At 36.6% G+C, this 136275-nt stretch overlaps 6 protein-coding genes across 8 annotated transcripts in view; 4 read left to right on the top strand and 2 right to left on the bottom strand.

The window, feature by feature from the left end:
• The window catches only part of LOC587213 (gamma-aminobutyric acid type B receptor subunit 1-like), a 34369-nt gene extending 8226 nt beyond the window's left edge, over positions 1 to 26143 (bottom strand). Inside the window, exons 1-14 of the mRNA XM_030998256.1 lie at positions 25732 to 26143; positions 22889 to 23026; positions 21861 to 22031; positions 18608 to 18709; positions 11460 to 11525; positions 10607 to 10819; positions 9243 to 9332; positions 8113 to 8265; positions 7325 to 7388; positions 6780 to 6857; positions 4628 to 4778; positions 2574 to 2715; positions 1917 to 2030; positions 1152 to 1277 (exon numbers count right to left, since the gene is read on the bottom strand). Of these exons, the coding sequence (XP_030854116.1) occupies positions 1152 to 1277; positions 1917 to 2030; positions 2574 to 2715; positions 4628 to 4778; positions 6780 to 6857; positions 7325 to 7388; positions 8113 to 8265; positions 9243 to 9332; positions 10607 to 10819; positions 11460 to 11525; positions 18608 to 18709; positions 21861 to 22031; positions 22889 to 23026; positions 25732 to 26067 (1944 nt within the window). The 5' untranslated portion in view covers positions 26068 to 26143. The remainder of the gene's footprint in view (positions 1 to 1151; positions 1278 to 1916; positions 2031 to 2573; positions 2716 to 4627; positions 4779 to 6779; positions 6858 to 7324; positions 7389 to 8112; positions 8266 to 9242; positions 9333 to 10606; positions 10820 to 11459; positions 11526 to 18607; positions 18710 to 21860; positions 22032 to 22888; positions 23027 to 25731) is intronic.
• Positions 26144 to 34559: 8416 nt separating this feature from the next.
• Positions 34560 to 53022, top strand: LOC100888488 (guanylate-binding protein 2). Its single transcript, XM_030998132.1, has 21 exons — positions 34560 to 34681; positions 35848 to 36047; positions 37278 to 37445; positions 37912 to 37972; positions 38280 to 38428; positions 38822 to 38908; positions 39561 to 39761; positions 40883 to 40976; positions 41463 to 41542; positions 42405 to 42542; positions 44497 to 44555; positions 45341 to 45470; positions 46193 to 46357; positions 46983 to 47073; positions 47537 to 47703; positions 48325 to 48399; positions 49484 to 49569; positions 50172 to 50220; positions 50729 to 50842; positions 51179 to 51262; positions 51689 to 53022. The coding sequence occupies exons 1-21, from the start codon at positions 34630 to 34632 to the stop codon at positions 51875 to 51877; spliced, it is 2439 nt and encodes an 812-aa protein (XP_030853992.1). The 5' UTR covers positions 34560 to 34629; the 3' UTR covers positions 51878 to 53022.
• A 1221-nt stretch (positions 53023 to 54243) lies between these two features.
• LOC100888300 (golgin subfamily A member 1) lies at positions 54244 to 77128 on the top strand. Of its 3 annotated transcripts, none has more exons than XM_003723244.3 (21): positions 54244 to 54291; positions 56460 to 56952; positions 57440 to 57602; positions 58289 to 58419; positions 59110 to 59229; positions 60158 to 60306; positions 61021 to 61132; positions 64453 to 64548; positions 66590 to 66718; positions 67142 to 67237; positions 67928 to 68119; positions 69128 to 69301; positions 70234 to 70329; positions 71103 to 71192; positions 72022 to 72124; positions 72684 to 72865; positions 73258 to 73350; positions 74035 to 74157; positions 74724 to 74966; positions 75599 to 75685; positions 76245 to 77128. In XM_003723244.3, the coding sequence occupies exons 2-21, from the start codon at positions 56749 to 56751 to the stop codon at positions 76317 to 76319; spliced, it is 2658 nt and encodes an 885-aa protein (XP_003723292.2). In that variant the 5' UTR covers positions 54244 to 54291; positions 56460 to 56748; the 3' UTR covers positions 76320 to 77128. The 3 variants fall into 3 exon arrangements, with proteins under 3 accessions (XP_003723292.2, XP_003723291.2, XP_011666978.2); XM_011668676.2 differs by having other exon boundaries at positions 54275 to 54291; positions 56468 to 56952; XM_003723243.3 differs by lacking the exon at positions 64453 to 64548 and having other exon boundaries at positions 76245 to 77127.
• A 4821-nt stretch (positions 77129 to 81949) lies between these two features.
• Positions 81950 to 90534, top strand: LOC100892595 (cilia- and flagella-associated protein 157). Its single transcript, XM_030997625.1, has 9 exons — positions 81950 to 82074; positions 83685 to 84109; positions 84588 to 84859; positions 85347 to 85500; positions 85872 to 86139; positions 86684 to 86965; positions 88130 to 88347; positions 89076 to 89277; positions 89837 to 90534. The coding sequence occupies exons 2-9, from the start codon at positions 83943 to 83945 to the stop codon at positions 89969 to 89971; spliced, it is 1698 nt and encodes a 565-aa protein (XP_030853485.1). The 5' UTR covers positions 81950 to 82074; positions 83685 to 83942; the 3' UTR covers positions 89972 to 90534.
• A 5715-nt stretch (positions 90535 to 96249) lies between these two features.
• LOC582116 (nmrA-like family domain-containing protein 1) lies at positions 96250 to 101344 on the bottom strand. The gene is made up of 4 exons (XM_030997010.1): positions 101185 to 101344; positions 99576 to 100137; positions 97189 to 97382; positions 96250 to 96543 (listed from the first exon to the last, which is right to left on the bottom strand). Exons 2-4 carry the CDS (start codon positions 100099 to 100101, stop codon positions 96358 to 96360), a joined length of 906 nt encoding a protein of 301 aa, XP_030852870.1. The 5' UTR covers positions 100102 to 100137; positions 101185 to 101344; the 3' UTR covers positions 96250 to 96357.
• Positions 101345 to 104877: 3533 nt separating this feature from the next.
• Positions 104878 to 135670, top strand: LOC578518 (V-type proton ATPase 116 kDa subunit a). The gene is made up of 21 exons (XM_030998210.1): positions 104878 to 104984; positions 114007 to 114231; positions 114504 to 114582; positions 116970 to 117067; positions 117867 to 117995; positions 118960 to 119006; positions 119598 to 119724; positions 120286 to 120368; positions 121508 to 121601; positions 122400 to 122612; positions 123317 to 123467; positions 124183 to 124322; positions 125196 to 125341; positions 126149 to 126236; positions 126945 to 127063; positions 127698 to 127905; positions 128920 to 129027; positions 129989 to 130156; positions 131121 to 131238; positions 132798 to 132969; positions 134351 to 135670. The coding sequence occupies exons 2-21, from the start codon at positions 114115 to 114117 to the stop codon at positions 134439 to 134441; spliced, it is 2496 nt and encodes an 831-aa protein (XP_030854070.1). The 5' UTR covers positions 104878 to 104984; positions 114007 to 114114; the 3' UTR covers positions 134442 to 135670.
• The last annotated feature ends 605 nt before the right edge of the window (positions 135671 to 136275 follow it).

The following is a 136275-nucleotide window of genomic DNA, read 5'->3' as shown; positions in this document are numbered from 1 at the left end:
ATAATATTCAGTGATCGTTGTCGCGGTTGAAATCGAGTTTAAAGGTATGAAATTGTAAATAATACACTCTTTTTGTTGTATAGCTCCCTCTCAAGGACAAGATATTAATTAAGCTATAAAACAATTTTTCTTGACTAAAATCGACCAATTTGCTACTCTCGTTTGGAAGTTATATATCACATATACATATTCTGAGATTTTCATGGTCGCAGCTACCATTGTACGACCGTAGTCGCTATTTGAAATTTATCAAAATTTACCGGGAGCACCGGTAAATTTTTATATTCAATTTATCTCGAAAGTAGAATTGTTTTAGAGGCTAATTTTTCTAGTGCTTATAATACATCCACAGGGGCATCCAAATATATCCAAATTATAAAGAATCACTTTCCACCCAATTTTCAAAATTTCCCGAAACTTTGTATTACCTTTAACACATGTCACTACAGTGTATGTGCAAATGAAATTTGCGTTTTTTATTGAAGATGATTTCCAGCAAGTTTTGTAAGGTTGTTTTTATCTTACTGGTTCAAACAATCAATCTAGTGAATCTACTGCAGGATAAACATTCCGGAATGATTTATAGCCATGTTCTCTCGACTTACGACTTACCATACCAAAAGCTCAAGATTAGCTTTAAATCTTAATTTTAGCAAAAGGGAATGAAAAACGCACTTTATGCATTAAACAAAATACTTAACACTCGGTTAGGTCAGAGTGAACTTCAAGTTTCATGTATGATATTTTATAAAATTTGACCCTGTACAATTTATTCTCATGATGCATTTACCGATGTAAACTCTCCGTATACTAACATAAACAAACTTAGATTAGAGGAGTACATCATTATTTAGATGAATAGATTATGCGAAACGCGTAATTGGTAGGTCATAAAATAAAAACAGCACAGAATACATTTAGTACATTCTGCTCCAATTCATATCATCTTGTGTTGTCCACTTGTTTGTAAGTCAAAAGTAATTACACTTATTCATTTAACAGTAAATTATATGACTGGATACTTAGGTTTAAATTGTTTCCTCGACTTTGCTCATCATTAATTTCGATATCATCATTCTCAGTGTTTTGTATTCAAGGGGCTTTTTTAAAAATTACAATTACGTTGTTTAAAAAAATAAATACTGGCTTACGATCGGCTTGTAGGTTCTGTTCTCCGTCGTCATCGGATCGTAGCTCATCCAAAACACAAAGAAAGCGAGATCGATGATGACAAACCAAGAGATCGCAAAGAGGAGGCGAGTATCCGTCAAACCTTTCTAAATTGTGATAGAAAATATGATTATTGAAAGCCATACAACACGACTATGTTCTAAAAGATTTTTCAACACAGCATTATGATAATTTTCAGAATTTCAATTGGCCTTGTCAAGGGTCACTAAATTACAGATTCATGTTGACTTGTGTTGATCTGTAATACTGTATACATCACATATCTTCTGACTTTTTGATGTACATTTATATCATATTTTTTATATTATTTGTTCTATTACTTTTGTTCTACCTGCTAAGCTCCACCCCTAAAAAAAAAAAAAAAAAAAAAAAAAAAGCAAATGCCTTTTGCGACATCATCATGCCAGTCAGTCATCAGTCAGCTAGATGAACAAAAGACATTATGTACCTTCCTATCGCCTGACCACCTGTTCATAAAAGACAGTGGTATGTCCTCACCAACTGAGTACCTCATTGCATTAGCATTGCATGTTTTCATATAATAGCTAAGTAAACCACCATTTTATGGTGTTGCTTGGGGATTTCTGACATAGCAACTGCTTGAAATGTAATTGAATGCTGTGAGTGGGCATTGTATAAAAACATGCAATGTGGATCTCCTTTTCCTGCTGGTTTTAAAAAATATATCTAAAACGCCATTTTCTTTATAATCGCATTTTACTTACAAGAACCTTTCTGACTTTCATAGCGCTAGTGTAGATTTGATGAATGCGGTAGGTTTTCATGAACAGAGCACCGAACGACATGGAGAGACCGACCGAGGCAACCACGAGAGCAGACTAGATCGGAAAAGAATGTGGGGGTAAACAAGCAGAAATGAACATACAGTCAGTGAAAATGAAAATTATATATTATTTAACGATAAACTTTATACAATATATTTCCTCTATGTAACTTTGATAGTTTAAAATTACTGAAGAGGTAATCAGGGGCGGCGACAGGTGGTCCCTCTTTTATTTCTAAGATCACTTTTTTTTTTGCCCGTGTGACCAAACAAATGCAAAGTTTAAAGAGAAAATACCTTTTCTCCTGATTTAATACATTCATGTTAGAGCACCCGTCTCATAATCACAGCGTTATGATGTTTTTGTATTTATTTATTTATTTTTTTTTTTTTCTGCACTTTTTTCCAAATAAAATATAACTGAATAACAAAGAGCATATATGAAAGGTATAGTACAACATAAACAAACAATAATTTCTTCATGTCAAAATGTGTTTTTTATTTTTACACAATATATGTAAATATAATATAATATATTTATAATATTTCCATAACATATTATCATAAATTTAAAGTATTATCCGAACTATATAGTTACCTGACATTCTATATTAGTGAGTACGGAACTCTCTTGTGGCTGGACCTCTAGTGATTCACTCAAGAGGAAAGTCGAACTGTAGAGGAAGATACCTCCGATGGCGATCACGTTATTCAACATCGGACTCGAGATCTTAAGAGCCCTGAGAAAAAAAAGTTAACTTGAGGAGATGAATCAACAGTTTTTCATTTATTCTGATGGTCAATATGCATAAAGTAGCGCCTGAATTTTGCTGAAGTATTGACCTACTAGAAATGCATGACATAATAATTATACAGTGGCATAGGCGCCGGAAGTGGGGGGGGGGGCAGGGGGGCAGTTGCCCCCCCCCCCCCCCAGTCAAAAAAGTGGGGGGGGGGGCAAAACGCATTTTTGCCCCCCCCCCCCCCCCCCAAAAAAAAAAAAAAAAAAAAAAAAAAAACGCCCCCCCCCCCCTCAAAAAAAAAAATAGTAAAGGAGTAAAGATGTTTTGTATTTTAAACCCCAAATAACAGAACAATAATAAAAACCTGAATTAAATCACATATAAAATTCCATTAAAAGGAAAGTTAACAGAAATTAAATGTCCTAAACATTGCGCATGCCACCTACATTTATCAATGGAGGTTTTTTTCATAATAGCGATACGCGCATATCGTGGACGTATCGTGAGAGAATGGGAAAGCGTGTGTATTTTTTGTTATAGGGGTGAGAAGACATGAGCCCCTGAACGCTGGCGTACTGTGGGAGGGGAGGGGGTATTTCTTATTCGATGCCAGTGATTTACAAATGTTGCTGAAATGCCACAAATGAGGTATCAAAATATGCTCATCTGACCGTATTTAAATACCTATAACCCCCGAGCTTCTGGGGGCTCTGCCCCCTGGACCCAACCAAAGGCCCTAAGGCGGTCCCCTGGATGCTCATCTGACCGTAATTAAATACCTAAAACCCCAGAGCTTCCGGGGGCTCTGCCCCTGGACCCCACCAAAGGCCCTAAGACGGTCCTGGATGCTCATTTGACCATAATTAAATACCTAAAACCCCAGAGCTTCCGGGGGCTCTGCCCCCTGGACCCCACCTAGGGCCCTAAGGCGGTCCCGTGTATGCTCATCTGACCGTAATTAAATACCTAAAACCCCCGAGCTTCTGGGGCTCTGCCCCCTTGACCCTACCAAGGGCCCTAAGGCGGCCACTGGATGCTCATCTGACCGTAATTAAATACCTAAAACCCCTGAGCTGCCGGGGGCTCTGCTCCCTGGATACTCCACCAATGACCTGCCAGTGTCACAAATAAGGTATCTAAATATGCTTATCTGACCGTAATTTAATGCCTAAAAACCCTGTGCTTTCGGGGTTTACGCTCTACCTGATCGTTGATACTCCACTTTGAAAAATGTTCCGCGGGGCCTGCATGTAACGTGTAAGAGTAGTGGTGATGCACATTCTGCCCCCCCCCCACACTTCCAAACATTTTTGCTCATTACGTCACTGCCCCTGGAAGGTGAGCCCCCTGGAATGTTTGCCCCCCCCCCCCCCCCCCAATCCCAAACTGCTTCCGGCGCGCCTGTACAGTGGGATGGAACAAAGTTTGACGTTTAAATATATTTCTTCAATTTCTTTATATTGACTTGCATTGTAGCTAATCATCAAGTTGGCAGTGGCATATGCATGAAACCAGAGGCACGGCCCCCTCTTCCATTGAATTGCTAAAAGGGGAAATTACAAAAGAGGGGAGAGGGGGAAACGTGGGAAAGGATATAGAGGTTGAAATGTCCTCCTGTACTCCCTGCCCTAGTTGGTGGACCTGCTCTTTTGCATTTAATTCATCCAGGAAGAACGGCTCCCGCAATACCATGCCCCTTAATATCTGGACCCAGTCTACCCTCCCCCCCCCCGGGGGGGGGGGGGGGTCAATAAATGTTAAAGCAAATTGCGATGATGCCTCCCCTACTTCGGGAAAGGATCCAATAACGGTGTTGATACGAACATCTCGCAAACCATTTAGAAAATATTAAAATTCAATACATGTAGATGAATAGACTTTAGGGGGAGTAGTGGCAACAGGACCTTACCGTTTGTGACGATGTATAATATTGACGGACAGGAAGATAATAGCCAGAACAATACCCAGACCTGCTAGAGCACTGATCACAATACGATTTGCGTTGTTGATTCCGACATCCAACAACTGGTCCGTTGGCCCGTCTACTGGAATGATAGAACCTAAACACATGGGGGGATACATGAATAAGCAACTAAGGTGGTGACATTGATTATACACAGTTCGGTACAGTAACAGAGCTATTAGGGGCACCCCCCAACAAAAATCGAGCGGCAATAACAAGAAAGACAATCGACATGACATCCACCAAAAATGGAAGAAACTGTTTAAAATAGGGACCGTGAAAAAGAATGTGATTCGACCCGTTCACACACACTGCATAGTGGCCATTGTTAATCTACAACCCATGCATCCAAGGGCCGGTACCCCCTCAAAGTCTGGATGATGCTACGTCACTGTTGCCCGGGTCTGAAAGAGGGCAAGGCGGCGTATGCCCCTCCGCTTTGCAGACCCAGAAAAAGAAAACTTACATTACTTTGATACAGTGGTATTACACAATAGAATATGCCAAAGATTGCATTATCTATAAAACTTAAATATTTTCATCAAATTCCACGGAAGAAGGATAAATGAGATAAAGCCGACTGGGGGGGGGGGGGAGATTATAAAAATGTATTTAATTAAAAATATGCGTTGAGAAAATTATTGAAACATAATCGCAAATATATTGGCAAGATCAAAGAATGAGTTGATGACAAGGTATATAACAATTGCAGTCTTTCTTACCTGAACTGCAAGATTTAAAATTATATATGGGAAACAATTATTTTCGGGAACTGGCAGGTACAACAAAGAATCTTTTTTGGAAAGAAATGTTCATGGCTTATAGTACGTTCTTGTCCATGCATTATGATAACATTTCTTGCCAACCCTTATGTAATAATGAGTACATTAAAATAGGCAATAGCTCAATATATAATAACAAATTGTGTCAAAAGGGAGTTCGTTTTGTCAATGATATTTTAGACACAAATGGTGATTTTTTTTCTCTCTGGAACACTTCCAAGAAAAGTATAATATTCAAATAAATTTTCTTTTTTATCGTGGATTATGCAATTAGACAAGGGTTTAACAATTGTACTATTTTCAACAAGGTGCCACAACCTCTTTTCCCAGATACAATAGCATTTGTTATGAAACGTATTAAAGGATGTTCACATATCTATGCAATTTTATTAAAGAGAAGAAAAGGACTATGTAAAAGTTTTCTTAAATGGAAATGTATTTTCGACCTGAATGATAAGAGTTGGGAAACATATTGTTCTATTGGATTTAATTGTACCATTGATGTGGGCTTACGATGGTTTCAGTTTAAAGTTTTGCAACGCATATTATATACGAACGATCTACTGTTTAAAATGAATTTAGTCCCAAGAAAGGAATGTACATTTTGTAATGAACAGATTGAAACAGTTATACGTCTGCTATGTGATTGTACGCATGTTAAACATATTTGGGGTAGGTTAGAGCACTGGATTAATACTGGAACCGGAAATAAATTAAAATTTTCATTACAAGATAAATTATTTGGTTTAAGAGGTTCAAATAATTATGAATTGAATTGTATACTGATTGTGGTGCGACAGATGGTGTATACTTGCAAAATAAAAAACCAATTGCCCGACTTTGATAATATTAGAGTTTCGATTATAAATTACTTCAAAAACGAAAAGTAAATTGCAAATTCGAATTGTAGAAATAATAAATTCACAAGAAAATGGTTCCAATTCAGAAATTTGTTTACCTAAAATGATATTTTGTCTGTATTTGTTTTTCTTTCCATGAGTGTCAGTAATGAATTATTGATTTGTTATTTTGTGTTAACTCAACAGTTCATCAATACTTGTATCTTGAAAAGCCAATTTTATTTATGTTCAAATGAAAATCAATAAAATCCCTGTGGAGGGAAAAAATATGGGAAAAAAATTGCGTGTGATTATGATGTTCAGATTCAAAGTGAATAGGCATATAACAAATTAATGGGGTAGAACATGTAACTGACTGCAATACTTAGAATTTTCCCATAATTCTTTTACATGATATTACAAAAATTAAAATTGCATTAAAATTTGTTACAAATTGAAATGGAAGGAAGGACATACCTCCCCATTGAAATTCACGTTTAAGTCGAAAGGTGTCGGTATTTCGATCAAATACAAAGATCTGCTGTACTTGTTGATCTAGAAGAGACAGTTATCACCAAAACAAGGTTAACATAACCAGAGAAAACAACATTTTAAATCCTGGTAGACGGTAATGAGAGAGAGAGAGAGAGAGAGAGAGAGAGAGAGAGAGAGAGAGAGAGAGAGAGAGAGAAAGAGGGGAAGGGGGAAAGAGGGAGAGATATATAAATGATGATGGAGGGGAAGAGAGAGGGGAGAGAGGAATATATATATATAGAGAGAGAGAGAGAGGGGGGAGGGGGAGGGAGGGAGAGAGACGAATACTTTTCTGCAATATTTAGTATATATTTCGCAAAACGAATTTTGACTAACCAAAAACAAATCTTTTTTTCTGAATTGAGGGTGCAATACTTTGTAGAAAGTGCACTGAGTGGTTGCACCAACTTCTTCTAGTTCATATATGATCAATATATCGTTTAAAATATAACATAATTGTTAAGAATACGAGGGTGATAATACTTTACTTTGTAGTTGCTGAATAACAGCGTTGCTCTCTCTGCTCCCCACTGCATCAAATGCCACTGGACCCTTGAGTTTTTAAAGAAAAGAAGATAATATTTGAAAGTATTCATAATAAGAATGGTTGACTATAAATATTATGGTAAATATTCTGATGTTGTATTATTAGTACTCTTTCGAATAACAGAGCTATAGATGTTATATCAGAGCAACGACGTTTCATGTAGAATTTGCTTTAATTCTCAAATCAATCAAAGATCAACATAATGTCACCTTGTTTATAATTAGGTGCTTCATCTACATAATTATCTTAGATCACCGGCTGGTGAATAGAACTATTTTATGGCATGAAATCAACAGATTGGTAAAGCTACTCAAATAATTCAAATTATACATATTTTCTCCTCCAAAAAAGTAACCTCGTCACCGATTACGGATAGATGGGCAAGGGAGAGATTGAGAGGGTGAGAGAGAGAGAGAGAGATAGAAAGAGAGAGAGAGAGAGAGAGAGAGAGAGAGAGAGAGAGAAGTAGAGAGAAAAAGATAGCGGCATAAATGAAAGAGACTGACTGAGACAAAGAGAGAGAGAAAGAAAAATGGAAAGAAACAGCGCAATAGAATCGCAGAGATAGACAATGAGACAAAAGTGAGAGAGAATCGGAAAGAGAAAGAGAGAGAGAGAGAGAGTGAGGGAGAGAGAGAGAGATGGGGAGGAAGAGGGAGAGAGAGAGAGAGAGAGAGAGAGAGAGAGAGAGAGTGAACGAGACATAGCCTACTCAAAGTCAAGACTTACCGTCAGACCAACAAACTTGAGATTCTTTGTCTCGTGTAGAAAGATGTCTGCCATTTCTGTATTGGTGTAAGTGAAGTCAGCCAATGTCGTACCCGGGTAACGAGAGGCTACCACACCGTCTGAAGAATTCAGGGCTAAGGCTATCGTCATTATCTATGGTTGAATGGAGGGAGTTGCATTATTTCGTTTGAGTTCTTTGAATGAAACTGCTTGAGGTTCACTTCACTCGTTCAACATTTATCATGTATACATATAATGGTTTTCCACAGTTCATATATAAAGTAGAAAATGAACAATTTTTTTTTTTTTTAATTTTTAATGTCCAGTCTTAGGAAAAATGAAAACTTGCAGTACTGGGTGGTATTCTCGAAAGCGGACTAACTTTAGTCCATGGTTTGTTTAATCCTCCGACTAAGTATGGAATGCCAAGTGTCCACATGAATATGTTTTTGAATAATTTAATCTGTCACTAAATTAAAATAAAATGTAATAACATGATTAATGAACTTAATATAACTGTGAAAGAATTATGTTATCATGGTGATTTAGGGACATATCAAATTATTCAAAAATATATTAATATGGACACTTGGCATTCCATACTTAGTCTGAGGATTAAACCATGGACTAAAGTTAGTCCGCTTTCGGGAATACCACTCATAATCACTCGCATTGCGCACATTGCGCCATGCCCGACTGGTCTTTGGCGCACCATATGAAAGCATCCGACAAAAAGGAATGCAAAGTTAACTTATAGACATTATAATTATGTTTCATTATTGGTGCGTGCCCTAATCTCAGCCTTGATTGACATAGGTTAATAACACAATAGCAAGGACACCTCGTAGAAAAAGCAGTAGCCACTTACATAAAGCCGTCATAACTATGCCCCCCTCCCTCCTCTGTGGAAAAAGAAATACTATCAATGATAATGAATTCGAAAATTGGCGCCAGCCTGGGAGGATTTCTTCTATTCATGAATTTGGGATAGGCCTACGCTATTAAAAAAGAGGTTATTATTTCATGGTCTGTATAGTTTGAATCTCGTCTGTATACTTTGAATCTCGTCTCTATAGTTTGAATCTCGTCTGTATAGTTTGAATCTCGTTGATTCTTCCGTGTTCTCTTACCTGATCATAGCCGTAGGAGTCGCATGCTCCAGAGAAGAGAAGTTCACCCTGAAGATGACGGAAGAACTCCAGACGGTCTGCATCAGGATACTGAACATGATCGAGAAGATAATGATCGAAATTATTAAGAACGGGAGATGGACAAGAATAACAACCGGTTTTACTCTCGACGCGCGGCACAAACCTTATAAGAGAACCAATCGTTCTTATGGACATGTTAATGCTTTTTTTGTATGGGAGGTCTGTCTATTTTATCATTACCTTATTGCATAAGATGTTTAATTCATCTAAAGTTTGCTTACATAGAATAACCAAATTAAATAAAAATGATTCTGTAATGATTTCTTTTCAATCTCAAATCAGTAACCTTTACATTTTCGTTCTATGTATCTTATTTTGTTACACAAGATTGTGTGAGATCCAAGTGAAAGATCAATTCAACATCCAGATGTTGTTTTTGTTGTTGAATTTTTGGCGCGTCCACTTTCACCTTGCATGAATGGTTCACCATTATGACGTCATTGTCCCTGCGCTCTTTAAATAATTGTCAATAGTCAATCTTGACTGAATTGCCATAACCCAATCAAACAACGAAAACAACAACGATAAAATAGGCCTGGGTGATAATTAGACCCTATTCTATCTGTTTCATAGGAGGGAAAAGGGCGTCATTCTCTATTTCAACTGCAATGAATTGACCTGGTTATATCTAATTCTAAGTAATGGACGACACAATTAAGTTAGACTTATTTCGAACGGTGTTTTGCTCATATTGGGGATAACCTGCTTTAGCTCCCTTCGTGGGATTCACTAAAACGTATTGATTTATACTCATTTCGAACGGTTTTTGACCTGTTGCATTTTAGAAGCTGTTCTAAACAACATTCTATGAATACTTATGTCTTTCTTCGTCCATATTTATGAACTATGATCGATTTATCTAAATCTTGGTGATGATATCAAATATAATTTGCAAAATTGTAAACATAAACACGTGTCGACATAAAGGTAATATTCCGTTCGACGTTTGACATCTAGTTAAAGCCCGTCTGCACTAGTTTAGCCAGGGGGATTATATTTCCCTGCAAGGTCACTGACAGGTGGTTATTTTATCGAATCAGCTCTCAATTAACATAAGAAAAAGGGGATCATGGGGGACCAACAGGCACCGATTAGGCATTGTTTGCCATATTGGGCGCAAATAGCTATATAAGTAGTACAGTGGGGCTTTAAAAGGATTGATAAATGTTTTAACAAATGAATATCAATAAAACATAATGTTGAACGAAATATTGAAATAGCTAGACACATCTCTTTCGTCAGAGACTAACAGAGGTGATGAAAGGAGCTACATGATAACTCACGATTCCGTTAAAGTTGATCTTGGAGAGGTCCTCCTGTATCTCAAACCCCCTCATACTGAGGTACCCCTCCACTGCTTCATCCATCTGATCGAAGGTGCAGAATTCTTCATCTCGAGCTCGGATGTTGGTCGTTTCAATCCGCCACCATCCGGTGTGATACCAGCCGATAATTAGCCATACATACTTGGGTCCGTACAGTCCCTGTCGGTAGGCCTGTCCGTATGGTGTCGAATAAGGAGAAATAAAGAATAAACCCTTTAAGTAAAGGAAAATCGAACCTTCATATAAATACAACCACTTTAAAAGAAAGCAGAAAAAATCCATGAAGCAGGATGCTGGCAGATTTAATGAGATTGATTCAAAAATGGGAAAGTTATGCATTTTTGAAACTTGTAATCACTATACGTATGGGCACTTCATATTGACTGACTCGGCAATGTCACTGTGACGTAGTGCCGGACATATTTCACATCAGTTTTAACACACAAAATGAATACAATTTTAGCAGTGCCCCAAGGGAGAAGGCACTTAGGAGAAAAACAGAAATTCATGATATTTTTGTTTATACATGACAAACGGAAATTTGTCTACATTGCTACCAAGGTCAATTAGTGTTGTGTAAGTGGTTCATTCAATCATGCACGTCACAGTCTAGCACTAACGTCCTTTTCCAAGTCATTAATCCATATTAAATTTGCCATCCTCGCCAAGATGTAAATTTAGTACCTGGCAACTACTTGGATAACAATAACTGCAAGGCCCTCAGGAAGAACAGCATTGAAGCTGACGAGGCTTTCCTGGATAAAAAACATGACCTTATTATTATCATTAGTATTGTTATTGTTAGTCTTACCTCACAGAAAACCTTAGTCGCAGTATCTTGGTAGACACTGAGAAAGATTATCCTTGCGTCGTGCCGCTGGCGAGAAAAGCAACAGAAATATATAAATTATTAAACAAATTATTAGCCCTTCTTTTTCTTTCTACACCCAAACGCGTTAATTATCATACAAGGTGGTCTGAAGTCAGTGCTCTGTATTCTCAGGGAAAAGGCGTTTCATTGACAGCAGTAGTAGTGGTGGTGGTGGAGGTGGTGGTGGTATAGGTAGTGATGGTGTGGTGGTGGTGGTGGCGGTGGTGGTAGGAGTAGTAGTAGTAGAAGTAGTGGTGGTTGTGGTGGAGGTGGTGGTGATGGTAGTGGTAGTGGTAGTAGTAGTAGTAGTAGTAGTAGTAGTAGTAGTAGTAGTAGTAGTAGTAGTAGTGGTGGTGGTGGTGGTTGTGGTATAGGTCGTGGTGGTATATGTGGTGGTGGTGGTGGTGATAGTAGCGGTTGTGGTGGTGGTGGTGGTGGTGGTGGTGGTGGTGGTTTTAGTAGTAGTAGAGCACTTTTTTTGGTCTCAAAAATTGAAAATTTGGCCGATCGATATTTCGATTCGTTGGGGGGGGGGGGGGGGGGGGTAAGGTCAGCTTTTTTTGGTCCCCAAAGGGATATGTTTTCCTCCAAAACATACACATAACAAAAGTTGTAGGGGGGTTCAACCCCAAACCCCTGCCCCTGCGTACGCGCCTGGTAGTAGAGGTAGTAGGGGTAGGGGTATGAGGAAGAGGAACAGTATTATTTTGTTATCCTTCGTTCATCCATGCATTCCCCACAAACATTTTTTATGAAATAATATTCGAAAAGGCAGAGATAAGGGGGGGGGGGAATAATTTAGTTGAATCAATACAGGATTTAAACGAAGAACACATCGTTTCTTCGAGTGACTTTTTACTAATAACATTATCTGATTATATCAGACTAATTATTAATTCCATGATTCTATCAGAATATTTTACTATAATTCATCACAAGGACTGAAATTATTGGCATAGAGTTTTTTTTCAAGAAATTGTCATAGCTAAAGCAGTAAATGGTCGTGGGACTCATTGCAGACCTTCTTTTATAATCATGTAAGAATATTCATCGCATCTATTAAATAGAGACGAATGATCGTGATACATAGAATCGCTCATTCTACAATTTTGTCAGAATACTCGTCTAAAGGACTGAAATATATTTTATTTGAGATATTGCATAGTATAGCTCGAAATGAAAAAAAGTGCTCCATATTTTATAATTCTGTCAGAATATGGAATGTATTAATTGCAAGGACTGCATGATGGCAGTACATATAGAGATGTCTACTTATATTAATAAGAGATGAAGGATGATGTTATATTTTAGCTCTTATTTCATAATTCTGTCAGAATGTTGAATATACTTATGGTAAGGACTGGATTATGAAAGTAGAGTTGCCTATAGAGATGAATAGTCGTAGTGCATTGATTGCGACCCAATATTGTAATTTTGCCAGAATATTAAATATACTGAATCGCAAATACTGGATTATGAAATTAGAAATACAACATTTATAGTTAGAGATGAAATATAGTGGTCCATTGAGGCCTTGTTTTATAATTTTGTCAAAATCAATCCCAATATCATAATGAATTAAGCAGAAATGTTTACATGTATTGACGAAAGATGAATGATCGTACTACATCGAGGCCAAATTCTATGATTCTGTAAAACTATAAATATAAAAATATTTATATAAAAATATAAATATTGATATATATGCTTCATGATTAAGTTGAGATAAGCGATTAACTGTGCACTGTAGCAATTTTGGAGAGAATATTGAATATATAACTCATGGCAAGGATTATAATAAAAGTAGAGTTGCACGAATGACCGTGATATATTGATTGCTACCCAATGTTGTAATTTTGCCAGAATATTCAATATAATGAATCGCAAAAACTGGATTATGAAATTAGAAATACAACATTTATAGTTAGAGATGAAATATAGTGGTCCATTGAGGCCTTGTTTTATAATTCTGCCAAAATCAATCCCATAAATCATAATGAAAGCAGAAAGGTTTACATGTATTGACGAAAGATGAATGATCCTACTACATCCATGCAGGCCAAATTCTATGATTCTGTAAAACTATAAATATAAGAATATTTATATAAAAATATAAATATTGATATAGATGCTTCATGATTAAGTTGAGATAAGCTATTCTCTGTACACTGTAGCAATTTTTGAGAGAATATTGAATGTACTCATGGCAAGGATTGTTGTGAAAGAGTTGCAGTTAGAGTTGCAGGAATGATCGTGATATATTGTTGAACGACAGTAATTACCTTCGCGTCCTTTTCATTTTGGCGGTTTGTTAAATGGAACCGATTCTTATGAAACCCGATTAAGATGAGGCTAAGGCGAAATTAGATCACGTATAAATACGGAGGGGTCGCTTGAATAAACATTCTTGACAGGGGCTCCTTTCTCAATATCTCGGTTAAGTTCACAATACACAGGTAATTTTAATAAAAGATCTTCTGCTGTAACCCCACTTCCCGCCCCCACTTATTAGAGATTGGCTACACTCTCTGTATTTGAGTGAAGAGAACTTGCTCGTTTATTACCCTTACCCGCAATAAAAGGTCTCAGTAAAGCAGTGACATATATAAATGTTGACAAATGGGGGTGGTGAATTAATCCTGATTTTCGTGCTATTTTACTACATGTAATATCACAGGATTGGAGGAAGAATAAACAAATGCATATAATGATGACTGGTGACAACGGGAATGTAGGGGCCATGCAGGACCCCCACCCCTCTCTTTCTCTGCCTCTCTCAATGTTTCTCCTTTTTTGCGATATATGAAGTGCTGGAGAAATGACGCACTCTCTGCATCGAGAATAAGGATTTTTCCTGCCCTAAGTTTCCCCTTCCCCTCTCATTTTCAAATCATGATAAAGAAAAGGATTACCCCCCCCCCCCCATCCCCGCCCACCCCCCCCCCCCCTGCCCCAACCTCCAGCTTCCATTTTCACCCACCCCCCTTTGATGCCGTCCGACTGTCCACTCTGTCCGCTCGACACAAAAGACGAATTTAATTAACGCATGACCACTCGGGTTATGGGATAATTCTATAAGCAACGAATAACCTAATAACTCTGTCTACATCTATCACGAGACACGATTTACCTCGGTCGCCAAAGGAGCTGGCAAAGTTAATATCAAACCCACGTGGCACGGTTATCTGTTTTGTTATTGGAATGGTCATGGTAAAGACGTAAAAGAGAAATCAAACCTAATTGAATCAGCCTGTTGTATAGAACCGGATACGAAGCCTCCATAATAAATCTTGATTAAAGACGCCAATTTCGTTAATAGTTAATATATTTAAAGATAACCGCCCCCTATATGAAATAAAATGTCTGATTAAAGTTGCACGAGACCTTTTAGGGTTAGGTTATTTCATTGAAAGATGTAACATGTACCATAAATGTTATTGAGATGCTTACGCTGAATACCATTTATATACAGTAGGTAAGTTATTTTGTTGATAACAAATGAATGAGTTTAATGTTGTTAAACATATACACTAAAAGGGGTACTGATAAATACTTTTGTAGTCACAGCCCTAGTCATTTGATAGGATTTTTTTTATAGCAATCATTTTTTTTTTTATAGTTTTGATTGCCTTTTGGAAATATGTATGACAAACTCAGAAAATGTTTGTTCTGAAATACGTTAATTTCCAATATTATGACATAATTTCCATGTTCTGAGCTACCATAACACCATACAATACATACAAAGTGATACATACATTTAATGGTAGAATCATCGCACACTCCGTTGTTGCTGTGAGCCTTTAACATTGGTTATTTAATGATTTTCTTTTATGTCAAAGAGAAACGTACTATATATATATATATATAGGAGTGAGTAATTCATTCTGTCAGAAACACTCTATTTGTATGATTATTAAATATTTACATGCGTGGGACAACATCATTCACAGTCATGTCGAACGAGGTATTACAAAGGTATTACAAAGTTTTGGTAAGGGGGTCATGAATTTGGTTCAAATGAACATATTGGAAGCATATGCGATCCTACAATATTCAGTGATCGTTGTCGCAGTTGAAATCGAGTCTGAGTTATGAAATTGTAAATAATAAACTCTTTATGTTGTATAGCTCCCTCTTAAGGTCAAGATATTAATCAAGCCTATAAAACAATGTTTCTTGACTAAAATAGACCGATTGGCTATTCCCTTCTGAAAATGATGTATCACAACTAAATAATATATTGAAATGTTTATGGTTGCAGCTACCATTGTATCGCCGTAGGCGCTATTTGTAATTTATCAAAATTTACCCGGAGCACCGTTAAATTTTTATATTCCATTTTGCTCGAAGCAGAAGTGTTTTAGGGGCTAAATTTTCTAGTGCTTATAATACATCCACAGGGGCATCCAAATATATCAAAATTGTGAAGAATCACTATCCAACCAATTTTCAATATTTCCCAAAAAATTGTATTACCTTTAATAAATATGATATGGACTTTGAAAAAGAAAATACAACGATTCACGTCCATGATTGCAGAGTTGACAATTGATCCATTCAAAAAATCTGTCTACCCAGTCCCGGCCTTCTGGCAACTATAGGTGGTATGATGTTTAGTTTCATGATATAACAATAATAATAATAATAATAATAATAGTCCACTCCAAATTTTATTAAACCGAAACGGAAATTCTTTTTGCCCAATTGATCGTGTGCCCGGCAGCCACTGAGCAGCGCCAGATCGACGTTACTCTATCCCTTATTGTTGAACGCCAAACAAGGTAGCAACAACTCCCATCTTTTAACGTCTGTTGGTATGACGCGGCCGGGGTTCGAACCCACGACCTGCCGGTTGTGAGGCGGTCGCTCTACTGACTGAGCCAACACTCCGGTATAATATGTATCACCCGTTACCTCAGATAAAATAAAATAATACGATTTACAAGAAAAAAGGTACTTTACGACTGCACTCTGAAACAACTGGGAGTAGAATATAGAATGAAAAGTGAACATGAATGTTGATTAATTTACACAAAATTGGGCATAGTTTACTACAAAGTAAGTACCACTTTAACCAAAACATTTAAACATGCATATTTTTTTAACCCAATATTCGATTACTTTTGCCCAATGAGTTTTTAAAGAGTATCCTCATTTTGGCATTTTTCAGTGTTACGAGTTTTACAGGGATATCAGTTAGGCCCCCAACCCCCTCCCATTCCTGATATTGAATAACACTTCTAAAGGCTGATAAGAGCTTCATAAACATAAATAACATATAAGCTATTCAAAGTGTACAAATGCATGCTAGGACATCAACAATTCAAAAATTAATAAATTCCTTCAATAGAGTATAGAGCAAACAAAGGCCTATACCATGCCTTATGGCCTGAAGGTCAAGCTAAACAAACCTATACATGCCTCTGATTTACAATTTTGCGCGATGCGCTGGTGATTTGACAAGAAAACACGTTGTATTATTAAATTAATTAACAATAATCCGGGTGGTAAAGCGAACTATATTCCAATGGCCTTCACCCTATCACCAGCAGTACCCTTGATTCGTGATTTCTTTGTAGTGCCTTCCATTAGTATTCAATTCATTTTAATTTATTTTCATTAAAAACATAATAATTACACAATGAATACAAACAAAAGGCGCATTGGTAGGGCCCCTAAGATTTGGAAGGGATCCTGTACAAATATAAAGCAATACATTATTGTTTCTAAATTAGCTACTCCTTAATAAAACAGGGGTGCCATCGCTTTTTTAGAGGTCATTATCTTTAGGGATGATATTGTAATCTGCAAAGGAATCCACTCTAATTCAACCACTACTTGTGGCAGATTACCTATCACTTGGGACTTTATTTATTTTCAAAAAACGAAGTGATCCTGATACAAAACCAAAAATAGTTGAAATTCGACTTCTCTGGAGTAATGGAGTATACCATTTTAAAAGTGTCTAACTATTTGTACGAATTCTACAAATATTGAGATATCAACATTTTGCAATGATATTTTATTGAAAAAATCATATTGGTTACGACGAGTCTATATTTATTTTCTTCTGTATTTCTGTTGTTGTTTTGAGTTTATAATCATTATTGTTATTGAATATTGTTATTGATTAGAACCTCATGGATGACTACCACTATCTTTTCAATATATGGAAATGTGCTAACCTGTCTAAATATCAGAAAAATGAATGAACAATAAAATTAATCGATCAATAAATCGATCATTCAGGCAATCAATCAATCAAGACAAATATTAATAAATGAATATAGTTATACATTAATAAATAGAAAAATAAATAAATAAATTGAAAGATAAATAAATAAATACTTCTTACTGTAGGATATTGCATTTTGAGTCTGAATTATCTTTAAAGGTCATCGGTATGGGATCTTGAATTTGGTTCAAATGAACATATTGGAAGCATATGCGATCCTACAATATTCAGTGATCGTTGTCGCGTTTGAATTCGGGTCCGAGGTTATGAAATTGTAAATAATAAACTCTTTATGTTGTATAGCTCCCTCTCAAGGTCAAGCTATTAATTAAGCTATAAAACTAGGCGTTGTGGCGTGCGCCTGTAATCCAGCTAAAAAGTGGAAGTTACAAACTGATTCAGCCGAGGACGCAGGTTCGAAACTGAGTCACGTCTTTCGGATGGTGACGTTTAAAGGTCGGTCCCAGACGTAAATAATCATATCTGATTGATACACGTCTGTAAAAACCCAATACACACACACACACACACACACATATAAAACAATGTTTCTTGACTTAAATCGACCGATTAGCTATTCCCGTTTGGAAATTATATATCACAACTACATGTTCTGAGATTTTCATGCTCACATGCTACTATTGTTCGGCCCTAGGCGCTATTTGACATGTATTAAAATTTACCTGGAGCACCGGTAAATTGTTATATTCAATTTTTCTCAAAAGCAGAGGTGCTTTAGGGGCTAAATTTTATAGTGCTTATAATACATCCACAGGGGTATCCAAATATATCAAAATTGTAAAGAATCACTATCCACCCATTTTCAAAATTCCCCAAAACTTTGTCATACCTTTAAGCTTTGAACATTGGTCCTGGGATCTTCATTGGCGGTTTCAATAGCGATGGTATTGAAGCCTTCTGCTTGCATCATAGTGGCTAGTTCCACCATTTCCTGTAGACAAAAAACAAAGAAACTTTTTTTTCAAATTGGTACAAAAGCTATTGTTGGTATCATTGTTATCGATGATCATAAACTTTCTTCCTTCTTCTTCGTTTTTATCATTATTATTATTATTTTGATTTTGTATCATCATAATTGTGATGGCGATTATTAATATCATTAATATTGTCATTACTACAACTACATGTACTACTCTAAATTGCATTGTGTAATCGGAAACTATAAAAGTCTGAACTTTGTCATTTTTTCACCGATAAGATTTTATCCAAGTGCATACATGAATATCATTTCAAAAGCGTAATACAATTTTGTAATCAAAAGAAGACAATGTATCGAAATTAAAGAAAGTAAAGTTGCTCGACCTCATAGGAAATATTCAATACATATCCACAGAGGCGGCCCTCCCGGGGGCAGGGGGCACTGTGCCCCCACTTTTTCAAGCACCCGAAAAGTGCCCCTTTTTTACATAGGAAAAGTGTCCCTTTAACTTTATAAGAAGTGCCCCTTTTTACATAGGCGGCGCTCCCGGGGGCAGGGGGCACTGTGCCCCCACTTTTTCAAGCACCCGAAAAGTGCCCCTTTAACTCTGATAAGTACCCCTTTTATTTGGACACGTGCCCCTTTTTCTCCGACAAGTTCCCTTTTTCCTTTGCAATAAGTGTCCATTTGCCATTCTCATAAGTGCCCTTTTTAATCTCCAGTAAGTGCCCCGTTTCAGGTACGAGAAGTGCCTCTTTTAACTTTTGATTAGTGCCCCCTTTACCTCTGATAATTGCCCTATTCAAATATGAGAGTGCCTCTTTTACTTTGACAAGTCCCCCGTTTCCTTTGTAATAAGTGCCCGTTCCCCTTGTAATAACTTTCCCCCATTTTAACTCGGATAAGCGCACCTTATATTTTCACATGTGCCCCCTTTCCTTTCTAAGAAGTGCCCCTTTTCGCAATGATAAGTGCCCCGTTAAAAAAGAGCCCTTCCCCTTCTCATAAGTGCCCCTTCTCTGGTAAATGACTTTTTAAGGTACGAGAAGTAACTCCTTTTCATTTCAGATAAGTGCCCCCTTAACCTCCGATAAATGCCCCTTCAAAATCTGATCGGTGCCTATTTTCTTTTAACTAATCACATTTTCCTTTATTACAAGTGCCCCTTTTTCATTCACATAAGAGCCCCTTTTCATATCTGGTCATTGCCCCTTTTCAGGTGCGATAAGTGCCTCTTTTCACACCTGATAATATCCCTTTTAGCAATGATACGTGCCCCTTTTCCTTTCTAATAAGGGACCTATCCGGGACCTATCCCCTTTTCATAATTGCCCCTTTTCACCTCCTATAAATGCCCCTATCGAAATCTGATGGGGCCCTTTTTCCGTCGAAAAATGCCCATTTCCTATTTCCATGACTGACTTTATTCATTCCTGGTGAGTGCCTCTTTTTGAGGGTGTAAGACGTGCCCCACTTTCACCTCTGATAATTACTCTTTGTACTTTGACACATGCTCCTTTTCTTTTCTGATAAGTGTCCCCTTTTCCTCTCATCAATAAACGCGCCCCAAATTTCAAGCGATAGAGAGCAATTTCTCCCAAAGCTCTATAGATGCGTGCCTTTTCAGTCTTCCGTTATGAGAATGTGTTTATAATCCCATCAGGATTGGGTTTTTTCCCAATTGAATTTTACTTCCGTTATGTTAAATGAATTGATTAATGATGATATATTGGCAGCATACCGTATCCAAGCTACTAGCACGCACCATCGCGTACCCAGTGTTTGCAGGCTCATACCCAACTGCAAAACCTGATGCTTAAGCAATATCTTGTATGGTGTATAAAGTGAGACAAATGTTAAAATCATTCCTGGTGATGTAATCAAAGTGTAGGGGTGTATACCAATGTCTAAAAGATTGTATATTTTCGCTTTGAGATTTCCCTTTGTAGGGGCCCTTTTTTCTCCAGAAAGTGCCCTTTTTTTCTTGGTGCCCCCACTTTGGAAGCCGCTCGACCGCCCCTGCATATCCACTATCTGTTTATAAAACTAATCGAATTTTACTTCCATTATGTTAAATGATTGATTAATGTTGAGATATTGGCAGCATACCGTATCCAAGCAACTCTGCACGCACCAGCGCGTACCCAGTGTTTGCAGGCTCGAGAAGTCGAAATTACACTTAATTACATGTAATATACAAAATATCAACTGAATAGGAGTACAATAGACATCCTTTGGACCGTACGGGAGTCACATTTTCCCTCGTGGTCATGTGTTCCCATAGGGGCGGATCTGGGGGTGGGGGGGGGGGGTAGGGGGTCTAACCCACCTTGGGCTGACCAGCAACAACCAACAATTTTTTTTGTAGTGCTTTCTACCTCCCCCCTCCCCCCACTGAGAGAAAATATTGAAAACAAATCATGCATCCGCCACTGGATCAACCCATCCCCCCCCCCCCCTTAGCAAAAAGCTAGATCCGCCCTTGTAGATCCCTCAGCGCTGCGCGCTTCGTGAAGATATTATAACCCATTAGGAAAATATAACCCCCTTCGGCGGTCCAAAGAAATGGTATATTACACACCATATATTCCATATAGTCCATATATTGTATGATATCAATACATGTTCTAACGGTTGTATTAATATTTATGGAACTCATTGCCTCTGTAGCCAAACACTACCCGCATCTCAGATACACCTTTGACGGGAATAACAATGAACTAGTAATACTTAAGGTCTAGTAAGGATTATTATTTCATTATTTTTAGTTCAATCATTGTCACCTTATCCAATTAATTATAACAAAATCGCAGGAGTTGCCATATGGTGTTGATAACAATGCAACTTGCACGGCTTACACAATGATAATAAATTTAATTAGTTTATCTCTACAATTAATTTTAAAACATCGTTTGTATTGCCGAACCCTGTTGAAAACAATGCAACTTGCACGGTTTACACAATGATAATGAAATGAGTTCTTTCATCTTTACAGAAAGCTTTCAAAGGCTATGACTATACAAAATATTAATCATGTAAAAAGACTTCATCAACTCAAGAGGATCATTGTGTTTTTTTTTATCAATTAATTTGGTCGACGAAAGAAGATTCTATAGCATACAGTAGCTTCTACGGTATTCATTAGAATAGTCACGTGACATACACTCCTGAAGAGATTGACGTTCTGGTAGATAATAGCGGCTCTCTTCCACTTCATCTTCCTCAGCAGGGCTATTCTAGCCGGGTTAAACACCGAGTTGGCCGGGTAAATCTGAACGGTGTACGGGTATGTTTCCACATGTTGCTCGTTCGACTGAAATTGGGCGATTCCCACCTGGAGGGCGACAGAGAGAGAGAGAGAGAGAGAGAGACAGACAGAGAGAGAGACAGAGAGAGAAAGAGAGAGAGAGAGAGAAAGAGAGAAAGAGGGAGAAAGAGAGAGAATAAGAGAGAAAGGGAGAGAGAGAGAGAGAGAGTGGATGGGGGAGGGGGCGAAGAGACAAACAGAAAAAGAAAGAAAGCAAATATAATGGTAAAAGTTTGAGAAAGAGACAATTGAAATGAGACATAATTATTAAGGACAGAGAGAGAGAGAGAGAGAGATAGAGAGAGAGAAAACAAAATAAAGAGAGAGAGAGAGAGAGAGAGAGAGAGACAGAGGAGTGGGGGACAAAATTTAGTAAAATTCTTATCAAACTGAATTCTACCAAGCCGGTCTCTTTAAAAGTAATCGATAAATAGAAAATTACCTGCATTTCTACAATTGACAATTTGACAATTTGTATGACATTTTTCCATATACAGCTTCATACCAGGGTAAAATTGAACTTTAGCTTATAATGCATAGTTTTGCACAAAAATATTAAAACGTTATGATTCACGTCCACTGCGTTTGCGCTAATGTGGTGACGTGTCCCTCTTGAGACCCATCTTTGATACATTAAGCACCCCCTTAAAGTGTGTCCTAGTTAAGTTCTCTTGTCCTCCCTTTCATAATATTATTTTAGACCCAAATAGTATTTTTTTTTAAAAATAATGTGATATACTTTGATTATTGCTTGATTGCTACCATTGCCTTTTTCGGTACAGAACCCTAGATCCGCTCTTGAAACCTAGCAACCCTTTACCCGAACCATTGGACCTCCCCACCCCCAAATATTCGCCCCAAACAATCAATCGCGGCTCACACACCTGTACCACATGGTACTGACCAGCCACGCGGTTCAAGACCTCACCGACTCGGGAGTAGGTCGGCCCCCACGCCATGACTACTTGAGGTGAGTTGTAGACCATGTCGTAGAAAAGCTGAAGTGCTGGACCCGGGAGTGCCTGTATAAGGAGAAGGCACAAAATTACAATTTCTGGTTATAATTACTAATATGCCATGTAATAATGAATAATTAATAATAATAATTTACCCATGGTAGCCACATCAGTCTAAATACTGCGGGCCCTGCAATTATTATTACCCCCCCCCCCCCAAAAAAAAAAAAAAAATCGCATGGGACGCATTTACACCTGAGTGGAGAGAGGCAAATGTGGATTAATGTCTTGCCAAAGGACGTTAGTATCGACCTGGCATTCGAACCCTCAACCACTGGCTTGAGAGTCAAGTCAATGAACCACTCTGCCACGACACCTCCACATTATTACATTTTCTTACATTATCATTACTTGAATATCAAAATACCGGTGTAAACTAGCTACCTCCTATCACGGGATTAATAAAAGAACAACTTTGAAAAGCGTTTTTATAATTAATATTATAATTATAATTATTTAAAAGATCTTCCCCGGAATGGTGCAGAACTCATTCATTTTTAGCCTCCCCCCCCCCCCCCCGATAACCAATCTCTGGATGCGTCATTATATTGATGTAGATTTTAAAAGAATTGCGCTATGAAAGGACAATGTCCAAAGCATGTTCAAATCCACGAGCAAGAAACGATGTATCCTGTATACACTCTGAAAGTAATGCTCTCATATAATAATAATAATAAAGATAGATTTATTGAGCGCATAATAAACCGAAGTTTCTCTATGCGCTTTACAAAGTAAAAAACAATCAAGTACAAGTATATTCAAATAGTTACAAATTAAGAACGAAATATAAAGACCTTAAGCTAAAGACATGTAGAGAATTCATAAACCAAAAGCCAGGAATCATATGATATCTGTTGAGTATGAGCAATATTCTTTTGCTTTAATTAGGAGAGCCACGTCATTTTCGCAATTAATTCATGGTTATAGAAGAAACTCCATGCGGTTTACAGACTCGAGAAATTGATGTCCAATTTGACCTCCAATATCAAAACAACCACCTTCGCAATTTGCAGGTGGTTCACGTCGATCGTCCCCCCCCCCCTCCTTCGTTTAATGCCGAAAATTAGGGAAGAAATGCAGTGAGAGGGAAAGGATGAGGGAGAGAGGAAACATGAAAAGAAGATGCCACGACACCCCTCATACCCTCCCCAGTAACCAATGGCCAGTTACTTCCTATTTCATGGCTCGATTTTAAAAAGGGCGCCCCCTCCCCAATGCAGGGGCCCCCTCAATGTTTTGACCCAAACTACGCCACTGACCATTATCACTAGCATGGACATCAAGGGGTTTATATCACTTCGTGCAACTGTTACGACCGTACCTGCTTACAACTCGAGGCGCGATCAATAGATACTCGTGTTTTCATAGCCTTGAACACGCATCGGCGGAATTATAATTGGATCGAGAACAAAATTTAGATTGTGAATCAACTTACGAAGATGTCCTCACGAATTTCCGTCTTTTTTTTCCCCGATGTATATTTTGGTCATATCTTGACGTAAGGGGAAATTTCTGTTCGCTTTGCTAAACATTACTCTGCTCTTGCATGCAAAGAGAGTGTCGAATCTAGTACAGTGTCTTGAATTTCGATGTCCCTTTTCATGAAGCTATACTTGTGCCGAACAACACTGTATGTAGGCTCTGTATTGAATTGCATTATCACCAAATCTCGCAAGTCGCCAGACAACTTCTAAGGGAAAAAATACCACATTGCAGTCGGTATCGTGTACCGGAAGTTTTAAAAGAGCGGATATTATTAATAATGATAACTTCTAGAATTTCTGATAGATGGTATTTTATCATGATATTATAACAAAGCAAAATTGATCTCATATATTCAATCTTTGAAAAGGATGTTAAACATTATGGGTAAACATAAAGACTTGCGAGCTGTTTTGCTATATGATGATTCATAAGGCAGACTGCCATGGCATGTCCTTGAGATGCTATAATATTTCTAATACAAAATTGATGATTTGGCTTTGTAATACTTGTATGTGTTTATAACCAAAACAAAATCTGATTATCTAGTATCTACAGTGCTTTTCATTCTGTAGTGATTTTGTCAGCAAGAATGTGGTAAAATAATAAGAATTTAGATGCTTTCTATTTCTCATAGCAAACATAATTATATGCATATAATTTAATTTTTCAATCATAGTCTTGCACTGACTGGAAGAATAGAGGGGAGGCGGAGTTGGGGTAGAAGGAGGATTCTGTGGATGAATAGCTTAAGGAGTGGGATTTCTGAAAGTGGAATTGATCTCGGGGAGAATGAATTACTTCATAGAGTATGGGAGAGAGAGTTGTGGCATTCCATGGTCGCCAACATCTCAGGACATGGCACGTAAAGAAGAAGAAGTATTAAGTATGTAACCTCAGTTTTGTTGAGAATGCTTTTAGAAGACACGCGTACTGTCTTTCGATTTTCAGTGAAATGATTCGGCAGTACCTAAAAGAGCAGTGGTGTAGATGCAGGGGGCACATGCTACCCCTCCCTATCGTTGAATGTGGAGAAAAGAACGAAAAAGAGACAATAGAGGAAGGGGGTAACGGGGACTGATGGTGCCCTTGTTCATTCGCACTTCATCTACCTATTGAAACCGAAACGACACCCCCCCCCCCCCATGTCATCTATGATGCCAATCCCTTCTCATTCATTGGCTCGACCCATCCTACCCCCAACAACCGTTGAACGGTAAGCTACCTACCTGAGTCCAGTTCCAGATGAGCCGAAGCTCGTAGTCCGGCAGCAGGTTCGGGTCATCATTGACGTGCTCGACGGCCATGAGCACGGTACACACCAACTGGTCAAAGAACTCGTCACTGAAGGGTAAGAACCCGGCGATGTACAGGGGTATCTTGCTCGAGGAGTTCGATGTCGACGATGACGATGACCAGCGTGCCGAGTTCGGCCAGAGGTCTTTGGTCGTTGTGCAGTTGGACCATCTCTCCAGCGTGGTCCCAGAGGTTGATGGTGGTAGAACCATTGCAACGAGCATGATGATGATGCCAACATGATAGAGATGGAGTTCTTGAATCCGCATTGTGAATTGGTCTCCGTTCTCTGTTTGAGTTCTTACTCAGTGTGGATCAATTTTGTGTCGTTGTTGTCTGCTAATCGAAGTCTAGACATACAGACAAACAGGGACACAATCGCAAAGACATTTTTGAAAAATCAAGCTAGGGCAAATCCAATAGCTTTGTGCGTTACATTTTGAAAAATAAACGTGCGAAAATTACATTGACGTATTATTTTGTCTGACCACGATTTCTAATGGCAATACAAAAGGTTAATGGAATCGCCCTTGAGTAGATTTCTGGAACGTATTTGCTTTTGTATTCAGGAGTCATTAAATAAGCGTAAGATTTTACTCAAAATTACTTTCTTTTCATTAATGTTGTATCTTTGAAACCCCACTGATTGCTCTCAATATTCATCGTCACCACACACCCAAGAATGAATGGAAGAACCACATGAGAGGATATTCATTGCAAATAATAAATCCACGATTTGTCGTTATCAAATAGGAACCTCTACAAAACTTTATTATTAAGTATCCGAAATAGGTTGAGTGCATCTCAAACTCGATATCGACTAAGTGACTTAAATCATTGATGCTTCATTCATCAGGGTCGGTAACTCAATGCCAATGTAAATGCATGGCTGTATATTCGATTAGGATAACAGGGTTAAAGAGTTGGTTCGTTCTGGTAAGATGAAAAAGAATTTGCTAGATTTCTCAGTCTATGTAAAGCAGTTTGGTATAAATGTCGAGGTAGAATTGCACTCTGAAAAGGAATGCTCGTAATGTTTCATGTCACATACAGTCAGTGGCGGATCCAGGGGGGGGGGGGGTTGGGGGGGTTGCAACCCCCCCCCCTTGGGCGGCCCCCCCCCCAAAAAAAAAGGGAAAAAAAAAAAAAAAAAGAAAGAAAAAAAGAAAGAAAAAAGAACGCACGCTGGAGAGAAACCCTTTCAAGTGCAAATATTGTGAGAAGATATTCAACTCATCAGGTAACTTAACCAAACACATGATAACTCTGGATATAACTGTGTATTTAACTGTTACTTGATTTAAAAAGACGTTATCATGCACTGCTTTTTATGGTCTCCATTGTGTTAATAGATGCCAGGAAAACATCACTTACGGGGTTCAAATAAACACCCCCAAAAAAATCGGCTCGCCGCTTCGCGGCTCGTGGACGATGCTCCGCATCGTCATTATTTTGGTCAACCCCCCCCCTTAGCAAAAAGCTAGATCCGCCCCTGACAGTCCTATATACTTTTATTTCACCATAGAGTACATGCAACTTTAAAGTTATAGATTGAGTCGATTTCTTTTTACTTTGATCATTCCTTTACCTCACGGTGTACATCAATTCTCATGAACTACACAACCAATTTTTCTCAATCGCTTCCAAAAAAAATTATTTCACAATTTAATCGCATGAACAGTATTTATCTTTTAAAAAGAGGATATCATATAAGGAAAGCTGTCTTGCAAGCGAAGCCAGATATCACTTACAAAGTGCGAGCGCTTCTCTTCCTGAAAAGGAAGGAAAGGTGATCCCGAAATGGCTTTAGAGATGTCTTTAATTAAACCATTGCTGTTCAGAATAAAACTAGGTTACAGGTTGGGTATAGGTGTGTGTAATTGTCAAGAAGAAATGTCAACCTAGTTTTAGGGCTTTGTAGCTTTCGATAAGGGATTTTCTGCAAGCAAATACAGGCACGGATGGAACCCAGCCAGAACATGAAAAAGTAATAAAACTGCATGTCATTGATTTTTTGTTTATAAATACACTGTCGCTCATAAAGGTGGAATATTTTAGTTTTACCCCAATTTATGGAATTATTTTAAAAATAATTTAAAAATAATAGATCTAGATAATATAGTATACATTCTCAGATTTTATTGAATAATAATTAGCCAATGTGTGTTTTGCGGGACTGCTAAAGCATGTGTATGCTATTATGCTTATTAACGAGGGGACCTACGCCCTCAAGTCATAAATGACAGTAATGAGGATTATTGCCCCACAAAAGGGCACTAATATAGCACATCGACACGGTTTTGATCCTGGGGCCTCACAGTTACGAGGCCATTGTTTTGTCACTGATCCATGACTGTACGCAGCGGGGGCTAGGGTAGGGGACAGTTTCCATAAATAAAATTTTCAATAATTTATTGCATTTTACCCCGGTCCCCAACATAACAAAATCCTCTGGACGGCCATGCATTATGGCTCAAGGCATGGGCACACAGAAGATTTTTTATGTTGGGAACCGGGGTAAAATGCCAAAAATTATTGAAAATTTATTGCATTTTCTGGGTTTTTTTTAATTCATGGAAACTGCCCCCTACCCTAGCCCCCGCTGCGTACAGTCATGGTTTAGTGACAAAGCAATGGCCTCGTAACTGTGAGGCCCCAGGATCAAAACCGTGTCGATGTGTTATATATTAGTGCCCTTTTGTGGGGCATTAATCCTCATTACTATCATTTATGACTTAAGGGCATAGGTCCCCTAGTTGATAAGCATAGTAGCATACACATACTTCAGCAGTCACGCAAAACACACATTGGCAATTATTATTCAATAAAATTTGAGAAAGTATACTATTATCTAGATCTATTATTTTTAAATTATTTTTTAAATAATTCCATAAATTGGGATTAAAAAAAATATTCCACCTTTATGAGCGACAGTGTATTATTCGAATAATATCAATTGATATTGCAGCATTTTATATAAAAAGTCAACGACTGTTTACTGCATGTAAAAACAATAAGAGCGTTAGTTCTTTTAATTCAAATGGATTTCAAAAACACCTCGTCATCATATTTTGTTTGAGGAAAAAAAAAACTTTAAGAAAAGAATATAACCAAAGAGATCAATATTTCAATAATTAAATTCGCGCACAAGATTAAAAATTGTTGTGCGTTCTTACTGTATTTCAAGACATTGCAAATAGCAAGGTAGAACCACTCTCATGCATGAGCTATACGATCAGAACAAGTATAGACAAAAGACTATCAGCAAAATTGTTTGAGGAAAGAGTGACAGGTACGACAGTAAAAAAACACATTTTGTCATTTCCTCATTCATAATTCATATCCCTTTTGTGTTCTCGGTCGTATTTGTGTTAACTGTTGTCGTTTTTGTTTTATTCCAAGGAGGAAAATCAATAATTTCCACTAACGCTTTTAACACGGTACAAACATTATTTTATAAAGCGTTTGATAATGAAGATTGATAATTAATGGTGACCTTTCAGTCTGTAACGCAAATAATAACGAATGGGGCCTTCTATAATTATCCAGACTGTGAACGTGACAATACCAAGTACAATTTGATTATATGAATTGTGTCATTATATTGGGACAAGTATTGGAGCCGTCTTCGGTTGTTTCCATATTCAATTCAGTAATGATTCGATTATTAGACTGGGTGCATCCATACACGATCTTTATCCTCGATCTAATCTATACAGAACTGATTTCATAGTCTTTATAGTATTTCATTATTTCTTTCAAACCCGTCGCAGGGATTAAGGTCATGATAAACAAAAGAAAAATTAGATCTCAGTCTATTTTCCTTTAGCAAACTCGACTTTAAAATGGTTTAAAACCCAGTGTTGAGTTTAGATCGTGGAATACAGACCTTTGCGTTCCCTAATATTGACTAGTTAACAAGAGTTCGACTGGAAAGCAATAATCCCAACGATTTGACGATTCAGAAAGAATGTTTTTTATATTCATATGGAAAAATCAAATTTCGAAGATTCATACGTCTCTTCATTTTCGTACATGTTATGTACTAATTTCATGAATATTGCCCTATTAGACCTCCCCCTTATTGTTACTTGAATCCCAAATCTTCACATTAAATAAATTAAAACATTATATAAACATGTTTGAAAAATAAGCTAAAAGTACATGTCACAACAGACTTCAAGTTCACAGTACTATATGTTATCCTATTAAAATGTTATGATCATGTTTGCAACATTTTATTTCAGTTTTGACAAAGAATTTATCAGCGGCTACCTCTCTAGTGATATGCTCGTCAATGGTTGCACAATATGGCGTTTATTGATTGCTTTGTGGAATGGCGTCAAATCAAATATCCATTAGTGCGAGTTTGATCTTCAATTGTATTGACTAAAAAAGTCAGCTTTATTGAGTAGTTAAAGACTATAAAGTTTACCTTTTCACTTTTCATGAATTTTTAGTACTTTTGTCGATATTGCATTTTGTGTGTGTGTGTGTGAGAGAGGGAGAGAGAGAGAGAGAGATAGGGAGAGGTGGGGGGGGGGTGGTATTATCTAAATAATGTATTTTACCGTATCTATTGATCAGACAGCAAAGAATAGTATTGATAATGGTGATAAAACAGACACAAGTATATCCATGGAAAACATTAGTATAATGTTTTTAAAGATGCACACATACAGAAATATTTGTTCCCAGTCAGGCATCAAAGTACAAAAAAAGCATATGGAATAAGATTCGCTCTTTAGCTATAGGCGAAGTAAAAGACCTTGCTAAAGTTGAATGTTCTCATGCAGTAAACCTAAAAGTAGATCGACTTGTTGATGTAGGCAAGTTACAATCAATCAAACTTTCATGCCATACACGAACATACGAAATGCACGCGTTTAATAACAAATATACCTCTGGGGAAGGGGGGGGGGTGTGTCACAAAGATCCTACGTTGAACTTATCTCTAAGTTAGACTTAACAATTATGGAAAGCCGTTAGCATTTTTAAAGATAAAAGTTAAGGCATAAAATCTTGATTCAAATCATTCATATTCAAGGAGATTTCATGTTTTTGTTGTGGAATTTATGAAAAGTCTACAATAATTGAATTTTTGCTTTTTAATATATTTTATTTTAGGGCTACAAATGGCTCTCCATAATGTTTAAGTCCAACTTAGAGTTTTGTTCGACTTAAGATCTTTGTGAAACAACCCCATGCTCTGCAACATAACACTGTGAATATCGCCGTTCTACAATCACCCAACATGCCCAAAAGGCCGATTGATGTAAACTATTTACATACAATTTTCAGTACAATTTTTATGACATAAAGGGCATCGCATTATAACCATGACATCATTTTTTCCAATATCATTGATTACAACGCTCGCTATTTTTATTGATTTTTAATGTTTTTCACCTAATTAACAATAATTATAATGGATATGTGTATAATAAATATTGCGGTACCAGTAGAAAAACTACCAAAAAACGAAACAAAAAATCACTATCCCATTGTTCCAAAGGGATTTACATAACATATAATAATAATAATAATAATGGTGGCTTCTTATATAGCGCACATGTCCGTCACGTTGTGACGCTCCTGGCGCTGCGAGATATCACGAATACAATCTAATCAAAGAAAAAAGTGTATTCTAAATATGATATAATGATTAAAATAGTATAATACACAGCCCTGTTAATACATATGGGTCTTATTAGACAAAGGTAGCCACATCAGCAGTTATACTGTTTTTCATGAACGCCCTGTAATTATCATAACCCCAGCAATTGGAGAGTGGTAAAATATGGATTGATGTTATGCTGAGATTCGAACCCTCAATCCGGATCCTTAGATTGAAAGTCAAGTTAATGAACCACCATCCCTGCTGGAAAGAACACACTCATTCACACTCATTCACAGTGTGAATCACACTGTGTTTCACACTGTAAATCACAGTGTGCTCCACAATGTTCAATTGGGGCGATTTCACATTGTGGTTCACAGTGTGGATAACCGGAAAAGGAAAAAACACACTCATTCACACTCATTTACAGTGTGAATCACACTGTTTTTCACACTGTGAATCACAGTGTGCTCCACAATGTTAAATTGGGGCGTTTTCACATTGTGCTCGATTCGTTTCACACTGTGGTTCACAGTGTGGATAACCGGAAAAAGGAAAGAACACACTCATTCATACTCATTCACAGTGTGAATCACACTGTGTTTCACACTGTGTTCACTGTGTTCACAGGGTGAATGAGTGTGAATGAGTGTGTTCTTTCCAGCAGGGATATCACAACACCTCCACATAACTATAGAAAGAAGCAATAAAACATAAAACAAGCTATAAACAGACTACTTCCTCGAGTGTATGCCTGCACATATTATTTCAAATATTATATTATGAACCGCTCTTAGAGCGGTTCATAATATATATTGGCAATGATTGATTGATTGATTGATTTTTATTTGCCAAGCCTCCAACATACAACAATATACAATAATAACAGATCAAAAATAAGTCAGCTTGAACAGGATAACCCACGAAAGCTCGAGAGCTTATTTCCAGTGGGGTCCCTACTATAACAGATTGTCAATATAAAACGTATTTTGATCAAAAGATATGACATACATGTGTTGTCATAAATAAATACTAAATATAATTCTTTATATGAAAGATGCTTTGTTAAGATTTAAATTAGTTACAGTTAACCTATGTACATTCTGTAATAACAGTGAAGAAATCATTATTATACATATACTGTATTTTGTTTAAAACGAAAAATGGTAAAAACTTGAGCATTGGCTGTCCCGTAATAACATATTAAGTTTAAAAATCAATATAAATTGTTTGGGTTTCAGGGGAATAACAACAGTGCTCTCAACTGTATTATGATTATAGTAAGGAAAGAAATTTGTGCAGCCAATGCAAACAGTGTTTGCCAGTTTTTGAACACATAATATCAGCGATAAATTGTTATTATGATATGGAAAAGTATATGTAAAACAAATCTGAAAGAAAAGAAATTCATGAAAAAGTGGTTACCTTTTACAAAGTGCTTCTGATTGTTTATTTCTTCTAAAAAAATTTGCCAAGTGAATCTGTGATATTTTAAAAACGAACTGCAATTTGTAACTGATATCTATTAATTTATGTTCTTATCATATTTTGTATGGCCAAAAATATCATTTTGAAATTCTGCATGTTTATATCTCTTCTTGAACACATTTATGTGAATGATATTAATTAACAAAGGAACCATGTGGAAGGGGGGGGGGATATTAATTAAAAGTGACTCAACTCTTATTTCAAATCCTATACACTATGTACACGGATAAATAAATGAAGGAAAATATTGTAAAAGAATTGAAATACAATACTCAAACAAATTATTTGCAAATTATTATTATATTAATGCAAGATGATAAACTCACCGGCCTGAACACAACGTGCCTCTTACATCTCTTTGAAGGAGTAAAATCACTGAACTATATTTTGCTCAACTGTCCAATTTAAAGCAATAATCCCAATGCTTGCCCTCACGGTATGCAATGATACACTTTCAACTCCAAAGACGAAGTCCCATCAGCACACCGCAACTAGATGAGGGTAATATTGATTCTCATCGCCTAACTCCAACGCAAAATGAACCTCGATAAAAAAATATACCGTCGCGGCGCCTCGTTGCAAAACAGGCTTGCGCACGCGCATCTGACAAAGCTTGTGTTTGTGCATTGATAGGAATTATTTAATCAGTAATGTTGTAGGGGTATGTTTCTAAAAAATAACCACATCTCAAAACCTAACCCTTAACCTACCTGATCTTTCCATAACAATGTGCATACCCCCCCCCCTATGCAGCCAATTACCTAAGCCAGCTTTGTTCTTCCCCATTTGCTCAGACTCCCCCCCCCCCCGCCCCCCCCCCCCCCGCCCCCCCCCCGCCCCCACCCACATACATAGTCCGTAATTAGGTCACACCTATTAAAAAAGGAGTCTACCAAAGGATTCATTTGATATACCGCTTTATTTGTTCAATATTTCAAAATCTTATATCTTTGATTGAATGACGATTGAGGCTTCCCCTCCTCGATCCTCCTCCAATCCTTCACGGATTTGATGCCCCCGCCCTCCCGTTATGTTTGTGTGTATGTGTGGGGGGGGGGGCTGCATGCTGGGAGACTCAATTTCATTTTCTTGGATAGAAAAAACCAAACATTTATTTACTTGATTTCCACTCCCTTTTATTAATCGTTTTATTGTATGCCACAAATATATGAAAATTACCCCCCCCCCCCCCCCCACTCAGGGGTCGGAATGACCGCATGCGTGTTGCCAAAATGTCCGGTAAAGGGGTACTTTTCGTGCGACAAAGTCCGGCCCGAGAATTGTAAAAAAAAAGGGGGTGTATTTTACTTTTCATCCGGAGATTTCTTTAAAAAGGGGGTGTTTTTCCTTTTTTTCTCTCATCTTTTTGGACTCCTGAGAAGTTATTCCGAATTTAGGGGGTACATTGAGCATTTTTCCTGATTTAGGGGGGTCTCCAAGGCAGGAAAAGCCCGCGAAAAGCCCGCGAAAGGGGGGTTCGGAAATGTTGGCAGTCCTCAGATAGGGGGTACTTTCAAAAAGAGGAAACGAGCTTATGCGTACCCTAAATAACACTGAGTGGGGGGGGGGGGGGGGGGGGGGGAGACCACAAATCAAGCCAGTGTTACGGTCGCGCGAGTCGAGATCCCATTACCCGACCCGAGCGATCTCGGATCGTCTAAATTCGCAGATCGGTTATTTGGACTTGGAGATTTCAAAACGGCTTTTGAGTTTAACTAATACAATGTTCTTAAATCCTGCATATCTGATTATTTGTTACATCTGCATTCATAGAGGTATGTGCTTTGCATTCAAATGTTCTACAGTAAACCTATCTCAATTTGTACAATATAAATAATTTTTAAACTCCTTACAGGCTAGCTAATTTATAGTCGAACCGTTTGGCAGGGTCAATGCAATGACACTCGAAGCCCGAAAGCGAGGCGGGGCGCCGAGGGCGTGTCACCGCGGGGGAACCGGCGCCAATGTCATTGGCAATGTGATGCGGACAACCGCCGATGAGTAAATCAGTGAAATCTACCTTTCAATCTTGCTGAGATTTGAAGTGGTGTATAACTAGTACTTGTACGGGACTTAGCTATCTGACTTCTGACATTCAGTTATGCATTCTAAGTTATAGACTTTAGTCTTTACTTTATCTGTAAGAATATTCAGGAGTGAATGAAACTGAAGAAGGAGGCAGAGCCAACAACTGACATTGACAAGTACAGAAGAAGAAATGATAGACAAAGGAATTGGATTGAATTAGTGACAGTATCCAGTGTAAGACAAGTCAAATGTTAGACCCTGTTCCCTGCAGAGCAACAATAAAAACAAAATGTTAGATCTATTCTAGATCTACGCTCTTTTGGAAAAAACTGACTGAACATTTGACTCTCATGAGGTAAGACCTGACTATCATCAAGTGTAGGCTAGAAGATAACCTGCATCTAATTGGGACTATTTGCTTGGAACTTGTGCAGGGCAACCAAAGTGTACCAAGTAGGTCTAGCGAATGGGATCTTTAGTTTTAGGAGCATTTTACTTTATGAGCAATTAGACAAAAGTGTAAAGTCAGAGTATCAATTATATTCTTTGTGAATATATATAGAGAGAGAGAAAAAAAAAAGGCGGAGAGAAAAGCTGATAAGAGGAAGATAGAAAGAGGGGTGAAAGAGAGAGAGAGAGAGTGAAGAGAAAGAGAAAGAGACAGACGTAGAAAGTAAAAAGAGGGGGAGGGGAGAGATAACAAAGAAAGAGAGAGAGAGAGAGGGGAGTGGTGAATGTAGAGACGGAGAAAGAAACAAATAGGTAGAGATGACATAGAGTAATTAGATAAAGCATGAAAGAGGATGGATAAAGAAAACGCCTCCAGTATTTGAACTGATTTTTCCAATAATAATATAATAATAATAATAATAATAATAATAATAATAGTAATATTCATAACTCTTTTCCCCAGGAGCAAGTGAACAGGTGCAATCAGTTCATGATGTGAAACAGACTCTTCCGCTACCATCACAAGATCATGGATTTCCAAAGAGTTCTGAGAGAGAGAAACAGATTAATGAAACCACGCGAGACCCGCCAGAGCGGCCCTTGCAGCTGGTCAGACCAGACGCTACTCACAAAAAGCTGGAGTTAGTTCAAGAAAATATTCAGGTAAATGACCTCTTCTTTCTAGATGAAAGCCATCTTTTATAACTCTCACTGTTGATCTTAATTAACTACCAGTAATTTTTATCTGGACATTCATGAAATATTTTTTGGGAGAATTATGTTTTTGACTTGCTCTAAAGACTTATTGGAGGAGTGTCTGTCCAACTTAGTGTATGCTTTCAAAATCATCCGTCATAATTTATGAAAATTACACAGTTCTTTAGAACAGCTGAATAATAATAATAATAATATTTAATTTTTATATAGCGCTTAATACAAATGTCTCTAAGCGCTTTACAAATATACTATGAATGAAGTGTTTAGATATGGGCAGAGAAGAATCATGCATAAATGTTATGGCCAATTGTTGTGACCCCTTTCTATAATGATGTATAATAAAAGGATCACCTCATCATTCACTCAAACACAATTTACAGTCACTTATAAACATCTACATATCATGAACAGCTGAATATTTCAATCGTAGAAATCAGTTATGCTTCAAGGAGTACATTGACACAATTGTTACAAGATATTTAAATCATCCTCTTTTTAAAATATTTTAGGCATTTTTTCAAGGATTTTGTCATAAAAACTTTGGTAAAAGAAATCATGATAGTTACTTATTGTGTAAATACATGTCTGTATTTGGAAGGATGCCATCAAAGTGCTCTTATCACCCTGGCTTTAACCCTTTCTACCACAATATCATACTTTAAAATGCTGTAACTCAAGCAATCGATGTGCAACACAATGGTATCAATATTGTTAGTCTACATGTATCTATCTATCTATCAGGCTATAGTTCATCCAGATGTTGGACAAAGCCCTCCTCATAACATTTCCATTCTCTTCTGTCTCTAGCTGTCCTAGTCTAAGCGGCCGTTCCCATGTATGATGTTAGGTCATCTCTCCATCTTCTCTTCTGCCTTCCTCTTCTTCTCTTTCCCATCCTTGGTTGCCATTCTGTTAAACGATTTGTCCATATATTGTCCTGAAGTCTTGCTACATACCCAGCCCATCTCCACTTTGATTCTCTGAATTTCTCCATTATGTCTTTAACCTTTGTTTTCTGGCGTATGACTTTATGATTGATTTTGTCTCGCAGAGATTAAATGCAACATCTTTCTCTCCATAGCTCGTTGAGTCTAACGTTTAATAATTTTGCTGAGAATTATGCTGGAGCTAAGTAATACTCCTATATTCCTGTCCTTTTTCCCCAAAAACCTGCAGTACCTTCTGAAGATGGACCAAGCAGTGGCAGTGGTAGCCGTAGTGGGCAAGTATCACTCGGGCAAGTCCTTTCTGCTTAACCAGCTGATGGGCAAACAGACACAACTAGGCTTCAGAGTGGGACCTTATCTCAGACCTGAAACCATGGGCATATGGATGTGGGGAAAGGTACAGAGAAATTGTAACAGTCTCCTTTAGATTGACACAACATGAATGACCTCAATGTTGCGGTGAAGATTCAGTAAAGTGAATTCCTAAGAATATTCAAAAAGCAGTATTTGATTTTGTCTGTGCAACCAAGGTATCATATATGTACCATAAAATATAAATTTGAAAGAGGGTTTTTAATCACCTCAACACCCCTCCCCCTTCCGATATTAGGCTGATGTTTTTTGCATTGTTAATCTTGATCCTAGCAGGGTTCATGATCTTTACAATGCATATACATGTATATGTATATATATAAGTATAGAGCTATGCCTATTTTGAATTTCACAAAGAATAATAAACTTGTCTCCATTCAAAGGTATTAGATACCACATTAACTTTCTTAGTATTCGACTGACTATGGCAATGTAAAGATTGTCAATTTCTTTTCATTTTTTTTCATACCTACAACAATAAACTTCAACAGCCAACTCGGATGACACTATCTTCAGGGCAAGATGTGGCTGTGATATTTCTAGACACAGAAGGTACGTAGATATTCTAAAATGCCATGTCAAAAGAAGGATGATATGAGTAATTTATTATAAATTACGATGACATTCCTTACATATTTTACTTTAAAACAAGGAAATTAGCCAGAAACCAGAAGCTTTTTCTTGATTAGAAACTGCAATATTTATATATGCTGTTGTCTTATGGTTGTAAATTTGTCAGTGTTAAAAAATCTTGTGAGCACCATCAGTTACAAAATATGTAAAGCATCTGTTTGACATTATAATCATTGTAATGAACAGAATAGAAGAAAACATTCATTTTTTTAAAACTTTCTTGTAGGATTTGCTGCTAATAATGTTTCTGAGACCTATGATGCCAAGGTGTTTGCTGTCTCGGCTCTCTTGAGCTCTTACTTGATCTACAACTCCGTGAAGGTCATAGACCAGGCTGATCTTGACTACTTAGAGCTCCTTGCGAGGAGGACCCAGGTAGGAACTATGAGTACAGCATATCTGAGTACAGCATGTACAGCACTATCCACCCTTCTCTCTCTTTCTCTCTCTCTCTCTCTCTCTCTCTCTCTCTCTCACTGCCAGTCCCATCACATTTTTGAGTTTTTACTTGATTACAACTTTGTTTAAGTCATAAAACAGGCTTATCTGATATCTCTTATCAACAATAATTTTTGAGAACATATTCAATATCTACTTGTTTATTTTACTAATTTAAACATCCATTTCTTCTTGAATATCTTCTTTGTTGAGTTTGTCTATGAATATCTCTTTCCTTACCAAGTAGCCCTAAATGCATGTGGTTGTAAATCTTCTTATGCATTCAATAGTTTCCTTCTCTCCATCTTGTTTCCCTCTATTTCTCTTTAGTTGTTTGCGTTGAGGTCTCAGCTATCGAGGGCCAAGTGGGCTCAGGACTTCAACCATGATCTTCTCAGTTTTCCTCCATTACTGTGGGTAAGCTCTGACTTTGGGAAGTTGTTAGAATCAGACATTAAAGATGCAGGAGAGAAGAGAGCCACTTAGCTCTGGAAATATCTAAGCTAGAGAACTCTTCTGATATTATAAAAAATGAGTTCTGGTGTAAAAGATGGAAAAGGATAGGAAAAAGATGGGAGAAAATTGCTTGTACAAGAGTAAATGCAAATGAGTTTCCGTAAAGATCCCCCAAATAAAAAAAAAGCCATCAAATAGGGTTTAAAGACCAAATTTGTGGAAAAATTAGCAGAATTTTTTTCAAAAAGAAGAAATAGGGATAAAAGACATGACTTTCCAACCAGGGTAAAAGATTCCTCATAACTTCAACTTTGTGGACAAGAAGTTGAAAAGATAAAAATTTGGCAACTACTGTTATTTATTTTCTGCATATTTCATTTTTTGTTGGTATACTCCTTCCATATTGATGTACCGTAGGTGGCAGGAGAATAATCAATATTTATTTTTTGGGGGCTACTTTTCAAGCTTGCCTGCATAAAAATAACACTCTAAAATTTGTTTTGCATTGAATTCTATGCACATTTACGGGGGCTGTTTTCTGATTTTTGGGGCTCTTTTGGGCATTTCCGTGGCAAAATTGCCCTGAGCCCCCGTGTATTTTTTTCACTGGTAGGTGGTACAGGACTTTGTACAGTCTCTGGACTCTGATGATACTGCTTCAGACCCCAAGAAATGGTTACATCATATGATGCAGTCCATGGCATGGGAAGGAGAAGATCATCCCATCAGTCTGATGGATGTCTTCCAGAGTGTCGACTGCAGGACGCTGTTCTTTCCCGCTACCACGAAGGAGATTCTTCAAGACCTGTCCAAAGTGAGGAATACTTTCTTCCCCAAGCCTTCCTTCATCTTTCAAAGTGACTCGGTAACATTGCCTCAGATTCTGAAACAAAATCCTGGATTTAGCTCATGCTGCAATCATGATTATAAACCTTTAGGTCAGTCAGGAGTCCCATGACTTTTATAAGCCGATCACCTGTCTTATTATCAAGATATTTATGATTGGATATCAAATTTCATTTTTGTTGTTGTTTATCTAACAGTTTTTATAACAACACTAGAGTGTATTGGGGCAAATGAGTATGGTGAAACCGGTCACTCAAAGATTTTTTCTTTTTTGAGGCACTTCATAATCATTTTGAAGTGCAATTTTTTTATGGCTTCAATATTACACCATATCACAGACACTTATAACACGTAGGGCCGTGTATCTCAGATTTAACATTGTTAAACGATGCCTTTAAGAGAGAGAGATAAATGGGAGCCATCAAATGTTTATAAAAGACAAGGATCATCACAACTTCTTGTAGCACATGCTACAGGATAATAGAAGATGTTAGAGCTCTAGAGCAAATAACTACATACTCCCTGTAAAGGTGTAGATAGAGTTGATACAGACTGTTATATCTGCTACATGTGTAACCAAAATTTACTAGAAATTGGTAACAGAATAATACACTAGAATAATATGTAATGCTTACTAATATTTAAATTATTATAACTAATACAGTTATAATAGTTGAGGGCACAGTCATATTTACTCTTCATTTAGATATATTCATATTAATAATTGGATTTACAATCAGATTTTATTTTATGAGGGCAGGTAGATTATAAATCTACTCATCATATCCTAGATTTATTCTCATTTAAAGCCCCAGCCTGTACTACTTGTAGCTACATGTACTTGCTCCCTTTATATAGAAAACAATGCCTAATCTGTGCCTGTTGGTCCCCCGTGATCCTCTTTTTCTTATGTTAATTGAGAGCTGAGTTGATGAGATAACCACCTGTCATTGACCTTGCTGAGTGGTCTAATCCCTCCTGTCCACACTAGTACAGACAGCCTTTAATGTGCATTTCTGAAGGATTTTAAGATCAAGCCATATGGTAGCAATACAATGACTCATATTCTCTATCTGTATTATTCTATAGGCTAAAGAGAGTGACCTGACCATTGACTACAGACAGGAGAGGGATGAGTTGATCAAGGGTCTTAAAGCTGGTCTGGTGCCAAAAGAGAAAAATGGTGGGTCACCTTCATAGTACTTACATGTATGGGTACTTTGTATTTATAACTTGTCAAAATATGATACTTTTTTTAATGACAGCATAATTTGTTCTTTGATGATGCTTCATATTTAAACTGAAACATCTAAAATAAAAGGTTTCACTCTTGTAATTATTATAAAGGGTGGTTTGCCATCCTATGACTGGATACAAAATGTGGCCCAATGTCTCAAATACATTGAACAGTGGCCAATTTGACCATGAGCAATTGAGGAGAAACCTGTGATTTCATATAAAAATGTCATTGATTGCTTTTGGTATATTAAACAGGATATTTATGAAGGGTCTACAAAACAACAAGTGACATACCGGTATTTTAGGGAAATTTGAAATGTCTGGTTTTGGAAAATGCAAATGATTTTTTGTGACTTTTGCTGGTTTCGAGCCAATGCACCACAAAAAGCTTTCGATTTGGGAGTTCACTTTATTCTCTTTTATTGAACAGGTAAGCTACTTGGAGGTCCTGAAATGGCATCTTTACTGAACGTTCTGGTGACAGCTGCGAACGAGGGCTCCCTCTCTCAGGTAATTTCAGAGCCATCTATATACAGAGTTTGGCAGACTTGATTTCACTGGGTCACAATATGGCGTATATTTTTTTTTTTTGTGCTCGCCCAAGGCAAAGCAGTAGTCGCCATAGTGTGTCCAACTGAACCGGGTTGGCCAAACTCTGTGTATAGATGGCTCTGGGTAATTCCACCAAGACATATTTTGAATCTCGGCTTTTTGCCTCCGCTACAAAGCAGCCGGAGGCATTATGTTTTTGGGTTGTCCATCCCTCTGTCTGTACGTCTGGCTCCCTCTCTCGGGTAATTCCACCAAGACATATTTTGAATCTCTACTTATTACTATCATTCATCTTGATAAGGAATAATGTTTTATGGCATCAAACTTTACCAAGTCACAAGCACATTTTTTAATATCATGAAGAAAATACAAAACAAGTAGAAAAATTAAATTTTGTATTAGAATTTACATGATCTATAGAACCAGTTACAGCTCTGTAAGGAATAAAGTGTATGTCTTGAGATTTTTAAAGCAGGATAGTTTCCTTTGATGCTGATTGATCACTAGTAATGTCAGTCTTCTCTAGGTCCCAAGCTATTGGTCCTCATTCCTTCAGAGACTAGAGCAATCTCCAAACTCATAAATCTAAGACACTATTTAATTTTATTTATTCGGTTTTAGAAACATCAACACATAAAGTTCATGAACTCATAATGGTTGATTTACAATGAAATTGAATAGTGTAAACAAAATTGAACCAAAATATATACACCTAAGAAAAACATGTTGCTTTACACACATAAAAATATTGTCTGTTTATGATAGCAACTTGACTCTGATAGATCATTCAATAGAACTGTTATTCTTTTACTTGTTACAGATCCCAAGTAGATGGTCATCTTTCATTCAAAGCCTCGAGCAGTCTGCGGTGGAAGATTGCCTCAAGTTCTACGAGGCAGACATGAGCATCTTGTTAGGTATCCATGACAATGGACCCATCAACACAGAAGAATTAAAGGTAGGTTGTTTGTATTTGTTAGCAGAGTTCTTAAATTCTGATTTATGTTGCCTTCATGACAACCTATGATCAAAATTTGGTGGTCATTTACAAATAAAAATGTAGTTATACTTGAAATTATAGTTAACAAAGATTTTATTTGCTACCAAGGCCAAATATGTTGGACTTTGAAGATTTTTAAGTAGTTAATGGTACCTTTAAACAAAGTCATGGGGGTTCTTTCTAAACTTGTTATTGTTGATTAATTTGACTACCGGTACCGGCAATTATTTATGGTTCCTATAAGTAAAATGACAAATATATACTCTATCTTTTTTAATGAATGACCTATTTCATCTAATGATGATATGAACCTACTTACATTTTACAGTGTACATACTTATAATTAAGTTTTACATGTAAGTGAAACCATCTATTTATTTAGAAATGAATGACCCCCTTTTCACACAGGGGTAAAATTCTTTAAAGCTGATTAGTTCAAAGAGCTTTAAACTAATCAGTTTCAGATACAACATCATTCACACAGAGAAAATTTTGGTGTGGTCATTCGAGATTCACTGCTCTTTAAACGCTCAGTAGGGTTAAAAGCATTTAAAGAGCAGTGCCCGGTCTAGTTAAGGACGTATATCCGTTCACACACAAAATGTCTTGCTCTCTAGATACGGGCTTCATATCTGCAGCCTGCTATGACCGGCGTATGAGGACTTCGTATCTGTCCGAACATTGTATAAACGACGTTCACAAAGGGAAATTTTTCTTTGAAGCTGTTTAGTTAAACAGCTTAAAACTAATCTGCTCTAGATACGATGAATTTTACCCCTGTGTGAAAAGGCTGTGAGTCATACATAGATTATTTTATATGAATTAAATCACTTGGATTTATCTTCTTTCATTTTGTCGCTTGCTACCCAGGCCATATATGGTGCCCATACCAGCATTTCTAATGCAGTTGTGCAAATACGAGTCCCTAATTGATATCTATGCCTTGTGTTTTTAGTGGTACACAAATTGCTCATAATTCATGTGACCAAGTATGTGATTTTTGCCGTTGATATTAAAAGCAACACGGAATTTAGATTCAGCATTCTTGGATATACCATGTACAATCTACAGTAGATATGAAGTGAGAACGATATGATGTGAAATCGAGCATTAATCCTCAGTATTGAATAATTGAAATTGGCAACAAGAATACTGAGAAAGCAACATCAGAACTAAAAAATCTTGCGCATTTTGGTGCACCATGTCAAATGTAATGCAGAATTTAGATCCATCATATTAAGATATCATATGTACATCTAATGCAGATATGAACTTACAAGAATCTGATGTGAAATCTAGCATTAATCCACAGCATTGAAATTGGCAACAGGAATATGGAGAAAGCAAAAGCAGGATGATATATTTCTATGAAAAACCCCATTTGTACAGCACCTGTGGAATTTATTTTCTAATACAGGCCTGATAAAAACTCGATTGAAATCGGTTTCCCAATTTATTAGTTTTTTCCCCCGATTTTATCCTGATTTTCCTGATTTTTCCCTTATTTTCTCTAATTCCCTATTTTTGCCTATTATTTCCCAATGTTTCTTACTCAAGAGAGGTGGGGGGGGGGGGAATGTTGTTAGATGCCATTTTTCCCCTCGAATCCTCTTCTTCTTTTTTTTTACCCCAGCTAATGTAACACTTTTAGAAAACAAAGTAAAGAAAAAAGGGGTCTATATTTTCTGTTTCCATGCTGAAAATAATTATTGTGCTTTTAAATTTATTTTAATTTATCAAGCAATTCAAAGACAGATGTAAAACATAGCCACCATGTTTTGTACATGAAAGTTTTAAATAGTTAAAGAAATTTTTAGAAGTATTATGAATGTAGGCTAAGGACAATGTTTATACCAAAAAATTAAATTTAAACCCTGAAATGCTCTGACAACCTCTTGTATTCTTAACCTAGGCCTGGCAGGATCAAGCTTTGGGTAAATCCCTCAAGTTATTACATCAAGTCTTATTTGGGTAAGTATCTTTTTTTTTTAATGAGAAGTAAGTAACCTGCTTTGGTTATGAACTGTTTTCCGAGGCCACTTGCCAATCAATGCAAAATTTCCTGTTTTCCCTTAACAATGGTATTCATTTATTCATGTATAAAGAGAACTGAGAGAATTTGTCTATGAAGGCTATTTTTCTTGATATGAAATGAAATGCATCTAAATTATGTAGAGAGAGAGAGAAGCTAGTGTGTAAATAAAAATTCAAAAACCCTGTTTTTTGTTTCCTTTGACCATTGTTTTCCATCTAATGATAAAGAGCACATTCTTTGTTATTCTGGAACAAATGTTTCTGTTTGAAACCTGTTACAACAGAATATTGCAATCCACTCTGCTGATATTCATTTAAACACATATCTTCTGTGGGTGTTCATTCTGATTTCCTATTTCTTTCAGTACCTAAAATTAATTGAACACTTATTCGTTTACCTCTAAAAACTTTAGTCATCTGCGAATGCTCGAAGCAACACACATTCAGTTAACCGACCGCTTCTATGCAGACAGAAAGAGTTTGTTCGGACGCTTGTATTATTCTCGCAATTATCCCGGTATAACCGGCTGGCAATAAGCCTAATTTACTGTTATATTTGCACCTTGTTCCTTTTATTTTTCATTTATACTGATTGATTTCGGTTTTCTGTTTCATTCTTTTGTTTTACTCTGATGAGTGCAAGTCAAAAGCTTTAGTGTGGCTCTTTTCAACGCTATTCTCCGATTTTGTAGTACCAATCATTTTTTCCTTTACCTCTGTAGACTGCATGGTATATTGGATGGTGCATCTAATTCACTGGAAGAACAGCTGAGGACCAGGGCTGAACAAGTCCAGGATCTTAATGATAAGAAGATCAGACTAGCATGCAGTGAGATACAGCACAGATGTGAGGTAGGTCTTTGTTTCTTTAAAGCCCCACTCTCCTACTTGTAGCTACTTGCTCCCTCTATATAGAAAACAATGCCTTATCGGTGACCATTGGTCCCCATGATCCTCTTTTTCTTATGTTAATTGAGAGCTGAGTTGATGAGATAGCCACCTGTCATTGACCACGCGTTTAATATTACATAGGTATCTTTAGAATGGATTGTTAAAGATATGTGTTTCACCAATGGTTTGTCCATGTCATATTGATTAAAAAGAAAGCCCCCTGTGATGGTACTACATTTAACTTTATAAGCCTGATCTAAGAAGAAGAAAAAAAAACTTGTAGAGAAATAAATGATAATAGATTTTGTTCTTCATTCGTTGCTAAACGTAAACTTGAAAAAAATTGATCCTCTTTTTTTTCTTTCATTTCATATCTTCTTTCTACATTGGCATCTCCTTCCACTATAGAATTTATATATTTCATCAATGCATCATCTCTCTCTCTCTCTCTCTCACTCTCTCTCTCTCTTTCTCTGCACAGATTTCTCATCTATTCCTCTTTCTCTATATTACACCATATTACACCTTCCCTGCCACATAAACTTATTTTGTAGATCTTACATGATCTTTTCTATCTCTGTTCTTCTACTCTCCCCTGAACCCCATCTCTTGTCTACCACTTGACCTTTCCCCCTTCTCCTGCCCTTTTCTAACTACTTTTCTCTCGATATCACTGACTTTAGTTGGAAGTGGAGGCTGCCCTCTCTCAGCTAGAGCTGCCAATGAGAAGCCAAGACTTTACACAGACCTTTCATTCCATCAGAAACCAGGCATCTCATTCTTTTGAAAATCAGTTAGCAAGGTTCAATACAAGCAATCACTTCAGGGATCATCTCAGCAAATTGCATGTAAGTCAAACTCACTTCAACTTTACGTAGTGTTAACTTGGCTAGTGTTAGCGAAACAGCCACTTCAATGACAATCATGAGCAATTACATGTAAGTATTAACCCCCCCCCCCCCCCTTAAAACCAGCTTCAAAAGGTTTGGATTCATTCATCTAAATTCATAATTATACAAGCATCCACTTCAGGGATCACCTCGGCGTGTTAGTTGTAGGTCAAGCTCTACTAGTCTTTTATCAAAATCCACCCACTTCAGGGATCATCTTGGGAAATTACATGTATGCTAATTTCCACAAAGATAGCTAGATTCAAGCACAAGTAATTGCGGTAGGGATTTACTCAGCTAATCAAAGATAAATCAAAAGATTTAAAACATGATTTTTCTTTACAAAGATAATCTAGCAAGGTTATACAATAGACAGTTTTGTCAGATTTGTAATGCCTAAGGCTCATTCAGATGTGAAATGGTAAACTGCAACAGTCTTTTTATAACTTTTTTCATTAATGGAAACTGTGTGCAATAAATAATTCTGATATAATTTTATTTGTACATGTCTATTTAGGCTTTTCTAATAAAAGCATATCATTTCAGAATCATTTTTATCTTCTTTTTTTAAATTGAATTTCAGAATAGTCTGCAGAAGATGAAAGATTCCTCTACACTGAAGAACACCAGAGCATTAGAGAACGTTCTGCTTGTAGCAAGAGAAAAGGCGTTAGGTATTATCAACTTTACATCTACGTAGAAATATTCGTGCATATGAATAGAAATATTTGCGCATATAAATGTCTTGAAATTCATATCGATGTATATGCCATCATACGTTAGTTTTGGCAGTGGTACCTTCATCCACCATGCTATCCCTGTTATTACTTCTGCTGTGTTTGAGTTTAATTCTGTGCCAGAATTTCTGAAATATACAAGGATAAGCTTGTCAAATGTTGACAGCTTTTTAATTCTGTTCCTTTCAGTTATACTATCTATGTTACATTTTAAGCCATTGAATACTGAATTCCCTCATTCCCACAAGCATTAATACAGGGGGCATCCGGTTCCAGTAGGGAAATGGTTAATTTAATTTGTATTACTTCATTTTATTTGTTATGTTTATTTTTTTGTTCAATGTTTGCATGCCTCTACTCTAACGAATGGGTAAAGATTGAACTAAACTTTCTCATTAAGGTTTATACCGTGAGACTACCATAAACCCAGACCCCGAGCCTCTGACACCCAAGGAGCTTGATAGACAGAACAAGCTAGGAGAAGAGAAAGCTGTGGAACTGTTTATCAATGAAGCTTCATTAGCTGTGGACGAACCAGGGTATAAGCTGCATTCTGCTGCCCTGAAGGTTTGATATACATGTATTCAGCCTTAGAATCTTCAATACTTTTTTTTACCTGGGACCCATTTCACAAAGCTTTTTTTTGATGACAAATGACTAACATCAGTGACAAATCTGCTGATAACCAATCAGAAGCAAGGATTTCAGTAGCTTATAACAGTAGCTTGTAACCTGTCATTGGTATCAAGTTTTATGAAACTGGGCCCTGATTTGTGTTCTTTTGAATCCTATAGATTCTTAAAAGCAAGCATGCTCTTTGAGCAAAAAAAAATGCTGTGCTGTCATCTACTTAAAAAAATCTCTTCTGAAAAAGGAACTAATCACCCAAAGAAATATATATCTTGTTTATGGAGTTATCTCACAAATTCTTTAAAAAAAAAAAAAAATTCCAAATTTTCCTGATTTTACCAATTTTCCCCCAATTTTCGTACTCAAAAAGGGAAAATGTTGTTAAATGCCATTCCCCCCCCCTGAATCCTTTTTTTTTTTTTTTACTCAGGGGGGGGGGGGGGGGGGGGGTGATTGATTTTTTTTTTTTACTGCTCACCATCACCCCTGGTGTGCACACTGCTTTAGGGTTAAATCTTTGTCAGTATTGAGTCTCTTCCTTCATTCATTCTTCCACAGTCAGAGATGAAAGATGAAGAGGAAAAATGCAGAATGAAAAATGAAAATCTCTTGAAAGCTGCATGCCACAGGAAGGTAATATATTTCATCAGAATTTTGATGACCTGCATACATTTAAAAGTAAAACCTAATATTCATACTATTTATATATCCATAGTTACCATCTCAATAGTGATTCTTTACCACATGGTGACATTCAGTTAAATATTTTATCATTTATTCAAAAAAATTGTATGCTCATTTGCTTAAGAATTTCTGTCACCTGGCAACAACTGATGTATACAAAATTCTAAATTGTTTGGAGCAGCTAAGTGTCACATTGCTCTATTGGTCTAGAAGAAAAAAACCATCAATTTTTAAAAATTCATTACTTATGTCTGTTGTAGTTGATATTTCATCTGCAGGCCTGGGTGGTGTTTCAGAAAGATCCTAAATTGAACTTATCTCTAAGTGGGACTTAACAATTATGGAAAGCCGTTAGCTTGTATGAAAATATTTTTTGAAAGTTATTTTAAAAGGCATAAAATGTTGATTCAAATCATTCATATTTTCTATTATCTAGGAGATTTCATGTTCTTGATGTGGAATTTAAGAAAATTCTAAAATATTTGAATTTTTGCTTTTGAATGTATTTTATTTTAAGGCTACAAATGGCTCTCCATATTTTTTAAGTTCGACTAAAAACCTTTGTGAAACACTCCCCAGGTATACAATAGTTTATATTAAATGGAAAGTCCTCTTACCTTCTTGATTCTATCAAGTTCTTTCAAATTTGTATTAACCCATTGCATAAGCGATATAGTCCTTTGGAATCAGCCATGCAGGTTTGGATGTACCAAGTCTGTCTGACATAGAATGCACGGTGTTCCTAATAATAATAATAATAATATGGTTATTTATATAGCGCCGGTATCCGCCAAGTTCTGACGCTCATGGCGCTTTACACATATTACCCCGGTGGTAGCCAAGCTGCCAAAGTAACTAGCACTCAAGCATATCAGGTACCTATTTACACCTGGGTGGAGAGTGGCAAATGTAGGTTAACGTCTTGTCAAGTCCTGCAGCAGGACTTGAACCCTGTACCTTGTGATATGCAGTTGGGTGACTTATCCACTAGTCCACAATACCTCCTAGCTATTTTTGTGTCTTTTTCTACTAGATTCTGGAGGTAATGGAACACATCAAGGAGAGTACTGATAGCAATCATGTTGTACTACCCCTAAATGAGACAGATCTAACCGACAGGTAAGGATCTACAATGCGGTCCGTTTTAATTCACCACATTATGGATATAGTCACATGGGCTGCCTCTCACAAAACCGTCATAAGAACAAGTTCAGCAACATCCATTGAAATGTGTGTATGAAGTTTAACACGCGTTTCAATGGGATATGTTGATAAACTTGTAGTTATGACGGTTTCGTGAGACGCAGCCCTGGAGTCTGCCATTTTAGTTTGGATGTACATGTATCAAAATCTGCCCATCACCTTTAACTAGAAGGATTATTTTAACAGTGGGAGTGCTCCTTCCTAGCTGTTTAAATGCTCAGGAATAGTTGTTTCAAATCAAGTGTTTATGATCTGTTACATATATTTGTGTCATGCATTTTGAATATTTATATACATGCTATAGAGCAACACTGGAATGTGTTGATGTGTATGGAAGTGTTAGATATCTAAAAAGAACTCTTTCATATGTTGTAGATCGATATATACATTTTGCCATGTAGCATTTACTGAGAAATAGTAGTTTTGTGTTTACAAGAGTCAAATTCTTTTTAAAACTCTTTGTTATTATTATTACCGTATTCTCCATAACTTCTTCTTTTGACATGTACTCACTTCAGGTTGACAACTGCTCTTGATCGGGCCAAAGCAATGTACCAGGACGCTATGGTAAGACATTGTCATTGCATTTTTTTCATAGAATTGTCTCTTTCTTGGATGATTTTACTTCAGTATATATCATTCTACAACAAATCACTGTTATCTTTATTGTTTCCAATCCTGAAATAATGCAATCACTAGAAATAAATTTTTCAATTAAGTGCAAGGTGCATAACTCCATCAGTAACATTTAGAAGTCTTTGATTTATGAAATATTGCTCCTATAACAATATGAAATCATTTTTTGTAGTAATTTCCTTGTGTTTATTCTTATAGTGGCATCAGAATGACCCAATCTACTATTTGTTTTGTGTTGAATGTACAAATAATCCGAAAGTCATTGATATCATCATCATCATCAGTAGAGAAGTAACTTAACATGAATTCCATATATTTATACCATTATCTCTGGAAATGTAATCTTGCTTCGCATTACCTCTCTGACTGACTTTTCGACCATAGTTAGTTTTTTTAAAGTTAAACTGTATACTTTGGACATCTTGTTTGATTTCTTCAGCATGATTTCATCAGTAGTCAGGTGTATCACTCAGGTGTCATGGAACTGGATCGGCGTCTTCAGGCTCTCTGCGCCCAGAGGAGACAGGATAACGTAGAAGCATACTCTAGAGAGGTAAGACAATCAAACCTGCATATAAAGGCTGCTTGTGAATGTTTAATTGCTTAACTGCTGTTTGGTCTACAACCAGTTTGTCTGCTATCCACATGGTCAAATCTCCAATAAGTCTACTACCCATTTGGTCTACTGCTCATTTAATCTAATTTCCAGTTTTTCTAATGCCCATTTTGTCTACTATTTATATAAATATTTATTTAAAAAAAAAAAAACTTTCTAGATCATTGGGAGTTCTAAAGGCATTTTTTGTACAGAGGGGACAGAAGGAGAAATATTTCCAGTCAGTTTTATTGAAAATCCTACATTTCGTTTGAATTGTACATGATTCTACAGGTTGAAGCTCCACTGAAGGTAGCCAAGCAGGTGTCTCTTCTGTCGGTTGATAACTATGAAACAGTCTTCAGTACAACAAGATTTGTGAGTATAATTTATATATACCGGTATACAGTTTTGCATAAAATGACAAATACCAGTCACAGAGCCTATTAGATACACATTTTGTGCAGTATATTAATATGATACATATATACACATATCAATTCAAATTTTTTGTTGTTGTTTTTGTTTTGACATTTTTTGTCTTCAATTTTTAAGGAAGGGTTACTTAATTCAAAAGAAAAAGTGAAGAACCAGTACAATACAGATTTTGAAGCATTATCTTGAATAGGAAGGGGTATCCTGCGTTTGTGTGTATTATCAAAATCTGTTTGTATTCTCTTTGAATCGTTATATTTCCCTCCTCCTTTTACTTCTCTTTTTCTGTCCATCTGTCTCGTTCTCTCTCCCACTCTGTCCATCTCTCTCTTTTAATCTCTCCATTTCCCACTTCTTCATTTGATGTAGATCCGCAAAGTATGTCTGCTGAATCTCAACGAAGGGAAGCCCAAGAATTGGCCCAGTGACCTCAAGGCTAGCATCATTGACCTCTTCATCCAATCTGACCCTGACCTTCAAAGGGTCATAAGGTCAAGGCAAGGTTTCTGGTCATCTCTGATTGGGTTTTTCCAGTGGATTATGAGCCTGTTTAGATGATAAACCAGGGATTAAATGATAGTTTACAAGTTCATTCTGATGTGATGTTATATAATTGACCATCTTAAAAAACCATTGCACCCCGCCCCTACAACACCAATTCCAAATTTTACACAAAAGCCACAACTCACAGTCAAACCTCGAGGAAAACACAAAAAAGTGGGCACTGACGACAGATGGACTTTCTAGACAGGTTCTTCAATGCATATTTTCTTCTAGAGGAAGACAATATAGCTGACCACTATAGAGACATGTCACGTTTATATAGAGGTGACTTCCAAGACGGGTTTGACTGTATTTCAAAATGATATTGCCACTTGTATGTAAAGTGTGAAGAAAGAGCATTTGTTGTTTGGTTTGCCACCCCTCTGGGTTGGTCTTATAAAGTATTTCTTATAAGTAATAACATATACCGTAATGTGATATAATTTGCTAAATAATCGTGTCATTGATAAAAAAATATATATAGACATGTGCATGAATATGTAAAAAAAACTACATGAAAAGTTTTATAATGTTTAAGTTTAGAGTATAAAATATATATTGTTTATTGTTTGTGATGTGTTGAGTATTGTGGATTAACTATTTTCTGTTTACATTTTGAAAAACAAAGCTATTGTTTCTATGTCATTGATTGTTATAAACAAGAATGATTACTTCTGTGTGGACAACACAATAACTAAAGAATGATTTCTCCAATATAGACCGGGGGAAGTTTACCCCCAGTTGCATTACATAAAGTTTAGTGATATATTGTCATATCATGTTCATTTGTTATTTCAACCATTCTCCAGTAGTTATAATTATCATCCCAGGCGAGATGCAGTAATGGTATGCACATATGCTGAATATCCTTTTTGATAATTACAATTAGAATGTGAGCCTCAATGCTCAATGAGTACTTTGTTTTCTCCGCAAGTTTTGTTTAGAGACACAGTGCAATTTATGAAGAATATATTAAAGATGTGTGCTAAAATGTAACATTTGTTGTATTGCCTTGTAGAGTGCATATACCTTGTACATTTTGTACAATGAATAGTTGTATTGTTTTTGTGCTATTAGAAGTATTCTTCTTTGATATTTGTTCCCTGCTTAAAGTTAGATATTGCTTTTTTCTTTCAAATTATTTAAGTCACCCTCATATAAACAGTTAAACTAAAAAAAAATGGTTACTATTCTCATTTTTAATATGAGAAGTCTACAAATTAACAAATTGAAAATCCAATGCGAAGATAAGTTGATATATTTTTGTAATATGTTAGCCTCTTATTTTCACCATTTACTTTTTTGTCTAGACGATGTTGTATTTATGAGAAGCCTTTATATGACAGAATCATATTACCAACTTTTGTATCATTGTTCACATGAGATTGTCTTCAAAGCTTTGATGAAACATAAGATGTGATTTAAAAGTGAAAAAAATAAATAACAATATTAAAGTCTTTCATTTCTGTGTGAGAACTTGTTCAGGTTGATTAAAAATCAGACGTTTGCAAATGCCTACTGCCGGTTTAGCCATTAAGTACTGGCATAAGGATATGCATCAATCTGTTTGTAGAACATTGAATTGAAATGTTATTGTCCCTTTCAGGACATTCTTTTTTCACTTGTTTTACAGTCATTGTACATGTACATAATACAAGGAGAAATACATAATACAATAATATCAAATGTAGATTGTCAAAAACATAATAACATTCTGAAAATGATTGTTAAATTACATTGGAAACGGAACAATATATACATAAACTACATCCATGTTACCATGTATTTGTTTCGTTTTTCTGTCTTTTGCAATTCTGTCTACATTAAATTAGATCAATATGATAGACATATGATTAAAGAGAGAGGGAGAGAGATTCAAGATTCAAGTTTATTGTCCATACAGTACAGAAATACAAAAGGTGAGAGGGAGATCGAGAGAGAGAGAGAGAGTATCCAGGCTTGGAAAGAAAAATTAAACAATTAACCAAATAAATTACAACAACAGGGAAAGGATCGTCATGCTCTTCTTCTTTTCTAATAATTTTCAAAGGGCTATGCAGCCTAGCTAGCTATCACGAAGATGAATGATTACAATTGCAAGCGGTGTGATCGAGAAAGACAAATTAATGTTAAAGGAATAACGTAAGGGAATCAGAGCTTTGATCTTGAGTTAATTGTACACCTTCAACTGCTGGCTTGTTTCTTGAAAACATGATATGTAATATCACTATACATTTACACAAGAAAATGAAATTTAAACCTTCACTTGAAAACTAATCTCGGTCAGGACTGTCGGCATTGCGTCTTGATGTTCAACCGGGACTGTCCCCAAACACAGATGACCTCATCATGCCCCCGTTGGGTGACGTCATCGGAAAACAGTCTGAGGATTCCGTATGAGGTGGCATTTCCAACATGGCTGAATTCTGGTAAGCGATGTCCGATACAAGCGCTTGTTTTTGCTGTTCCGACGTTTATTATTGATCCAAGAAAAGTTATATTTTTTCACAATACATTAAACTCCTGTATATTACAGAAGTTGCATGTGTGGCATTAAAATTTCCGGTAAAGGATAGGCGCAGTTCGATAAACAAGATTGTATTTATTATCGTTTATGTGCAGCTGCTCTGTGTGTGTCTGGCTAATGTGAGAGCGTGTATGAACGGTAGGCCGTAGGGCACGCCTACGTAGTGGCGATGTTCAGGCTTGTCTGCCGGGAGGATTCCGCGGGGATGACGTGGACCGTGGTCTAATGGAATAAAAGTGATTTCTTTTTGTGGTTGATTTACTGTAACAAATACATTCAAATTCTAACTTGACTTGGGCTGGCTCTTCTTTTTTCCCCTAGACTCTATTTCATGTCCTCGGAGGCTTACTGCTTAGCGTTCAAAGAATTAAGATTAAATTTAGAGTTGGTCATGTTGAATGTTGTTGATTGACATCGCGACACTGATGACTGCATTTTTGAATTATCACAATCAAATTAACTGTAAAAGACTAATCATGACGAGCATGACAAGAGATGAAGAATCGGTTTTAAAAATATTCTGTTCTGTTACTTGTTATTTATCATTTGACTGATTGTTTTCTGAATGACTGTTGTGGGGGTAATTCTGAGCTATGATTTAGAAGCTTTACGCTAGTCACTGGTCACTAGTTTCTTATGCAGGCCTGTGTATTTCTTTTACTAGTTTTAGTAATTACTGCCTTCCTCAAATATCATTATTTTTGCATAGCTGCTGAATTCAGCAGATATTTTCAACGATTTGAAAGGAATGTGTATAAAAAATGTATATCAAAAAAAAAAAATTCTTGATGTTTTTGTTGTGCCAAAAAATGTATAGTTTTTAAAGACGGAACATACATCCTGCTCCCAGGGATACAATTACCTATTCCTGCTTTGTAGATCATGTGAATGTAAATCATGTAAAGTTTTTTGGGGGCTTAAGAGTATTGCCAAATTATCAGTTTTCTACTAATTCTGCAGTGCCATCTGTTACTTCATAATCATTCAACATCAATTCCACCCCCCCCCCCATTGTTTTGCCCTACTATCTGCTATCAGAAATTATGAGCGCAAGGGTTTATCACTTTCTCCTCATTTGAGGCTCATTTAGACATGACAAGGAAAACGCTGCAGCATTTTTTTCCTTCATGACGATAAACTATAATATGCTTCACATTTCTGTTTCTTATGACACAGAGCTCTTTGAATACTGCGCACAAGAAAGGACTTGCTTGAAATTGCCATTCATTACCTGTGAGGAAAAAAGACATGGTGGCTTTTTTGCAGCAGTTTACCACATGCCGCGCCATATTAGAACAAGCCTTTACATCCTGGGCTGAGTGCTGTGGGTGTAGGGGAAGATATTACCTAGCCAGCACTGTGTCAATCCAAATATCCTGTTTGAGAGTCTAATCCTTGTGCTTAAATCTAAGGCTTCCTTCCTTCTCTCCTCCCTTCTCTCCAGCCTTCGTTCCCATACTAATGAGGTAGCCACACATTTTTTTTTGTTCACAGACGAACATCTTGTTTGTTCAGTTGTACTCTTTTTTCATCCTACTTTGAAACACTACCCCCCCCTCCCATACACACACATACACCTTCTCTCTCTCTCTTCCCCCTCCCCCTCCCCTCTCTCTCTCTCTCTCTCTCCCCCTCTCTCTCTCTCTCTCTCTCTCTCCCTCCCTCTCTCTTTCCCCTTCCTTTCCCTCTCTCATTCTCTCCCTCCCTCTCAGTCTCTTTCTCCCACAATCTCATTTCACACTGTTCTCATTTATCTTTGTATCCAAATTAAATTGATTTGATCATGTTTTAGCTTTTGGAACAGTGTTGACATTTGAGATCAAGAAAAACAACATTTGTATCATGCATGCATGTAGGAACAAATACCATCGTAGCCCAGGAGAACATGCTAAATTGCTAATAATGTCATAGGAGTTTCAGACTAGTGCGGTTCATGACCAGACTGTTCATGACATCGATGATTTGTGTTTTGACAGTCTACAACTCTTCACTTTCTACGACATGTACATATCATGGTATACACATTTCTTGCAATCTTTTAATCTAGCTCGTATTTTCATCCACCTGCAGATCTACAGGTGTATACGTAATTTGGAAAGAAAGACTCTACTTCCAAAGTGGATTAACCAATACTGCCAGCTCCATTTTCCTTGGTCCATTAACAGACAAACACGGCTGCCCATCAGGATTTCTCAACTGTATTCACCAAGCAATTGGACAATCAGAGGAAAACGCTGTAAAGAAAACTGCAGAATACTGATTTTCCGCTCACATATGATGTGAAGTAAGAGTCAAGTGTGGGCTGCTCTACCAGATTGTATGTAGTGAAGGATCATCGTGTGAATTTAAGGTTGAAACCATGTTTGCCAAATTGAAGAAGAAGATTGAGGAGGAGGAAGGGGTGCCGGAAGGAGACCTCAAGCGTAGCACCAGTCAAGCTGGTAGAACCACTGGGAGGAGAGAGAGTCTGAGGAGGGCAGGTGAATCAACTTCAAGCCTCAACTCATGGGGGAGTACGTCAAGCCTGACTGGGGCATCCCCTGCTTCTGCTACTCCCAAACAGGTACGTCATTATTAAACTCATTATCATGCTAGTGAACGTTAAGACGACATAGACAGTCTTTTGCTGGTACATGTAGTTTGGAACGTGTGATGTGTAGGCGTACTCTCTACAGTGGTTGTTAACAAGATTGATAATCATTATCAGGTTGAATACCGGTAGTTAAGCCTCATAACTTCCACAAGCTCTGGGTGCTCCTGAGCTAAAAAAGCTCAGCAAAAGACACTACAAGCATTACAAAAAAAATATAATCAAGTCTTGTGAGTTGTATGTTTTCTGATGCCAGCTTGTGATAATTTTCTCTGTCCTTCATTATTTCTTTCATGTTATTATGTGTCAAATTAATAACCAATTCAACTGTTTTCACCAGCCAAGATCTCGTGCAAATGTGATGATGATACCTTTGAATTTGAGTGTGACACTAATGCACATTTCCATGTGATGTAGAATTAATAAATGGCCTTTCTTCATTCCACTTTCCAACAAGCAGAATGATGTCAGCGCCAAAAAGGAGAAACTCCAAGCAGAAATCACCAAGAAAGATGAGACGATACGAAAGCTGGAATCGAAGCTGGACGAATACTCGTTACTCTTGAAAGAAGCTGTCCGAGATAAAGAGAAATCACAACTCCTCTCGGACAAACATCAAGAAGGTATGCATTGACATATGATTGTGTCTTATACTTTGACACCCTTTTATATTCTTTATGCAAAATATTTTTTAAAGAACGGACATTTAAGGGCTGGTTCACATAATTATGCCAAGTTAAACCAAGTTTTCCGCAGCATATGTGAATGAGCTTTTAAGAATCAGATTTGGGGTTTAAATTCCTTCTGCCATTGTGGTTGGTCATTTAGTTTACAAGACTGCTAAAAAAGCAAGTTTGTATATTAAAGTCTATCGGAACTAGTCTGGCCAGGAGGGATTAGACCTCCCTGCATGGTCACTGACAGGTGGTTATCTTATCAAATCAGCTCTCAATTAACATAAGAAAAAGGGGACCATAGGGGACCAATGGGTACGGCTTAGGAGTTGTTGGCTATATAAAGGGCACAAGTAGCTACAAGTAGTGCAGTCCCGCTTTAAGCGACTACACCTTGAAGTCCCATTTAAAGGATTTGAGGGTGCTGTACTGTGACGACCAGCTTACAATTCTACGTTTGTAACTGTGGAAAATACCTTTAAACCAAAGTGTACAAGTGCATCAGCTAGGCTTTGAATCTGGAATCTGCCAGACCTCTGCTCGACAACTGGGCTAAAGTCTGTACCCTTTTCAATAATGCCAGCCATAGTGATTTCATTCAATCTGATGAAACATTTTCCCGTTCTGTAATCCAGAGGCCGCTAGGAGAGTTCAGGAGATAAATGAGGAGTTCCAAGTAAGGAGAGCAAAGATGGCCGATAAGCTGAGCCTAGCGATCCAAAAGAAGGAAAATGAACTCCATGATAAAATGGTGGCTCTAGAAAGTGTAAGTATTTCAGTCTCTCAGTGTGATGTATTCAAAATTATCAATCTGCCCATGTGCTATGTAGTTCGTAGCAGACCTTAGTAAGCCTTCCCGTGATTTTTATTGGCATTTTTTTATTTAGATCAGTTTCTATTGAAATAAAATAGTTTGGGACTTTATTTCATGGGTCTGAAGTTTTCTTTCATTTTATGATCAAACTAGAAATATTACCTTCCTTTATACTTATGTGGTTGATGTTATTCCATTGCAAGAACAATCTGTGTCATTACGACCACCCAAGGGAGACAAGTGAAGTGGTCTTTATAGGAAGGTAGTCTTAATGTACAGGTTCCTTTAGTACATGTTTCAATGAGAAGCAATTTTCAAGGGAAACAAAAAGTGTCTTTGTAGGCAGGTGGTCTTTCTTTTCACTAAAGCAAGTTTGACTGTATATTGCCTTTAATATATAGGGATGACAAGAATATAGAAACATCAGAAAGCTAACCACTAGGTCAAATCACGTCTCCCTAGGTGGTAGGGAATTTTGTATATTGTATCTTTTCAGTTCTTTATTGCAAAATATCAGTGTAAAATTTTATTTTGAAATGCCTGAAATCAAATATTCAAACCCAGGGTTTGGCGTGATGGCGTGACTCAGGTCTAGTAGTGATCATACAGTTCAGTGAAATTGTCCTTGTTTGAATTTTGCAGGAAAATGCAGATCTTCAACAGAAACTCAAGAAGGCAGAGATGCAAACATTTATGAAAAGAGAAGATAATGATGAACTACAAGGCTTCCAAATCCAAGAACTTGCCAAAGTCAAGCATATGGTAATCTAACTCTTTCATCTATATTCCCTTGATTTTTCAGTAAATACAACAAAAATATTTTTTTAAATCCTCAGTTTGGGGGAAATGGAGCTGACATGGCCAAATGCTATTTTATTATTATGCAAACAGATTTTTTGGGGACCAGCATAGTGCACTATAACTGATTTTTAAGCTCTGTGTAGTAACATTGAATCAGGTAATACATGTATAACCTTCATTGTTTTCACTTGCTATATACATGTATAGTAATTGTTTTCCGATTTGCCATAGTTTGTCAATGATAAAATGATTAACTTTTCTATTTGAGAGACTCTTTAAGTACAATTCTGACTCTTAGTCATCATAAAGACAGACCTGCCAACCAGTACGATTTAGTCGTATTTAGTACGATTTTTAGAAGCAAATACGAAAGTACGATTTTCCTTAATAAAATATGATTTTCAAAAAAAAAAACAAAAAAAAATTGTGTGTGCGTCCGCCATTTTCAATGGCAAAATGTCCATTCTGTCCTGTAAAGTATCCTACAAGTATCTCACATCAGCAATTTGGGGATGTTCATTGGTTCATCGAACACACTAGTCATGACAAAATCATGCATATTCAACCAATGATCAATAAAAAAAATTCTTCCTGTAGGTAGAAACTGTAAGAGGCATTGATCCGCGTAACAATCCGTGTTTATTTTCAAGAATACAACTTTTGTCAGTAAAATACAACTTTTGGGACTGAAGAATACAGTTTTTGAACTCCAGAGGTTGGCAGGTCTGTAAAGAATCATTGATAACATTTTGCTCATTGTCAGGCATGGATGCAGGGGGTGGCGTGTCATTTTTTCTGTAATTGCCCCCTGCCCCTGCATTTTATAACTTCTTGCAATATTATTCACAATTTCCATTGTTGTTTATTTTGTGTGTGTGATTTATTATAGTTTGTTAACAGTCAAGAAGAGCTTCATAAATGCAAAGCAGATCTAGACCACACCAGAGAGAAGCTTGAAGAGAAGACCAGGCAACTATCCACCGCTGAGATTGACCTGCAGAGTGCCCAGACCAGCCTATCCAGCATCACCAAAGAAAGGTATGATCTTTGAATTTAGTCACTGACTGACAACAATTTAAAACTCAAGGGTAAAGTAAGTAAGATTATTTCATAATTTTAGACAAAAGCTTGATTTCTGCCTGTGATAATTCTGTTCATGAGTTATGAAGCCAAATATGAAATGCTGACAGTACAGTGTATAAAAATTGAGCAATGATACAAAGGAACTCTTATCGAAACATGTCTCTTGAAAATCTTCATGTATTTTTGTTGTCAATGTTTTATATATGTTGGTACCATGGGAGTGAGAGGACACATGGATGTTATTTGACTTCATTGTATAAAGCTAATATTGAGCTCTGGTATGGGCATGGTATGTTATGTTGAGAGAACATGGCTATAATTCATTCATGGATTGTTTATCCTGCAGTAGATTTGTTGTTTGAACCAGTCAAATTCAAAACAACCTCACAACAAATTGCTGGAATTCATCTTCAATAAAAACCACAACTTTTTGCACATAGTGACCTATGTTAAGCGCATGGTGTTGGGCCTACTTACCTAGATTTCCTTATCTTTCTATGCTCATTACTCAGCCCTTATACATTTTCTACCAAAATTGTTTGGTATTTGTCATTTATATGTAATCTTGAACATTCAGTGTAAGATTTGTTGGACTCTGTGAGAATTTATTTTCTATAATTACCAGAACTCAAATTGATCTTTAATCCCTTCCTCTCATGCATGACACAGAGATGATTTCTTAAAGGAGAAGACGGAGCAATCCAATCTGATCCGTAAGCTGGGCAAGGAGAAGGCAGCCTTGGAGGAGGCTATGAATAATATCTCCAAAGAAAGTCAAGAGGTAAGGACTATATAGAATCAGATCACTCAGTCATTAGTGATCATTAGTGGTTTAAATTATATTCTAGCTGTCCCTAGTTTATAGAAAGCTGTTAGTTAAAGGCCAAGTCCACTCCCAAAATAACTTACTTTCAATAGAAGCAGAAAAATCTGACAAACCAATCAAAAAAAAATTGAGCAAAATCGGATAACTAATAAGAAAGTTGTGAATTTTTGAAAAAGTATGTAAAAGTGTGGACTTTCCCTTTAAAGATATATGTAAGAAAATGAAATCAACAATATTGAGTAAGACACAAAACATAAAAAACCTGGATTCGTAGTCATAGATTTCTATGGGTTGCTTTTTGTGACATTTTTGTGTACCGTAGTGAGTAGGTATGAAGAATCAGAGTATAGCATCATTTTTTTCGCAATGTTTTAAGAGAATATCCAACAGAGATATATATAAAAATATCTCTTGAACATACAAGAATTATGTCATTAGAAAAAGAACCATGATTTATTGGAACATTTGTAGAAAATTAATGCTTTCAAGAATTGTTGAGATGCATCATTTAGATCTTTTAGTAGCAATACTAGTAAAATTTCAATTTTAGAATCTGTTTGATAGTTAGGTTTTGTAATGTTAATAATTCTTGATTGTTTTAGTCTTCTGTGACAGTTAAATGTTTACTTTGATGAGAAACTTGCATGACAGTTTTGTTGTTTTTGTTTCATTCTTTACACATCCTTATACTGCATATTTCTGCATGCTTAATGAGATTCATATATACTTCTTCTTTGTTTAATATAAAGAAACTTGATCTAACCATACTTTTCAATGTTATATAAAAGGCCTGTGTTTTAATACCATTTCATTGCATGCAAAAAAAACATCATGTTTCGTTCATCCGTGGCAATACTGACATCAAGCATTCTATTTTCATCGTCTTCTTTCACTGCGGAAAGGACATTATGGCTGTTGACAATGAATGGCCCTAGTGCCCTTTTTATACTGAACTGACACTTTTCTTGTAATATAACTGTCTGCTGAGAGCCAGAAGGATGTTGGCTGTAAAGGCCTGTGTTCATCAGACTGAAGCTGCAAAATAACCCGCTATTTTCAGACTCTGGATATTTTCCCAAATCTCGAAATTGCTTCTTCACCCGACTGATACTCTTATCACATAGTAGCTCAGACTGGCGCAAATGAGTCGGCTATTTTGGAAACAAGACCAAGATTTCCCAGAATATTTTCTCAACCAAATAGCCGGCTAATTGCAACTGCGGGCTGATGAAGACACATAAGCTGGCTAATTTGTGATCGGGCTAGTTTAATTAGCGGGTTATTTTGCAACTTCGGTCTGATAAAGACAGGCCTTATGTGAGTGAAGGCCTACATGTACTGGGCTCTTGGCAGACGGTTTTCATATAACCCTTTCTTATAACCCCTTCATGTTGAGACAACCAGTGAAGTAATACCTGTAATTACCTTTCTTAGGTGAACCACTATGTTTATCTTTTTTCCTGTCATAGTAGACATACATTTTTGTATGTGTGGGGATGAGGCTATAACTATAATGTTTCAAGGGACTACATTATCACCATCACGCACTCACTTTTGTGCATCAAACAATTGGTTTTGCGTTACATTTCGCTTGAAGTAAAACAAATACTGGTATTTACATGGTTTTACCCCAACCTATAACATTGATATTTCTTTAATATTGATTGTACCCTTTATTTTAACCATATTTATGTCATTGCTTGTAAACTTTTGTATTTAAGTTTTCCATGATACTTATATTTTCACTTTTGCTCTGTTTCTAATGTTGTTTAATCAGCTGTATTTACATCTGTATCTATAGTTAATAAAATTACATTGTAATATGCAGTGTAGGCCAGCAAACCTACAGACAGAAGATTTTATTTAATTTAACCATGTATTATGAGAAAGAAGAAGTTACTTCTTCCACATGTGTTCGGTGAATTCTTCTACCATCTTGGTAAAGAAAGGAAGTTGTATGTTTGGTAAACTGGGGGAGAAGTGTTTGTGTGCTTTTAACAAGTACAAAATAAGGATTATAGTCCTGAGGGTGAGAATGCTCCCCAGGGAGTGGAGATTGTGCACACAGTGTGTGCAGGCAAGCACTGAATCCAATGACCGGGGTAATAGTATATTTGTAAAGCGCTTAGAGACATTTGTATTAAGCGCTATATAAAAATTAAATATTATTATTATTATTATTATTATTATAGTTCTTTCTTCCCAGGAAAATTTTGATTGTAAAATATAAGCAATATTTGATATTTCTAAATCTGTTATTAGAAAATAGTTATCAATTATCGTAATAAAAAAAAAAAATTGCATTTTCAGAATCTTCCATGAAAATGAACGCCAGAAATGAAGCTGTCTTTAAGCTTCCTTCATTTACATATTGTGTGCTTGTAGCCTTGTATGTAAAGGAAAACCTTCAGATTCAGATTTTATTGTCCACTTTAAAAAACACAGAAATTTGGCCTCCACTGGCAGGAGATAACAATGAATAACATACATGTAAGAATACATAAATGTGCACAAAACAAATAAATCAACTAGATTAACAAACAGTTGAACACATTCTGACAAGAGTAAGATGAGAAAAGGAATGAAGGAAGCTGAGCAAGAAAAGACAGGAATGTAGATAAGGGAAAGAGAGAATAAAAACACTTGCATAACCTATAACTCCGAACATCTGCTTTAATACTGAAGGTAAAAGGTAAAAAGGCTTGTCACTCTATATCACATTCAAGTGACATAATCAGGTGCGTCTATCTCATTGGCTTGTGATGATAATCTAAGTTCATATTAAATTCCATGGCTATCCTCTCTTGCTTCCATGACAAATCTTTTCATAATCATTTTAGATATCATTATCTTCTACAATTTAATTTCCTACAGTTCTTAATGCATTTTTTGTCTATTTCCAGTGGTTCTATTTTGCTCTTACAGTTGGTCGTGCAAAAGTTTTGTAAACTTTGTTGTCTATTGGCTCTATTCAACTTGAGTGCTTATTTTCTATTCAGTCATTCTATTTTGGCTACCATATACATGTACATGTACTACCAGTCTAATCAACTCATTGGTTCGTCTAATTAATTTTTTTATCCCTTCCTTTAATCAGTTATCCCATTTTGGCTTTCGTAATCATACCTAATCATTCTTAAATTCACATATGTTCATGGCTTTATGCGTTGCCTGGTTTTTCATTTACTTTGCAAATTCTCACTTGCTCAAAACTCATCAAAAAAGAAAGAAAATAAAAGAAGCATTTAAAGAACGATTTCTAATGCTTTCCCAAGACATCGGCCCAGGTTGTTGTGCTGCAAGAGAAATTAGACCACCAGGATGACGCCTACAACCTGCTCAAACACAACAGTGAAATTCTTAGAAATCAGGTAGAATCTAGTCTCCATGTGTGTATGATATTAACGATATATACTGGTTAAAAGAACAACTAATATAAACTAATAGATATGTAAAGAATATATTGATTTTAATACAGTTTACCACAATTATATTGAAATTCATAGACATTTGGCAGAATACAGTTTCTTTGTACATATATTTTCGTCAGAAGAACAACTAATAATATGAACTAACTGATATGTGAATATTATTGATACACAAGGACCTTTTAGAGCAGGAAATAAAGTATCTCTTTACAATATTTTATTGATGTAGAGGAATAACTAATATCAGGAAACATCACTTACAAGTACAGCAGTCCAGTGCACATGGGTATGGAATTCCCAGTTTTTGTAATTTGTTTAAAATGAAATACAGACTCATGCCCAAAATTGTTATTCCATTACCCCCTTTTAAAATATTTTGATGTGGAGCCCTGCAGATATACAGTACTAAACTTTGTTGACCTAGCTTCACTTTTTATATTTTAGTTCAGAAGTAATTATTGGAAGCTGCACTAAATATTTCATTAAACTCATCAACATTTTACTTCATTTTTAGAAGTGATTTGAAGAAGAACAAAATTAATATACTAATGGCAACATTGAATTTTGATACATTACAACTAGGTAATGTTTTAGAATTGCAAGGATAGACAGAATTCAAGAGTTCACGTCAACTAACATATTTTTGTCTCCCGGTAGAAGTGTAGATGCATGTTCTTAGAAATAATTTTGTAATGAATAATTTCGCATATGAATTGCTGTTTTGTAGAAAGCATGTGATGCGACTCTAACACGCGCCCTGATTGTAAACCCAACAAGAGTACATGTTGGATTTTGGAAGAGAAAAAAAGGATATGAGCACATATGTTTCCACCAGTAGATAAATCAGTAATACCAAGCCTCATCATTATTGAAATATTTTTATTTACCTAAATTTAGTATCAAGATACAAGTCATTGTAAGTGTGACAAAGTTGAGCAGCAAATACATTCAACTTGACTCTTTTGTAGTTGCCAAACACAAATATTTTGTTGCCCGTAGTTCATGGGCAACTGCTAATGTAGAAACACAGTTTTACCTGCAGTCATTGATGTCCAAACAATGCTGTAGATCTTCATGCATGTAATAGTATAATTGAGCTTACCGTAGTGTATATTAAACAAAATTCACAGAATTAAGAGCAATATCAACACAGTATACTGTATAAATTTGGCTTGTTGGCACCCCCCCCCCCCCTCCCCTCACTCCCCCAATATTTCCAATGAGATTACTGTGCAATGTGTAATGTTACTATTTGTGTATTCATGTATATTTTGTAATGAGAAGGCTGTATCGTTTCTAATACCTCAGTCACACCTCTAGACCAGCTCCAATCCAATCGATTGTTTGCCATTCGGTGCTAAATAGTTTGGTTATTCGGCCTGTTGTCGGTCCAATGCCAGTCCAGTGTCGGTATGGTGTTGATCTGGGCCCCCATTTCACAAAACTTGTCATCAGTGACGAATGACAGTTTTTGTTATAAGCTACTGAAATCCTTGCTTCTGATTGGTTATCAGCAGATTTGTCACTGATCTTTGTCAAAAAAGGCTTTGTGAAACGGGTCCCCGGTGTCGGTCTCGTCGGTGTGACTGGGGTATCCAAGTGAATGTTGTACTGCACATGGATATTGTATGTGATCCCCTGGAGCAGTTGACAAGTCACACTATTCTTGCATTCTGTATTCGGGCAGGTCCAAGCTATTTTGTCCCATACATTAATGATCCCAACTAGGAGTTTGGTGTATCTGATCACTGTATTGAGTAGGCGACTCTAAGAGCATAGATACTGTAAGACCAAATACGAAATGACACATTTCATTTTTATGTTCAGAACTAGACAATAGTCAGTAATGTATGGGAAATCAAATGACCATTAACCTTTGACTTGCCCATTCGTTGCCAGTCTCAAAATGAGATATAACTCTTAAACAAATCTTTGAAGTGACTTTACCTTCAAGTCTTTCTATCCCACAACCGTTATCTTTCAGTCCAAGAAGGGCAGCGCTGATCAGGAGTCTGAGCTAGGTCATCTGAGAGAGAAAGTAGTGACCCTAGAACAGAGATTACTGGACAACGATCTGTCCCAAGATGACCATGTCAAAGCCATCCAGTCAGAGGTAAGAAGATAATCGAGCCCTAAATTTCATTGTAGGAAACCCATCAAAACCTGTAAAGGGAAAGCAGATGTTAATCTCTAAGTTGCGTCTGCCACCTGCATCAAGTGTGCGTCTGCAGTCATTCGTCGTCCAAGGAAAAATTCAAGCTCAAACCAGGATTTCAATCAAGCTCCTTAATTTTTGTCTTTAATGTCTTTATGTCTTGTTTATATGTCTCAGTTTCTAATCGTAAATCAGTTTTGTGATCAAATTTAGTAGGAGCATCATTTTTTATGATCGTTTTTTTTTCTTCATTTAAAATATTTTGAATATAATATGTGTGATGATTTACCGTACTGTGTGTGTTGAGACAAAATGTTGATTGAGAAAAGACTTTGGGCAAGACTCGGGCAAAGGTGTGACTCTGTCCCTTTATTTCTTCAGAGAGACAACCTTGAACAGAAGCTGGAAGAAACCAGAAAAGAACTAACTGCTGACAAAACAGAATCAAGTGAAAAAATTACCAGTCTTGAAAAGCAGGTGAGCAAATATTTATTTAACATTACTGATAGTAAATTTAATTAATTAAAAAAAATGCATTTTGTAAAAATATGATCCTTGACTTTGATATATAAAGTCCAATACCTACAAACAAACAAAAAATCTCATTAGATTGGACACCTTAAAGATAAATTTGAGTTCTGGTCATGCGATTGCATTGTAAAAGAAAAGGTGTGGAATGGATCAGAATGTAAGTATTGGTATGTACTTACTACATAATAAATTTGGCCCAGTCTTGGTAAAGTAACAAGCACTGTACACAGAAAGTTATATATGGGACTACACAAAAAATGTTGGGGCTACTAAACTTGATTTCCTTATCTTTCTATGCTTATTACTCAGCCAGTATACATTTTCTACCAAATTTGTATGGCAGATGACATTTATTTGTTATCTTGAACATTCAGTGTAAGTTTCGTTTGATTCTGTAAGAATTCATTTTTTTTAATTTTTTACCAGAACTCAAGTTTATCTTTTACCCAAAGATCTCTTGATGACACCAAGGGATATAAGTAGTAGTAGCAGTAGTAGCTGTCTGTAGCGAAGCGGCAAACAGCTACTACTACTGCTACAGCTTGATTAGAGCAATAAATGCAATCTTACTACAATTATCATTATCTTCTATTCAGTTCCAGTCCCATGCCTAATGATTCATGTTTGTTTCCTCAGATTGAGCACCTCAACACAAAGATCTCAGACGACACGGAGGAGCACAGGAGCAGCTTGAGCAGAGCGGAGTCAGCCCAGAGTCAACTCAGAAGTGAAATCTCTGACTTGAAGAGCATGTTAGAGGCTGCTCAGAAGGAAACAAGCTCACTTCAACGAGAAGCAATGGTGAAAGAAGCCCAGCTTAAAGCACAGGTAAGCCTCCACCATTGTAGGGTTATTGAGGGGGGGGGGGGGGGGGGGGGTGCGACGAAAGTGCAAGGTATGTTTTGAACATGTATGAACAGAACAGAATTTCTCCATAGGAATGATGATATTAATAATAATATAGATATTTATATAGCGCCGGTATCCACCAGGCTCTGACGCTCATGGCGCTTTACACATATTACCATGGTCATAGCCGAGGTGCCAAAGTAACTAGCGCTCAAGCATATCAGGTGCCCATTTACACCTGGGTGGAGAGTGGCAAATGTAGATTAACGTCTTGCCAAAGGACATTAGTGCTGCGGCGGGACTTGAACCCCGTATCTTGCGATCTGCAGTCAGGTTACTTATCCACTAGACCACAACACCTCTATGATGTTAACAGAGCAGGTTAGACACTGCTCAGAAGGAAACAATGAAGCATATTTCAACGAGAAGCAATGGTGAAAGATGTTCAGCTTTATAAAGCACAGGTATGGACCAAGCATCAAATGCAAGGCACACACTTTCTCAGTTTGATATATCATTATTCAGATTTGTCTGAGTCCTCTTCAAAGTGCTCGTCTACTTAAAGGTCTGTCATTTTGAGGTTGGCATTTGGATGAGATTTGAATGTGCCTGACATATCCATGAAAATCATTTTGTTTGATGGTTTGTGTAAGCATACAGGCTTTGCTTGCCACATAAACACTTTGGGGTGTCACCATCAAGTAGATCATTAGTAATCATCAAATGAAATGTTAATTTCTTGTGGATATTTTTATTTTTTGTCTCATAATATCAAAATATGGAGTTGTTTCTCATTTTCATTTTGAAATGATTCTTATGTACAATTATTTGCTTATATGAAACTGATTTCTTTTGAAAATGTGTAATGCCACAAAAGGGGTGATTCTTTTCCAATTCCTCAAGCCATTATGAATGACCACTTTCTCATCTATGATGATCAATGCCCATGGCAAGTTTTGGATATTTATTTTCCTGTTGTTTTTGTAGAAAGAAGTAAATGAATCTGAATTAACGATGGCCCATCAGCAGCTGACTCAAGTCAAGAGACAATTCATGGAATCCAAGAAACAACTCCAGGACAAGGTCGCAGCCTTGGAGGCTAAGGTCATCGCCGTGGAAACAGCTCGAGATTTTGACAAAAGTGCCTCAGAACACAAACAGGTAAGTTTGGGTGAGATGCTGGCAGAATGTTTGTAAGTCTATGACAAATATATTTTTACTAGAGGAGAATGGGCAGGTTGATTGTTTGATTATTAGTTATTCATGTTTGATAGAAATCGTTGTTTAAATTTCAAACACAAAATGTTTCTGTTTTGCTATATGTAAGGCCATGTTTGTCTCAACTCTTCCTTTTTTTCTTTTTTTTTTAAAATTTCTTTTTTTCTTTTTTCTTTTTTTAAATATGTTTTCTCTTTCCTCCTCTACTTTAGTACTCTTTCTTTCTCCCCTCTTTCAGTTTGATTTCGCTTCTCCCTCTCTCTCTCTCTCTCTCTCTGTGTCTGTCTCTCTCACTTTCTCTCTCTGTCTGTGTCGCTGCCTCTGTCTCTCTCTCTCTGTCTCTCTTTCTTTGCCTCTGTCTCTCTCTGTCTGTGTTGCTGCCTCTGTCTCTCTCTCTGTCTCTCTGTCTCTGCCTGTCCCTCTGTCTCTCTGTCTCTGCCTGTCTCTGCCTCTGTCTCTCTTTCTCTGTCTCTGTCTCTGCCTCTGTCTCTGTCTCTGTCTCTCTTTCTCTGTCTCTGTCTCTGTCTCTGTCTCTGCCTCTGTCTCTGTCTCTGCCTCTGTCTCTCTCTCTCTCTCTCTCTCTCTGTCTGTCAATCTTTCTCTCTGTCTCTCTCTCTCTGCATCTGTCTTTGTTGCTGTCTCTGTCTCTCTCTCTCTGTGTCTCTCTCTGTCTCTCTTTCTCTGTGTGTGTGTCTCTCTCTCTGTCTGTCTCTCTCTCTCTCTCTGTCTCTGTCTCCACCTTCATCTCCATCTCCAGCCGGCTTCTGTCCCTTGAGAGTCTTTCCCATTATACATTTATATTCTTCATCTTCTCTTTATATCAATCAGTCATTATTATCCTCAATTTACCATCCCATTTTGTTTCTTCAATACAGGCCAGATTAGATTCTGTAAATGAGGACTTTCTGGAGAAAGAGATTGAGCATGAAAAGCAGGTGTCATGCCTAGAAGAAGAACTTGATAGATTAAAAGTAAGTTTTCATTATTCCCACAAAAACAAATTATGTAAGAGAGGTTATGAGAGAATTGTGAAGAAATCATAAATCTATGCTTAAATTTTGTAGAATTAATGCTCTTTGGTGTGTAGTTTCGGGGAAAACAATCTACATATTATCTAAGTTGAAAAAATCAAATGAATGAAATTTTGTTGTGTTAATTTATGTGCTTTGTGACCTCATTTTATTAGATACTAAAGCCAACATGAATAAACTGATCTGTTTCTGATTGATTATCCAGGCCTGATAACGACCTGATTTATTTATTTTTTCCACAATTTTTTTTCTTCTTCTTCTTCTCCTTCTTCCCGATTTTACCCTGATTTTCCTGATTTGTCCATATTTTATCCCAATTTCCTTACTCAAAAGTTGGGAATGTTGTTAGATGCCATTTTTTCCCCCCAGAATCCTTTTTTTTTTTTACTCAAGGGGGGGGGGGGGGGGAGGGGTGGTTGAGGAATAAAAAAACTATTTTTGTTTTAGTGCTCGCTATCACCCCTGTTATGCTCTATAATATTAAACATTTTATAAGACCATCATTACATCTCAAATCTGTGGGACATTACCAAGTATGCTTTTGGACTTATTTTCACCTTTTTCCACCTTTAACAAAGGCGTTTAACATGCCACTATTTATTTATTCTTCTAGTACATTTAGGGAGACCTTACATTAAATTCTCTTGTATATTGGATTAATATCGGGTGCCTATTGAAATAGATTGCATTTGATATGAATGGTTCTTACACAGAAATCCATTTCTTCGGCTGACTCTAAGATGAATCAACTACAGACTGAGTTAGAGGGCGCTAATGCAAGGGCTACGGAGGCACAGACACAGGTGGGTGTGGCAATATTCTATTACAGTCAAACCTGTCTATAGCGACCACCCAAGGGAAACACAAAAAGTGGTCTTTGAAGACAGGTTCTTTTAGTACATGTTTCAATGAGAATCCATTTTCAGGGGAAACAAAAAATGTGGTCTTTGTAGACAGGTGTCCGTCCGTATGTCCCGTTCGCGTGATCGCGTTATCTCAAGAACCGATCGATGGATTCCCGCCAAACTTTGGTCATGTATTTATCTTGCAGAGCCAATGAATTGATTAGATTTTGGGGTCACGAGGTCCAAGTTCAACGGTCACAGGGCTCGTTGTGTATGCAAAAATAGCTTGTGATCGCGTTATCTCAAGAACCGATCGATGGATTCCCGCCAAACTTTGGTCATGTATTTATCTTGCAGAGCCAATGAACTGATTAGATTTTGGGGTCACGAGGTCCAAGTTCAAAGGTCATGGGGCTCATTATGTAGGCAAAAATAGCTTGTGAATGCATTATCAATAGAACCGACGGATGGATTACTATCAAACTCGGGACATGATTTTGGGGTCATGAGGACAAAGATCAAAGGGTCATACATGTATATGAAAAATAGTATTAAACACGATATTCTGAGAACCTGTTCGTGGATTACAATCAAACTTTTTTAATTTTTAAAATTGCTTCTGTTTTGATTTGTAAAATTGCTGTATGGCGGAGGCATCATTATGATCATTACGACTTTACGATAAAGGGAATTTATATTCATTCAAAATGCCTGAAACCTGTTGTAGGCATTTGTTCTACATATAATGAATATATTTCTGATCCATTTACAAACCATAAATTTGCAGAGTCAAGACACAGAGAGTTTAATATCAAGGCAAAAGGAACAACTGTCGATACTTCATGCAACCGTCAAAGAAAAAGAGCAACACATCAAGAAACATGAATCAGGTATGTCCAGTTTTCACAAGCCGGGGAATGAAAGTCACAATTCAGTTGACAGGAATATATAAAACATGTTTTGTGAGAACTGAAATGCTTGGCAACAGGTGTTCAACTGTGCCTGTACAACAAGTATACATGGTTCAATGATAAGCACTAGTGAAATGGGAAAAAAATGACATTGAAAAAGAATGTGATCTTTATAAACTTGGGTTTTCTTAAAAAAAGAGAGGTTTACTCTCTTTGTAATTCAAATTGTTGACAAAGCATGCCTCGAGTGATCCGGTGTTTGTAATTATTTTGCTAATAATGATGCTGTGACTTCTTCATTTTGCTCTAATTTGTTTCAATATCACTTTATTAACAAAGAAAGTTATAGTAAATACAAATGTTTAGATACTAAAAAAATATATATATTATATCAAAGTAGAAAAGAGATATTATGGGATTAATACTTTAAGCATTTTTATCAGTGATTGTGCTTTAGTTTAATCACACTTCCATCATAAATATGTGTATCATGAGAAAAGGAATATGATCAAATTATTTTTATTTTCTGTGAATACAGAGCATCAGTCTTTGCAGCAGACCAATGAAAGTCTGAGTCAAAGACTCGAGGAGCTGGAGAGATCCCACAAGGTTTCTCACGACGAGGCGCAGAAACTCATCTTTGAGAAAACAGAAACCATCAGTGTCTTACAACAATCGCTCAGTGAGAACGGGGAAGAGCTGGCTCTTATTACACAAAAGGTGAACCAAATACTTAATGCTTAATTTTGAACATTTGATATGCCTACAAAGAATGATACTTGGACAAGAATGATATTTTCAAGAAGCCTGTAGGACAGACAAATAGTTTAACTTGTGATTTTTATGTTAAGTTATATATTATCTGATTATTTTCCTTTTAACACATTAGCAATGACAATAATGCAACTGTTAATAAATATGATGTGTGGGATTTCATTCTGAATACTGAATGTAATGATAAATTTCTATTATTAAATGACAATAAATACAAAAAATAAACAACCAGGCACAACCCCCCCCCCCCCTTAAAAAAAAAGGATGATTTCTTTTTAGCAGCACTTCAAGACTTTAGATAAAATGTCATTATTATTATGTTTTCTTTCCTGCTGTAGCTTCAAGAACTTGAGGCTAAACTGACGCAGGTGGAAGCCGAAGCTCAGGCTAGGATAGAACAGACTGAGATGAACGGTCATATGGAGCTGCAGGTAACTATTCACTTCAGCTTCATTTCAAGGAATCATGTAAACTGTATGGTCTGTTGAGAGCCAGAAGGGCATTGACTCTGTGTTAAATTAATAAGTTACGCCCTTTTTACTCCATATAGATAATGGCCAGTATGGTGTTGATTATAGACATGTCGCTGGGTTTAAAGCCCCTCTGCACTAGTTTGGCCAGGAGGGGATAGACCTCCCTGCAAGGTCACTGACAGGTGGTTTTCTCATCAAATCAGCTCTCAATTAGCATAAGAACAAGGGGATCATTGTTTGCTAATAGAGGGTGCAATTAGCTATGAGTAGTGCAGTGGGGCTTTAAGCTTTTGTCTAAAGTCTGGTTTAACAAAGGAAGTTAGTCTTGGGTCAAAGGTTCTTCGATGTTAAAAGTTGTCTTAAACCCAGGGTCAGGTTTAACTGAATTAGTATAATACAGAGTGACATAATAACAATAAATTTTATTCATTTGAAACATTAACAGTCAATTTCACACAGTTTACTACAGATTTTCACAATTCACATACTTCATTTTGACTTGGCAAGTGCATTAGTACTATAACCATATTCTTTTGGATGAACTAGGTCATTTCTCTCATAATTTGATTTACTTTAATAGAGTTTAAGTGAATGACAATCACTAACCTTTGAACATTGTTCAACATTTGATTACTTTTTCAGAACCAAGAGAGATTGAGGCAGACGGTGGAGAGTTTGGAGCAGCAGCTGATCGATAAGAACAAGACAATTAAGATGCAGCAACAGAGATTGTCGGACCTCAAAAAAACGCTGCAGAGAGAACTGGTAGGCACCCATGACAAATCTTATATCTCCTTAACTGCCCCCATTCATGGCCATAATGGCCTTAATAGCAAGCAATAAATGAATTTTTATATCACAATTTCATTACAATCCATGTCGCAGGTCAATCTTGTAGTGTTACATTTTATACTACTTGATCTAGAAAGATAGTACGATTTGGAAAGATAATTATTGTAATAAGGAGGGTAGTGATGATGATGGAAAAATTGATGATGGTGGTGCTGATGATGATGATGATGATGATGATGATGATGATGATGATGATGATGATGATGATGATGATGATGATGATGATGATGATGATGATGATGATGATGATGATGATGATGATGTTGATGATGATGATGATGATGATGATGATGATGATGATGATGATAATGATTTCAATATTGATGAATATGGTGAAAATGATCATGTCATTTTAAATTCTGAAATGCTGTGCACAGTAATCACAATCACTCTTGTATCATTCATTTATCTCATTACATTAATCAACGTTGAGATATTTCATTTGCCTCACTCCCATATTTCTCTCATCCTTTGAACAGAAAGTGCAAACAATCGCCGGCTACGAGTCCCCAGAGGAAGCCCTCCGTAACAACGACACCCAACTGGACAAGAACAAGCTCTCCATTCCTGATAACAACTTCCACGGCAGCAACAGCAGCCTCACGCAATCTACAGTATTCACTGACCAAGATGGAAGCCTGGCAAGGTCCGACTTAAGAGAGATCAACTTCCAGTACCTCAGGCACGTCGTCTTCACATTCATGAGCTCCACTGATTATGAGGTGAGTTTATTCTTTGATGCATTGATTGAGTGGGGTCTGCTCGCTATTTATAAGGACCGCTGTTTATAAAAGACTGCTATTCATTTAGCACGGTCACGCGTTATGGATAGCAGTCCTTATGAATAATGGTCCTTATGAATAGCGGTCCTTATGGATAGTGAGCTTGACCCAATTGAGTTATGGTATTACTGTTGGACTTGTCGATAAGGCCAATAAAGTGAAACAAAAAAAGTATTCTTTTTAGATAAGTGGTCTGTAAAGTTTGCTGTGATACATTTAGAGTCATGATACATTTATGCTTGCAAAAGCAGGTTTGCTTGTGAAGACTTTTGATGACTTAAATAAGTTTAATTACATTTTCAAAACAATATTTCTGATCATGTCAATGTTGGTTTCCAACTTCATGCATGCAAGAATTAAAACTAAGTCCAATTGTAGAGGCATTTCTTTCAGACACTAAAGAAAGATCATTAGAAAATTACTAATTAAGACTTTTAGTCAATTTTATTTCATTACAGCAAGCATATTTTATTTTATAATGTAACAAAGTAACTAACCAAATAAAATTGATATACAGGCTTGTAGATTATTAAAATCTTTTTCTCTCTGTGGACTATGTTTTGTATTTGCAGGCCAAGCAATTGTTGAAAGCTGTTTCTACAGTCTTGGAGCTTACACCGAAGGAAGAAGGCATGATAAGAAAAACATTAGATTGGAAGGTGAGAGGCATGAAGTGAGGCTGGGTTTGGGCTCTGTTTAATTGCTAGAACAGTAGTTCTTGACCTGGTTTTTCAGGTTTTAAGGGGTAATGAATTAGCTGTTTATTTAAAGGCCATATATGTAAGAATATGCCCAGTGGTGTCACTTCATATTTACATTGTGTATGCATGATAGTTGAAAATTTCAGGGAATTAATAGATTTAGCTGATTTTTATTTTTTATTGTTGGTGGTTCTAAAACAGGCTATAAAAAGTCTGTCGACACCTAAATGTCTGGAATGGAATGTAGAGCCATTTTATTGCTTTGTGACGATTTCCATTCACCTAAAATGTAATTAAATTGTAATAATATAGTTGGGAGAATTAAGGAATCGATCAGATCAGTATTTCCCAATTTGCACCATGAATAATGGTCCGTTTTCACTCAATTTTTCAGATTATCTTAAATTGTACATCTAGCATTGAAGCCACTACATTAGCACCACTATCTCTCATCTGAACAATGTTACCAAGTCCCTTTAATGATGTCATTTTTATTCTTTTATCATTTTCTCAACAGACTTCATGGTTTGGGCCGAAACCAGCCATGAAGAAACTGGTCCAGGTCGGTTCACCAGGGTCAGGGATGCGATGATGATGACGAACCTAGACCAGGACCAGGGCCGCAACGTGGCCTCCATCCACTTCTTGCCTTAGAATATTCACCAAGGTGCAGTTCAGTGTAGTCTAGATGATGTAGACCTGGTCCAGCTGACCGATCAGGGACCTGTTTCACAAAGCCTTTTTTCAATGACAAATGAAGAAGAAAAAAAGTGACGAATCTGTTGATAACCAATCAGAAACAAGGATTTCAGTAGCTTATAACAAAAACTGTCATTTGTCACTGATGACAAGTTTTGTGAAACGCCCCCCTGATCTGAAGGATGTTATGATGGATGGATCTCTGTAGAGATCAACTCTCGCTCTTTAAAGGGCGTTTCATCCTATTAGTGCAAAATGAATGAACAAGCAACAATACTAGCTCTCCAGTCGCACCATCAATTTGCATTTGTTGCAGTTTGCCTTCAAGTAAGCAAGCTGATAAGGAACATAGTCGGGAGTGCGACTCAGCTTACAGCAGTATGCAGTTCTGGGACCTGTTTCACAAAACCTTTTTCCAATGACAAATCTGCTGATAAACAATCAGAAGCAAGGATTTCAGTAGCTTATAACAAAAACCGTCATTTGTCCCTGATGACAAGTTTTGTGAAACGCCCCCCAGATGTAGACTTGGTCCATCTCGTACAGAGATTGATGATAGGGACCCTGTTCTTGAGCGACATCGTAGGTAGTGCAGTTGAACAGTTCTGCAAATGTGCTTTCAATAAGATATACTCCAGAGGTAACCTGTTGCCTAGCTTGTGCTTCACCATTAGTTTGTTAACCTCAATCAAGGAACTTGGGCCCTGTTTCATAAAACTTGTTACCAATAACAAGTTACGATAACTGTTAAAAGCTGATATTGAGGCATTTCATTGGCTGAGTTGGCATTTGTCATTGAAATTTAGCATTGGTTATTGATACTAAGTTTCATGAAACCGAGCCCAGAAGTAACAATGCAAGAGCCTTCACGTCTTCTATACCCTGCAATGGGTTGTAAGAACAGTCTCATATCTTGGACATCAGAGACTTTGATATAGCCTTCAACCGGTGCACAGACAGTGTAGGAATCATTGACATTTTAATCCAATGAACAGGCGTTGTTGATCTACCTGTGACAGCAAATTTGAGCAGCATTCCAAGCAAAATCCCCGTAGTTTCAATGCCGATCTATCACTTTTGCAGAATAAAGGTGGCTTTCAGAGACATTGTAGCATGCATCATCTAATCAGAGCCAGAAGGGTATTAACTGTGTGTTAAAAGTTTATGAATTAACTCCTTCCTGGCTCCAAACAGACAATATGAAATATAGATGCAAAGCCTTGTTGATTTAGACCAAATAGCTAGTTTAGCATTTAGTTAGGATTAGGGGAATAGGACCATTTTTTTTATATATTCATTTTGTATTAATTTTTGTTTTAAATGATTATGTTAATACAAGTCCATCAATTATCACTATGCTTCCAAATTACTTCATAGGAACATATACCGGTATATGGTTTGTTGATAAATCAGTCAATTGGCCACGTTGATGCTTGCCAAATGTTTTTTTCTGTTTCATACATATTCATGTTAACCAAGCTGCAGTTTATGTTTGCTTACCCAAATATAACACTCTTCATCTACCAATTAATGAAACTGTATAATGATGAGAATATAAAGGTACTATTTAACATTTTCAAAGTCTTTAATGTGTTGAATCTTACATATTTGTTCTTTTTAATGATTACAAAATGTTCTGGAAGTTACAGGCAAAAACGTAATCTTTGATTGCAGTACAAATAATTGTATACCGGTACTTTATTCTATATAACACTTCAAAGCCTAACAAAGATGTATGGTATGGCATGAAACTTGCATGGACTATATTTAAGTTCAACATTAATTGAGATGTTAAATAGTACCTCAATGGATCACAGGTATTAGAAATGAGAATTTACTGGATAGAATATAGTCGGAAGGGAAAGAGAAGCAGACAGAAGTCTTGTTGAGTTGTGGTTCTTTATTTTCCATACATTTTATAAACATGTAAGATTTGAGCTATGCTGATCAGTATTCTACTAGCTTCTATTAAATACAGGTCAACTTTAACTCTGTGTTTACCTGAATATCATGTGCCAAGAACCAACAGGGCAATCACTTGTTTCATTTAGCACAGATTAAACCATCTCCTGGCGTTCAATTATCTTAGCAGCAATTATTACTCTTTCAGGATGTATATAGCCAAGGAATGGTTTGTGTTCTTAGAGGGAAAAGAACTTAATTTTCTCAGGGCAATATAAAATGTAGTTTCTTATGATTTATCCTCATGTTCAACAAATGTTCTGGTAAATCTGGCTCCCTCTCTCCCTCTCTCTCTCTCTCTTTATCTCTCTCTCTCTCTATTTATCTCTCTCTCTCTCTTTCTCTCTGTCTCTCTGTATGTCTCGCTCTCTGAGAGACTGTTTCTTGATCTTTCGGTGTCATACAAAGACTCGTCCGAAAATCAAGGTTAATTGGACAAGCCCCTAATGGTAAAATTCCCAGCTTTAGTCCAAGCATAGTATATTTAAAATGTGATATCTAACATGTGATAATTAGCATGGCTTTACATGTATTTTGTTTATTTCTTTTCTAAGTAATATGTTATGATTTCATCAGATATGTTGATACTCTTTTTCCTGATTCTCAATGAAGGGGTATATAAGAACTCTGTATAATTTTGAAGATTGCTTCATTTACTATTATTACCATTGTCATGATTGTGTTCATGCCTTCAGTGTTTCACAGTCTAAATTGAAGATGTCATTGTTGTTGCACATAACATTGAACAGTATTTCTCAACATTTCTGCACTAAGTATGGAATACACCTAATGGGATAAGTGCAAATATGATTGATTAAACTACTAAATTCATGTATATAATTACTAGAACTCTGTTTATAAAGTTGAAATTTACAAGAGAATAGGAAATTTATTGAAAGATATTAATTGTATTCAAAATTATTTAATAAGCAAATTCATATAATAGCATTTAGAAAAAAATATGATCTTTTTTAGGGTTGATGGCAAACTAATTTCATTTTATTTGAGAATAATTTATTTATAACCTAGGAGTGGAAAATTGAAGAGAAACAAAATCATTCATGAGCTTGTACTTAAAAATTCAAAGGTCGTGGGTTCAATCCTTGACACGGCACTAATGTCCTTTGGCAAGGCATTAATGTACAACTGCCGCTCAATACCCGAGAGAGAAATGGGGACCCGGTAGGATGACAAAAGCTTTACTTGTGGTAGCAATTGCCTATGCCCTGACAGTGACCATATGGTAGGAATACTCCCCAGGGAGGGGAGATGGTGCACATTGTGCGAGAATGAATCCAATGACCGGGATAGTAATATCTGTAAAGTGCTTAGAGATGGTATTCCGTATTAAGCCTTACACAAATCCAGATTATTAGTATTACTCTGCCATGCCCCAAAGCTTTCAGTAATGTATTGCAAACAGCTCATATTGGAATATTTAAAGATATAAATGTAATGCAGAGTTTTAGTGAAAGTCCCATGATATGCTATCGGGGGTAGAATATATAATCCTGTAAAAAATCACTCTGGAATGTTTGCTTTTTCATTAAGCACATGTTATCGTTGCTAGTTTTTATTAATTGTGATCAGACATCCATTGAATACCTAGTCTTATAGCTGGTGTGCTGATAAAGGCGATTCATTACCACTTCTCTCTTTGACCATCATTTCCACCTAATCCATGAACATTACTAAGTGTGCAGTACCCTTAAGAAACCAAACTATTATAACAATTTATTACAATGGATATAGCCAGTAATGAGACAACAACACCACTCTTGAAAGCTAGAATATTGTGTTTGCCCTTAGAGTAAGCAGCTCCTCTGTAATCCATATACCTTTTTTTTGGGGGGGGGGGGGGGGGTCTCTTCTTTTTGTTATCATTTTTTTGTCTATGGGTAATTATAACAAACAAAAAAATTAAAAAATATTGAAAAATAGTGTATTAATATAGATGTTAATTGAGGTAGGGGATACAAATGAAAGGAGAAAAAAGCTAAATATAGTGAAAAGAAAAAGCTCAATTTATAAATCTGGTACATGTGGTTGATATCAATTTGCGTCACTTACACTACATTATGCTCAAATATTATTTTCCGTAATGAAATGTAGACTAATATATTTTCTATTCTGTTTGTCATTTGCAATGCACATTTTTCCTTCAGATGGGAAAAATCATTGTGGAATTATTTTGTTCCAGATCTTTTATATGAGTTCCATTTTACTCCTCAAAACATTGTTAAATTATTTATGGATTGATTTTAAAAGATCTGTAAATATCATTCTTCACTTTATAATTTTCTTGATATGACCACGCGAAATTAAATGAAATTATATAAAGTAGGTCTAAGGTATCGGAGAAGTTAGCCTTCTAATTATAGATTTATTTTACTACGTGCATGCTCCTGGGGATAATCATATATGTATTGTATTTATCATTCTTTACTGCCAGATTTTCTTTTATGTTCATGATAGTATTTGACAGTATCTGTATATTTGATCTCTTGCAAAAATATAACAGGCTTATATTTTATTAGTATACAAAAGTAAGCATTATTTTCATTTAATAGTTTTTATTACCAAACAGTAAACTGCACCATAAATTTAATTATATCATTATGTTGTTAATGTTATGTTATGTTGTAAATATATAAATTATTTTTTGTCATTTGAGTAGTATGAATATGGCTATTCAACTATGGGGATATGTATGTGAAAATACATTTTGTAGAAACTCAAAATTCCCTCCAAGTTATTATTCTTTTGATATTTGTAAATTAACAAAAAAAATAATTGTGTGCGCGTTTGTGCATGTGTGTGTGCGTGTTTGTGTACTGTGTCACAGAAATTATCAGTTTTCTAAGTTGACTACCGGTATCCCAATTACGAATGACTGATCATGTATAACCTGTAGGCCAATAATATAAAGACCACTCGAAGCAGTAAACGACAAAATCGGCCTTTCATAGGCAGGATGCTTGTACTTGCAGCTTGGAAAAATCAATTCCTTGAAAAAAGTATTACGTTTACTCTCTTTGTTCCCTTAATTACAAGAATGGTTTTCTCTTTCTTGTTTTGTTTCTTTTTTTTCCTCTTTCATACCCAGAATGGAAAGTTGCTTTATGAGATAAGAAACAGATTATTAACTTTGGAAGGAAGTTACCAGTGTTGTAAAGAAATGTTAGGCAAAAATTAATTTCTGTTTCAGGCAAGTTACATTTCAAGTTTCCAAAGGCGGCCCAAATTAAAAAAATATATACAAAAAAATAGGTCAGCCAAGGAACAAAATACCACTGAAGTATAGCTCTAGAGACCCTACATGTTGTGAAGAAAATGAAAGAATCCATAATCCAAGAAAATTATATATTCGTGAAACAGCAAGATCTGAAGAATTAGAAAAACTAAACGGTATAGGTTAATGTTATTTTCTGTAATCGCTGCAATGGAAATATATTTTTAATTTTTTTTTAAATTAAAAAATACAAGAAAAGAAAAAAAACTAGGCCTAACGTTAGATCTACGCCGCAAATAAATAATGCGTACAAGATGGACAGAGATGGCGCTACGCACTTAGCAACCAAACTTGACGACGGCTCGCTTGGTCGAAACTCTCCTGTTTTTTGGGACGGGAAATACTCGGATAAATGCTAAAAACCAGAAGTTTTTGGGCATGAATGGAAAGCAAGGTAAGTTTATGGATTCAAAAATATTTATCTGATTATATTTGCGGTTAAATACGCTCAATAAAAGTGTATTTTTGGATTGCTTATAGAATGGTTGGAGGTTAAATCAGGTAGCACGACGTTATTTTAGGCATATGGGACCACAGTGTAGAATGGGTTAGACGTACAGTGCGTGCTACGCGAGCCATTCCAATCATATCATTTAGATCTATATTATTTATCATTGCAGATCTAGCTAGGCAGCTACAGTAAACTATATATATAGACTAAACGTGTGTGTGTGTGTATAATTGGGTTTTTACAGACGTGTATCAATCAGATATGATTATTTACGTCTGGGACCGACCTTTAACGTCACCATCCGAAACTGGACTTAGTCTAAAGCCAAGGATCATGGGCCATGGCTATGCGATGTTTCTAAATAGATATCTGCTCTCAAAATGAAGATTTCCACACCCTTGTTGATCTTTTGTCAATATTTTCATAATTTCACACCCAATTCCGGAGAAAATTCCGTCCTTGGGTGATTCTATTTTCCTCTCTCCATAATTCCATTAATATCAGATTTTCGAAATCTTAACAATTTTTTGAGAAGGCAAACTTAGGTCACGTGTGTGCGCAAAGTATGGTCACACCACCACACAATGATCACGGTTAACAATAACAAACATAGGTCTAGACTAGATCTACATCATGTCGATCTGATTCTGAAACTAATAATGAATAAAATGAGTAAAAAATGTGATCCCATCGATTGGTAGGCTATTCTACAATTTACAAATGTCAAAATCATATCCTCTTGATCAACTCACCATCACCCATGCTCAGTCACAACACATCTGTAATTTTCAGAAAAGATCAACACATTTTGCAGTCATTTGTTTGCCTCCGTTCCATAAAATTATCAATTTACTGATAAGGTCCTTAAGGGTGTGGAAATCTTCATTTTGAGAGCAGATATCCTCAAAATTGTAAGTAAGAAGAAGTGGGGCGCTAGTGTACTTTCATATCCATTTTTTTACCTGTAACTCTGACGTGGAGATACCCTACTATTACTAAAACGTACCAAAAATCAAATAAATCTTCATCACTTGTTCAAATAATGGTCATGATTTAAAAGTTGTTATGTTTCTTACCAGTTTCATGTAAATTTTCTTGTTTTTTGGAGTATTTTTTCCTAAAAACAAAGACATTATACTATACCGGTACACTTTCTCACAGGTTTCAAACTTTCAAACCGCTGCACAATTACAGTACAATTGCATACCGTACCAACGAAGGGATCTGGCATGCCCGCATCCCTTTGTCTGTACGGTATACAGTTGTATTGTAATCGTGCAGTCATCAAATTTTTGGAGCTCCCAACACTTTAGAGGGGCTTTAACTTAAGCTTTATACATATAGGTCTATAGACATATGGTTCATATTTCATTGAGAAAATATCTAAGTTTAATGAACATTAGTACAGCTAGTACTTGTTTTGTAACTGTAAGTGTAAAGAACAAATTTCATTGTTACACATTTTTTTTCAGATGTTATTTTGTTATAATATTAGAAAACAATTTTTTTAACCATGAATTGATTTGTTGTTCACCCTTTTCTTATTTCCCTAGAATGGTCATGTGACTCGCAACTACAAGTAAAATCAGCCACATCAAGCATTGATACTGCAATTCAAGGAAGATCTCTCACTTGTCAACTCATTACACCAACTCTCAACAACAATAAATATGTAGCTGTCTAGCAAAGCAAGAATCAACAACAAACTAAATTAAAAAATATTTTGTTGAAGACTATAAAGAATATTATTAAAGAAAGTAAACCACAGCAGCAAGTTTTTTAGTTTTTAAACCAAGGAAAAATCCAGCAACATGCCTCCAAAGAAGAAGGGAGGGAAGAAGAAAGGGAAGAAGAGTGGGAAAAAGAGCGGGAAGAAATCTGAGAGGGCATCGTCTGCACCCGACGGAGGGAGCCTGAGTGAGGTTGGAAAAGAATTCTTTCTGATTCAGATCCGAGATTTGGAAAGAAGGCTTGTCAGGTGAGTCATTGTATTTTTTGTTGTATCATATTTGAGTCTGAATTTGAAAAAACCCTTTCTCTTGAAATTCACTCCAACTATCTTAGCTTTTTTCTTTGAGGGGGGGGGGGGTTAATTCTGCTTGTGCTGCATGTTCTTTAAACTTTCATTTTGCTTACTTTTATTGGCTCTCATTAATTTGTCAAGTTTCCAGTGAGAAGTATTTTTGTTAATCATTGAATGAAATGAAATGAAAAAGTTTATACACAAGCTTCAGAATTCAAAAGTAGCTGTTTTGATGTACATTAATGTGTAAGAATTTTGGGAAATATTGTACTCAAATACAGTAATTAAACTTTACACTTACTGCGTAAAGGTTCACCCGTTTGGGGATAGATTTCTAAAGGAGACTGCCCTCTCTATATAAATGACTGCCCTCTCTATATAAATTACTGCAGGGCCTTCATATTCATGATTTTCAATAACATCAAAATTCCAGGTACCAGCAAAAATGTGATGAGCTGGAAGTGGGCAATGGGGAATTCAAATCGCGCTACGATCAGATGGGAACAGACAAGAAGGAGATCGTTGCCTTCTTGAAGAAACAGCTGGAGCAGCGTCAGGATGAGATAGCAGACCTGAACGATCGGCTGGTGGGGCTCCAGCAGGCCAAGGACACTGAGAAGGATGCCTATGAAGCCCAGCTGGCCCAGCTACGCAACGAGTTCCAGGAGACCAAGGACCAGCTGACCTCCGAGAATATGATCCTCAGTAAGTGATCTTTTTTCTACATTTAGAGGAAATAGATACCCTAGTGGGGGAAAATGTTCATGTTTATTTCACCAGCAACTCTAGGAAGAGTCCCCTTACAACTAATTTCTGTCTGTGGGTATCATGCATAGAAATCATTCATGACATTAAGTCTATTCCACATTTTTCATTGTATAGAATTACAATTTATTTTGAATGCAATGAAAAGGCATACAATTCACCTTTTTAGCCTCACATGTACATACAATCCTTTTTAGTGTACTGGAGAAGAATAATTTCTAAGCATATTTACATACTTCTTAGAATGACTTCTAAGTTTCATCAAAGATTATGTGGGGGGGGGGGGGTCTTTTTCTTCTTTTAATTTTGCTTGATATTAAAGTTTTTATTGCTCATTGATAAAGTCGAAGAAATAACAACCAATAACAGTTCATGAAATGCATGTTAGTGAAAACATCAATTGATTTATCATTTAATTTAATTTCAGGTGGAAAACTGGCTGCACTGGAAGAGTTCAAAGTTCAGAAGGAAGATTTGAACAAAAAGTTTGAGCAGATGGAAGAAGATATAAAATCCCAAGCTGACGGTCATAAAGATGAAATCTACAAGCTGGAGAAGAAACAAGTGGTAGACAAAGACAGGTATGTGTCAGCAGTACATTGAATTGATGAAAGTGAAAGAAAGGGAAAAGCTTAACAGTGAAGGAGTGCTCTCTGTTTCACCCCCTATGTAATTGCTAGATTGTAACATATCACTAATGGAACAAGCATCAATTCCGAAACTTCGATCCAACCAATATCCATTGATGAAAACTCAACAAAAATGTATGAAATTACCCTTCAGGAAGTTTAGGGGCATCTTCTCATTCTTTTGTTTTAAATTTTTTTCTCAAAAATTATTTCATTTTTGAGAAGGTAATTTAATAGCTTACACCACAAAGACACAGAATCCACATGGACTGTTTAATCGTCATTCCCCTGGAATTACCTACAACATTTTTTGTCTTATGCAGATTAAAACGTGAGATGGTGCTTCGCGTCAACCAGGTCGCGGCCGAGTTCCGTAAGGTTTCCAACAAGCAGATGGCGGACACCACCAAGCGCACCATCCGAGAGAACGTGAGCATCCACGCCCAGCTGGCCAAGATGTCCGACAAGACCATGGAGCTGATCGAGGAGAACGAAGAGATGAGAGCCAAGGAGAAGAAACAGAGGCAACAGATTGAGATGCTGGAGAGCAACGAGAAGGAACTGGCCAAAAAGAACCACAGTAATCAAAAGGTAATTCATATCATTTGGTTTCGGAACATCCAAGCCCCTGAGACTGACATGTTGGTCTTGTAGGCTGTCAGGGTCATGGGGTCTTGAGAGGGGATGTTCCTATTCTCTATACTGCATTCATATTCTGTATTCGGCTGTGCTTTTGCACCACTGCACATGACATATGGAGCATTCGGATATTTTAATTTTCTCAGGAAATTACTTTCATTACCAGGGGGGTGTTTCACAAAGACTAAGATTGACTTAACTATGGCAGGCCATTCATGCCACTAGTTGCTCCTACCATTGGTCTCTCAATTATGATCTTTAGATACTATTTTTTTCCTTCAATAATGAACTATCAAAAAGGTAAATTCTGTACATTTGTGACTTTGTACGTCCTTTGAGAAACCAATGCCAGGAATGGTTAGACTAACTAGTAGCATGAACGGCCTGCTATAGTTACGTTCAACTTAAAGTCAATCTTAGTCTTTGTGAAATACTCCCCAGAACCCAAAGTTTACCTTCACCATGTAACCCAATTTCTTGAACCTATCCTACCCAGGTCATCAGGATGCTGACGGAAAAAGCCAAACAGCAGGAGGACGTGATCGCCGACCTTGAGGAGAGGGAGAAGGAGTACCAGGAGCTGGAGGCGGAGATGGGTCTCCTCCGGCAGCAGTCCGACTCCTCCCGGGAGGAGCTCCAGGCCATGGGCAGGGAGTCGGATCAGATGATGGAGCAGATTGAGCTCATGGAGAAGGAGGCTGCTCAAATGGCTGATATCAAGATCAAGCTGGAGAGGATTCTAGCGGAAGCTGCGTACTCCCTGCACAGGATACTCATGGTAAGAATGGTGTTCTGGGGGGTGTTTCACAAAACTTGTCATCAGTGACAAATGACAGTTTTCGTTATAAGCTACTGAAATCATTGGTTATCAGCAGATTTGTCACTGATTTTGTCATTTGTCATTGAAAGAAGGCTTTGTGAAACAGGTCCCAGGTGTTATGGTTTAGTGGGGTATCTGCTCAAGTCCCAGCCAGGGTTTCACAAAGATCATAACTCGAACTTAACTCTAAGGTGGACGTAAAGATTATGGAGAGCCATTTGTAGCCTTAAAATAGAATATATTCAAAATCAAAAATTCAAGTATTTTAGACTTTTTATAAATTCCACATCAACAACATGAAATCTCCTTGATAATAGAAAATATGAACAATTTGAATCAACATTTTATTCCTTTAAAAATAACTTTTACAAAATATTTTCAAAGATGCTAACGGCTTTCTATAATTGTTAAGTCCAACTTAGAGATAAATTCAACTTAGGATCTTTGCGAAAGACCCCCCAGGTCTCTTAAATGTCCTTTGGCAAGGCATTCATTTTCATTTGCACCTCACAGCCCTAGTGTAGTAAATGGATACTTGGTAGAAAGTAATTTGTGGAATGTTCTTTAGGACAGCTTCTCTGAATTCAATGCAACAGTAGTACTTGAGAAGCAGCTTCAGCATTCCTTAGGATAGATGTGTGAAATATATTTAGCTATTATTATTGTTATGATGGTTATGGTGATGATGATGCTTTCAAAGACATTAAAGGTCATGCAGAGCAATGGTATGAGTCTTAGAAGTGAGGAAATAAAGAGTGGGGTGATGTTCCTTTTCAGAAGTAGACTATAAGTTCTTCCAGATATTCATTACCCTAAAATTCACTGTCGCATGAAATTACAAGAAAAGAGAAAGTATGCTGTAATTTAGATTATGAACATAGATGAGGTATTCCACTTTTGAGGGGGGGGGGGGCAGTGTTATGCAGCAGCCCACAGTTCTGAGCATCTTTTTATTTACCAGTTAAAAATCAAAGAAAATCTTGTAAAACATTTGGGGGCTAACTTAATTGTGAACATATCAGTCTGCTTACTTGTCCAGATGATGATCAAAACAGAATTTATATTTCTGTTTAAAAAATTCAAAAAATTAATTGTATTTCTCAATTTCTTGACTATTTCTAGCACAACCCGGACAAGGAGAGTGGAAGTGGTAAGATAAGTCTCGAGGAGGTGGAAGAGAGAGACAACATGCTGGAACACCTCTTGGTGATCCTCAACAGTGCCGCGGCCATCGGTGTGGGTCCAGGCCCGGAGTCCTTCATGCCTCAAGAGGAACAAGTCTACAGGACCAAGAGCAGGGAAGCCATGTACCCTGGCTCGGGCAAGGGACTGAAACGAGGGTATGTATCGTCTGGATCTAAGCTTCTTCTTCTTCTTAATGGTTAATCTGCCTCCTTCAATACTGAAGATTCTTGCAGATGATACTGGGGTGTGCAGGTGGACCACTTCACCGGGGTTTCCCCCTACTCTTATACAAATAGTGCAGTGGGTTCTTAACATGCAAAGGTGGTGACTCTCCTCGACACGTGGCCTCCATTTAATGTCCTATCCGAGGGACCAATGATGACAAAGTCTCAGTCACATGTGATGCTTTTAACTGCCTCACACACAAAAATACCTGCTGCAGTAAAGTTAAAACCATTCTACTTATACAGTCAAACCTGCTTTAGTGACCACCTATCTACAAAGACCACATTTTTTGTTTCCCTTGAAAACGGATTCTCATTGAAACACATACTAAAGGAACCTGTCTACTAAGACCACTGTTTGTGTTTCCCTCGGCGGTTGCTATAGACAGGTTTGACTGTAATTGATTTGTAAGAGGGGGTGATCGAGGAAAGGTGTCTGCATGTAAAAAAAATGCCTGTAACGTGTACTCTCTTATCTCTGTGTTACAAGATACAGAAGTACTAACTACCGTACACTGCAAGCTCACATCATTTTATTTTGCTGTAGTTTTCTAAAGATTGGGAAAAGAAGATATATATATGATTAATTATTCAAGATGTGCCCGAAGTGCTTGCTTTCTGAGTTTGTGTCTCACTTTTTTTGTGCTTTTCTCCATCAGACTGGCCCCACTCTCCCCCATTGCCAAGGGAGTGTCTACCCTCCCCCACTACAGAATGGGTGACCTGGGTTTGGTACCCCGCCCCAAGCCCTCCTCGTTCCCCTCGGACAGGACCAGGCAGCTCTCGGCCACAAGTCGCCTCAACAGACTCCAAGGGGTCAAGTCGCGGTCAGTGGGCATTCAGACAACTAGCTCAGCTAAGGTATGTATCAATTCCCATCACTTCTTTATTCTCATTCTTGTTAAGTTTTCATTTCAATCTTGCAAATTGGAACTTTTTGAAGTGTGTTACTTTTTAGGCATTTCACTCTTGCCTTCTGTGTGCATAACACTAAACCGTGAGGAAAGCAAACTACCAGGCAGGTACACAAAATTGACACCACTTCCTGGCCAGATCACAAATTAGATTTGTGCACAATTTTTCAATGCTAATCAAACATCAACATTTCCCTGAAAATTTCCTATTTGCACAGCTTTCCAAAATCAGGACTATGTTCTTTTGCCTGTTGGAGAAAACTTGATTTTTTTTTTTTCAAGGGTGGTGATTTTGTCATTCTTATAAAATAAAGATAATAAATATTATCGAAGTTCTGTACTGAACTTTAAATTAGTACTACGACTTCTCAATCCATCTTGAATACAATACAGTTTCATTCTCAAACAAGTTTTCCAATACATTGTAGGTTTAATTTAAGTGACTAGAATATTTTAATTCTTCAAATGATTAATTATAAATTAATTGTTATTCTTCCACCTTTCAGCCTTTGTTCAGACCCGACCAACTCCTGGGAACAGATGCCTCTTTCGCTAAATCAGCCCTGGTGCAAGAATTGGCCGTCACGCATAAACAGCGCCCTCTGGCTCCCGTCATGATGCCCGTGAAAGGGGTGCGGTGATTGACGTCTTGTATTCTTTCACCATTGAAGCAGCTACGCGAAAGCACATGCAATCTTAGACAATTCGTGAAAGGAAAATATACCTACCGGTAATTGTTGTGCAACTTTTTGTTCGAAAGCAGTGTTAACTTATAACGAACTATGGAAATCACTGCAGATGTAATGGACTTCACATCAGTGGATATTTACAAGCATTCATGACACATCACACACTTGAAAATTGTCAATATATGGAAGCACTGCCTTAATAAAGAAATATATACTTTAGTGGTAAGCTTAATATTATACACACACCCACGTTATATGCTATATATAATCACAATGCACATTGCATTAATGTGATGGTCAGCGCATATAAAATGTAAAGCGGTATCATACTTTATAACACATCTCTGTGGAATTATATTTTGTGATTAAGTATTATTTCTGAATACTACATTATGCATGCAATACCTAGTTTTGTCATGGAGGAAAAAACATTGAAGTTTCATACTTTAACACAGAATATGTTACCATGCTCAGAAATTCACCCCATAAAGTATTCTTTGTTATAAAGAATGACACAATGTGATTCCATGACATTTGCTCCGGCGACAATTGCTCCGCTGTAAATTTCATACACTAATCGAATGGCTAACTTCAACCCTGGATTCAACACTATACCCTACCCTAAACCTAACCCTAAACCTAACATAAAACCCTATTGAAACCCTAACCCTAACCCTATACATCTTAGACGAAATAAAGCCCGGAGCAATTGTCGCAGGAGCAAATGTCGTGTCACCCACAATGTCTTATGAATGCCCAAGGTATCTGATGGCTCAATACTGTTTCCCAAGTGACTTTGAATAACATAATTTTAGAATGATGGTTATCATGATTTTGATGTATATTTATCATTATGCCTTCTGAATTTGTTTTGTAAGTATGTAGATATATAAATTTAGGATATTTGTATGATAACATATAGAGGTACTGTATATACTATTGTACATAGCACAACAAATTAAAAAATACAATGACGTTTTGACATCTAAACCAAAATCAATTCTTATCTTCCAAGTGGTTGGATTGTGGTGCAAAAGAATTTGATTAATTAATTTTATTGGAAGCTATTTATGTTGATATAAAATATGAGACTCCTCAAAAATATTCAAATATGAAGGAAAGAATTTGCTAAAGCTGAAGTGCAAGTTTACTACTTCAATTGCTTTTTACAGGTGTAACATTATACTTCATACTAAGTTGCCTGTGTCATTTGAAAATAGGAAGGTTCAGATAATTGGTATTACGCATTCAGGAATAAGAGGGAACCAGTATTCAGTACCATTTGTTCATAAATTGTGATGTATTCCTCTCCTCTTTAAATATATAAAGCCTCAGTCACAAATGCCATTACGAACGCCGTACGAACGATTTTCAGACAATGGAAATTCGGGAAGACAATGGAATAACGGAGATTCGTACAAACCTTTGTGACCGTAGCTTCAACACAACTTTTGATCCTTGATGAATTGAAAGAAGTAAAACTGAATTCTACCAATCAAACTCTGATCACTTACCGGTATACATCCAAAGTATCAATCAATTTTCGCCCAGTACATGCACGGACTCCTGCATTACCTCAGAATATATTCTTGCTGTTATCTAAAGAAATGATGTTTGAAAACGACCGATATCTGTCCTTGAAACATAGCTCAATCATGAGATATCATAAATATTTAGGGCACATTTTTAAATATTTATGCATTTTGATGTTTATTATGATTCGGTATGCTAAGAATAAGTGACTTTTCACTCAAAGCAACATTGGTAATATGTAGAGAAACTGTACTGGTACACTCCGTAGTGTAATGCATTTTTTAAATCACTTTACAGTATTTCATAAACATAAACAGCATGCACCAAAATGGCAAATCATTATTTCACAATCTATAGCGCTATACATGTACATAGATTCACATATTGTACTTTGGGGGAAATATATAAGAAGAAATGCAAGTATGACTTATATCTAAACTTGTGAAGTAAACTTTGTGAAAATGTGTATGCATTATCAGAATAAGTGCACTTAATTGCAATTATAAACATAAACATAGCCACAAGAATACCCCTGCTAGGTTAGAACTATATTATGCATGCACATGACAATGTATTATAGGGATTAACAATGAAAGCAGTCGAGTGTTATAGGGTTTTGGAAATGCAAAGTCACAAATCTGACTGGTTCAAGAAGAAAGTCATTGACAGACATGAGTACATTCTCATTGCTTGTACCCACACCATAGATGGGCATCAATCGTCCTATTAGGGTACCGCATGTTATCAGTATTTTATGAAAAAAGACATTTGCTCTTACGATGGAGTGAGTTTGAAGTCTTAATTTTGTTTGTTTGAAGCTTATGAAAGACCTGGGCCCTGTCTTACAAAGAGTTGATATCAATCGTAACTTCTTTGCGATTGATATCAATCGTAACTATGTACATAAGAGATAGGAGACTGCAAACTTGCGATTGATTGGAGGACTTGCGATTGATTTGGATCAATCGTAACTCTTTGTAAGACGGGGCCCTGATGAAACAAAGTCTATTTTATATCTTTTTATGTGACATATTCCTTTCTTTAAAAAAATGTTGAATAAAAACCCTCTGCACATCAACTTTTAAAGGTATACAAAATTACCTTTATAGTCTAATGAAATTGAGTATAGGGCATTACCTGAAAATAATTAAGGTCACCTTCATAGACCTACATGTAAAGGTATATTATCATACAGGCTTTGGTTGCAGTGCCCCATTTTCATCACTTGTTCGTGCATGAAGGATGATTATTTGTAACGGGGGCTTTTAATGAGGTTTGATGTATTTATAATGATATGGAGAGTTGATCCTCTCAAACATGCATTTTCTTCTTTCCGTCCAATGAAACACCATTTCTGATCGATAAAGGTTTAGACTTGACCAAATTGAAATCCGTCCAGGATATTTACCCTGCTGATTTGTGTATATCTTACAAAAAACAGCACAGTATTTTGTCAAAATATATTTGTTGCCATGGTTATTTGTATGTTTGTTATCTCTGTTTTCTTGTATAGATATATAAGAAGTGACATCAACATTCCAACCTGACTAACTTACAACAAATCAGAATCATTTGGGATCCACTTGTCATGTACATGTATGCTAAGGACAAATATTTTTTGATAAAAGAATACATAATTTTAAAGGGATCGTTTAACAATGTTAAATCTGAGATACACGGCCCTACGTGTTATCAGTGTCTGTGATATGGTGTAATATTGAAGCCCTAAAAAAATTGCGCTTCAAAATGATCGAGAAGTGCCTCAAAAAAGTAAAAATCTTTGAGTGACCGGTTTTACCATACTCGTTTTCCCCAATAGACTGTAGTGTTATGAAAACCGTCAGGCGAACGGTTTTCGAAATTTGTAATTTCAATCATAAATATCTTGATAATCAGACAGGCGATCGGCTTGTAAAAGCCATGGGGTTCCTGACTGACCTAAAGGTTTATAATTATCATTGCATCATAAGCTAAATCCAGAATGTTATTTCAGAATCTGAGACAAAGTTACCGGATCCCTTTAATACACAGTTTTCTGTTCTATGCAGAAAACCTCAATTTTGTATTCTTTCATCAATATTCAACTTCAAACACATTTGTTTTGAAAATCTATGCAGAAATGTGTCTTAAATGACATCCTCTTTCACATTATGATACAAGTGAAATTTTACCATCATATTTTGGGGGCTCCCAACACTTTAGTTTGATATGGAGAAATGATAACTCCTACACTTCAGATTATTTAATACATGATTATCTAATAAATACTGGTAGGAGATCTAAGCATAATTGTGAAATAGGATACCACCATTCTCACTGTAAAGTAGCACTTCATTGCGCCACACGTACTCGTCTCCTTTTCAAAACCGTAGACCACGATACAGCCAAGATCTCCCTCACCCTCTTCCTTTTTTTTCTCCTTTCCTCTCCCTTCCTTTCTCCCTCTTCACCTTCCTCTCCCTTCTCTTCCCTCCTAGTCCCTTCCCTACTCTTCTCTTCTCTACTTTTCCCTTTCCTCTCCCTTCCTTTCTCCCTCTTCACCTTCCTCTCCCTTCTCTTCCCTCCTAGTCCCTTCCCTACTCTTCTCTTCTCTACTTTTCCCTTTCCTCTCCCTTCCTTTCTCCCTCTTCACCTCTCCTTTCTCTTCTCTCCTTGTCCTTTCCCCACTCTTCTCTTCTCTACTTTTCCCTTCTTTATTTTTCCCTTCTTAATCATTGCTATGATGGTGGCAATTACATATCTGATAGATTGCACTTGATTTAAAGACACAATGAGACAAACATACATTTAAAGGTATGATAAAAACAAATGGTTTAATTTCAACCATGGTCATTTCATAAAAATTGCTTGTATAAAACATGTTTCACACATTCAGAAGTCAAATCTTCATGATTTACTTCATACATGACTCCAATTCCCAGCAACATTACTGGCCAGCATTACAAATTCAAAGCTTTGGTGATAGTAAAATTGCATTCTCATAAGAATCTGTTCTTAAACATGTTAGAATATACATTGATACAAAAATTTGGAATGTGCTGTTTTCATGATTTGCATTTGACAGAATGCAGCATATCTAAAAATGTCAAATATACTGTATATCGTTGAACCAAAGCAACCAACATCCAAACCAAATCACTAATGTAACCTCATATGCTTAAAGCTAATTTCCCTTGGAAAAAAAAATCAAGAAACATAGGGCTCAACACTAAAAGGCGCCCAGGAAACATATAGGGTACCAAAAATCTAGATCTGTAATCCTGAACCCCAAATTTGAACATTTTTACATCAGGCTCACGCATACAGACAGGTTTTAAAATCATGATGTGCTTGCTCTTTAAATATTGCATTGATTGTCAATTAAAGCTACACTAGGTGATCACTGCAATAATTCATATGACAGACAGCACAAAAAATACAATTAAAATGTCATATTTATAAGTATAAAAAACTTGGCATAAGTAAATTACAACTTGAAGGCCACGATTAGGTGTTTTACTGCAAAGTGAGCAGGCTGAGTCGCTATTACAACATTTTAAAATGTACACTTAAACAAATTTAATTTGGATTCCAACAAAATCATATGATAATCTCAGCTACTTTAGAAAATTTAAACACCAACAACAAAATGGCAGGTTTAAAGAGGAACAATTCAGACTAATTGACTTCTGTACGCCAGTGTATGGGCCCTATTTTATGCGAGCACATAGACCTACAGGTGCATCAGGTAGCCTACTAAAAAGTCATTTTTATTTTTTATTGAGAGTGTACTTAAACTTGCAAAATCTCTTTACAGAAGTTATATATTTTATGCAAATATTTTGATCATAGTATTATGACATGGAACCTCTAACATACAGAACAAATATATTTTGGTGATTGGTACACTAAACATAGAATAAACCCAACCATTTAGCATGTAACAAATCAATGTTCAGAATACTGTTGTGTTTTCTCTATCATATTATCGCTTTTTTCAGATCATATACATGTAGTATCTTTTGAAAATGATTGACAGATCTGGCAAAAGTATGTCAGTTGCAACAACCTTGTTGATTTCATTTTGCAGAATGATATCTGATTACTGTATTGACAAAGCAAGCAAATTCACAATATAAACATTCTCTGTACATGAATCCATTAAGCAATTCAGTAACCTGGCATTTTCTTCATATAGCACACTATGAACATCATGATATAACACACTTTATACACAGGATTTTTGTTATATTTAACATTTTCATGAGAAACACTTGGTTGTAAAAGGGCTAACCACAATGAAAAGGATCGAGGGCTTCTGAGGTGGTGGCCCCCTTTTTTAATCTTTTTTACATGTCCCTTCCCCCTCTCCCTTTCATTCTCTCTCTCTCTCTCTCTCTCTCTCTCTCTCTCTCTCTCTCTCTCTCTCCCTCTCTCTCTCTCTCTCTCTCCCTCCCTCCCTCCCTCCCTCCCTCCCTCCCTCCCCCTCTCTCTCTCTCTCTCTTCCCCTCTCCTTTTCTCTCCTATTTTTCCTCCTTTTTTGCCATTAAATAAAGGGGGAGGGGGTAACATGCTTTTAAATGTACCACTGGTGGTATCTTTTATAACAAGGTTTCACTATACTATACGACAACAGGGCCCCATTTCACAAAACTTGTCATCGGTGACAAATGACAGTCTTTGTTATAAGCTACTGAAATCCTTGCTTCTGATTGGTTATCAGCAGATTTGTCAATGATTTTTGTCATTTGTCATTGAGAATGGCTTTGTGAAACGGGTCCCAGATCTTTGGTATCAGCCATCTATACCTATTCAATCTCATCAGTTTATAACATGGCATAGAGTGATGTCTTGTTTTCTACGACCCACTGTTCAAACTTCTTCACGTCTGGTAGCATCTTCTTTGTGGTCTCCATGTTGAAACGTAGATCGTGCCTGGCAAAATACTCAAACATGTTTCCTAGATCCTCGATCCCATCCCCTGGAAGCCGCCGGAACTCTTCAACTTGCATCTGTTCAATAAGACATGAATAAATTTACATATCTCCATGGTAAATTGTGATTTGTATCTTCTTCTTCTCGATTCACTACACAATAACATTCACTCTTAATTAGATCCCCCCCCCCCCTATCCAGTGATTTATATGAAATGAAATAATCATATGAAACAAGTCATTGTAAGCATGAAAACTGGCAGCCATATTAACATACAAAAATGCACATGAGACTAATCTGAATGAGAAGAGTAAAACATGCAATTCCCTCTTCATACGACCTTTAGAATACTCTTGATGTAAATACTGTTGTGACTTTTTTTATATATGTATTGCCCACGTTTCCAAAGCAAAACAAAGTAATTGTTGACATTTAAGATATAAATAATAGGATAACACAAGAGACAGAAAAAGAGTGGCAAAGTAGAGATTATGATACAGGTGTATTTAAGTAATCTTTGTGAGAGTTAAGATCTAAAATACCTTCCATATATTGCTCTAGATGCACTATACATTTGAAAAATTAAAACTGATGTTGTTGTTATTGGTATTTCCATCATCAAACTAGCCATTAGGCTACTGGTATTATTTCTATGGTAATTATCAACATCATTATCATACTTATCTAATTAAAAGTTCATTATAATAGCTACATGTATTTACCTTCATATCCTTGAACTCATTTGGCTTGAGAACTTTGGTGAATATCTGAGCTATCTCATCGACTCGTAGTTTGTCTCCGACCACGTTAAAGGTCTTGTTCATCGTCTGGGCGGGGTTATCAAAGATGTAATGGAGAAGGGGTCCAGCCTGGTTGACATCAAACATGTTGATGGAGGTGTTCAACATTGGGATCTCTGTGAAATGAAAAATAAATGAGATAAGAAATATATAACCTTAAGAATACCAGTTCAGATTATTTGAAGAATTTTGTTAAGTGACAACAGGAGCATCAATCTGAAAATGTTGTAATTTACATTCAAGTGAAAAACAAAAGTTGTTGGTAGTGCATATATTTATCTTTCAGTGCTTCAGTAAGTGTAAGTTTAATGAGGATTCCTCTTTTCCTCTGCATATTATTACAATGAATACACACAAGGGCGATACATTTTGCCATAATTGTTCATATTATGGTCTGATGGATAAATGTAAGAGAATAATTTTTTTGTGATGACAAATATATGACATAATTGAGTAATAACCACAGGTATAGTTTTGGGGAAAAGTTTTACCCCTACTTTATATGTTACCAACATTATTCTATTTAACCCCCAAAATTAAAAAGTTTCAAAACTAATCATTTCAATGCACATATCAATCCTACACATCATACATGTGTCATGTATATACCAAAATGATTGGAAAACACTCATTTTGGCATCAAACATCCCTCTCCTACAGACTTTATTTCCTTCTCAAATAAAGGAGAATATTTATATACTTTTCAAGTGGCTCATCTCCTGCAGTGATGGGAGAAGCAACAGCTTCTGTTTTGCCAACCTTATAGAAAGAACAAAAACCTTTAACCTTTAACTTTAACAGCCAGGGGTTCTAACTGTTTACAAAGACCCTCCATGAGAAGAAGAGGGCTTAATAGGATGGGCAGTAAACAGGATTACAGTAACAAAAGATTCACACTTTTGTCTGACTGGCAGGCTAACCCTGTCTATGTGCTATGGAAGGGTGAGGAAATAAGTGATAAATCTTTTTCAAACATCCCCGTAGGCCTGCAAACATACTACTTCTGAAATCAGTTTGAAATAAATTTGTCAAGACTGGAAATTTGTCTTTTTATTCAGATTAATTGTAACTGGTTACTATACCCTTACTCTCCTTACATGTATGTAATAGTTGTAAATGTATGTATAAGGATGTACTGGTGCATGCATTATTTATAATAACATATTTTGTATGGCAAACAGAAAATTAAGACTGTTACTAGAACAACAAGTATATGCTTTACAATCTTGATGTTTCATTAACTGCTGTGTGTTTTATAGAAACGTGGATTATATATTCAGAAATTGTCAATAAATTCTTGTTGTAACATAATATTGTGAAGAAAAGGTATAAATGCAAACCAGTCTCAGAGTTATTTTCAGGCAAAATATAGGGATAGAAGAAAATATAAAATAGTCGGCAGAAGTGGAAGAATGGTGAAAGAAATTGTATAAGATAAAATGATTAAGCATAAATATCAAAAAATTCAAAACCTACTGTATGTACAGGAAAATATAAAATCACTACATTTTACAACACCTGCAAAAGACTGACTACATACGAAAAACTTACAGTGGGTCTATCATATGGCTCATGTTTTGTAGCAACAATTTTAAACACATATACATGTAGGAAGCCATTTAGACATGCAAGTTATAATTCAACAGATATAGGGGAAGAGAGAGGGGTAAAAGTAAATTTACACAATCCGAAGGTTCAACATAACAAAAGAAACTTCTCCATGTTGCAATTTGAAGTGATATATTTCTCGAGCATCTTATTTGCTGAGCTAATTGACTGAGTCATTTTAGTATGTGCTCTAACCAATCGCTTCAAGCACTTAAGCCAATATATCTAACTATTACGCCTTTTCACATATACTAGCCGCTGTCCTGTTTTTCAATTGTGAAGGTATACTATCGCCATTTGAAGTGAGAGATTAAACATATAAGTTAAAGGTTTTGCAATGAGATACATGACATGCATGGTGTACTTACTGTCAAGACTAATATCATCCCATACCATTTCCCACTTTTAAAACAAAATATTAAATTCAATTTGATTGGTTTGTTTCAATTCCGGCAAATACATTTTAAGAAATACATAGGTAAATACATGAAACATATATATAAAAACAAGTTTAAAAATAAAGTAACACAACTATATACAGTTATAATAGAGAACCACAAAAAAGAAGAACAAAAAGATTGTATAATGGGAATTAGGATATTGTTTCAGACTTTAATCTTTGATGACAAGCTGTCTATTGGTTAGAGATGTCATTAAAAAAATGAATCTCAACACACAATCACTACATCTTTTATGCTCACCTAGTCCATAGACATGCTGCTGTAATTTCTTTGGCTTAAAAACTGTCGCAAGATTCTGATACGAAAAAGGAAAGATGACGCTCGTCCTGGGAAGTTCACGTTCATTGATGTAATCATTGATCCGGGCCTTGGAGTCACAGTTGGCTGCTGAGATTCCAATGGCCTGTCGGACAGAGGGGAGGGTACTGAAGATAATGTGCTGGACTTTCTTCACCATGGCAACATCGACAACATTTTCACCTAGCTGGTATTCCAGCTCCTCCGGATTGGAAGCACTGAAATCAGTGTCAGTAAAAAGGAAACATCCGTAAGCTCCTTCAAGTGCGGTGGCTATACTCTTCCGATCTTCAAGATTTGTTTCAAATATTTGGACCCCGAGGTCGCGAAGCTTCCTTGCTTGGTCTGAAGATGCTGCTTTCCGCAAGACAACGGCTCGGATGGTGTACTTGGGGTCTTTTAAGAGGGAGTGGATTAAGGAAAGCCCTTGAGGTTCTGTTGAACCGAAGACTGTGATGATCTTTGACATTTTTAGGATGAACGGTATTCCAGAGGGGGTCAAAACCTGTGGAAAATAAAAAGAATGAAACATTAAGGAATCAATACAGTTGGTGAAATTCATTCCTCCATATGGCTCCATCAAAAATTTAATAATTGAAAATTTGAAGAAAAAAAAACATAAAATAAAACTTATATGATAAACTGAATGTACTAAAATATAATTCACCCAACAATTTAAATTCACAAATGCAGCTACTGCAAGTCATTGAAGTTGTACTATTATTATCATCATCTTACCACCACCATCATAGTAGGCCTAAATCATCATCATCACCATTCATGCACTACCACCACCACCGCCGCCACCACCATCATCACCATCATCATTACACTCATGCATCACCAACATCATCAATGAAACCAATAATTAACATCATCAACATCATCAACATCATCAACATCATCATCATCACTATAAAACACAACTATAAATATAATAAAATTGTACAACATAGTTGGATGAAATTTAAACCATTTGACCTCATGAATTCCCATGCAATGATCATGCAAGCCCAATGATCAGTGTGTATTTTAGCACTATGCAGTAATACACATCACCATCTTGAGGTAAACATCACTCAAATTCATTCAATAATCATTTCTGCACAGCCATTATTAACTCCTAAACAACAATTCCCCTTTACAAGAGTAATTTTCCAATATGTTTACCACAATTTGTTCAATGATGAGCCAAAGTATATAATAAACAATCTCACTGTGGGAATATAGCGAATAGTGTACACGATGAAATGGGAACCTCCACCACCACATACAAACCCAATTATTGACCGGTGGACTCCCATCAATAGAGAGGCGGTACGCTATCGTTACCCCTCTAAACGTTCCCAAACTCCTCAACAGACAGTTAAGATGTTACACTTTATACTACTGCAGAGCAACGCTAATAAATTACAAACAAAGACTTACGATATATAAGCAACGCCTTGAATGATGAATTCTAAGTTGGAAGAAAGTTATGAAGAGTTCTTAGATTTAGATTTTGAGCCTTATGATCCTGCCCCGAACCTCGACACACTGAAAGAGAAACTACCAGATCGCAACTTGAATAGCGTACTACGTTGCCAGGTACCGGACGTAGAGTGGGGCGGTGAAGATCAAACGAATAACGGGGTCCCGTTGTTTCGAAACGGATTAGCTGAGGGCTCAGACGATATACTACAAGTTGAAGCTCATCGAGCAATGGACAAAGTATACAATGTTTGTATTAACAGTTACAGAATTATTTCGTACAGTTTAGTGTGTACATGCGTTTCCAACAGTTTTGACAACTAGACGTTATTGATTTTTTTTTGTTCTTCTTCGACTTTATCGCGCAGGTCAACCCCCTTTGTCATAATCGGATTAAAGTTGTTTTGAAGCATTAGCTGTGAATAGATAATCAATAAGTTTGTATTTGATCAGAGGTGCCAAACTATATATGCAATGTGATCCGCGGTTCAATCATCCTTTTTGAAGCAAAAGCAACGAAAAAAATACATCGATTTACACTTTTAAAGAAACACGGTGTTAATTAAACCAATATTGCAGTTTATAGTTGAATAGTAAGCGGGGCCGAAAACTCTTGAGCTAAAATAGTTTAATGGTTTTGAAGCTTAGGCCCTCATTTTGGTAGAAATACAGATTGAAATATAAGAGAGAGAGAGAGGGGTCGGGATGGAGGTAGAGAGATCGAGAGAGAGAGAGAGAGAGAGGGAGAGAGAGAGAGAGAGAGAGAGAGACTTGATAGAGAGATGGATAGACAGAGAGAGACAGAGAGAGAGAGAGAGAGAGAGAGAGGGGGTCGGGATGGAGGGAGAGAGAGAGAGAGAGAGAGAGAGAGAGGGGGAGAGAGAGAGACTTGATAGAGAGACAGATGGATAGAGAGAGATAGGGAGGGAGGGAGAGAGAGGGAGGGAGAGAGAGAGAGAGAAAGGAGAGAGGGAGGGAGGGAGAGAGAGAAGGAGGAGGAGGGAGAGAGAAAGATAAATAAATTCAAATCTAGGACACTGACAGGGTATACCTCATAATTACTATATTAATTTCTTTTAAACGGTAGCATTTGAAATGGGTTCGCTAACACATTAATTATTATTAGGGACTTCCATTCAAAACGCAACTATTGTTTTAGGTTTTGAGTTTGATTGATTGATTTAAGTTCGCCAAGTTTCCAGCATACAACAATATAAAAGAATTACAGAATTAATGTGGGGGTGAAAATCAATTTCCTCAGAATCGGGAAAGGGTTGGCCTTTAATCGCTTACGATATACGGATGTTCCGCTCTAATTGAACGCTTTAAAAGGGGAATCCAAGAGTTATTCATAACTGAAACCAGTTCGACCTTTCATCCAAGTTAGTCCTCAGATGGGTATTATTTTTTTTCAAAATGACCTTTTCTAAAGGGGTTAATTATGAAGCATTCCGTTACACACCCATTTCAAACCAAAACATTACCTCAAGGACTGTCCGCTGGTCTTCTTTTTTCAGAGGGTGGTTGAGGATACCTTTTCTCGTAATCATGATATTTTTTAGGGTGTCTTTTTTTCTTTTTTTCTTTTCGTTATTTTCTCATTTCTGATAATCGTATTTCATTATTGTGTTATATCTGTTTTGTTACATTTTGCAGTTCACAAACTAATTATTGAAACCCTAACCATGTAACCAATTTTTTGTATTTTTTAAGTAATATATGTGAGGGGAAAAAAATGAAAATAGTATTCGACAAAGGCCCTAATTCAATCAATTCACCTTTCATTCTTGAGTTACTAAAAAACACACAACACAGCATCAAACTTACAAGGAGTATGAATAATTCAGTTGTTAACTGCTGATATACAAACAAACATTCAAACAAAAAATTATTTCTTAAGGTTAGGCGAGAAAAAAAAAGCACTACAAAGATTTACTGTGACAAGACTCTAGATGGCGCCCATGAATTTGATCAAAGCAGGGAGGTGAGACCATACTCCCTATTCAAAGAGAACTTCTCCATGACGGCTATATATTTTTAGATCATTATTCATGATAATACAACCAGGGAGTTGGAGTTCCCTGATACAACTTAACTGTATTTAAAGCCTTAAAGGTATAAGTGGATGAGAAAAACATCACCTTCAACCCATTTTCATTTCGATATGTCTCTCATCTTTTATTATCATTACATTTAAAATAAATTGATTTGAGTGGTTCCGGGAGGAATATGAACACCATTTAGATTTTATTACAAATATCTTCATTTATAGAAATCGTGACCAAGATAAACTACATTTAAACATAATTATGTCAAGATTTAAGAAACATATCAGCCTTTTAATACAATGAGAGAGAGGGGTGGGGGCTAGTACCTTGGTACACCCCTTCCGTGTTTTAAAAGTAAAGATGCAACAATATTAACTAGGAAGTGTTATAAACTCATGGGCCCGAATTCACAAAGGAGGTTTGTCGACAAACCTCCTTTTGTTTCGACAAACCTCCTTTAGTTTTTTACAAACCAGGTTTGTAAAAAACGCGTCAAACCGCGTCATATGACGTACATAAACCTCGGTTTGTCGACAAACCTCCTTTGTGAATTCGGGCCATGGTCTTCGTGGAGATCTTTTTTGTTGTTTATACTATAGGTCTATACTGCAAAGGATGATGATGGATATAGTGATTGACAATTAACACCTCTGATGCATCGCTCGGACCTCCCAAAAGTTGTGCGAAACCACGCTGTTCAAAATTATGCACGGATTTGCATAAATTATATATGCCTACTGGGGGGGGGGGGGGGGGGGGTGAGCCCGACGGGCCCGGATCCCCTAGCAAAAAGATAGCAAAATAAGATGGTAACATTAATTTAACCTTTTTGAAACCAAACTAAAGCCCCCCCCCCCTTGGCAAAAAGAATAACAATAATTATAAAATAAACAAAAAATTCCCCGCCCCTCCCCCAAAGGTTTCTCCCCCCCCCCCCTCGCTTATTCACCTGCTGGATGATTCGCTGCTAAATATTTCCTTACAAATTGGACCACAAAAAAGTGCTCTTACCCCCCCCCCCCGCTTATTCACCAACTGGCCGAGTTACCGCTAAATATTTCATCACGAATTTGCCCCCCCCCCCCCACCCTCCACTCTTGCTGCCGACTGGATCCGCCCCTGCTGGAGTTACATGTGATTTTGTAGAAGCCTATACTTTCTGAAGGATCATAAGTCTGAAAGGTTCGTTATTTCAAAGATTCACGCTTAGCGAACATGATTCGTAACCTGAAGATGAAATAGGGTTCAATAATAAATTCAGAAAATGAAATAGGGTTCGTAAATATAAAACCCTATATATATATATATATATATATGTACATTATCTTTTTTGGGGAATTACGAACCTTTGGGCTTATAAAACTCATTTCGTTTTCAGATTCTCAGAATTACGACCCTTCAGAAAAACACACACCAGCCCCCATTATATATTCGGGGCAGGGTGTACCCAGGGCCAGGAAGAGTCTACCGAAAGTTTAGATTTGGCAAAATAATGACAGTATGGAGGTTTATTCAAGTAATTGATGAGGGATCGCCTTTTCCGCACCTGATAGCATTAAAGGTGTTATAATATTTATTTATTCAACGTTAATAAAAATAGAAATAACATTTTAAATGTAAGAGTCGCCCCATACCCCATGTACCACCCCTACTTCCTCTAACCGTACCCCCCCCCCCCCCCCCCCCCCCGTACCAACGGTCGCGCGCTGATGACGTCACACCGTACCATATCGATAAGGGTACCTCACTGACCTGAGAAACCTCCCCTTATCTTTACAATCTGACATCTGGAAGGAACGATTAACAGTTTACTGTTTTGCTTGCTTTGGGAAAGGTAAGGCGATAGTTGTTCTCTTATTACTTGTGTGTGTGGAGGTTTGATTCATGATATTGAAAATTTTGTAGCGTTTAAAACGCTATTTTGTCGTATGTTTTTTGCGACGGTGAATGTCAAATTATGCGACAGCGAGGCCGAGGGTGTGTTGTGGACATGGAGCGCTGGGCAGCCCTAGCGCTGAGGCAGGGCTGTATGGCCCGCGCCGGGCTTGGAGCGTCGGCCTGTCTCGCGATCCCATCATCCCTTCACAGCTAGGACCTTTCTCCATTATAAATATAATTGGGTGCGGATGCATGCGCAGCGAGCTACGGGAATTAATGAGTGGGACTAAATTGGCTAAACAAAAGAGGATATAGAGGTATACAATGAAAGTTGATGCTGTCTACCCTACTGTACATGTACTACTAGATCTAGATCTAGGTGATAATAGACCAAAACTGCAAAAGCTTCAGTCTCTGAGCATGCTGAGTGTGATAGACGGTTGTTCCGCTGAGATTACATCTGGCTCCTCTGCACTGACGAGTCTCCTTCGTCTTCTTCTTCCCTAGGCTATGGGGAATGTTGACAAATGTCAGATTTATTGAAGAATGACCCATACCAGACGGTTATGTTGGCTCAGTCAGTAGAGCGTCCGCCTCACAACCGGGAGGTTGTGGTTTCGAACCCTGGCCGCGTCATACCAAAAGACGTTAAAAGATGGTAGTTGTTGCTACCTTGTTTGGCGTTCAACAATAAGGGATAGAGCAACGTCGATCTGGCGCTGCTCAGTGGCTGCCGGGCTGACGATCAATTGGGCAAAAAGAATTTTCGTTTCGGTTTAATAAAATTTGGAGTGGACTATAAGGCTATTATTATTATTATTATTATTATTATTATTATTTCTCTCTAGGTGATAATATGAAATATGATATTGATATCACCTTGTGTCAAGATTGATGTAAATTGTAAACAAAACCTAAAATGTGTTCGTTATCACCCCTTCCCACATCCAGCAAACTTGCCCACTGGCTTTGGAGTTTGCTAATAGACTCTTCTATCTTCTTATACAAAGCTTAAACAATTAAAAAAAAAATATATATATATTTCTATGTCTATATCTAATCAAATCAAAATTTGAAGCTGGAGTGATAGAGATCTGCTAATACCTTCCATGGGGCCGCTACTGGAAACCATCATAATTCTAAGTTTGTGAACATTTCATTGAAATGTGTGTTATAGAATTATGGGATTTCTACGAACTTAGACTTATGGGGGTTTTGAGTAACGGCCCCCACGTGTTCCTGATGATAATGAGCTAACATGCGATTTGCATTATAACAAAAACACTGACCTCTTACGAGAGTTCGCGATGTTGGATCTGCCTGAATGAAATGCAAATACACACATGGTGTACACAGAAAGAACCGTTTTCGGGTTGCCAATTTGATAACTATTTTACGATAATAGCAATTAGTTGCACGAGTCCGCTGAATTTAGCGAATTCACTGCACGCACCTTTTTACACTATTCGCACCACCCCTCCCATTAAAAAACAATTGAGCTATGCCCATAATGCCTATTGTATTAGTTGTCTGTTTGTTTTAGTGCTGTACATGTACATGTATACTATAGACAGAGTAAAACAATAACAAAGTTTTCCTATTTAGTACTATTCTAACTTTTCCAGTTTTTACATGTCAATATTTTATTTTTGACTTAAATTTCATATTTTATACTTGTTTGGTATGAATTACTAGTTTGCAGTTTGACAGTTTAGAAGAATGATCCCTCAGATTAAGAGAGTAGAGTAACACTTTTCTTCTTACTCCTTAAATATTCTTCCATGATATTATTAGCTAAAAAATGGGTTAATTGTGTGCAAGTACAATACACGTTTTTTCAATTGAAAACTTAGTATTTGAACTGACCATTCCACTAATTTCCAGTTTAGCGCATAATTATTGTCCAAATTTGATTTTAATTTGTCTGTTTTTAGATATAGTTTATTTTCAGTTTTTGCATTTATAAGTGTAGAATCTTAGAAATAATATGAGCTTTTTAACACTAAAATGTTCACAATCTTCTGTATTTTCTGATGCATGTCATGTTTTGTTGTTTGGAATGTTTGCATTATGAACAAAACACACATGTGCAAATTAAACAAGCAGCACATGTATGCAAACATACATGTACATGTACATCATGTATTTTCATGATGTAAATCGTATTGTTGAGTTTATTTTTAGATGTTTACATTATCATGGACTAATGGCAAGACTCACAATACAGTTTATAGCAGTTGAGGAAATGTTAAATCATAATGTCATAAACCAGGGGTAATATAAATGTACATATAAGTCGTGCCTTCATGGGCCTCTGAATATCAGGTGAATAATTATGTTTTAGACGAAGTACATTCCAATATAATGTTTCATTCAAATCCAAAGCCCATAGATTTTTGTATAGATTTTTTTTATAGGGCTAAGTCACAAGTCACAAGATCAAAGCAGGAAAACATTATAGATTTTTCCCCTTTCAAAGTGAAATACAAAGTTATTTAGTACCTCAGAAAACCTTTTACATCTCAATCAAGATTCAATCTACAGATACATGTACATGTTATGCAGAAAGCGGAAAATGTCCTTCATAATACATGTACATGTAGATTACAGACTTGGAAACATGAATGTCTTAATTGCTATTTAACTAAGGAAAAAAAGGTAAAGCATTATTTTTAGACTAACCACAGATGGGGGGAATTTGCTTTGTCGTTATAACTACCAGCACATTATTTGCTGTACAGCATTGTGCAAAAGTCCCATATAGAGTTACATTCAAATGCGAGTGATAAAAGCAGGAAAATCGCAATTATTCACATGTCATTAATCATTACGTGTAGTTATGGCATTATCTATCCAAAGTAATTTTCATACTAATACTCCTTTAACTCCTACCTTTTGTGTATGATCCTTTCTAATTTCTATTAAAGGTATTACAAAGTTTTGGTAAATTTTGAAAATTGGCTGGATAGTAATTTTTTTAAATTTTGATATATCTGGATGCCCCTTTGGATGTATTATAAGCACTAAAAAAATCAGCCCCTAAAACACTTCTGCTTTTGAGAAAAATTGAATATACAAATTTACCGGTGCTCCCGGTAAATTTTGATAAATTTTCAAATAGCGCCTATGGCCGTACAATGGTAGCTGCGACCATGAAAATCTCAGAATAGGTAGTTGTGATATATATTCCAAACGGTAATAGCAAATCGGTCGATTTGATTCAAAGAACATTGTTTTATAGCTAAATTCATATATTGACCTTGAGAGGGCGCTATACAACATAAAGAGTTTATCATTAACAATTTCATCACTTTAGAGTCGATTTCAACCGCAACAACGATCACTGAATATTGTAGGATCGCCTATGCTTCCAATATGTTCATTTGAACCAAATTCATGACCCCGTACTAAAACTTTGTATTCAAGTTTCAAGTTTCAAGTTTCAAGTTTATTTGTCTTCCAGAAAACACATGTGACAAAATATAATAGAGTATAATCATAACAGTACAATGTAGAACAAAGGAAGACGAGGAGACCTTGGTTGAAGCACAGCTTGTTAAGTTAAGGCCCCCTCATATGATGTGACAAAGATAACTTATTTATGAATACAACAACAAATATGGAATATATAAAACTATTTACAAAATACTCTCAGAGAACAACTACCCAACGTTGCATCTAATATGATCTAATATGGACAAACCCAAGCCGACACCAAGTCGAGACATCAATGAGTTATTGCTCTCTGAGTGCAGAGGTCAAGTAGGAATATATGGTATATGTAGTATGTACAGATGAGAAAGAAGAAGAAAAAAAGAAAAGGGATAAAGGGGGTTATATGTCAAAGTCAAGAATTAACGAAAAAAGATCAAGAGTAGAGTTAAATATTACCTTTAAATATTACCTTTAAGTTCAGATTTATTTGTCACAAAAAATTCATGACAGTGATCAATCTGAATGACCTGGCATTGAATTCTCTCAAAGAGAGAAAGATCTTGTTTATTCTGCAGGAGCAGTGGTTTTAATTCAGCAATTTTCGCTGAGTCTTGATTAAAATTTCATAATGTGCCTCTTTTGGGGGTAATTTACAAAAACAACATGTAAAGATTAACATTAAGTTCATTAATGTAGAGATGTCAATGTTAATGTAAACATAAATTTTTATCCTGAATTTATCAAAGAGTTTTGAAAATTTAGTCATCCAAATTATGTGGTAATAAAGCCTACATGTATAAGGCCCTTTTCAATAATGTGCCTATTTACATGTGCATGTATAATCAGCTTACATGTACCGGTACTTGTCATGTGATTTACCTTGATACAATCTAATATTAAATGTCAGTCGACCTGCTGTCAACCAGCACAGTGCACAGTTTGCACACCCATAATTATGAAGGCAAACGGGTTTCTACCATGGTCCATACGCAGGCTGTGTAGTACCTGTATCTTTCTACTCACACACTCCAACACACACACTCGCACACACACACGCCATAGCCTCGTTGAGATGGATGCTGCAGCAGGCATCTAATTACAGTGGAGATGCTCTATCGTCTCAGTCTCTGAATCCACTATTAATGCCATCGATTCATAGTCATACCAGCAAGTGTTTACATTGGTTTGTCTGCGATTCAAGCATATTACTTGTGATGTGCAGGTACATGTTTATGAATAATGATTGGCAAAATTGTCACAATGTGTTGGGTGGCTGTTGAATTAGCATTTAGATTTCAGTTTGTCATAAGTACGGTATTAAGAATGAAAAATAATAGGATAATGTGGGAAAGAGACGATTTAGCCACACACACACACAAAAGTTGAAAAACACACCATTTGGCAATTATTATCGAATTAAATAGTTCTTTATGCATGAGAAAATGAATTTTCTTGAATGAATGAGTACTTTTGTCATACTGTCCTTTCCATTGTCCATTGTATTGCTTTGTCATAATAATCCCTCTAGCTCAGGCTTTTGAGCCTGGGGAGATGGGAGGACCTGGTAAGCCTATTGATTATTGAGTATCACGCATTTATAAATAGATCGTAAGTCCGCAATGACCCATGTTTTTAAATAACTCCTGATGCATTGTTGCATACAATCAAGGAGTTACCAGATGGTATATTGCACATTAAATGTGTGTGGCAGTGTTTGGTAATTGAGTTTGTGTTTTCACAGGGTGATGGAGGGAGGGAGGGAGTGTGTATGTGTGGGGGCATTGGTGGATACGTACATGTATATGTAGGACACTCGCAAGAATCGTACAGACAGAAGAAATGGGGGGGGGGGGGGGGGAAGGTGTACATGTAGGGAGGAACATGTGTGCATGGCTCTGATCAAGGGCACCCTAGTGTTACATATGAGGTGAATTTTAAAAATCAATTATAGACTGTGGCAACATTATTTTTGTAATCAGCAAACATTATGCAACACATAGCTAAAAAGTCAGACTTTAACAAATTGTTGTTAAACGGCAATCAGTAGCTAAATATCACATCATCAAAATTGTTACGTACATAACTCGGTGTCCACTTCATGCTGATATTTCTCTTAAAACATACTGTTAACAAAACATAAAACCATTGTGCCATATCAACGTTTTTATGCCTCCGCCACCGAAGGTGGTGCCGGAGGCATCATGTTTTCGGGTTGTCCGTCCGTACGTCCGTCCGTACGTCCCGTTTGACCGTTATCACAATATCTCAAGAACCATTTAAGATTTAAACTTAAGAATCGGGAATAGTATTTATCACCATAGGAAGACGATCTGATTAGATTTTGGAGTACGTAGGTCAAAGGTCACAGGTCACAGAGGTCAACTTATGAAATTCCTTGTATTGAGTTTGTTAGCGCGATATCTCAAGAACCATTTGAGATTTAAACTTCAAACTTAAGGATAGTATGTATCACCATAGGAAGACGATCTGATTAGATTTTGGAGCACGTATGTCAAAGGTCAAGGGTCACAGAGGTCAACTTATGAAATTCCATACATTGAGATTGTTATCATGATATCTCAAGAACCACTGGAGATTTAAACTTCAAACTTAGTGATAGTGTGTATTACTATAGGAAAACAATCTGATTACATTTTGGAGCATGTAGGTCAAAGGTCAAGGGTCATAGAGGTCAACTTATGAAATTCCATACATTGAGATTGTTATCATGATATCTCAAGAACCACTGGAGATGTAAAAACTTCAAACTTAAGGATAGTATGTATCACCATAGGAAGACGATCTGATTAGATTTTGGAGCACGTAGGTCAAAGGTCAAGGGTCACAGAGGTCAACTTATGAAATTCCATACATTGAGATTGTTATCATAATATCTCAAGAACCACTGGAGATTTAAACTTCAAACTTAATGATAGTGTGTATCACCATATCATAATATCTCAAGAACCACTGGAGATTTAAACTTCAAACTTAATGATAGTGTGTATCACCATAGGAAGACAATCTGATTAGATTTTGGAGCACGTAGGTCAAAGGTCAAGGGTCACAGAGGTCAACTTATGAAATTCCATACATTGAGATTGTATCGCGATATCTCAAGAACCACTGGAGAATTTTCACTTCAAACTTAATGATAGTATGTATCACCATATCATAATATCTCAAGAACCACTGGAGATTTAAACTTCAAACTTAATGATAGTGTGTATCACCATAGGAAGACGATCTGATTAGATTTTGGAGCACGTAGGTCAAAGGTCAAGGGTCACAGAGGTCAACTTATGAAATTCCATACATTGAGATTGTTATCATGATATCTCAAGAACCACTGGAGATTTAAACTCCAAACTTGTTTAAATTGCTCTATGGCGGAGGCATCATTTTCGACTGCGCGCAGTCAAAATTCCATCTAGTTCAATTTAGTTATTAGAATATGGCCAAAACAAATGTGGACACTGAGTTATGTACAGTACATCTTATTCTCTACATGCTTTCTCTTTGCCTCATTGTCAGATATGGTTTTGCAGTAGTCTGATAATGACTTCAATTGAAGAAGTGATGTGTTTCCTGAATGAAACATTATTTGAAATGTGTAAATAGTTTGTAAACTACTATTTCAGGACTGAAATATAAGATTTCTGTAGTTAATCGTACATACATGTAACTAAGGACACCAAAAGTAAGTAGTTTTACATTCAAATTATAACTTCTTGTTCCTTAAATTCAATAAATGCTTGTTTAAATGAAAATGCAGAAGGGTGCAATTCATGCTGTAAGAAATGAATAAATTTATTTATGAGAATTTATTTCAAATTTTTGATTGGTAGTAACGTACATAACTTGGTGTCTTTTCATAACGGTGTCTTAGTTATGTACATGTACATGATATGAAAAAGTTCAAACTGCAATATTTTGTAATATTCTTCTCACCAGATCAGACGTGTGTATGTCTTATACATTTTTTACTACCGGTATCTTACCATGACAAATAACTAAATATACATGTAAGTGGTCTTATTGAAGAAAAAAACACATGGTGTACGTACAGAAATGTATAAACTGTTGCGTACATAACTCGGTGTTCACATTCATTGTTGATTAAATAACACATACAAGTTAAAATGCAGAATCCAATGTTATCAGTGCTCTTCATTCACCTATATACACCATTACATTATCATTTTGAAAGTATACAATATATTTTTGTATATATTCTGTTGCACTGTTATGTACATAACTGCAGGATACCAAACATTTTCCATTTACAGACATCTAAATATTTTTAAAACCATGACCCAGAATGAAATGATCTGATTGGAAATCAAAGATAAAGTGAAACTAACAATGCAAGCTTGTAAATAAATCAATTATTTATACACTATTCTTCAGTTAGTAAGATTTGAAATTTGCAGGACACCAAAGCTATGTACATATCACAAAAATTGTATCACATGTAAATGGAATAAGAAAGTAAAATACTAGGGTAAAATACTAGAATAACTCAACAGAAATGTTAATTACACTGTAGATTCTACAACAAGATGAAAAAAATCATAAGTTTTGCATCCCATTAGTACAAATCTGGTAACCAATTAGTGCATGTTTTGAATGTACATGTAACATTAAAAGTGCTGAAAATAGGCCTTTTTTTCATCATAAAATTGCTCTAAAATCTTGAATTTGAACTCAATGAAGCTGAAACCTTGTTTGGAGCTTCCCCAAATGGTACTTTCTAATATAAAAAGGATAATTTGTGTCTGGGTCTCATGGTTTTGGATAATTGAACAATTTCCCAGTGTTCAATATAAGTGTACCCTTGATCTGAGCCATGCACATGTACATTAGATTCTTTAAATCCAAAGTATACAAAATATAGGCAATGTACTGTACATACATGTATTACATGTATTGGTAAAGAAAATTGCACTTTAATAGTAAATGCATACAGTGTACATAAATATACTCTATGTGTTATTTTCACCTTGCTTTTATCAACTGTGTGTATGGATTACAAAGACATGCCAGACGCTAAAAGATTTGTATTTAAGTTTATTTGTTTGTTTTGGTGTTTTCTTTAAAAAATAATAAATGTACTTCTTCAGTAGAATGCCCCAAGCCTTAAGCTTGTTCTCTATATATTGGCGGTGTGTATATATTTATGCATGATACAGGCTTACATGTACCGTACATTGTATATGATATGACCAATTTACATTAATGGTTGGAAAATCTTTACTCTCTTATCTTCATTTTGTTCCATTTCCTGCACTCTGCCTTCACTTCATTTCTGGAAATAAATTAATAAAAACCGACATGGCTGGATTTAGAATGTTCTATTTAAACCATGTGGAGTGCCATTGAAAAATTCTACAAAGCATCACATGTTCACTTACCATTGTTCTTTTGCCAAGTTCTCTCCATTTGAAGATTTTTATGTCTAATGCTATACATTCAAAGTTAAAAATAACTCTCAACTGTCTTATTTTAATTTCATTCCTTTTGTCTTCCGATGTTTAATACAGGACTCTAATCTATATCAACGGGATGTATTCTACATAATAAAATTGATTTTGAATTCTGAAGACTGAGACGCCACATACTAAACGGAGAACAGGACCAAGTGATACAAGATGGGTTCCTTGTACCGTAGTGAGGAGATGTGCCTGGCCCAGATATTCTTGCAGTCTGAGGCGGCATATTCATGTGTAGCAGAGCTGGGAGAACTAGGCCTGGTGCAATTTAGAGATGTAAGTATTCATCATTTTTTCTTTGAGTTTGTGTGTTTAGACATTAATATTGGATAAACTACAGAATCTGTACAGATTGTTCAATGTGAACATAAAAATCAACAAATTGAAGTTGTCTTAGTTAACCTACTATACGAACTAACAGTATATTAAAGCACATTGATCTTTCTGTGCTAATAGCCTCACATATTTTTGATACATGTACACTTCATTAATCCTGCCCAAATCTGATGTCATATTCAAATTATTTTCTCTTTCAATTCTGCCAATAGCTGAATCCAGATGTAAATGCATTCCAACGCAAGTTTGTGAGCGAGGTCCGCCGATGTGATGAAATGGAACGAAGGCTACGTAAGTTTTTATGCATCATTTTATAATTTTCCCTTTTAAAAATTACGGTAAGTCCTCATTATATGTATTTAGGTGTATTTGATAACTATTGATATTCAACAAATTTTGTATTACTCCTACACATGTATATTTTCCTATTGAAAGACATACACTGTAAGAAAACAACAGCAAAAACAAGACATCCATACCCAATTATTTACATTGTATATCAGGGCGTGTTTAGAAGATTATTTGATTAAGATAGACTAGACAAAACAAATACACATAGACTTGTGAGTATGACTAGTTAGTGCTTGTCTTGTTGGTCTTTTGTATTGTAATCTGTATTGATAAGATATTGATAAGGGTGTGCATGCTTTACTTCATAACTACATCAAACTCCGGAATATCATAAGATGACAATAAATCTGAATATTTCTTGAGTGGCATTGAATGTCATTGACTTATTAATGATCTGTTACTCTTCTAGTTCTGTCCTTCTAAATACAACTTAATAGCCTTCTTGCTAGAGACAAGCAAATGTAGAATATTGAATTAAATACAAAGGAATAGAGTAATTAAATGATGTGTACATACTGTATGTAATACATGTACACTTTATAGTTTATATGAAAAGAAAGAAATTTTGTTAATGAAATACTTATGTAATTAAAATTGTGATTTATTTTTTATAATTTGAGCAAGTGAAATTTGTCCTTGGACAAGTGATATTAAGATTTGTGGTTTTGTGCTGTCATGTACACATGTATGTAGTAGCTGTTCTCTGTTTTATAGTGGATGAATAAGTGGCCCATTCATCGAATAGATTGATGTTGAATGTGATTAATAATGATGACGATAATAATAAAAGTAATAATAATAATGATTATATAATGGTGATGATAATAACAGTGATAATATTAATTATATCAATAATGAAATAATGATAATAATGGTAATAATGATAATAATGTTACTGAGAATGATCATAATAATACAATACATTTATTTTTGATGCATGATTAGATCTATGTTTGATTATTTTGTTTTGTTATTGTTTTCTCAGAATTATTTTATTGAATTTGTCTTTTTGTATGAATGCATAATATATGTAAAATTTCCCATTGTTAAATATGAAACTCATGTATATGCACATAATGGCAAAGAATGTGGGTCATGTACACAATAAGAAATGGTTTATTTGATCATAGCACAGCATAGTACAAAGTTTATTGTTAACCTACAGTATGACCTCATCATTTGGTTTCTTATTCAACACTGGCTGTACAGATATATATATTAGTTTATGAATAGTGTTTTAAATGGCGTTGAGAAGGCATAGACAAATATCAGTCCTTCAGATGTTTTGAACATGATGATGTTGAAACAAGAACAGGATGTTAGTGTAGATGTAAATTTCTTAAAATAGATTCATCATAAGTCATAACCTATTCCTGGCTGAGATGCAATGATAAAGAAAACATACACCTGTACTATTTATACCTGCCCACTTTGTACATAATCAGCACAAAGTATAAAATAGATCAATAAGAGCAATAAGGAAAGCAAATTGGATTTAGTCAGTCATGGTCAAAGATTATTTGCTCAGTAAGCCGGTGTATCTAATAGCCCTTTTCAAGCGTGAAGAAACAGCAAATAGAGAAAGCTTTGTTTACAGTATATTTTCTACCAGAAATCAGCCTCTTTCATACAAAGTAAGAGATAAGTTACCCAATATATGCTTCAGACATTCCATATCAATGATGCGGTAACAAGAAAACGCCATAGACATCAAATAACTATTGATTATTATTATCATTTTGATTATTATCATCATCATGATCATTATCATTAATGTTATTATTATGAATATTATTATTCTTATTTACTGTATGTTATTGTTATCATTACTACTACTACTACTACTACTACTACTACTACTACTACTACTACTACTACTACTACAGTACTACTACTACTACTTCTACTACTACTACTACTACTACTACAGTACTACTACTACTACTACTACTACTACTACTACTACTACTACTATTTCTACTACTACTACTACTACTACTACTACTACTACTACTACTACAGTACTACTACTACTACTACTACTACTACTACTACTACTACTACTACTACTACTACTACTACTACTAATAATACTACTACTACTACTACTACTACTACTACTACTACTACTACTACTACTACTTCTACTACTACTACTACAACTATAATTTATTTTTATTACTATTGTTTAACCCAGTGACTACTTAATTTTTTTGTTCCATAGGCTTTTAAAGTAGCCATACAGTTCCCATTGGAAATGGGCTAATCAAATACCAGGCATCAGACTGTTTTAATATTTGTATACATGTATTATGTGATATTGACAGGTTTCTTTGAGAAAGAGGTGACATCGAGCGGTATCTCCATCTTGAACACCGGAGAGAATCCTAATGCTCCTGCACCAAGAGAGATGATTGATCTAGAGGTAGGGGGCTCTTTCAGCCGAACACAATTGTATTTATTCTTGATAGTGAATTACAATAAACATGCAGCCTCAGCTTAGTCCACTAATTCAATGCTCCATGCAAGGTTTCCTTGGCAGCTACTCAATCCAATAATAGACCTCATGACCATTAAGTAATAGTCATGTGAAAGTATTTCATTGGGCATTACACATGTAATGAGTAAATAACAGTATGGCCATGCCAACTACTGTATGTACCTATTCTACTCACATTGAGAACAAACTACTTTGTTCTATTGTTTCAATAAGCTGCAGATATACATGTATTCTCTTCCCTTTCCCTTGTCTTTTGCAGTTAATTGTCAGTATCGGTATTGTTAGTATTCGTAATTTAACTACCCTTCATGCCTTCAAAGTTGCTCTAAAAACCCATCTCTTTCTAAACAGTGCTATTTAATCATGTCAATGTATTGTAATAATTTGTGTTGTTTTAGTTTACTTTATTTTAGTTAAGAATGTTATATTTTTGTGATAGTAATACATGTATGTACAACGCCATGAGCGTCAGAGCCTGGCGGATACCGGCGCTATATAAATATCCATATTATTATTATTATTATGTATCCCTGCAATCTCCCTTTCCCTATTATAATCATTTTCAATATGTTGTTACACTCTTTGTAAAATAAGATTTTGTGGAAACCAATAAACTATCTATTTATTTATCTATCTATATATATATATATATATATATATATACGTATAGGCCTACATGTTCTTTTCTCATTTTCCTCTTTACGTTCTTTCTTGATTGTTTCAGGCCTGCTTTGAGAAATTAGAGAATGAACTGAAGGAGGTGAATACCAACCAAGAAGCCCTGATGAGAAACTTCTTGGAGCTGACTGAACTCAAGCACATCCTGCAGAACACACAGACTTTCTTCTCAGAGGTCAGTATGTCCAGGCCTGATAATTACCCTATTTTTTTTCCTCCAGAATTATTTTCTTTTTTTCTTACCCAATTTGTTCTTCTTCTTTTCTTTTCTTCCTGATTTTATGCCTATTTTCCTTATTTTCTCTATTCTTCCCTATTTTCTCTATTCTTCCCTATTTTTCCCTTTTCCCCCTATTTTCCCCTATTTTTTCCCAATTTTCTTACTCAAAAGGGGGGATTGTTGTTAGATGCCATTCCCCCCCCCCCCCGAATCCTCTTTTTTTTTTTACTCAAGGGGGGCGTGATTGAGGGGGAAAAAAAACACCTATTTTTTCTAAGTGCTCACTATCACCCCTGGTACGTCCATCCTGTCGGGATGCCACAAATTTACTTTGGCTCAAAATTACCGAAAGAGGTTGAATTGGAAAAATAGTTTTGATAAAATTAAAACATTTGATACAGTAAAACAGTTACCAGTATTTAATGTAAAATGCCACTCAAGGGATACAAGAAAAGTGATCTTTATAGATAGGTTGCCTTAGTACATGTTTTGAATAGGACATTTTCAAGGAAAACAAAATAGATTGTCTTTATAGACAGGTGGTCTTTCTATTCAGGTGGTCGCTATTAAAGCAGGTGTCACTGCACATGTATAATGATACCAGATTCTTGATGTTTCTTTTGACTAACTTAGATGATTCTGTGTGATGTACCCAGCACAACAAAAAGTCTTTTATCCATTCCTTTCATAATAAAATGAAGATTTCTTGATATGACAAATGACTTCTCATAGTGATACCAGAGAGAAATACCTAACAGTACTCATATCAAAAGATTTTCAATTTTTAATGAAGAAAATGGATTTAAAAGACTTCTATCGTACAGGATACCAGTGTTGTATGGAATTACCCTCCTAATTTACTGAATTGAACAGAAAATATTATAACTAAGAATTGTAATTTTTCTTATGTCTTACACAGGGTAACAGGCCTGATGAAGCATTTGGATTTTCTGACATGCAACTTGGGTAAGTTATGATGTGTTTTAATTTGTCAATATTAACCCTCACACTTCCAGAGACAGATCAAGAAACAGAATTTAGAACTGTGAAGCAGTTCTAACCATCCAAAGAATTGTATTTTATCACATATTATTTTTTTTGTAAGAAAAGCTTGTTAGTCTTCTCAATTTTCAAAGTGCGATTGTGAATTTATCAATTTTTATACCATGAAATGCTATTTTTTTTAAAAATGAACAGGGACAACTTCTAAGCATGATGATTTGACTTGTGTTTTATAATTTGTAGTTAATGAAGACATTTTTGTTGGTAAATGAACTTGCGGTTTGCTGTGATGTGTAGATCAATGTAGGCATGTAATCATTTCTAGGCATCGTCAAGCAGGTAGTCCTAACTTTTTTGAACTTACTTTCACCGTTTGAATTATTGCACTTTAAGAATCATTCAGTGTTATAATTTGATAACATTGTGAGAGATTGTGAAGAAGCTGATTCAGAACATTTTCACATTGATGTAAGTAGCAGATTTGCTGAATTAGAATATATTGATTATTGCTTTTGTTAACATAACCAAAACTTTCTTCTTTGAAAAACTGAATAGATTTGTGACTGGTGTGATTCGACGTGAACGCATCCCTGCATTTGAGCAGATGCTGTGGCGAGTTTGCCGTGGCAACGTGTTCCTGCGTCAGGCTGAGATTGAAGAACCTCTCAAGGATCCTAGCACAGTAAGATGATCAAACATGTACCCACCCTGCCCCACTTCACGCAACCCCTCCCTGCACCCCAGGATGCACCCATCCTATTTAAGATGCACCCCACCCCCTGCACAGTACATACCCCCTCTCCAATCTATGTACCCCATCGAAGCACTCCACCTGTGCCTCTCAGCCAATCACCCCACTTGACCATGTTGCCTATAATGCATGTAGGGGTTGGCAAGTTGTAAAAGAAGCATTAAGACCATTTATTCCTTTAATTTGTCAGACTTTAGATCATGAGTATACCTTATCTTTGGCAACCAGTTCTCTTATCAGATTCATATTTGATTATGGATAAGATGATATATAGTCACTCACTTGATGGTAGTGTTACATTCAAGATTGAATATCAACAGGTGATGACATTTATTTATTTTCTAGAAAAAGAAAAAAATATATACATGTATCAGTGAGTAAGATTTGAATTAATTAACAAGCTAATCTCTCTTGGATGAAACACATTCAAGTACAACATTATGTCAACTTATTGGAAATAAATGTTTCTTTCTTTTGAAATGCGTGAATCAGGGAGAAGAGGTTTGGAAGTCTGTCTTCATCATCTTCTTCCAAGGAGATCAGCTTAAGATCAGGGTCAAGAAGATCTGTGAAGGGTACGTTCAATGTCTCACAATAAGCCAGTTCACAGTAGCAATCTGAGCATGAGCAGATAAAGGTCATTGCAGACCAACCAAATTGTGAAATACACAGAGACAAAATACTGGATACGTGCCCTTGAAAGTTATGTGAACATTATTCATTTATGCACATGCAGTGCACTCCATGATACACAGGTGGAAGTATTCTTTGAAAAGAGGAAACAAAATATCTTTATGTAGCACCTCCATCGCTGTAGGAGTGATTATTTCAAAATGTACAAAATGGGACTTCTTCATGTTTTAAAGAACTGTGGATATTCGGGGTCATTTGGGACATTTGCTAACTGTGAACTGGTCTATTCTTCTGTCTTTACTTTTCTCTGGTTCTTTGACACTGCATGCTCCAGCAACAATTGCTTCACAGTCTTATTCCTACAATAATGACAATGAAACCTGTGTAGAAAGACCACTCTATTGAGTAAAAAGTGATGTTTATAAGCAGGTGGTCTTTATGTACAGGTCCCTTTAAAATATGTGTCAATGTACATCACTATGCCAGGAGACAAGAAATGTGGTCTTTCTATACAGGTGGTCTTTAAAGCAGGTTTGACATCAGTCTTGAAGCAAACACTGTACTTGAACACTATACCAAACTACATACTACAACTGGCTGCTACCTGACAAGCAACTGTTATATTGTTTTACCAATGTACATACATGTATTCTATTCTTTTATGTAAAAATGTATAGTTCTATGAATGTATGTTTTTTTTGTTTTTGTTGTTGTTGATAGCTTTCGTGAAATAAAATTGAATTGAATTGAAGAAGCCAAAACGTGACGTAACCTAAACCCAAGAGGAACCCTAATATCTCTGAAGGAAAAAATTAAGTTTGAATCAGTTTTTGCTAGACCATGTCAGTCATGAGTTCATGTTTTGTAGTGATGGAGGATCAAATACAAAATGCTCTTTCTCCCAAGTTTAGACAAAAAATTGTCCAGTTTTAGAGTTACCACATGCATATGTATAAAGATTAATGATAATCTTTAAATCTTCATAATCCTCTGCCAAGCACGTAAATTTACAATTGTTTTGATCCTGTGCTTGTAATTTTCCATATACTTACATCAGATTTTTGTTTCTCTGTTTCCACAGATTCCGAGCCACCCTTTATCCCTGCAATGAGACTGCAGCTGAGAGAGCAGAGACCTCCATGGCTGTGCTTACAAGGCTGGAAGATCTACAGAAGGTGGGTATTTATATAATATTAGATGGCTTTGAGTGTATACAAGAATATATTGCTCGAGCTGTGAAAATATTGAACGAGTCAGAGACGAGTCCAAAATTGTCACACCGAGAGCAATATATTTTTCGTATCACATGAAAATGAAGCCATATTATATTACATTATTATCTATATCAGGCTGACTTGCAAAATAACCAAATATAACTTACCTCTGTTAGAATGGCTTTTTTTGTTTGTGTGATATCGATAGTTGAAGTTCCCGGATGACGGAGCAATACAAAAACAATATTGGTCAGTCATCCGGGCACTGTGCTAAAGATATTTAATACACTGATTTATTGTACCACTTGGAAGCCTTATATAGATAATAATAATTTTTATTCTTTTATAAATAAATGAATGAAAGGGAAATATATAAAGACTCTGTTGCACAGTAAGGGTTAAAATAGGCTAAACTAACATTTACTTAAATGTGTTCCAGGGTAAATAACATCAAACATAAAAGTGTAGGAATGTCTTTTTGGCAGCCAACTAGAAAAGCTGAAGACCAAAAGTTTATGTTTGAAGATCCATCACATTGTCACCCCAATAGCCCTCATGGGATATAGATAGTAGTGGTTAGGGTAAGTGTTGCAACGGGGTTTGGGGTTAGGTTTAGTGTCAAGGTCATGGTTACATACAGCATTTGCTCTAGGGTTGAAGATAAGACTTTGGATAGTGTAGGAAAATTTATTGTGGAGCTAAAGTCACCTGAACCTAATATATTAATTCTTATCTATTTCTTATGTCTCTTCCACTCAGGTTCTGAGCCAGACTGAGGAGCATCGCCAGCGCCTCCTCTCCCTGGCGTCCAAGAGTCTGCGGGTGTGGTTCATCAAGGTACGCAAGCTCAAGGCCATCTACCACACCCTCAATCTCTTCAACCTGGACGTCACCCAGAAGTGTCTCATTGCGGAATGCTGGTGCCCTGTGTCTGATCTGGATCAGATCAACCTGGCTCTGCGCAGAGGAACGGTAAGTCGTTGTTAAATAACTTAAAGGGGTTGTAGCATGGCAAATACTGGTTATTGATCAGCGCGCTAGCGTTCCCGAAACGGACCGAAGTTCTCATCACGGATCTGTTTCACGTATGTTGCACACACGTGAATACGTAGGACTACTGCGGTCGCATCGTCAGTAGACGTATTATACCCAATTGGCCCCGAGTCAGGCCCTGGGAAAGACCCAAAGGCTCATCATGCTACACCGTCTTTAACCTATTCATGATACATGTATCATCTTGTTTCTCTTAACCACACTGCATGCAGGAAGTGGGTGAACGCTGTATGAAGTCTGTAGGATTGACAGATACAGTAGACAATAGGTTAATTCTTCTTAATAATTTTTAACAGCTTCGTCATGCAAGAGAAACATTGCCAATTTGTAAAATAATATAATGTGAAAAAAGTCCTTTTGCGTTCTACCTTGCATTGCCAATTCAACATTTTTGTAATCATTACTTTCCTTTTAATCCTTCTTATTCATGAACTACATGATGTATGGAATCCGTTAATGGATTCAATGGATTTTGTCGGGAATGTTATTGCTCTTTTAACTTGTGTGCTTTGAGTATTTCATAGCATGATCAGGAGGTTTTTAATAATTCTGTATCGTTAAAAGGAGACTTATCTTTGATGGATTAAGAAAAATAAGAAAGACAACATTTCTTTCGTTTGCAGGAAGTAAGCGGGTCATCCGTACCATCCATCTTGAATCGCATCACAACCGACGAGGAGCCACCCACCTATAACAAGACCAACAAATTTACCAAGGTTTACCAGAGTCTTGTGGACTCCTACGGTGTAGCCAACTACAGAGAAGTCAATCCAGGTATTGACTAAACTGCTGATTACGCTTCAGTCGTTCATTCGTTTGTCCAAGTGCATTCGATAAGGAGATGGGCTTTGCTTACATCGATATGTAGCTGCTCACATTTTTATTTGAAATGCAAGAGCTTTAAAGCACCTCTACACTAGTTTGGCATGGAGGGATTAGACCTCCCTGCAAGGTCACTAGCAGGTGGTCATCTCATCAAATCAGCTCTCAAATAACATAAGAAAAAGGGCATTATGGGGGATCAACAGGTACCGCTTAGGCATTGTTGGCTGTATAGAGAGCACAAATAGCTATAAGTAGTACAGTGGGGCTTTAATATCTTAGTAAGCTGGTCATTGCAGAATACTTCCCCTTTGCCAATAAATCTAGTCGATTTGGACCTCATTGTTCACTTTTGCACAACTGAATCCAGCAATGATACAAACCAGATAATGGATGGAAATTTGTGCATAAAGGTTACATGAGTACAGTGTGAGATATAAATATAATTTCAAAGTATTTTCCCCATACTATGACTTTGGTTTGTTTGACAATTCTATCAAGTTGAACATATTACCAGAGCATGGGTCTACCAAAATATCAGGCACAGTAAACCCTTAAGTGTCAATCAATTTAAGTTCACTCTTCAATTATACACTGTTATGAATATTTTGTAGAAGGAGCAAATTGTCTTTAATGGTGGTCTCTATTTATCTCTTTAAACCCACAGCTCCTTTCACTATCATCACTTATCCATTCCTCTTCTCTGTGATGTACGGTGATATGGGTCACGGCTTGATCATGTTCCTCTTTGGACTGTGGCTGGTGGTGAGGGAGAAACAACTGCACGCCTCCCTAGCCAATCATGAGGTAAGTGTGGCCTTCGGGGTGATGTCTTCAAGTCCTTTTGACCTCGTGGCTATTAGGATGAAGGTCAATGAGACCAATTGGTCCTTATTACATGTAGGTTTCCATTTTCAATACTCCTACAGGTGACCTTTTGGGTGATGTCTTCAAGTCCTTTGTCCCATTTGCCCTATGTCCTATTAGGACCAGGGTCTTGATCAGACCGATCCGACATTGAGGGGGGGGGGGGTTCATTTTCATTAGTCATACATCTACGTGTGGGATGCTGTCTACAAGTCATTTGTCCAATGTCTCATATGTGATATTAAATTAAGGATCTCCATCGGACCAACAGGATTTTTCAGTTTTCTACTTTAGGAGTCCTAAATGTGACCTTTGGAGCGGTGCCACTTTAGCATTGTCCCTCTTGTCCTATAAAGATTCTGTAAAGCCTGCGTTGTGTGTGTTGATTTGCCCCTCCCCTTGTTTCATAGACGCAGGCTATGTTAAGTAGAAAACACTCTGTTCCTCGGATAGGACGTTAAATGGAGGCCCCGTGTAGAGGAGAGTCACCACCTTTGCACGTAATAAGAACCCATTACACTATCCGATAAGAGTAGGGGGAAACCCCGGTGTAATGTTCCACCTGCACACCCCAATCAGGCCGAGTATATACGGCATCTGCAAGAATCTTCAGTATTGAAGGAGGCAGATTATCCTGAAGAAGAAGAAGAAGAGATTAGGGTCATAGGACACCAGCTGCTGGAGCTAAAGCTAGGCTATGAGTGTCCAGTATTGCATAAGGATGTCATATCATTAAGTAATATACATCAAAGAAATAGTATGATCATACTTATTCTCATGATTATTATTAATATCTGTTTCATCCTCTTCTAGATGTTTGGGATGTTGTACGGCGGTCGCTATGTCATCATGCTGATGGGTCTCTTCTCCGTCTACTCTGGCTTCCTCTACAATGACTGCCTCTCCAATTCGGTCAATATATTCGGCTCAACTTGGAATGCTACTAACATGAATTATACGTAAGCCCTAGTCTAGTCCAACTTGGAATTGATATGTGTAGAGGTCTGGGTCTAGTGGATAAGTCACGCGACTGCAGATCACGGCACTAATGTCCTTTGGCAAGATGTTAATCTACATTTGCCACTCTCCAACCAGTTGTCAGTGGGTACCTGATATGTTTGAGCGCTGGTTTCTTTGGCAGCTCGGCTATGACCAGGGTAATATGTGTAAAGCGCCATGAGTGTCATAGCCTGGCAGATACCAGGGCCATTCATATAATTATTATCATCGAAAGCATTGATAGGAATAATAGAAGCAGAAATGGAATCTAGTGGCAGCAGTATTAGAAAAGTTTGTAATAATGTTCTGATGCATTTTGATGACCACACCATTAAAAAAAAATGGTTTCTCATCATTACCTTTAGTAATGTCTAGAGTCAGATTGATCTGAAAAGAAGTTACTCTAGAAAATGACTATTTGTTTTTATTTGTCAACTTCATCATGTTGTTTACATTTTGGTTCTCATTACCTCCTGTCTCTTTCTCTCTCTCACTCTTGCTCTTGCTCTCAACCTCTCTCTTTATCTACCTCCCCTCCCTCCCCTCCCTCTTTCCCATCTCTCCCCTTTCTCTCTGCTTCTCCCCCCATCTCTCTCCCTCTCCTCTCCCTCTCCTCTCCATTTTTATCCCTCCCCTCCCTCTTTCCCATCCCTCCCATTTCTCGCTCCCTCTATCTCTTATATCTCTGCCTCTCCCTCCCCATCTCTTTCCCTCTCCCTCCCCCCTCCCCATCTCTCTCTCTCTCTCTCTCCCTCTCTCTTCCACAGTGATGAGTTACTGAGTCAAGACATCTCTTTAGGTCTGGATCCAAAGTACTCTGCTACAGGAGCAGTCTATCCCATTGGTATTGATCCTGTAAGTATGTACATTGTCCCCTTCAGTGGCGGCACCAGGGGCAAGTTTCACAAAATAGTCACAAGTATAAATGCATAGACATCCCATTGAAACACATGTTCATTCTTTAATGCATGTTTCTTTTGGATGCCCTAGAACTCATGGTTTTTGTGAAATTTGCCCAAGTTCTTTGTAATTTTACAAAGCTTGATAAAGATACATATTAAAGTCAGTTGGACATTATGCAATGCCATTTGATAACCTTAAAGTGACTCAGTGACTTACAGTGACTCAGTAACATTGCCTCAGATTCTGAAACAAAATCCTGAATTTAGCTCATGCTGCAATCCTAATCATAAACCTTTAGGTCAGTCAGGAATCCCATGACTTTTCAAGCCGATCGCCTGTCTGCTTATCAAGATAGTTATGATTGGAAATCAAAATTTCATTTTTTGTTTTCCTGACGGTTTTTATTACACTACAGTCTATTGGGGAAAATGAGTATGGTAAAACCAGTCACTCACTTCATGATCATTTTAAAGCACAATTTTTTTAGGGCTTCAATGCTACACCATATCACAGATACTGATAAAAGCAATATTTTGGATTAAACCATACATTCCTCTTTTGTTCAAAAGCATGAGATTGGAACAGATCAAAAGTAATTGAAATAACTTGAAATGAATTTCAATAAACCAATGTTTGTTTATTATTCCCTTTGGTTGGTAGATGTGGCAGCTATCTACCAACAGTATAAACTTTCTCAACTCATACAAGATGAAACTGTCCGTAATCCTTGGAGTCAGCCAGATGACGTTTGGTGTGTTCCTCAGCTTCTGCAATCACAGGTATCAAATTAATTTTATTTTTCAGTCTATCTGTGATTTCACATTTCATAGGATCGGTGTTACATAGAGATCAGAGATGTAGTTAAAGCCCCTCTAAAGCCCCTCTAAAGCCCCAAATTTCACCAAAAGTTTGATGGCAAGTTTCACTTAAATTGTATCATAATTTGAAAGAGGATGTCATTTGAGACACACTTCTGCAAAGATCCCCCCCCCAAAAAAAAAAATAGGTTTGAAGACAAATATATATTTTTTTAAATTGGGTAGTCTGTTGTTCGCAGAAAGCCTAAATTTTGTAATCTTTCATCAATATTTGACTTCACGCACATTTCTCTTCATCTTTATGATGACTTATGTAAATCCTAATAATGCCCCTATCTAATTAAGCATATCTCTCTTTTTCTCTCACAGCTGATTCCCTAAAGACTTAAAGAAACTCCTGAAGTTTGTCCTAGAGCTCATTTTCATAGTCATATTGATATATGCAAATTGATTATACTAGCCTGCCCATAATAATCTCTCTCTTTCTCTCTCTCTCTCTCTCTCTCTCTCTCTCTCTCTTTTCCCCCTCTCTCTACCCCCCTCTCTCTCTTTCTCTTTCTTTCCCCCTTCCGTGTCTGTGTCTCTCTCCCCCCAGATACTTCAAGAGGTCCCTGAACATCTGGGGTGAATTCGTCCCACAGCTCATCTTCATGATCTCCATCTTTGGCTACCTGGTCGTCCTCATCTTCGTCAAGTGGCTGATCTACGACGTGTGGAATGAGAACTCTGCCCCCAGCCTCATCCTGACCCTCATCAATATGGGTCTCCTCACCCCACCAGACCCTCCTATGTTCCCAGGACAAGTAAGAGTGACAAATATGATATTTATGTGACAATAGGCCCGTTCACACATAACATTTAGTGCGATTTGGATTGCGATGCAGAGATTGATTTTTCTTGGCGACCATTCACACATGGAGAATTCTCGCTTGACGGCAAGAACGTCCGAACTGCCCTGGCATGAATCCCAACGATGTATGCACGCTTGGAATCCTGGGATTAAATAAATCTATTTTTTATTCAATACCATTCACACACAGAGTGTGCGGCAAACTATCGTGATTATTCTGAAAAATCGTAAGACTAACTGCGAATCGTGAAGATTACTGAAATTATTCTGTTCACCCACGCAAAAAAAAAGATTTTTGGATCGCAATGCAAAAATCCATTTTTATAAATATCACTTTTTGCTGTAGGTGTGAACGCCTCTATTGACCTTATTCTTATCATGGAAACAAAGTCAACCATAATTCTTGTAATATGAATGAATATGATATTAGACAATATTTGTTTTTTTGTTGTTTTGTTTAGAGCTTGGAAGGGTTTTGTTTATTGCCTGTACCACTGCCCTTCGGGTTAAAAAACAAAGAAAAAAGAGCCAATTTGAATACTTCTTTGAGAGTTTGAGGCAACGGTTACCTGGCAGGAATGAATTCCTAGAAATGCTAGAGCGCCGTAATGGCTGCACAGCTAAAGCCAGGGTAATAATTTTCAAATTTGTTAAGGCGCCTTAAGCATCCCTTGGAGTGGATAAGTGCGCATTATAAATGTTGTTATTATTATTATTATTATTATTATTATTATTATTGATGCTCAGGCAAGGGAGATAGGACTACTTGATTACCTTTGTAAATAGCCTAGTCTAAATAACCCGTGTAAATGTTCAACTTATTGGTGATAGAAGGAACAGGAAACACTTTTCATGCAGATATATGCCCTACTAGTTTTAAATGTTCAACATAATTTACTATCGGAGATAGCCGCTAATCTAAATGTGGCCCTCTGCTCATCTTCTACTTTTTCAAACCCACATACAGCCATCGCTGCAAATCTTTCTGGTTCTGTTAGCCGTGTCTTGTATACCATGGATGCTCTTCGTCAAACCGGTCGTACTTTATCTGCGGCATCAGAACAGACCTCTAAGCGTGAGTATCCTTCCTACAATTTTAATACTGCAGGGATAAGATTCCTCCGCCGATCGATGGATTTCGAGAAGTAAAAAAAAAAAAAAAAATTCTTCTTCTAACCCTTACCCTAACCCTGTAAGCGGGCGCTTCCCCCTTTACCCCTGCCAGTGGCGTTGCCGTCAGATCCCCAATCAATCTTCCTCCTTTCGGGGAATTTCTCTGTCTCATCCCTGATACTGCCATGGTCTTCTCCTTACCCTGTTTAAATGCACATGTTACTTGTGGATTTACTGCTCACTTGTGGGCTTTGTCACTAGGCAGTACTGTAAAACCATAAACTATGCACATTTTGTGGGTTTGGTCCATATTTTATGACATTTGTGCAATTTGCATTATTGTTTTTATTAACAATCTTTGAATATTTCTGGTTTTACACGCTTTTACACTAATTGGAAAGTTGCTTGTGCAATTGAAATATTATGGTATTCTGAAATATGGATGAGACATTCACACATTTTCAAGATTGATCTGCAGTATTGAAGAAAATTTCATCTCTTGCTCCGTCATATTTGTTCATTGATATGTAGAAATTCTGCAAACGGTAACAACGATACCTTAATAAAATTTAGGATCCTGGAGAAATCTTTGACACTAGGGATAAATAATCAACACTATAATGCCATTTGCTTTAAAACACCTCAAATTGAGTATTTGTATATCTCATTAATCTCATTTAAGGCGCGATAGCTCAGTCAGTAGAGCAGGGGTCTCGTTATCCGGTGACCCAGGTTCGAAACCAAGGCGATGCGCTAATGCCCTTTGGTAAGGCATTAATCCTCATTACCAGGTCCCTCAGAGAGGACCTAAAGCAGTTGGCCGTCTGGTTGCTTACTTACAAGCATTTATGCTTTCTTAGCAGTCAGGTAAAATAACCACCACCGCCGCCATTATATTTGTTGCTCTTTAATTCTATGGACAGACCTATCTAACCTGGCCCAATCGAGGAACAGCCGATGCAAGCGGACTACTGTCCTCGGACACCCAGGCAGTCATCAACCAAGATGAGCTAGCTATCAATAATAGTGATGCAGAAGACCCTGAGACCAGTAATCACCTGGAGCAACCAGCGTCACTGGTTCCTAAAGAGGTAAGGAAGGCTCAACTCTCTTGTTTCCATATGCCCACATGGCAGTTTAGTTTAATCTGCACAAACTCTATGTTTCATTGAGGGTCTTGTCTTGCTTCCGTTTTGTGAAGAAGCAGAGCTCTATTTAGTCCACTTACATAAATCTGATTCTTTAAAAAAAAAAATTGTGCGCCAAATGACAGCATTAGAAAAAAGCAATATGCTATCTTCATCAGCTGAAATGCTCGAAATTCAGAAGGCCCCCTTTTTTTTTTGCTTACTGGAACACAAACTGAAACAAAATATGCCAATTTCTGTACTAAATTTCTTGTCTGACATCCTTCTATCTACTATAAATTAGATATACTTTTGTTCATGATAACATGTGTACCACCTGAAAAAATTAGTTGATGGTTTCACGAATTGGCGTTTCTCCATTGTTTTAGCCTATGCATGTATGTCGGTGTGAAACAAGTGATTGACTTTATGTAAATATCTGTCAGTAGAAACTTACAAGTAATCCGGGGGCTGTCTTTTTAAAGGCACAATCGCTTTATTAATGTTTATTGATTAATTCTTTTTGATTCATAGAGGTTGAGTGGTTTAATGACTCGGTTGAGAATGCATTGGTTGTGGGTTCGAGCCCCGGCACTCTACTTATGTCCTTGAGCAAGGCATTTGATCTACATTGCTCCTCTCCACCCAGGTGCTAAATGGGTACCTGGTAGGATGCTGAGGTCATTTTGATTAGATTGGCATGTACGTCCTCCTATATAGGCAGCTAGCTGGAATGCTCCCCAGGGAGTGGAGAGTGTCCACTTTTATTTCAATCTAATGACCTGGGTAATAATAATTCCGTCAGCGCTTTGGTCACTTGTAACTGGTAAAGCGCTTTATAAGAAACAGTTATTATTATTATTGATTATTTGTTGCTGTTGTTGTTATTATTAATTATTGTTGTTGTTATTGTTTAATTCTCTCCTAGTTCGATTTTGGGGAGACCTTTATCTACCAAGCTATCCATACGATCGAGTACTGTCTCGGCTGTATCTCACACACAGCGTCTTACCTTCGACTCTGGGCTCTCAGCTTGGCCCATTCTGGTAAGTCCACGCAGTGTTGAATTGATTAAAGCCCCACTGCACTACCTATAGCTACTTGCGCCCTCTATATAGCAAACAATGCCTAATTGGTGACCATCAGTCCCCCATGATCCTCTTTTTCTTTTGTTAAGTGAGAGCTGATTTGATGAGATAACCACCTGTTGATGACCTTGCAGGGTGGTCTAATTCCTCCTGTAAACAAGTACAGATAGGCTTTAAGAAGAGGGTGATGGTAGTTCATAGCACAAATAACAATTTCAACCAAAGTGGGCTCAGGTATATATGTGCATGAAAAGATTAAAAAGGAATAGTTTGGGTTTGTCCTCCTGGGCTTTGTCTTACAAAGAGTTGCGATTGATCCAAATCAAACGCAAGTCCTCCAATCAATCACAAGTTTGCAGTCTCCTATCTCTGTACATAGTTGCGATTGATATCATCTCTTTGTAAGACGGGGCCCAGATGTTTAAAGAGAAGGTTGAGTTCTGGGAAGAGGTGAAAAACAATTTGTGAGCGTTATCATTGTTATTATGCAAGTGTGGAAGAACATCAGATAAGACATGTTCCCTGAAAAGCATGGCTCTTCAAATCCCTTCATATTCTAAATATGTCATGTACATCGTAAAACTCGGGGTAGGTTTTTTACGCCACGTGTTCGTGTAGTCCCATATACATCTTTCTGTGTACAGTGTTTGTAACTTTACCAAGACTTGGCCAATTTCTTATCATTCTGATGATTCCAGAACCTTGCAATACACACAAATTCTTATATGCTAGATGATCAACCTTTTCTGGTCGATTCCACACCGTTTCTTTCACAATGCAATCGCATGACCAGAACTCAACTTCATCTTTACGCATGGAGGATCTTTTATCACTGAACATACATGTATGCAGAGGCATATTGGGGATGATGTCGTATTCATCTCGTCTTTATATTTACCTTGATCATTTTGCCTACAAGCTTGGATCACACTGGTTGGTGCAGAATATGAAAACAGTATCCATTGAAAATTCTTGTTTTTTGCCCAAAATAATGAAGCCTTTCAGTTCTTGTTCAAATTCGGTGTTTTTGCAATCTTAAAAAGAATTTGGTGGGAGTGAAACATGTAATTATTTCCCTGAGTCCTGTTCGAAAGATAAAGTTGAGTTCTGGTTATGCATGTGAAAGAAATGGTGTGAAATCGATCGGAAAAGGTTGATCATCTAGTATATAAGTATTGGGAGTGTACTACAAGGTTCTGGAATCATCAAAATGATAAGAAATTTGGCCCAGTCTTGGTAAAGTGATAAGCACTGTACACAGAAAGATGTATATGGGACTACACGAACATGTGGCGTAAGAATCCATCCTGATTTTTTATGATGTTACATGCCATATTTAGAATATTAAGGAATTTGATGAGCCATGCTTTTCAGGGAACATTTTTTATCTGATGTTATTGCACACTTGCATAATACAATGATAACGCTCACAAATAATTTTTCACCTCTTCCCAGAACTCAACCTTCTCTTTAACTCTTGCAATTTTTGTGCATCCTCTGTCTTTTCTCTCATCCAGAGCTGTCAGAAGTCTTGTGGAACATGCTGCTGGCCATTGGGCTGAGGATGAATGGTTTTGTAGGGTCCATAGCGACGTTTGGATGCTTTGGAGCTTGGGCTATCCTCACCGTGGGTATCCTGCTCTTCATGGAGGGTCTATCTGCTTTCCTTCACACCCTGCGTCTCCACTGGTAAGTCTTTTCATCATTAAAGGCATCGTTTAACAATGTTAAATCTGAGATGCATGGCCCTACGTGTTATCAGTGTCTGTGATATGGTGTATTATTGAAGCCCTAAAAAATTTGCGCTTCAAAATGATCATGAAGTGCCTCAAAAAAGAACAAATCTTTGAGTGACCGGTTTTACCATACTCATTTTCCCCAATAGACTGTATTGTAATGAAAACCGTTAGGAAAACAAATTTGTAAATTACGATTTTCAATCATAAATATCTTGATAATCAGACAGGCGATCGGCTTGTAAAATTCATGGGACCTGACCTAAAGGTTTATAATTATCATTGCAGCATGAGCTAAATCCAGGATTTGGTTTCAGAATCTGAGACAAAGTTACCCAATTCCTCTAACTTCCCTATACAGTCAAACCTGTTTTAGTGGCCACCTTTCTATAAAGACCACCTGTCTATTGAAGTCGTGTATTTTGCATCCCTCTTGAGAGAAATGTGTGTTGTTGAACTTGCCTAGAAAGGCCACCTGTCTTCAGTGACCATTTTCTCTGTTGTCCTTGGGTGGCCTCAATAGACAAGTTTGACTGCAGTTTTGTTATCATTGGATGTTTTCTCCTGTGACATTTACTTTGGGCTTTGTTTCATCACAAGTATAGAGTTAGGTGTAGGGTTGGAGTTTAGAGTTAGAGTTAGGGTTGGAGGTGGGGTTTAGAGTTAGGTTTAGGGTTGGAGTTTAGTGTTGGAGTGTAGGGTTAGGGTTTAGGGTTAGGTTTAGGGTTCCTCTCCCTATATGGCTTGCTTGCCGGAGTGTTGGCTCAGTCAGTAGAGCCTCCGCCTCACAACCGGGAGGTCGTGGGTTCGAACCCCGGTCGCGTCATACCAAAAGACGTTAAAAGATGGGAGTTGTTGCTACCTTGTTTGGCGTTCAACAATAAGGGATAGAGCAACGTCGATCTGGCGCTGCTTAGTGGCTGCCGGGCTCACGATCAATTGGGCAAAAAAGAATTTCCGTTTCGGTTTAATAAAATTTGGAGTGGACTTTTAGGCTATTATTATTATTATTATTATTATTATTATTAATTAAGTAAACCACAAATCAGTAAAAGAAAAATATATTATACAAAATGACAAAGATATTATTAAGATGATTGGCTAAGAATTTCAATGTACTGTCACATGATATTTGGCAATGATCATTCTTCCGAATTTATGAATGACCATTCGTTTTAATTTGAAATGCATCTATAATGGTAGTGATGAATATTGAAAATGTGCATACTGTACAGGGTTTTAAACCCATTATTGTTATGACTCATTTTAAAAGGTGACAATATAGATCACACTTTAACTGGTGAACAATCTTCTTTCCATCTCTTTTTCTTAAGGATTGAATTTCAGAGCAAGTTCTATAAAGGAGAGGGCCATCCGTTCTTGCCGTTCACGTTTGATGCCATCCTAGAAGGAAAGGAGGAATAAAGATGGTGCACATTCTCCCACAATCGATGCCCCTTATCTATACCCCTCCCCAGGATGAAAGAAGAAACTCATAAAGGGCTTATATCTTCACCTTCTTCATTTGGAGTTTGTCATCTTTCAAAAGTTTTCTTCTTTCAATGTATTATTCTTTCCAAATTTCTGTATATTCCCCCAGATCTTTTAGCTTTGTTGATATTATATGATATGCATGGATGTAAAGTTGTGGTATTTGTTGAATACGTATGAATATTTGTATTGAATCTATTCAGAAGAATGTTTAGTAGAAATAGACATAAGTGGAATTTATCTAGTGAATCACGGTAAAAAAAAACCTTCTATACCAAAACGTCTGTGCAATGTACGAAGTAATCATCATTACATGTATGTGAGATAAAGATTAACAAAAAGTTATATCAAATTCTATTAGACTACTACAATTACTGATTCCAAAGAATATCACCTAAAGATGTTTTATTAAAGTACTCTATATAGGAATTGTTATAGTGTTCCTAGGTATGCTTGTATTCATGTATTGTATTACACAAACTGTACAACTGGTGATTGTTTTCTGAGTATTAACCCAATCGAGTTTTTCTTCTTGAAATGTGCACCTTTAAATTGGTTATGGTATTTCATTGAAAAGGGTAAGAATTGCATGCATTTCCTTTCATTTATAAATAACAGTTTAGTGTAGGCATATGCATTGTAAAAAAGCAAAAACAAACTTGTTAAGTACTAGCAACATTTACATTTACGATATATTTTGGCATGGAATTCCTACATCAAAGCTTATGCAATTTTATTTATAGACAACAGATTTTTATACTGTTTTCTTACCAAGAATAAATGGCACTTGCATTGAATTTATGCTTGTCATTAAATACTGATTATGACCAACAACAAAAAATCGTCATTAATTAGCATCCAACCTTCTATGCATCCTGAATGACATTTTTTTTTTTTTTTTTTTTTTTTCTGCTCCTACCCCAAATGTTAGGATTTTGATTATATACAGATGTACGTCCTGTGTAGTACACAGCAATTAGAGGCTTAAGCCTTTGAAAGAAATGTTTAAGAAATTGGCAATTTCAGTGATATTCAGAGGCTTGCTTTTCATATTTTCACATTGTATTCCTATTTATTGTATTATTTTTCCATTGTACTGATTTAACATTGCAAAACATTTAGTACATGCTGTACCTGCCTCTAATTGAAATATATCTATTTTTGGCTTCCCCCCCCCCCCCCCATGAATCCATGAAAAATAATGTTTCTGAAGCTGAAGACATGTAATATTCAAACTGCTGTATTCCTTTCCTTTGTCACCTTGTCTTAAGTTAACAAAAAATATATAAACAATACCAGTTATATAACCAATGCTCTTACGTTTATGTTAAGATTTGTAATGTTTTGTTTTATACCTATTACTATATACAGTGTACGTGCTGTCAATTATTGTGAAGGTTTTGTAATATGAATTTCCTTAGGATCACAAATTTATCAATCCGCAATAACAGATTGTTCTGCACCTTAGGGTCAGCACTAAGCTTCAGATGATATGTTATATATGATATTTTTTCTCCTTCGAAGCACCAGTAAATGGACATTTCAAGGTCTTGTTCAGTACATTCTGAACTTTTTCAGAGTTGAGCGTACTGTTTTAACTATTAATGTTTAGCAAAGAATAGAATATGCGATTTTTAAATTAGAAAATACCTCAAGTTTCAAAGAACACGATTATTCCCAAGCATGATATTGAAACCAGATAACAACACTGCTGCATTGTTTATTCTGCTGAAAACTCATCTATTCAATTTATCAATGGTTGTGCATG

The sequence above is a fragment of the Strongylocentrotus purpuratus genome, unplaced genomic scaffold (assembly GCF_000002235.5).
Source record: "Strongylocentrotus purpuratus isolate Spur 01 unplaced genomic scaffold, Spur_5.0 spur5_scaffold_4, whole genome shotgun sequence".
Classification (NCBI taxonomy): Eukaryota; Metazoa; Echinodermata; class Echinoidea; order Camarodonta; family Strongylocentrotidae; genus Strongylocentrotus; species Strongylocentrotus purpuratus.
Note: the sequence above shows the minus strand (reverse complement) of the source record. Positions and strands in the feature narration are given on the sequence as shown.

Excerpts from the sequence above, each read along its gene's own strand:
- LOC100888488 (XM_030998132.1), top strand. The coding sequence starts at position 34,630 with ATGTTCTTAAATCCTGCATATCTGATTATTTGTTACATCTGCATTCAT. Across the intron at positions 37,446-37,911 it reads GCATATGGATGTGGGGAAAG|CCAACTCGGATGACACTATC; the intron begins GTACAGAGAAAT and ends AAACTTCAACAG. Across the intron at positions 38,909-39,560 it reads GTTTTCCTCCATTACTGTGG|GTGGTACAGGACTTTGTACA; the intron begins GTAAGCTCTGAC and ends TTTCACTGGTAG.
- LOC100888300 (XM_003723244.3), top strand. The coding sequence starts at position 56,749 with ATGTTTGCCAAATTGAAGAAGAAGATTGAGGAGGAGGAAGGGGTGCCG. Across the intron at positions 74,158-74,723 it reads AAACGCTGCAGAGAGAACTG|AAAGTGCAAACAATCGCCGG; the intron begins GTAGGCACCCAT and ends TCCTTTGAACAG. Across the intron at positions 74,967-75,598 it reads TGAGCTCCACTGATTATGAG|GCCAAGCAATTGTTGAAAGC; the intron begins GTGAGTTTATTC and ends TTGTATTTGCAG.
- LOC100892595 (XM_030997625.1), top strand. The coding sequence starts at position 83,943 with ATGCCTCCAAAGAAGAAGGGAGGGAAGAAGAAAGGGAAGAAGAGTGGG. Across the intron at positions 84,860-85,346 it reads CTCCGAGAATATGATCCTCA|GTGGAAAACTGGCTGCACTG; the intron begins GTAAGTGATCTT and ends ATTTAATTTCAG. Across the intron at positions 86,140-86,683 it reads AGAACCACAGTAATCAAAAG|GTCATCAGGATGCTGACGGA; the intron begins GTAATTCATATC and ends TATCCTACCCAG.
- LOC582116 (XM_030997010.1), bottom strand. The coding sequence starts at position 100,101 with ATGTCAAAGATCATCACAGTCTTCGGTTCAACAGAACCTCAAGGGCTT. Across the intron at positions 97,383-99,575 it reads GCAGCATGTCTATGGACTAG|AGATCCCAATGTTGAACACC; the intron begins GTGAGCATAAAA and ends TTCATTTCACAG. Across the intron at positions 96,544-97,188 it reads ATGAGTTCAAGGATATGAAG|ATGCAAGTTGAAGAGTTCCG; the intron begins GTAAATACATGT and ends CTTATTGAACAG.
- LOC578518 (XM_030998210.1), top strand. The coding sequence starts at position 114,115 with ATGGGTTCCTTGTACCGTAGTGAGGAGATGTGCCTGGCCCAGATATTC. Across the intron at positions 120,369-121,507 it reads GTCAAGAAGATCTGTGAAGG|ATTCCGAGCCACCCTTTATC; the intron begins GTACGTTCAATG and ends CTGTTTCCACAG. Across the intron at positions 129,028-129,988 it reads ATCAGAACAGACCTCTAAGC|ACCTATCTAACCTGGCCCAA; the intron begins GTGAGTATCCTT and ends TTCTATGGACAG.